The following is a 116,450-nucleotide window of genomic DNA, read 5'->3' as shown; positions in this document are numbered from 1 at the left end:
CAACTAAATACAGAAAAACCATCCTGAATGATCAACTGAAGATTAGCTGGAGAGAAGCCTGGTAACCAAGAACAAAAAGTAGAGACTGAATAAAGACTGGTAGGAAGTGTGGAGGTGTGAAGGGGCTGGCCAGGCTTCCATAGACAGCAGCTGAAGTTCCGGAGGGATATCTCAGCTATGGGGGTTGCCACTGAGACTGTGGGGTCTAAACCCAAAGCTGGGCTCCCCAGCCCAGAGCACAGACCTGAGAAAGGTGCCCACATAACATTGGGCTGTGAAAAGCAGCAGAATGGCTAGCTGCCAGGGAGAGACAGCTGGAAATGCAGGCACCCTCTTAAAGGGCCAATGCACAAAAGTCTGTGCACAGCCACTCAGAGGGAAGACTGAGTGGACTGGAGCTGTGTGAGCAGAAATCAGAGTTGGGGGCTCAGGGGTTAAGAGCTTAGGGGCAGATACCCCTGTTTCCTGTACTGAGTCATTCCTACATACTGAGGAGAACATCTTTCTACAGCAAACCTTTATCATCTAGGCAGCTTTTGCCTGGGGGGAGAAGCAATTGCCTCACCCTGTTGGAAAACCTCTCACTGCAACCTGTAATCGATAGCCTAAGGCTAATCAAGACTGAATAACAATCAGACTGCAGGCAGAGGCAGATCTCTGGAGACTTAAATCTTTCTCTGTTCTAATTTGGAGCCCTGGGCTAGGAAAACCAGACCTTGGTGCACATGTTGGTCCTTTCCAAAGGCACCCAGCCCCAGCAGAGGGAGCCACAAGGTGTGAATTGCTGATAGCTCCAAACAGGGTGCTCAGCACAAGTCAGAAACAGTGTCTGACAGTCCTGCACTAGAGATTGGGAGTCGTAGCAGATCTACCTAATACATAGACACAAACCCAAACAGGCAACCAAAATGGGAAGACAAAAAAACAAGTCCCAAATGAAAGAACAAGAGAATTCTCCAGAAGAAGAGCTAAATTAAATGTAGATAAGAAATTTATCTGATATAATGTTCAGAATAATGATGGCAAGGATGCTCAACAACATGAGAAAAGATATAGTAACTATGAAAAAAGACCAGTTGGAAATAAAGAATGATATAGCACTAATAAAGAACACATTTCAAGGAATACACAGCAGATTAGGGGAAGCTGAGAAGGATCAGTGAATTAGAAGTCAGAGTAGAAAAAATCATTCAATCAGAGAACCGAAAAGAAAAAACAACTAAAAAACAGGAGGACAGCTTAAGGGAGCTGTAGGACAACATGAAACATAACAATATTCGTACAATAGGTTTGACTGAAGGAGAAGAAAGTGAGCAAGGGATAGAGAAGGTGTTTGAAGAAATAATAGCAGAAAACTCCCCTAACCTGGTGAAGGAAAAAGTCACACAAGTCCAGGAGGCACAGAGAACTCCAAGCAAGAAGAACCCAAACAAGTCCATGCACAGACACATCATAATTAAAATGCCAAAAATTAAAGACAAAGAGAGAATTTTAAAGGCTGTAAGAGAAAAGCAAACTGTTACCTACAAAGGACCTCCCATAAGGCTGTCAGCTGATTTCTCATCAGAAGCTCTACAGACCAGAAGGGAATGGCATAAAGTATTCAAGGATTTGAAACCAAGATTACTATATCCAGCAAGGCTATCATTCAAAATACATGGTGGAATAAAGAGCTTCCCAGAGAAAAAAAAAGGCTAAAGGAGTTTACCACCACCAAATCAGCACTGCAAGAAATGCTAAAGGGACTGCTGTAATGAGTAAAAAGAGAGAGAGAGAGAGAGAGAGAGAGAGAGAGAGAGAGAGAGAGAGAGACATAGTCATGCAGAATTAAAATGGCAATAAATAAGTACCTGTCAATAACAACCTTAAATGTAAATGGACTAAATGCTCCAATCAAAAGACATAGGGTAACTGAATGGATACAAAAACATGACCTGACTATATGGTGTCTACAAGAGACCCACCTCAGAACAAAAGACACAGGATGAAAATGAAGAAATAGAAAATTTTTTTCCATGCAAATGGAAATAAAAAAAAAAAGCTGGGGTAGCAATACTCATATCTGACAAAACAGACTTCAAAATGACGGCCATCACAAGAGACAACAAAGGTCACTACAAAATACTAAAGGGATCGATCCAACAAGAGGATATAACCCTGGTAAACATATATGCACCTAATATAGGAGCACCTAAATATATATATATATGAAAAAACTTCTAGAGGACTTTGAGGGAGAGATCAAAGCAATACAATCATAGTAGGGGACTTTAACACCCTGCTGACTTCATTGGATAGATCTCCTAGACAAAAAATTAATAAGGAAACTGTGACTCTAAATGACACACTGGATCAAATGGATTTAATTGACATTTATAGAACATTTTACCCCAAAGCTGCAGAATATGCATTCTTCTCAAGTGCTCATGGATACTTCTCAAAGATAGACCACATGATAGAACACAAAACATGTCTCTACAAGTTGAAGAAGATTGAAATCATATCAAGCATCTTCTCAGATCATAGTGGAATGAAATTAGAAGTCAATTACAGTAAAAACACTCAAAAGCATTCAAACACATGGAGGCTAAATAGCATGTTATTAAACAACTAGAGGCCCGGTGTGAGAAATTGTGCATGGGTAGCGTCCCTAGCCTGGCCAGCAATCAGGGCCAATCTATGAAGCGACTGATGGGGCAATTGGGGGACCCCACTGGCACCCACCTTGGCCAGCCTGGTGCCACACACTTGCCAGCCCTGCCTTTCACCACTGCCGCTGGTCACCTCTTTCTGTGGGGCAACCAGCAGGGTTATCAGGGGACCTCTGCTGGCACCTACCATGGAGGTGACTGGCAGGTCAATCATGGGGGCAGTGCTGCCTGCTTACTGGCCGGTCTTGCCCCCAATCACCTTGCTGCCCCCTCTGGTCGCCTCCCTCTGTGGGGTGACCAGTGGGGTGATTGGTGGCCCCCACTGGCACCTGCCTTGGTTGGCCTGGGGCCTGCCTTCTGGGGGCAGCTCCTCCATTTAGCATCTGCCCCCTGGTGGTCAGTGTGTGTCATAGCAACCAGTTATTCCACTGGTTGTTCCACTGATCATTCCGCCATTTTGTCAATTTGCATATTAGGCTTTTATTATATAGGATGAATGGGTTACCAATGCACTCAAAAAAGAAATCAAACAATGCCTGGAAACAAATGAACAAACAACAATCCAAAATCTCTGGGACACAGAAAAGCAGTCCTGAGAGGAAAATTTATACCACTACAGGACTACCTCAAAAAACAAGAAAATTTAATAATAAACTATTTAACCCTACAACTTGAATAATTAGAAAGAGAACAACAAGAAAAGCCCAAAGTAAGTAGAAGAAAGGAAATAATAAAGATTAGAGTAGAAATAAATGACATAGAAATTTTAAAAAAACAATACAAAAAAAATCAATGAAATCAAGAGCTGGTTCTTTGAAAAGATAAACAAGGTTGATGAACCATTAGCCAGACTCATCAAGAAACAAAGAGAAAGGACCCAAATAAATAAAATCAGAAACAAACACAGAGATGTAACAACTGACACCACAGAAATACAAAGGATTGTAAGAAAATACTATGAACAACTATATGCCAACAAGCTGGACAATGTGGATGAAATGGACAAATTCCTAGAAAAATACAATCTCCCAAAACTGAATCAGGAAGAATCAGAAAACCTGAATAGGCCAATAACAACTGAGGCAATGGAAGCAGTAATGAAAAAACTCCCAGCAAACAAAAGCCCTGGTCCAGATGGCTTCAACAGGGAGTTTTACCAAACCTTCAAAGAACAAATTACACCTTTACTCCTCAAACTATTCCAAAAAATCCAAGAGGAAGGAACACTTCTAAGCTCTTTTTATGAGGGCAGTATGATCCTAATTCCAAAACCAGATAAAGACACTACAAAGAAAGAGAAGTGCAGGCCAATATCCCTGATGAACATAGATGCTAAAATTCTCAACAAAGTATTAGCAAACCAAATCCAGCAATATATTAGACCTATCATACACCATGACCAAGTGGTATTTATTCCAGGAATATAAGACTGGTACAATTGATTTTCAAATCAGTAAATGTGATACAAATAAACAAATTGAAAGACAAATATCACATGAGCATATCAATAGACACTGAAAAAGCATTCAACAAAATCCAACACCCATTTTTGATAAAATCTCTCAGCAAAGTGGGAATAGAAGGATCATACCTCAACATAACAAAGGCCATATATGACAAATCTACAGCCAACATCATAGTCAATGGGCAAAAACTAAAACCATTTTTGCTTTCACCAGTCTTATTCAACATAGTACTGGAAGTCCTAGCCACAGCAATCAGACAAGAAGAAAACATAAAAGGCATCCAAATTGGAAAGGAGAATTAAAATTCTCATTATTTGCAGATGTCATGATATCATACTTAGAAAACCCTAAAGACTCCACCAAAAAACTACTAGACTTAATAAATGAGTTTGGCAATGTAACAGGATACAAAATTACACCCAGAAATCGATGGCATTTTTATACACCAATAATAAATTCTCAGAAAAGAAACTAACAAACAATCCATTTACCATTGTAATAAGAATATTAAAGTACTTAGAAATAAACTTAACCAAGGAGGTAAAAGACTTGTACTCAGAAAACTACAGGACGGTGAAATCAGAGAGAGAAAGATATAAACAAGTGGAAGAATATATTGTGTTCATTGATTGGTAGAATCAACATCATTAAAATGTTCATACTACCCAAGGCAAACTATAGATTCAATGCAATCCCTATTAAAATACCAATGGCATATTTCATAGCTCTAGAACAAATACTCCAAAAATTTATATGGAACCAAAAAAGACTCCAAATAGCCACAGGAATCTTGAGAAAGAAGAACAAAGTTGGAAGGATCACAATACAAGATTTCAAGTTTTACTACAAAGCCACCGCAATCAAAACAGCCTGGTACTGGCACAATAATGGGCATACAGATCAATGGAACAGAATAGAGACCCCAGAAATCAACCCAAGCCATTATGCTCAATTAATATTTGATAAAGGAGGCAAGAGCTTACAATGGAGTCAAGACAGTCTCTTCAATAAATGTTGCTGGGAAAATTGGACAGATACATGCAAAAAAATGAAACATGACCTCCAACTTACACCATACAGAAGAATAAACTCAAAATGGATAAAAGACTTAAATGTAAGTCGTGAAACCATATGAATCCTGGAAGAAACCATAGGCAGCAAAATCTCAGACTTCTCTCATAGCAATATGTTTACAGCTACATCTCCTAGGGCAAAGGAAACTACGGAGAAATAAACAAATAGGTCTACATCAAAATAAAAAGCTTCTGCACAGCAAAAGAAACCATCAACAAAATGAAAAGGGAGCCCACTGTATGGGAGAACATATTTGGCAATGATACATCTGATAAAGGGTTAATATCCAAAATATTTAAGGAACTCATATAACTTAACAAAAGGAAGACAAACAATCTAATTAAGAAATGGGCAAAGGGCCAAAATAGACACTTCTCCAAAGAGGACATACAGATGGCCAAGAGACATATGAAAAAATGCTCAAAGTCACTGATCATCTGAGAGATGCACATTAAACGGCAATGAGGTATCACCTCACACCTGTCAGAATGACTACCATCAACAAATCAACAAATGACAAGTGCTGGAGAGGATGTGGAGGAAAGGGAACCCTGGTGCACTGCTGGTGGGAATGCAGACTGGTGCAGCCACTGTGGAAAGCAGTATGGAGTTTCCTTAAAAAATCAAATATGGAATCTCCATTTGACCCAGTTATTCAACTTCTAGGAATATATCCTAAGAAACCCAAAATAGCAATCAGAAAGAATGTATGCACCCTTATGTTCGTAGCAGCACAATTTACAATAGCTAAGATCTGGAAACAACACAAGTGCCCATCAGCAGATGAGTGGATAAAAAGCTGTGATACATTTACACCATGGAATACTATGCATCAGCAAAAAAGAAGGATCTCTTACCCTTTGAGACAGCATGGAGGGACCTGGAGAGTATCATGCTAAGCAAAATAAGCCAGTCAGAGAAAGACAAGTATCACATGATCTCACTCATATGTGGAATTTAATGAACAAAATAAACCGATAGATTCGGAGACATAGACCTGGAGCAGATTGTCGAATCTCAGAGGGAAGGTGGGGGTAGGTGGGAAGAGATCCACCAATGAACTTGAATGCAGTTATGCATAAGCCATGGGCACAGACATGGGTGAAGACCTGGGGCGAGGGGGTAGGGGCAAACTAGAAGGGGTTATTGGGTCAGGGGCAGGGAGGGAGGGGACATATGTAATATTTTTTTTAAAAGAGAAGTGACTCATGGGTTGGGTTGAGTCTGTTTCTTATCATTTTTGTTTCCTCCATCTGATACTTTTTATGGAGATTTGTTTGATAGCTGCAGGAGGAAGTTGGAAATTCCCGTACCACCTTCTCTGAGATCTGTCACTCCCCTCCCAGTGTCAGCATCTCCTTCATCTTCCAAGATCAGAGCATATTCCACAATTCTCCAGTGATGAAGAGGTCCCCGAGAAAGGCGGGGAGTACACCACTTCATGGGTGGGGGTGGGGGGGTCGTTTTAGGCTTCTCTCGCCATATCTGTGATCTAAAAACTGACAAGCACCAAAATGAATCATTGGCAGTGTGTTGTATGGAATCTCTTTTTTTATTTTTTCCATTTTGATTGTTCCTGCGAATTTCACCATCAGCTCTTCACCATCTCTTACCTGTTACATGTTAAGTTTCTTAACTTTGTCCGTTATTCCCTGTCATTCCACCGTACTCAGTGAGGACAGACATTCTCCCTATAAGCCACATTACATCTTTCTCTAACTCATAAATGTCCACATACTTCCTATGTGCCTTTGAAGACTCTCCATCATCAAACACCAAACTGTATGTTCAGCTTCTCCTATTGGACTTATCCTTGAACAATATGCTCCAATTATCGGCAACTGAATTGTCATCCCTGAACCACCATATACTTCAAACTCATATATTTTCACGTTGTTCCTCCAATTTGGCAAATCTTTTCCTCCTCTTGGAAACCTGCCTAACATGTTCACCACAGTCCAAACAGCAGTTCCTCAGACGTGTCCTTTCTTTCCGCCACTCCAACCAGAACCCCCTTCATTTCTTCCTCTTGTTTCTATAGCTCATGGTTTGTGCTTCTCCCCAGAACACATAGCCTCTGCCCCACCTGCAAAAGACGCTGCGGTGGTGGAGGGGAACCACACAGACCTGGCACCGGGAATTAGACCCGAGGGGTCTGCCACGGTGTGTGCATGTATTAAATCACCGCGCCGCACACGGACGCTTCACTGGTCACCTTTTGGTTCTCTCTCGGCTACACAAGCTCCAATTTTTAAAATGCTATTAATTCCAGTGTCTCCTAATGGGGCTTCTCAGGGTTTAAAATTAGCATCCACTGGAGTTTCTCCTCTATGTTTCATTTTTTTCTGGAGGCTCAAAGTGCTGTTTCATATAGGTTTTCCATAAATATTAACCCAAAAGAGAGGGAAACATTTTTATCAGAGCACATGTTTGAACTCAACTCCTTGAGCACAGTTGTGTCATCTGTCCTCCATCTTCCAAGAAGACATACAGGTAAGTGCCCAAAAGCCATATGAGAAGGTGCTCAACATCACTAATCCTCAGAAACGCAAGTCAAAGCCACCAGGCGGCCCCTCACGCCGGGTAGGATGGCAATCACAAAAAAGGCAAATAATAACCAGTGTGGGGAGGGCATGGGGAAATTGGGAAGTGTGTTCATAGGCATGCAAATGGCGCCGGCACTATGAGACACACATGGAGCATCCTTAAGAAATTAAAACTACGATATGATCCAGCAACCCCACTTCTTCATAGTTATCCAAAGAGATCATTATCAGGATCTCAAAGAGATGCTTGTGTCCCCACTGCAGCATTATGCACAATAGCCATGGTATGGAAACCATGCATATGTTCACTGACAATAAATATAGAAAATGTGGTATATATACAATTATTTTTCAGTCTTAAAGAGGAAGGAAATTCTATCAGGCCATCATGGCTCAGTGGCTGAGCATCATCCTATGAACTAGGAGGTTATGGTTCGATCCCCAGTCAGGGCACATGCCCGGGTTACAGGCTCCATCCCCAGTGTGGGGCGTGCAGGAGGCAGCCAATCGACGAGTCTCTCTCATCGTTGATGTTTCTATCTCTCCCTCTTCCTTCCTCTCTGAAATCAATAAAAATATATTTTGTGTTTTTTATTTTATTTTATTTTTTGCTTTTGTTGCTGGTGAAATGGAGGCCATCAAGAGTGCTAATGTTGCCAGGGGTCTGAAAGAAGCAGTGATCACAGGCCATTGAAGAGGTAGAAGAACTGTTGTTGATTTGGATAAAGGAAAAGCAGTTCGCTGGTGACAGCATTTGGGGGGCAGTGACATGTGAAAAAGGGAAGATGCTGCTTGCTGACCTGAAAGACAGCCCTGGACCGAGCGCTGGAAGTGATCCCATTAAGGCTAGGAGGGGTGGTTTGATAATTTAAGAAAAGAAGTGTTTGTTTACAGATAACACCGTACATTAGACATGCACTGTATATAAGAAAGGTTAAAACAGGGAATCATTTTGGGGTCTGGAATAAATTAATTCAATTTACATTTTTCCTAATGGGAAAACAAATGATTTGGTTTTTAAAAATCCCTTCTCGAACAGCCTTCCAGAATGAATTAAGTTTGAGAACCAAGGTTCCACTGTTATCAAAAAAGAAAGAAAGAAAAAGAAAAGAAAACAGGATCACAAAGAGATATCTGCACTCACGTGTTCATCACACTTTAGTCACAACCTAAGTATCTGTCAGCAGATGAATAGATTAAGATGTGACACGTCTCTATCTCTACCTCATCCATATCTATACAACCCAGGGGTGGGGAGCTTTTTTTCTGCCAATGGCCATTTGGATATTTATAACATCATTCGAGGGCCTTACAAAATTATCAACTTAAAAATCAGCCTGCTAGCCCTAGCCAGTTTGTCTCAGTGGAGTGCGCATCAGCCTGTGTCAAGGGCACATACCCAGGTTGGGGGCTCAATCCCCAGTGGGGGGCATGCAGGAGGCAGCTGGTCAATGATTCTCTCTCACTGATGTTTCTGTCTTTCCCTCTCCCTCTCCCTTCCTCTCTGAAATCAATTAAAAAAAGATATTTTTAAAAAATTAGCCTGCTGTATTTGGTCAAACATTTAATTAACTCACCCCTAGTGCCTTGGCAGGACCAGACCAAAAGTTTCCTCAGGCCTTATACAGCCCCCTGGCTGACATTCCGCACCCCTGATACAATGGAGTACGATTCAGCCACGGGAAAGAAGGGAATCCTGCCACTTGTAACAACATGAATGGACCTTGAGGAAATTACGCAAAGTGAGATAAGTCAGACACAGAGACAAGTACTGTGTGATCTCACCTACATTTGAAATTTAGAGAAGGTGAACTGTAGAAACAGAGAGAGGATGGTGGTTGAGAGAGGCTGGGCAAGGGGGAAATGGGGAGATGTTAAAGGTACAAAGCTGCAACTAAAAGATAAGTCTGGGAGATCGCATGTACAGTGTAGTGATTACAGACAACAGTGCTGTGTCATAAACTTCAAAGGTCCTAAGGGACTAGACCTTAATTGTTTGCACCATGAAAAAATTATAATTATGTGATGTGATAGAGGTGTTTGCTAATGCCATGGTGATAATCATATTACAATATACAAATGTATCAAATTAACATACTGTATACCTTAAACTTATATAGTGTTCTATATCAACTAGAGGCCCGGTGCATGAAATTCTTGCACGGGTAAGGTCCCTAGGCCTGGCCGGAGATCAATGCCAATCTGTTGGGCAACCGGCGGGGCGATTGTGGGGACCCCACTGGCACCTGCCTTGGCCAGCCTGGCACCATCTGCTCGCTGGCCCTGCCCCCCACTGCCGCTGCCGCTGCCGCTGGTCTCCTCCCTCTGCAGGGCAACTGGAAGGACGATCAGTGGGTCCCCCGCTGGCTTGGGGCCTGCAGACTGGGGACAGCTCCGGGGCTGAGCATATGCCCCATGGTGGTCAGTGCACGTCATGTAAATGGTTGTTCTGGCGGTCATTCCGCCATTCTGTTGATTTGCATATTAGGCTTTTTTTTTTTTTTTTTTTAAATATATTTTATTGATTTTTTACAGAGAGGAAGGGAGAGGGATAGAGAGTTAGAAACATCGATGAGAGAGAAACATCGATCAGCTGCCTCCTGCACATCCCCTACTGGGGATGTGCCCGCAACCCAGGTACATGCCCTTGACCGGAATCGAACCTGGGACCCTTCAGTCCGCAGGCCGACGCTCTATCCACTGAGCCAAACCGGTTTCGGCATATTAGGCTTTTATTATATAGAATTATATGTCAATTTAAAAAAATAGTCTTGTTAAATAACATAATATAATTAGACTCTTAAAGGATTAGGAACGTGGATGGGGAGTGGGGTGCTGTTCTTTAAGGTTAAGAAAGATGTAAAAAGAATAATGCCTGTTATCCATATCTTTTCTACAACTTCAAAAGCATTTGAAAATGATAGAGGTAAAAGTCACCAATAAAGGGCATTATTTAAGCCCGGCCAGTGTGGCTCAGTGGTTGGGCATCAACCTTTGAACCAGGAGGTCATAGTTCCATTCCCATTCAGGGCTCATACCTGGGTTGTGGCTCCATCTCCACTGGGGGCATGCAGGAGGCAGCCAATCAATGATTCTCTCTCATCATTGATGTTACTATCTCTCTCTCCCTATCCCTTTCTCTCTGAAATCAATAAAAAAAAAACCATATAGTCTTTAAAAGGCACTACTTAAATCAAAAGCATCTGCCGAAACTGGTTTGGCTCAGTGGATAGAGCATCGGCCTGCGGACTGAAAGGTCCCAGGTTCGATTCCGGTCAAGGGCATGTACCTGGGTTGCGGGCACATCCCCAGTGGGAGATGTGCAGGAGGCAGCTGATCGATGTTTCTCTCTCATCAATGTTTCTAACTTTCTATCTCTCTCCCTTCCTCTCTGTGAAAAATCAATAAAATATATTTTTAAAAAAAGCATTTGAGTCATTATTGTGCATCCATAATTCCAACAACCAGACTGCTTATTCTGATGCCGACTCCGTAACGCTGATGTATGGGAAGGTAATCTCTATACCCAAATGAGAAAACAGGTGTAGGAAGGTTCAAGTGACCATTGTCTAGGTTGCTAAATAGATTATAGGATACACAGTTAAATTTGAACTTCAGATAAACAATGAGTTCTTTTTTAGTATAAGTATGACCCATGCAATAATGCTCCAAATATTGCATGGGGCATGCTTATACAAAAATATATTTATTTATTGGATATTCGAATTTGCTTTGGTACCTTGTATTTTTATTTTCTAAATCGGGCAACCTGCCATGGCTCCAAGGTAAGGCAAGAGAAGGAGTGGCAGGCGGGGGTCTCTGTGTGTTCTCAGAGGATGCTGTGTCCCGCCCAGCCTTCTTAAGCACAACTGTCCCACCCTTCCAAGGGTGAGAGCCCAGCCTCCTCCCCACTGTTCTCTTTCTCCCAAAGGGCGCAGCGCCCAGAGTCAGGACTCACCTCAGTTCTCTCGGGAGACAATTTCCCATTCTCTCAGAGTGACTCGGTTTCTCAGCTTCTGAGTTTCACTCCACTTTGGTTAGTCTTGACCAAAGCAACAAGGGTGCAACATGGGGCAGGATGTGACATCTGACCACTTGTGCTCCCACCAACCACCGGCTGCCAGGGGATGAGCATGTTAGAGAAGGAAGGAACCGTTCTGAAGGGGAGGGGAAAAGAAAGGCATGCTTTTTTCATAGAGAGAGAGAGAGAGAGAGAGAGAGAGAGAGAGAGAGAGAGAGAGAGAGAGAACATCAGGCTGAAGCATGGGAGAATAAGTCTAGCATGCTAGAGTCACTTGGCTTTCAAGGCCATTCCAGGATTGCAGGATCATGTCGGGTAGGGACTTTCCTATTCCTAAGAAATCTGATGTCAAGACTCCCAATATGTTATTCTCTTCCAAGCACTCAAGAAGAAAGCCTTTTAGAAGAAAAAGAAAAAGAAAATCTGTGTTCCCCCAGCCATAAAAACCCAATCATATGTAATGTCTTTGCTCAGAGCTCTGACACATCAATAGACAAGACTACAAAGAAAGAGATGAGTATGGCAATGGAAGGGTCTTGATGTGGTTCAAGGTAGGCCACAGAACAATCATTCTTCCTGTTTTTCCAAAGTGAAGGTCACAAGGGGAAGGACAGGGCCTGACAGACCCATCTGCCCATCTGGTCCCCACTTCCTCCCCTGCCCCGCCCAGCAGAGCCACAGAGCACAAGCTGGCTGCAGAGATAAGGCAGGCGACTAGCTGGCTGCTGACTGAGCCGTTGCTGGTGGGGAGTGAAGTGTCTCACTCGTCATGTCTTCCACCCAGTGGCGTGCGGAACAGGTGCCTGGTTTTCTTCAGTTTCCATCCAACACAAAATTGACTTGCTGAATTCAGAAGCTATGTGTTCATCTACTCCAATAGTTTTTAATCCTCACCTGAGCACATGTTTTTATTGATTTTAGAGAGAAAGGAAGAGAGAGAAAGAGAAACGTTGATGGGAGAGAGAACCCTGGGAGTTGCCTCCTGTAGGCATCCCGGCCAAGAATCAAAGCCACAGCGTTTTGGTGTGTGGGACAATCCTCAAACCAACTGAGCCATGCAGCCAGAGCAGTGCCAATTTTTAAAATATATTTGTCAGATAAGGATTCCAAGGTTGATGAAATTTAAGTCACTGTTACCCATCGTCAGAGCTCAGAGGCCTCAAGTACTTAAATGTTATGTTTTCATCAGAAGCTTGAGAAAAATTATAGAGTTTCACACACACTGTTCCAGGTTTTGGGTTCACCTAATTCACCTTTCAGAACCTTTGTCCCAAAGCCCTGCTGCCCAGACTCTCACATCCACACGGATCATCTGAGGGTCCTGTTAAATGCAGGTTCCGATTCTGTCAAACTAGGTCAACATTCTGCCTTCCAACCAGCTCGGAGCTAGACCAGGGATTCTCTAAGCATGGCCCCAGGCACTTGACAGCACGAGGCACCTGACAGCCGGTGAGAAATGTGAATTCTCAGCCCTCAGCTCACACCTCCTGAAGCAGAAACCCTGTGGGTTTGTTCTCCCTGTTTGATAACATGTGAGAACCACGGCAATAAACCATTTATTAGCCACAAATAAACTCATCACTCCCCAAATGCTCGAGTAAATGGGTCCTTATTGGGTCCCCGTCACTCAGTACGAGAGATGTGATAACACCAAGGTGTCCGGTTCCTTCAGCCTCCTTCCCTCCCCCTCTGCCCACACCGGCGAGAACCAATGTGGAAAAGAAGACTTCACTTTCACCAGCGAAGGCTCATCAGTCAGCTTCCTGGACCACCCACCCTTCATCTGTGGAATGGATCGGATAGAAGCAAAGTGGGTTTTGGTGAACTAAAATGCTTTGCAATGACAGTGCTGTGACTGCTGATGGAACACAGCAGGGCTGCACCCTATACAACTTCAGCTGGAGTCGCGGAGCTGTGTGGGAGATGCCAGTCCTTGCAAAGGCAGCGCCCCGACGTGCCCACCGGATGCAGGTCATGTCTATCCTCCACAGGGGTCCTCTCTGTGATATTCTCTGCTCCTTGCTCATATGTACGTTCTTTCTACTTGGTCTCCTGCCTACCAACAAGTTTAGGTTTTACTCATCTGAACTTTTCCTAAAAAGGACGTACAATGCTTTCTATTTACTCTGATAGAGTATAGTCATCTCACGCTGTGCTTTCAAAGTCAAACATTTAATCATATGTGGGTTTTTTATTGTTAAATTATTATGTGTGGTACAGAAAATCAAAAAGAGTGCAAATAAGATAACAAAAAAGCATTGAACTAACCCAGAATCCTACTACCCAGGAACAATTCTTATGTGTATTTTGATGTATATTTATAATCTGCTCTGTGAACACACACATGCACCCATTGGTTTAAAGAATCCAAAAGAGGAGTGTACTCTTTGCACGTGTCTTTCTACACCATTAAATAGGTTTTCAAAGATCGTTTTATTTTTTCCCAGCTTTTTTGAGGTATAATTTGTATACAAAAAACTGAATGTAATTAATGTATACCATTTGATAAGTTTGCACATATGTATACATTCTTGATACCATCACCACAGTTAAGGTAATAATCATATCCATCACCTTCAACAGTTTTTTGTGTGTGTCTTTTTGGTGTGTGTGTGTGTGTGTGTGTGTAGAACACTTAACATGAGATTTACCCTCTAACAAAAATTTTTTTAAAATATATTTTATTGATTTTTTACAGAGAGGAAGGAATTTTTAAATGCCTTTAAAAATTTGTTGGGTTAGCATGTGGCCCCTTTCATTCACGATGATGATAATGATGATACTGATACTGAGGAACTTTATGATCAGCCTAACAGATTCGAATCTGGAGCTCTGGTATCTGAGCCTGCGCTCCGGAGGGAGCACATCCCCCGCCCAGGATGCAGATAAAGAATCACGGTCAACAGAGGAAGGGACGCTAGGGAACTGGCAGGACTGCAGCTGTTATCTGATTAACCTTTTCCCTGAATTCCAAACCCCTTACCTACACTTTCCTTCTCCTTATAAAAAGGATTGACTTTGAACCCTGGCCAATTTGGCTCAGTGGATAGAGCATTGGCCTATGGACTGAAGGGTCCCAGGTTTGATTCTTGTTAAGGACACATGCCCGCATTGCGGGCTTAATCCTCAGTGTGGGGCCTGCAGGAGGTGGCTGATCAATGATTCTCTCTCATCACTGATGTTTCTATCTCCCTCTCCCTTCCTCTCTGAAATCAATTAAAAAAAAAAAAAAAATGATTGACTTTGAGCCCTAGCCAGTTTGGCTCAATGGATATCAGCCTGCAGACCGAAGGGTCCTGGGTTCCATTCGGGTCAAAGGCACATACCTCAGTTGTAGGCTCCTCCCTGGCCTGAGCCCTGGTCAGGGCACATGCAGGAGGCAACAATCAATGGGTTTCTCTCACATCAATATTTCTCTGTCTTTCCAGCTCTCTTCTACTGTCTCTAAAAATCAATGGAAAAATATCCATTGGTGAAGGTAAAAAAAAAAAAAAAGGTTGATTGAGGTGAGATGTAGGGTGGTCTTTAGGGTACTGGCTGTCTTCTCAGATCACCAGCCATCTCAGGAAAGCTCCCATAAAGACTCAGGCTTTGTCTCTACTTATTGGTCTGGTAGTGACAGGCAACACGAATGCTGATGTTTCGAATTCACAGTGTCTACATATATCAAAGCATCACTGCACACCTTAAATATATAGTGCTTATTCGTCATTCATTCCTCAATGAAGATGGGGGTGGGGGAAGAATTAAAAACGTTGTTACTGTTTCTCGAGACATGACCATAGAGTCACAGTGTTATAGAGTGAACTTGCCCCTCTAAATCCATGTTGCTTTTCTAACACCCAGAACCTTATAATGTGACTGTATTGGAAATGGGGCTTTTAAAGAGGTGACTAAATTCAAATAAGGCTAGGAGGGTGCGCCCTAATCCGATCATACTGGTGTCCTTATAAAAAGATTTGGACACAGAGAGAGACGCCAGGGAAAGACAGAGGAGAGGGAATGTGAGGACAGAGAGAAGGCAGTCAGTGGCCTGCAAGCCAAGGAGAATCGTCTCAAGAGAAACCTTTCGGTGCACGGAACCGCCTCCAACCAACGGAACCAACTGAGCCACCTGGCAGGGCTAAACACTCTTTTAAAGGACATAAAAGGTAGTCTGAAGAAACACCCCAAGGCTCTCAAATTAACCTACGACGTTCAGGCAACTCCATTATAATTCCAATTGGATTGATTACAGAACTTGATAGACTTACTCTGAAATATTCTGAGTCTAGCAATAGCAAACCAGTTTATTCAAACAAAGCTTCCTACTGGGAAAAATTTAAACACAGTTTTAAATGTCTCTTAATCTTTGTGAAAACAATGAAGACATTCTGGTCCCAAGTCAGATGGAGTCAGCACAGTCCACTCCTCTTTCTCTGAATACAGTTGAAACCCTGGGACTGGACCCACAGTTTGGCTTTCTGGAGGCTCTGAAAAATAAGTAGTATCAAATAGATTTTAGAGAAAACCAGAACTCACGGCACACATGATCGGGCGGTGGGCTTCTGGGGGCGTGGCCCCCCTTATCTCCTGGTCTGAATTCAAAGGCAGCACAAATCCTGGAACTGCATGCGGAGTGCCAACAAAAATTGCTCCAAGACAAGCCCTCCTTTTCTTGCCTGAGAAGCAGAAAGAGAACCCCTAAAGGGCAGAGAGTGGAAAATGCCCCCTGCACTGGCTGGGTGGTTTCCCTCCCCTGGCGGGAAGCTGCAGCCTCAGCTTTTCTATTCTCTCTCTTTTCCCACCGCTTAGCCACAGAAGGTGTGCAGAGAGGGGAAACTGCAGCTCTGGCCTTCCCGGGGCTCCTGGGAGCAGGGAGCGTGGAGAAGATTGTGAAGAGGGGGCCACTTAGAAGGCATCACACGTGTGTATGAACTCCTGCTCGTGCTCACCCTGCGCATGCACCGGCCTGGCCCCAAGCAGGGCACCAAAGGCTCTGAGACTGAATGACATTTATCCAAGAACCCAGATCAGCTGTGAAAACTGAACCAAGGCCGGAACCAGAACCCACAGAGGGCAGGTTGGAACGTGTAACTTAAACTCACCCCAATTAACTGCGCTGAGAAAAAAATGTCCACAAGATTTAAACAGCACCCAGAGTCTCATGATAGATTATATTTCAAAGGTCCAGAATAAGATCCAAAATTGTTTGATATGCAAAGAACCAGGAAATTGTGATCTATTTGCAAAAGAAAAGACAGTTAACACACCAACTTCATGATGACCCAGATGTTGGAATTATTCTATTTTAAAGCAGTTGCTATAACCATGCTCCAAGAAGTAAGGTCAAGCATTCTTGAAACAAACAGAAGGTAGGATATCTGACAGATAAAAAGAAGCTTTAAAAAAAAAACACCAAATGAAAATATTATAACTGAAAAGTATGATCACGGAAATAAATGTACTGGGTGAGCTCGTGAATAGACTGTAGATGAAAGTAGAAAGAGTCGGTAACCTTCACATCAACCTAGACCAGTTGATGTTAACCAATCTGAAGAGCAGGTGCTTTTAAAGCTGATACAAAACGAACAGCCTCAGGGACCTGTCAGGTAGCATCTAAAGGTCTAACATCCACGTCTTGGGAAACGCGGAGGAGAAAGGGTGTACCACTGAGAGTATTTAAATAAATCACGGGTGAAAACTTCCCAAATTTGGTGTAAGACATAAATCTACTGATTCAAGAACCTCAGTGAACCCCCAGCAGAATAAACCCAAAGAAATCCATGCCCAGCCCTAATCGGTTTGGCTCAGAGGATAGAGCATCTGCCTGCGGACTGAAGGGTCCCGGGTTCAATTCCAGTCAAGGGCATGTACCTTGGTTGTGGGCACATCACCAGTAGGAGGTATGCAAGAGGCAGCTGGTCAATGTTTCTAACTCTCTTTCCCTCTCCCTTCCTCTCTGTAAAAAATCAATAAGATATATATTTTTTTAAATGACCTTTTGTTTTGTTTGTTTTTTTTTAAAAAAAGAAAGAAATTCATGCTCAGAAATGTGATAATCAAATTGCTGAAAATGAAAGACAATGAAAAAGTTTTAAAGCAGCACAAAAAAAGACTCATTGCATAAAGGGAAACAATGATCCAAACGACTGGACTTTCTCCCAGCAGGATTGTTTGAAAAAACTGGAAACAGCCAAGTGTCCATCAACAGGGTAAATGGATAAACAAGTTTTGGTGTAGCCAAACAACGGAAACTACTCAGCAATAATAAGGAATAATAAGCAATAATTGCGCCTGGCTGGTGGCGCAATTGTTAGAGCACCAGCCCAAGCACCAAATGGTCTCGGGTTCAATTCCCGATCACGGGCACCTAGTTTCTGCATGTGGAAGGCAACCAATCACTGTGTCTCTCTCACATCGATGTTCTCTCTCTCCCTCTCTCTCTAAAAATCAATAAAAACATATTTTTAAAAAAGAATAAATTCATATGTGCCTCCCACAAACTTACAATGCAGACATTATTCTTGTGCGGAAGAGCAAATTGAGGGCCAGAGGGATGCAGCAGTCCATTCAAGGCTACCCGGAGGCAGTGGGAGACCAAGGAGGAAGCCCAGACCCTGTGCTTCTTCAGGTAAAGAGGCCTCGGTGGGTTCATCTCGTGCCCCTCGTCCAGGTCCTTCACAGGCAACTGGAGTGAGCATTTACCATGAGCATCCCTTCATGAGCCCTAACCCTAACCCTATTATTCATGTGTCAGGAGGCGCTCGGCCAGGCTCCTCTCAGCTCTGGTGCACACATCTCACCCCTCCTGGACCACTCTACCTGGATGTCCGCCCCGCACATGTCCTCTCCTTGCTGCCCACCACACACCCACTCACCGGGTCAGAAAGCTGAGCATGGCCCACATTTCTCCTCCTCCTCACCTTCCTGTCTCACAAGTCCTCTGACTCTCCTCCAACAGCTCTGGCATCAAACTGTCCTGTCTCAGTGTAGGCCTCCCACCTGGATGACCATGAATGGTTCCCAACTGGCCCACTTCTCTTTGATCTCCTATGCCCTTGAACCATGCCACCTGCCACCATACTTTAACTTCCAGAGCACTTTCTGAACATGTCGCTTCCCTACTTACAAGCATCCCTGTCCCTGTTGCTTACAGGATAAAGTCCAGGCTCCTTCGAGTCTCGGTTGGCATCCTCCAAGGCCTGCACTCAGACCACTTTTGTAGACTCACCGCTACCCATTGAACCACTCAAAGCCCACGGCTTATTCTGCACAAGGTGCAGATCTCACAGCCATTCCAGGCCTCTGCACTTGGCTCCAGATGCTTTCCCTGCCCCAGCTCCCTGCACAGGTGAGCAACTGCTCATCCTCCCAGGCCCAAGCCATGTGAACTTCTCTCCGAACCCTTTCCAGCACCTCCCACCACCACACTGGAGGGTGAGCAAGGCTCCTTTCGCCCCAGGAGGTGCTGTGCTCTGCTGTCCCTTCCAGCCTGGCCCCTCAGGACCTCCTCGCCATCTGCCTCACCGAGGTGGAAACCATCAGCCTGGAGCACCTCCAACCTGATTCTTCTCCTAGGCACGTGGTGGGGTTGCACTTCCCACCCCTCCCCTTGAAGCTGGCATGACCATGTGTTCACTCCGGCCAGCGAAATGTGAGCACAGGAAATGGGCACCTCCATGAGGAAGCCCTGAGGAGCAGGTTGCTTTTCTCTCTGTCCCTTCCCCCGCTGAGGTGATCAAGGAAGTGCCAGAGGACAGGTCTCAGGCAGCGGGTCTCTAAGTGGGAAGAATGGGGAGCAAATCTGCCAGCCATCCACACAGTGGCTGTGTGGTGCGAATGCCATAAACCTGTGTGGGTTTTTGTTTGTTTTTCCCATTCACTGTTTTGTTTTTTATTTACGAATAATTCTAGGCAAAGGCTGATGGATCAATATTCATTTACAAAATAAGTTTACTTTTTTGTGTTGCTATTTTTTATCCTAAGTACTTCCACAGTCTTAAAAAGAAATTTACTTTTCACATTTAAATGTCTTTCAAAGTATCTGAAGGATTCCTTGTCCTTCTGCATTCTCCTTTCCAGAAAGTACTTTGAAGTCTATCAGTTCCGGATTCTTTTTCTTTTTTTCTTTTCTTTTCAGAGCCAGATGGTTTTGTATCCTGTGCTTGCTTTTGGTTTTTTAATTTAACTTTATTGTTGAAAGCTTTACAGATGTCGCCCTTCCCCCCACCCCCCATAACCCCCTCCACCTCCAGTCCCCTACCCCCGTCTCCACTAGCCTTCACCACACTGTTGTCTGTGTCCATGGGTTATGCATATCTATACTAATAAAAGGGTAATATGCTAATTAGGCCAGATGTCCTTTGCTGCAGCCACTGCAGCTGTGAGGGAGGGATCCAGGCAGCCAAGGCTGCGAAGGCCTCCTCTTGCACGAATTTCATGCACTGGGCCTCTAGTATGCATATAAATTCTTTGGTTAATCTCTCCCCATCCAGCCCCACCCACCACTCACCTTCCCTCTGAAATTTGTCAGAGCAAGACAAGTATCATCTCGCTCATATGTGAAATCTAATAAACAAAATAAACTGATGAACAAAATAGATCCAGAGATATAGACTTGTGTTGTTTTTGGTTTGTTTGTTTGTAATATATTTTTATTGATTTCAGAGAGGAAGGGGGCAGGAGAGAAAAGTAGAAACATCAATGATGAGAGAGAATCATTGATTAGCTGCCTCCTGCACGCCCCACACTGGGGATTGAGCCCGAAATCCGGGCATGTGCCCTGACCGGGAATCAAACCTGGACCATAGGTCGATGCTCCACTACTGAGCCACGCAGGCCAGGCAGACGTGTGTGAAAGTCACGAACACATGCGTGTAGTCTGCTCTGAGCACCGGGGATCCGCAGCGAGCAAGAGAGGCAGGCCTCCCTCTGCGCTGCGCTCCAGGGAGCGGAGGCAGACACACCAAATCCAGCTCCAACAGGAAGAGACAAGCTCCATGACACTTCACCCAGTGACAGAGCGGGACTGGAGACGGGACGACTGTGTTTCAGAGTGGTTACGGAATGTCTCTGTGAAAAGTTGAATAAGAAGGATGATGACACAAAGTCATTCAGGCTAAAACTGGGGGCAGGGTTGGGGTGGGGGAGAGTCACTCCAAGCCGAAGGGGAAACATATGCAAAGAATACGCTTGGTTTAAGGAACAGAAAGAAACCATGTGGGGCTTAACAAATTCAGGCATATTCTTATGAAATGGGGCCAGAAAGACTGGCAGGGGCCGGGTCCCCTAGGACCTCATGGTCCGTGATGGCATGGCTACATGGATGGGAGGGGAGACGAATGGACTGAAGGATGGATGGGAGGATAGAGGAAGGAAGGATGGAAGGATGGATGGATGTAAACTGTCAAATCCTGGATGGTTAGAACCACAAATCCAAATCCATTGTAGACCACTAGATGGAGCCAAACACTGGCAGTATTGTTGCACAGTTAGGTCTTCCTTTCGGCATAAATTTAAGTGGACAGGATATTCCTCACTGGGAAACGGACAAGCCATCCACTCTCTTGAGGAGGGAGCAGAGCTTCTCGACTAGGACTGCTGCTGGGCCAGTGGCCAGGCAGAGATACTGATGCCCTTGGTTCCGGGGGGCTTGAGTCAAGTCTGGTGAAGCCAGATGCCCCAAGCATCTCCTCTGAGGCAAGCAGCCTGCATCTGTTTGTGATGCTGTCTTATCATCCAGCACCATCATGTTCTAGGTTGGCCATGATGTAAAGAAGATGAGGAGGCACAGTTCGAGAGGCTGAGAATCTCTGGTTCTGATAAAGAAGTAAAAAGACCAAAGAGTTTGACCTAGAGGAGCCTCCTACCCTAGAAAGTAAATGTCCGTCCCAGACTCTCCATTTTAAAAATAATTGCTTATGAAATTAAATTATATCATTCAATCCTTCAAAACACGCTTCATGAGCACCCACTCTGTGTCTGTCTGACACACAGAAGTGGGTATTGTGAGGAGGCCCCTATCTTAAGGAGCTGCCACTATAGAGAGGAGACAGACAAGGACTGTTAAACAGCAGGATGCGCGTTGTGGCCAACCAGCACGCAGAATGAAGTTCAGCTTCACTGGGCACCTCATTCAGAAATACTTACAAGTAAGAGGTTTACTATGGCTTCAACAGACTGGTCATATTATGGTAGCAAAGTGGCTGCCTCAGCTCCGGGATCATGTTTCCATTCAAGGCAGGAAGGGAAAAGGACATGAATAGTCAGCTGTACCTTCTTGTTTATCAGGAAAACCAAAAGACTTCCCAGAAACCCCAACACACTCTAGTTGCAGCTCCTTAGTTAGAACTAGGCCACATGACAGCCCTGAATGCCAGGGAGGTTGTCAAGATGACATCTCACCTGGGGCTGACCCAATTAACAAATCAAGATCCAATTAGGAAAACAGGACAGGAACCGGCAGAGCATACAATTATCTGTGTCTCATCCTATCTAATAATAGACAAACATGGTAATTAACCAGACCTCTGACACGCTTCCCATTGGCTAATCAGGGCAATATGCAAATTAACTGCCAACCAAGATGGCAGCCAGCAGCTAGGCAGCTGATGTGAACAGGAGGCTTGCTTGCTCCAGTGAAGGAGGAAGCCAAGGTTCCCCGCCTGCCGCTGCTGGGCTCTGAGCCTGCACTCTAAGAAACAATGTTTCAATTATAGAAGCTAAACAAACCCCATGCTTTCAGCCAGCTGGCCGAGCTGGAGTTGCAACAGTGTTTCAATTATAGAACCCAAACAAACCCAGATACCTGCTTTCAGCAGCCAAGGTCTCAGAGCTGGAGCCGAGCTTCAGAGCAAAAGCCGGCTCTCAGTTCCAGCGACAGCCATAGAAGGTAAATAAATCCCAGAATAAAAAAAGAAGAAGAAGAAAAGGAGAGGCTGGGGACTTCAGTCACCCGCCAGCCTGAAAACGGCCTTCAGCCCCTCACCCAGACTGGCCAGGCACCCCAGTGGGGACCCCCACCCTAAAGGGGGTGTGACCAGCTGCAAACAGCCATCATCCCCTCATCAAGGCTGGCCAGGCACCCAAGTGGGACCCCCACCCTGATCCAGGACACCCTTCAGGGCAAACCAGCCGGCCCCCACCTGTGCACCAGGCCTCTATCCCATATAGTAAAAGGGTAATATGACTCCCAGCACCGGGATCAGCGAAGCCGAGAGGCCTCCCGAACCTGGGATCAGCAGAGCCTCCCAGCACCGGGATCAGTGGAGCAGCAAGGCTTCCCAGCACTAGGATCAGCAGAGCAGTGAGGCCTCACTGCCTCTGTGTCAAGCAGAGCTGCGAGGCCTCCTGGCCCCTGGAGCAGCATGACAGGGGGCAGCACCCAAACCCCTTGATCGCCCTGTGGCTCTGTGTGTGACAGGGGGTGGGGCCACAACCTCCCTATCTGCCCTGCTCTGTTTATGAAAGGCGAAGGCGCCCCAACCCCCTGATCGGCCCTGCTCTGTGCATGACAGGGGGCAGCGCCCCAACTCCCCAATCGGCCCTGCCCTGAGCCTGACCAGGGGCTGCACCTAGGGATTGGGCCTGCCCTCTGCCACCCGGGAGCAGGCCTAAGCCAGCAGGTCATTATCTCCCGAGGGGTCCCAGGCTGTGAGAGGGCACAAGTGGGGCTGAGGGACACGCCCCCCCCCCCCCGCCAGTGCACAAATTTTTGTGCACCGGGCCTCTAGTACAGTAATAATCAAAGAAATGCCAATTAAAATAAGAGGTCTTTTTTGTTTAGCAAATTGGGCAAATTTTAAAAGGTTAACATCTAATGTTGAGAAGATGGAGAAAAGTGAAATTTCACAGCCTGTTGGTAGAAATGCACAATCCTCATTTGGCAATATAATGATAATTAGGGTTTTTTCAATGTTAATATTTTGACCCAACAATTCCACTCCTAGATAGTTATGTTAAGGAGGTAAGTGCACAAAGACATAGTGTTGTTTAGATATTTAAAATTAGAAAACTATATATCTAACAATAGGAAATTGGTAACATAAATGAAGAAACCTCCATACAATCTAGTACAATCATTTTTTAAAATTACAAATTTATACAAATACAAGGTTAGATTAAAGTATCTCTTTTTTGATGGTTTTCTGTAGTGGTGTGCTTTGATTCCTTTCTCTTCCTCTTTGTGTATCTAATATAGATTTTCTTTTACAGTTACCATTGGGTTTATATAAAACATCTTATAGATATAACAGTCTATTTTAGGTGATAACAACTTAACTTTAATCACATACAAAAACTGTATACTGTTTGTCTCCCACCACATCTTGTTTTTGATATCACAATTTATGTATTTTTATATTATGTACCCATTAACCGATTGTTGTATCTATAGTTAGTTTTAATACTTTATACTTGAGTTAAGAGTTTTACACACACCATTATAAGAGCAGAGTATTCTGAATTTGACTATATAGTTGCCTTTGCCAGTGAGTTATACTTTCATATGTTGTCATGTTACTAATTAATGTCCTTTCATTTCAACTTCAAGCACCTTCTTAGCATTTCTCGTAAGGCAGGTCTAGAACAAAAGTATCTTATTAAGCCCAGCAAGCGTGGCTCGGTGGTTGAGGTTTGACCTTTGAACTGGGAGGTCCCAGGTTGATTCCTGGTCAGAGCAAATGCCCGGGTTGTGGGCTCAATCCCCATTTGGGGGGTGTGCAGGAGGCAGTCGATCAATGATTCGCTCTCATCATTGATGTTTCTAACTCTCTCTCCCTCTCCCTTCCTCTCTGAAATCAATAAAATATATTTTAAAAGCATTTTATTAAAAGTATGTTCCAGTGTTAATTATACTAAAGTTGATAACATTACCATAGTTATGTAAGAGAATATTTCAATTCTCAAGAAATATATCTTGAAAATTTAAGGCTAAAGGGTCATAGTTTACCCTCAAAAGGCACAGGGGGGAATACACAGATATAGAGAGAGCACATGCAAATGATAAAGCAAACAGAGGAAATGTTACCAACTGGGGGATCCGGGTAAAAGCTATACAGGTTGCTCTGTGCCATCTTTATTCTTGCTTTTTTTGGTAAGATTAAAATGATCGCCGAAACCGGTTTGGCTCAGTGGATAGAGCGTCGGCCTGCGGACTGAAGGGTCCTGGGTTCGATTCCGGTCAAGGGCATGTACCTGGGTTGCGGGCACATCCCCAGTAGGAGATGTGCAGGAGGCAGCTGATCGATGTTTCTCTCTCATCGATGTTTCTAACTCTCTATCTCTCTCCCTTCCTCTCTGTAAAAAATCAATAAAATATATTTTTAAAAAATAAATAAATAAAGGATCGGAAAATGGCGGAGGTATAAGCGGACGTGTCCTGTGCCTTGCCCTGGAGCAGATAAGGGTGAGCAGCTGAAACGGGTAACATTCAGCCCGAATAGGTAGAGGATTTTCAGCTGAGAGATTGTCTGCAGCTAGGAAAGACTGAGAACCCCCCAGGGAAAAAAAAGGACGGTTGGAGACTGCGGCTGAAGCCTCTCCTGGTGCGCCAGCTAAGCAGCGGAGACTGCGCCATCTTGGGTGGTTGTTGCCGGCATCCAGAGACCAGCTACTAACCTGGAAACAAGGGATCTCCAGCAGCGTGACTGCGTGAACTCAGACGAGCACTGCTTCTTCTCACGGAAAGGTTGGACATCCCCTAAAGGTGCGGTTTGCAGTTCAGGTTGGAGGGAGGACCGCGTTCGCGCACGCGGGGCGGAATCTGTGCCCCACAGAGTCCGCAGCCGTTGGGACCAGCGTGACCCGCGAGTGGGGAAGGGGCCCCACAGGGCTGCTGGCAGAAGGGAACGCGAAAAATGAGCCCATAGCTGGACTGGATGTAAAGGAGCAGCCTTGGACTTTGCCAATCTGCTGGCTGCTTGGTGCCAGGGGCGAGTGGGTGCGCGGAGACTGCGCGCGGAGACTGTGCGCAGACCTGGAAGGTGGAGGCTTGCGAATTCGCACAACTATCAGGCTCTTGTTACAGTTCCCCTTAGATCCGTGCATTTGATTATTAAACCCAGCGCATGGGATTCCCCAGTTGGGGTCATTCGCAGAGGCTGTAGGGGAAAGTTCTTTTTGGGGAGCCTGGGAAACAGCGGACAGTGGCAAGGAACCAGCTCTGGGCAGTGGTCTTTCCCGAATCAGTTCCAAATACCATAGAGGACAAAACCCTACTGATAGAGAGGACTTAGAGCCTCGGAGGTAAATCCAGACACACTGCCACCCAGAGGCAGAGCCACGAACTGTCTCTTTTGCGATCACAAATAAAGGCAGTCTGGAAAAAAATACAACCTGCCTTAAAATCAGGTCTGTGGTTTACTGCACGGAGGGACAGTGTATCACAGGGAAGTTCAACACTCCCCTAAATGCCTGGCAGGACTGAGGCGTGCCAAAAAGAAGAGTGGAAGATCTGAAGCACCTTCACTTCCGAATATTTATATATATATATATTTTTTTTAATTCTTTTTTCACCATTTCATTAAGAACCTATTTTTTTTTATTTTTTATTTTTTTCATCACCTGATTTTACCTTTTTAATTACTACATTTTTTAACCAGTATTATTGCTATCCTTTTACCATTTTGTCAAGGGTCATTTTATTTTTTATTATTTTTTTTTATTTTTCTTTATTTTATTTTGGGATTAGTGTTCTACACTCTATTTTCATCGTTCCTTTAGCATCATTTCTCTCTATCTCACATTTACCCTTAAGCCAAAACTCTCTTCCTCACTTTTCCCCTTTTGTTGTCCTGTTTCTCTTACCCTATTCCTGCTTTGGATTTTACCTATTCCTTCTTTCTACCCACTGTCTAAATTTCACCCTACTTATATATCTAATTTCCAATCCCTCGCTCTCCCCATACAAATAGCCTCTTCCCCACCTCTATTTCATTCTCTTAATTTTTTTTTGTTTTTGTTGTTTTGTTTTGTTTTTTTTTTTTTTGGTCTTTTTGTGTGTTTTTTTTCTCTCCCTTTTCCCAATCTCATTTCGGCACTCCTTTTTGTTTTTGATTTTTCTCTCTAATATTTTTCTCTTTTTTCTTCTTTATCCCCTAATTCTCTTCGCTCGGGGGGGGGGGGCCACCTTTATTTGGGGTTATTAATATCGTGAATGCATTTACTTCGGTGCCTTGTATGTTGTGCCTTGTTGTGTTGTATTTTGTGCCTTTGAATCAGCGCAACAGAGAGAGATCTACATAACCAAACACCTTGAGAAGAGAAATCATGGTGAAACAAAGAACCAACCCAAATATGAAAGAAAAACAGGCATCATCAGAAAAGGAAGTAAACGAAATAGAGGCAATGGAGGCAAGCAACCTGTCAGAGAAAGAATTCAGAGTAATGGTCATAAGGTGGATGAAAAGAATGGAAGACCAATTCAACAATATGTGTAGGAACCAAGAGGAAATGAAGAAGAACCAAGAGGAAATGAAGAGAAACCAAGAAGAAATGAAAAACGACATCACTGCCATAAAGAACTCAATAGAAAGCATCAACAGTAGACTAGAAGAAGCAGAGGACCGTATCAGCGAGCTAGAAGACAAGGTAGAAAAAAATACCCAAACAGAACAGCTTCTAGAAAAAAAAATTAAAAAGCAGGAAGAGAGCCTAAGAGAACTCTGGGACAATGCTAAACGAAACAATATCCGAATAATAGGGGTGCCAGAAGGAGAGGAAACTGAGCAAGGAATAGAAAACCTGTTTGAAAAAATGGTAACAGAAAATTTCCCTGATATAGGGAGGAAAAAACTCACACAAATCCAAGAAGCTCACAGAGTCCCAAACAAAATGAACCCGAAAAGACCGACACCAAGGCACATAATAATTAAATTGGCAAACACCAACGACAAAGCAAGAATCTTAAAAGCAGCCAGAGAGAGACAGAAAGTTACCTACAAAGGATCCCCCATCAGACTAGCGACCGATTTCTCAACAGAAACACATCAGGCAAGAAGGGAATGGAATGAAATATACAAAGTCATGCAAAGGAAGGGTCTGAATCCAAGAATACTATACCCAGCGAGGCTATCAATCAAAATTGAGGGTCAAATCAGGAGCTTCACAGACAAAAATGGTCTACGGGAGTTTATTACAACCAAACCAGCAATGCAAGAAATGCTAAAGGGTCTGCTGTAAATAGAAAAAACAGGAAACAAAGAAGGAACGCAGCGGTAAAGAACAAAAATGGCGACTAACAAGTTTCTATCAATAATAACTTTAAATGTAAATGGATTAAATTCCCCAGTCAAAAGGCATAGGGTAAATGAGTGAATAAGAAAACATGACCCATATATCTGCTGTCTACAGGAAACCCACCTCAGAAAAAAAGACGCACACAGACTGATGGTGAAGGGATGGAAAAAGGTTTTTCAGGCCAATGGAAGTGAAAAAAAAAGCCGGGGTAGCAATACTTATATCTGACAAATTAGATCTCAAAGTGAAGGACATAAAAAGAGATCAAGAAGGCCACTTCATAATACTAAAGGGAGCAGTCCAACAAGAAGAAATAACTCTGGTAAATATATATGCACCCAATATAGGAGCACCCAAATACGTAAGAAATCTTCTGGAGAAGATCAAGGGAGAGATTGACAGCAATACAATCATAGTAGGGGACCTTAACACCCCATTATCGCCACTGGACAAATCCTCTAAACAGAAACTCAGCAAAGAAACATCAATCCTAAATGACTCACTAGATCAGATGGAATTAATTGACATCTTCAGAACATTTCACCCCAAAGCCACAGAATATACATTCTCCTCAGGTGCACATTTGTCATCTTCAAAGATAGACCATATATTGGGTCACAGACAAAGTCTCTTCAAATTCAAGAAAATTGAAATCATATCAAGTATCTTCTCAGACCACAAAGGCATAAAACTGGAAATCAACTACAACAAAAACAATCCAAAAAAATTAAACACATGGAGACTAAATAGCATGCTATTAAACAATGACTGGGTCACCAGTGAGATCAAAGAAGAAATAAAAAACATCATGGCAACGAATGACAATGAAAACACAACAATCCAAAACCTATGGAACACAGCAAAAGCAGTCTTGAGAGGGAAGTTCATAGCTCTACAAGCCTACTGCAAGAAACAAGAAACAATGAGAATAAATGACCTAACTCTACAACTCGAAGAATTAGAAAGAGAGCAACAAAAAAAGCCCACTGTAAGCAGAAGGAAGGAAATAACAAAGATCAGAGCGGAGATAAACGACATAGAGACCAAAAAAACAATACAAAAGATCAACAAAACCAAGAGCTGGTTCTTTGAAAGGATAAACAAGATTGATACACCTCTAGCCAGGCTCACCAAGAAACAAAGAGAGAGGACCCAAATAAACAAAATCAGAAATGAAAGAGGAGAAATAACAACAGACCCCATAGAAATACAAAGGATTGTTAGAAAATACTATGAACAACTCTACTCCAACACACTAGACAACCTGGAGGAAATGGACATATTCCTAGATAAATACAACCTTCCAAAACTTAACCAGGAAGAATCTAAAAATCTCAATAGGCCAATAACTATGGAGGAAATCGAAGCAGTAATCAAAAAGCTTCCAGCAAACAAAAGCCCGGGTCCAGATGGCTTCACAGGGGAGTTTTACCAAACATTCAAGGAAGACCTAAAACCTATCCTTCTCAGACTATGTCGAAAGATCCAAGAGGAAGGAACACTTCCCAGCTCATTCTATTAAGCCAACATCACCCTAATCCCAAAACCAGATAAAGACAATACAATGAAAGAGAATTATAGGCCAATATCCCTCATGAACATAGATGCCAAAATCCTCAACAAAATCCTAGCAAATCGGATCCAGCAGTACATCAAAAAGATCATACACCATGACCAAGTAGGATTTATCCCAGGGATGCAAGGATGGTACAATATCCGCAAATCAATAAACGTGATACATCACATAAACAAATTGAGAGAAAAAAACCACATAGTCATATCAATTGATGCGGAAAAAGCATTTGACAAAATCCAACACCCTTTCTTGATAAAAACTCTCAGCAAGATAGGAATTGAGGGATCATACCTCAACATAATAAAAGCCATATATGACAAACCCACAGCCAACATCATAATCAATGGGCAAAAACTAAAACCATTCCCCCTAAAAACAGGAACAAGACAGGGATGCCCCCTCTCACCACTCCTGTTCAACATAGTACTGGAAGTACTAGCCATTGCGATCAGACACGAAGAAGAAATAAAAGGCATCCAGATTGGAAAAGAAGAAGTAAAACTGTCCTTATTTGCAGATGACATGATACTGTACATACAGAACCCTAAAGACTCCATCAAAAAATTATTAGACTTAATAAATGAATTCGGCAATGTAGCAGGATACAAAATTAATGCTAAGAAATCCATGGCATTTCTTTACACCAATAGTGAACTTACAGAAAGTGAAACTACAGAAGCAATCCCATTTACCATTGCACCAAAAAAATTAAAATACCTAGGAATAAACTTAACTAAGGAGGTAAAAGACTTATATGCTGAAAACTACAGGACACTGAAAAAAGAGATAGAGGAAGACATAAACAGATGGAAGAATATACCGTGTTCATGGATTGGTAGAATCAACATCATCAAAATGTCCATACTACCCAAAGCAATTTATAGATTCAATGCAATCCCCATTAAATTACCAACGGCATATTTCACAAATCTAGAACGAACGTTCCAAAAATTCATCTGGAATAAAAAAAGACCCCGAATAGCTGCAGCAATCCTGAGAAAACACAAAGTAGGTGGGATCTCAATACCAGATATCAAACTGTATTACAAAGCCACTGTTCTTAAAACAGCTTGGTACTGGCACAAGAACAGACATATAGATCAATGGAATAGAATAGAGACCCCAGAAATTGACCCAAACCACTATGCCCAATTAATATTCGACAAAGGAGGCAAGAGCATTCAATGGAGTCAAGGCAGTCTTTTCAATAAATGGTGTTGGGAAAATTGGACAGATACATGCAAAAGGATGAAACTAGATCACCAACTCACACCATACACAAAAATAAACTCAAAATGGATAAAAGACTTAAACGTCAGACGGGAAACCATAAAAATACTAGAGGAATCCATAGGCAGCGAAATCGCAAACATATGCCGAAGAAATTTCTTCTCTGATAATGCTCCTAGGGCAATGGAAACTAAAGAGAAAATAAACAAATGGGACTACATCAAAAGAAAGAGCTTTTGCACAGCAAAGGAAACCATCAAAAAAACAACAAGAAGACCCACTACATGGGAGAACATATTTACCAATGATACCACCGATAAGGGTTTAATTTCCAACATATACAGGGATCTCATGAAACTTAACAAAAGAAAGATAAACAATCCAATAAAAAAATGGGCAATGGACCTAGATAGACACTTTTCGAAAGAGGACATACAGAAGGCAGAAAGACATATGAAAACCTGCTCAAAGTCACTAATTATATGAGAGATGCAAATCAAAACGACAATGCGTTATCATCTCACACCTGTCAGAATGGCTATCATCAACAAATCAACAAACAACAAGTGTTGGAGAGGATGTGGAGAAAAAGGAACCCTTCTGCACTGCTGGTGGGAATGCAGACTGGTGCAGCCACTGTGGAGAACAGTATGGAGCTACCTCAGAAGACTAAAAATGGAACTCCCATTTGACCCTGTGATCCCACTCCTAGGAATATATCCCAAGAAACCAGAAACGCCAATTAGAAAGGATATATGCACCCCTATGTTCATAGCAGCACAATTCACCATAGCTAAGATTTGGAAACAGCCTAAGTGCCCATCAGCAGATGAGTGGATTAGAAAACTGTGGTACATATACACAATGGAATACTACGCTGCGGTAAAAAAAAAGGAACTCTTGCCTTTTGCAACAGCATGGATGGAACTGGAGAGTCTTATGCTAAGTGAAATAAGCCAGTCAGAGAAAGATAAATACCACATGATCTCACTCATTTGTGGATTATAGAGAACAACATAGACTGATGAAAAAGGACAGACCCAAAGACTGAGAAACAGCGATCAGGCTATCAATCCCCAGAAGGAAAGTAGGGGAGGGCGGGGGTAAGGGGAAGAGATCAACAGAAGGACTTGTATACATGTATATAAGCCAAACCAATGGACATGGACAACGGGGGGATGGGAGCATGAGTTTGTGTGTGGGGGGGAGGTTGGGGGTTAAAGGGGGGGGATGAGGACACATTTGTAATACCTTAACTAATAATTAAAAAAAAAAATTAAAAAATAAATAAATAAATAAATAAATAAATAAAATGATCTATATGTATAGAAGCCTAAGCAACCAGCCAACTGGCCGACCGGCCGGTAGCTATGATGTGCAATGACCACCAGGGGACAGACGCTCAACGCAGGAGCTGCCAAGCTGCGGTGACTTGGCAGCTGCGGTTCTTGGGTGACATACCCGGAACCAGAAAGGAGGGAGCCTGATTCCGGGGTGCGTCACCCAAGAACCGCCTTCTCACAATCTGGGACCCCTCAGGAGATGTCAGAGAGCTGGTTTTGGCCCGATCCCCGCAGGCCAGGCCGAGGGACCCCACCGGTGCATGAATCCGTGCACCAGACCTATAGTTTCTAAATAAAAATGTTTTTAAAGCATTAGTAAATTGTATTTGAAATACATAAAAAAATAAGATGGATTAATGGATGGACACAGGAATGAATACATGGATAGACGTGATAAATGCTACACTCTGTGTTTAAAATTTTTCATAATAAAATGTTGTGGGGTAGGGGGAATCACTAGGCAAATTTATGAAAAAATGTTACCTAATCAGAAAATCCACTGTTTTAGAAGCCACTGGGAGGGGCTTTACAGCCCAACGTCCTGGCCCTTGGTATTTTCCCCAAAAGTGTGAATTGGGCTGAATGCAAGATTCTCTCCCCCACCCACAGCCACTGTGAGGGAGGAAAAGGCCAGGTCACCCAGCTGACATGTGAGGGTTCTCTCTATTAGGGACACATCATGCAAATTCATTATGCAAATTCTCAGGTTAACATTTTTGCACGTATATTTTTGAGTTAATATTATTTTAACAAAATAACTTGTCAGATTTATTTTGTTTTGTTTTGATCCTCACCTGAGGATATTTTTCCACTGAACTTTTAGAAAGAGTGGAAGAGAGAGGGAAAGACAGAGAGAAACATTGACGTGAGAAAAACACATTAATTGGTTGCCTCCTGCATGCACCCTGACCAAGGCCCGGGTCAGGGAGGAGCCTGCAACCAAGGTACCTGCCCCCAATCAGAATCGAACCCTTTGGTCTGCAGGCCGACGCTCTATCCACTCTGCCAAACTGGCTAGGGCAGATTTATTTGTTGAAATAAAAGATTTTAAAGGAAATCTTTCCTAAAACCACAAAAGACAAAGCAGCATTAGAAATGTCTGTATTTAAGTAAGGAAGGGCTGGGGAAGGTCGGCCTGGAGCCCACTTTGAAGACCACCCTCTTGGAATGTTTTTATTCTTACAGGCACAGCTTCATCTAAACTATATTTTCATTTGTCTTCCTAAATACTCTTTGAGTTCTCAAGGAGTTAATACTTTTGTAGTATTTCACTTTCCCTAAGTTGTATCTACTTTTAAAATAAAACCCTTTTTTAAAAAAATGACTAATCTGATTTCCCAAAATGAAGTGCCCAGATGAGGACCCTGCAATTGCAGCTAGCACGGGGGTGATGTCACTCAGGGAGCTGAATCGTCGGTGCTTGCTGTTTCACACCTGCACGCTGTCATGGGCCCTCTGCTCCTTTGGTACTGGTTGACTTCCTGTAGTTTTCCACATCATCCCTTCTCTGGTTACATCACCCTCTTCTTCATGTATTGTTCCTTCTATTAAGTGGTTTATTATTAAGGGCATGGAAAACACACTGGAATCTTCTTGCAGTGGCTGCATCCTAGCTGCCGGTTGTACCTTCTTAAGTCATTAGATTTCCAATGCATGTTATAGTCCTTTGATCCAAACACAGAATATCTTTTTAGTAAAATTTTCTCTTGCTGCTCTAAATACAAATGCAATTTGTTAGCTCTATAATCGATAGAAAGGGTAACCTGATTTGTGTGGTATAATTTTTTAATAAAGGAATGATGTATAGTAATCTTGGTTGTAGGTCCTTGCTATTCATCCCTTTGAATATTTCTTGTCACTTTCTTCTGGTCTGAAAAGTTTCTGTTGAGAAATCAGCTAACAGTCATATGGGTGCTCTCTTGTAGGTAACTAACTGCTTTTCTCTTGCTGCTTTTAAGATTCTCTCTTTGTCTTTAACCCTTGGCATTTTAATTATGATGTGTCTTGGTGCAGGCCTCTTTGGGGTCCTCTTGTTTGGGACTCTGCACTTCTTGGACTTGTAAGTCTATTTCTTTTAGCAGGCAGGTGAAGTTTTCTGTCATTATTTCTTCAAATAAGTTTTCAATATCTAGATTATTCTAACCAGCAAAGCTATAATTTAGAATTGAAGGTCAGATAAAGAGCTCCACAGACAAGAAAAAGCTAAAGGAGTTCGTCACCATCAAACCAGTATTACATGAAATGTTGAAAAAGAAGAAGGAGGAGGAGGAAGAGGAGGAGGAAATATGAACAATTAAATGGCAATAAATACATGTCTATCAACATTTGAATCTAAAAATCAAAATAAACGAACAAGAAGTCTAATGAACAGAATAAACTGGTGAATAAAATAGAATCAGAGGCATGGACATGGAAACAGACTAATGATTCTCAGAGGGAAGGGGGGTGGGAGGGTGGGAAGAGATTAACCAAAGAACTTATATACATACTAGAGGCCTGGTGCACGGATCTGTGCACTGGTGGGGTCCCTCAGCCTAGCCTGCACCTTCTCGCAATCCGGGACCCCTCAGGGGATGTCGAACTGCGGGTTTCAGTTTGATCCCCACAGGCCAGGATTGGGCCGAAACCGGCAGTCCGACATCCCCCGAGGGATGTAGTAGTACATGAAGCAGTAGGTGGGAAGGGAGGAGCCCGAGCCAGGGCCGGGTGCCGTGCCGCTCCAGCTCATCCTGCCCCACTAGCCTGCTGCCGCCACTTGGTAACTAAACAACCAAGGGGTCCAGGCTGCCTGTCACTACTTCAGCCAATGAAGCAGAGACAGGGTTGCATCATATATGAGTGTTTATTCCAATAATGCCGGCAGTATGGGAGAGCAGCAGCTCATCCACAAAAATCTGCTCTGCTCTCCCCTTAAGCCAGCTGCTTATATTGGGTAGAAGGACTAAAATTATATGGGAAAGTAGGAATCACAAGTATGGAAAAGTGGGTACAGGATTGCATGTGAAAGTAGGAATCAGAGGTATGGGAAAGGGGGCACGGGATAATCATTACAAGTAATGCCTGCTGGGAGGAGGGGGTGGAGTATCACAGAGGGCAGGTGCCTCCAGGTGCCCCAGGACCAGATTACAGGTAATAGAGGCTGGGGGTTATAAGGAGCAGGAGAGGCTTGTGCCACCACAGCTGGGCTCGCCAGCCATGAATCCAGCGTCTGGCACCTGTTGGTCAGCTGAGCAGAGCTCCCACTGTGGGAGTGCACTGACCACCAGGGGGCAGCTCCTATGTTGAGCATCTGCCCCCTGGTGGCCAGTGCACATCACAGCTACCGATCGACCTGGTCGCTTAGACTTTTATATATATAGCTATGCATAACCTGTGGACACAGACAATAGGGTGGTGAAGGCCTGGGGTGAAACGGGAACCAGGTGGAAGGGGGCAGTGGAGGGAAAAGGGAGACATCTGTAATACAATCAACAATAAAGATTTAAATTAAAAAAGAAATTGTGTATAGACCCTGGTGAGGTCGAGACAGCCCCGGTGAGGTCGAAATGGCCCCTGTGAGACTGAGACGGCCCCTGGGAAGCTGAGAAAAATACCACATGAACTCACTCATTTATGGATAATAAGGACCATTATAGACTGAACAAAAATGGATACAGAGGCAGAGCAGCATTGAGCAGACTGTCAAACTACAGTGGGAACCCTGGGGAGGGTTGGGGTGGGGGGGGGTAGGAGATCAACCGAAGGATTTGTATGCATGCATATGAGAATAACCAATGGACACAGGACACTGGGGGGTGGGGGAGGCCAGGGGAATGCCAAGGGGGGGTGGGAAAGGAGACATGTGTAATACTCTTTGTAATACTTTAAGAAATAAAAATAAATAAATAAATTGTGTATAGAATAAGAAGAATAAGGAGCAGGAGCAGAAGAAGAAATAATATTTGGTTTCTGTTCCTGGTTCCTGACACAGAGCTCTTAAAACCCTTGTGCTTTCCTGAGTAATAGGGGAGATATGTGTGTCTTCTGTTGTTTCTAAAAAGTGCCTTTCAACCATATCTGAGTTTATGCTAATGAGGTGACTTTGGAGGGTGAGGGCTGGTTGCCAGAGGAAGTAAAACCAGGTAATTAGAGGGTTGGAATTTTCATCCCCACCACAGGACTTCCAGGGAGCAGGGAGGGGCTGGAGATGGAGTTCAACCACTCATGGCCAATGATTTCATCAATCAAACCCAAGTAATGGAAGCTCCATGAAAACATTGGGGTTCAGAGATCTTCCAGGTTGCTGAATACATCAAGGTGCTGGGAGGGTGTGTTAGGGGCAGAAACACAATATTGGAAACTAATTATAAGGAATATTAATCATGCTCTGTTAACCATGATGGTTCTTTTATGATTAGAAGGAACATTTTCACTTGGCTGGGAGTTGTACGCCCTGGGACATGGGAGCTAACATCAGAATGTAGTCCATCCTCCTGTCCCGAGAACTGCCTACCATTATGGACAGATTTACAACCTCGTGGATGAGACAATCTAGTCCCAGAGGCACCTGCTCTTTATAACCCCAGCCCCTATTACCTGTAATCTGGTCCTGGGGCACCTGGAGGCGCCTGCCCTCTGTGATACTCCGCTCCCCCGCCCCCCCAGCCCACGTGACTTGTGATGACTATCCCGTGCCCACTTTCCCATACCTCTGATTCCTACTTTCCCATGTAATTTTTGTCCTTCTACCCAATATAAGCAGCTGGCTTCTGGGGAGAGGCAGAGCAGATTTTTGTGGATGACCTGCTGCTCTCCCTGCTGCCAGCATTATTGGAATCAGCACTCATATATGATGAAATCCTGTCTCTGCTTAATTGGCTGAAGTAGTGACAGGCAGCCTGGACCCCTTGGTTGTTCAGTTACAGGAAGTGTGCCCAGAAAGGGCATGGAAGCTCCGCATCCCTTCCCACAAACCTTGCCCTAAGCATTACTTCATTTGGCTGTTCCTCAGTTGTATTCTGTATAATAAACGATTATAGTAAGTAAAGCGCTTTTCTGAGTTATGTGGGTCATTCTAGCAAATTATCAAACCCAAGGAGGGGGTCATGGGAATCGCCTATTCATAGCAGTTGGACAGAAGTACCTGAGGCCCAGACTAGCAATGAGCCTCTGATGTAGGGTGTGATTAGGGGCAATCTTATGGGGTCCGCACCCACTCTGGACAATTAGTGTCAGAAGTGTGGTGAGTAGAGAAAGTTTTCCTTATAGCTAATTACCCTTTAAATTGCTAGACTTCGATGCCATCTCAACAACCACACCTGCATCCCATTCAGTTACAGTCACCACCACAAGCTCTAAGTTCTAAACTCAAAATAGGTGGCATCCTCATCTGCAGATATTTTATCGAAGTTCCTCAGACACAAGGCCATTTAGAGAAGCAAAACTCTTCATGATGTTGAAATAGTCACTAAAGAATATATTAGTATCACCCCTTGAAAAAACCAAGATGGCGGCATAGGTTAACGCCAGAGATTGCAGCCTCAAACAACCACTTCAAAAAACAACTAAAAGACGGAACGGACATCATCCAGAACCACAAGAAGGCTGGCAGAGTGGAAATTCTACAACTAGGAGGAAAGAGACTATCATACCCAGACTCAGAGGAGGCGCAGTGCTGAAGTGAAATACTGAGGTGTGGAGTGCACGCAGAGCGGGCTGGCGGCAGAGGGCGTGGTTGTTGTTTTCAATCGGGAGGGAGTTTCAGACTCTGAGCTCCAGATCCGGGCGAGTCTCTAGGGACCCAGACTCAAACGGGAGAAGCGGGACTGTCTGGCTTTGGTCGGAACTCGAAGGCAGCTTTCTCTCAGAGGTTTGCAGCAGTTGCTGGGACTCTGTGAGGCAGAGCCCCTAGGGACGGAACTGAGTGCAGCCATAACTGCTCGCTCCGGCCCGCTCTGTAGATCCCCGGGGACCCGTCCCGCCCAAGCCCTGCGCAGAGCCATTTGCCGGATAGCCTCAGGCAAACGCTAGATTAGCACTGCCCTAGAGATCCAGCACAGAAGCTCTCTCACTGCAAACACAGCTGACTCTCATAGCCAGTTAGCCTGGAGGTCAAATCACCCCCGGTATTGCCGACAACAATCAAGGCTTAACTACAACAAGACTGCACACAAAGACCACTAGGGGGTGCACCAAGAAAGCATAAAAAATGCGGAGACAAAGAAACAGGACAAAACTGTCAATGGAGGATATTGAGTTCAGAACCACACTTTTAAGGTCTCTTAAGAACTGTCTAGAAGCCGCCAATAAATGTAATGAGATCCTCAAGAAATGTAATGAGACCCTCGATGTTATGATAAAGAACCAATTAGAAATTAAGCATACACGGACTGAAATAACGAATACTATACAGACTCCCAACAGCAGACCAGAGGAGCGCAAGAATCAAGGCAAAGATTTGAAATGTGAAGAAGCAAAAAACACCCAACTGGAAAAGCAAAATGAAAAGAGAATCCGAAAATACGAAGATAGTGTAAGGAGCCTCTGGGACAGCTTCAAGCGTACCAACATCAGAATTATAGGGGTGCCAGAAGATGAGAGAGAGCAAGATATTGAAAACCTATTTGAAGAAATAATGACAGAAAACTTCCCCTACCTGGTGAAAGAAATAGACTTACAAGTCCAGGAAGCACAGAGAACCCCAAACAAAAGGAATCCAAAGAGGACCACACCAAGACACATCATAATTAAAATGCCAAGAGCAAAAGACAAAGAGAGAATCTTAAAAGCAACAAGACAAAGAAACTCAGTTACCTACAAGGGAATACCCATATGACTGTCAGCTGATTTCTCAACAGAAACTTTGCAGGCCAGAAGGGAGTGGCAAGAAATATTCAAAGTGATGAATACCAAGAACCTACAACCAAGATTACTTTATCCAGCAAAGCTATCATTCAGAACTGAAGGTCAGATAAAGAGCTTCACAGATAAGGAAAAGCTAAAGGAATTCATCACCACCAAACCAGTATTATATGAAATGCTGAAAGGTATCCTTTAAGAAGAGGAAGAAGAAGAAAAAGGTAAAGATACAAATTATGAACAACAAACATGCATCTATCAACAAGTGAATCTAAGAATCAAGTGAACAAATAATCTGGTGATCATAATAGAATCAGGGACATAGAAAGGGAACGGACTGACTATTCTTGGGGGGGAAAGGGGTGTGGGAGATTCGGGAAGAGACTGGACAAAAATCGTGCACCTATGGATGAGGACAGTGGGTGGGGAGTGAGGGCGGATGGTGGGGCGGGAACTGGGAGGAGGGGAGTTATGGGGGTAAAAAAGAGGAACAAATGTAATAATCTGAACAATAAAGATTTAATTTTAAAAAAAAGAATATATTAGTATCACCCCTTATAAAATCTATCACCACTCATAAAATTGGTACCTACTCAAAGTTCACTTCCTGCTGAACCCCAAAGTGCCATTCCCCATGTACTGCACCAACAGCCACTCAGGTGTCTACAGTGCAAATAAATTATACAGTGAAACTGTAACCTTTGCATGGGATGCAAGATTTTATCAGTAAATGAAAGTGATGCTCAGGTCCCACTCCATTCCCACACAAAGCCAGACATGTGAGGTCGGCAGAAAAGAAAAAGTAAATGCTGATGATCCAATAGAAGCTTCAAAACAATGGTTGAAAAAAATAACCTAGATCACAAAAGGCATCACAGCGTCACAACTAGCTACCGGACTCACCAGGAGGTGCATTGATGGGTCCCGCAGCAGCCTTGGTGAGCGGGACTTCTGGAGCATCGGGGTGCCGGCAGCGTCTGAGGAGTGTCACGGGCTGCCGGTAGCATCCATGGTGTGTGTGAGGCTTCGCGGGACGGCGGACATGGCCCTGATGGCAGGTTAGGCCTAGTGGACCCTACACATGCACGATTTAATTGTGTGCTGGGCCTCTAGTGAATTTATAACGTGCATTAAAAGTAGAGTAAGCTCAACCAATGATTCTCTCTCTTCATTGATGTTTCTATCTCTCTCTCCATCTCCCTTCCTCTCTGAAATCCATAAAAATATATTAAAAATAAAATAAAACCCTCGCTGGTTTGGCTTAGTGGATAGAGCATTGGCCTGTGGACTGAAGGGTCCTGGGTTTGATTCCAGTCAAGGGCATATGCCCAGTTGTGGGGGTGTGCAGGAGGCAGCCAAGCAATGATTCTCTCTCATCATTGATGTTTCTATCTCTTTCCCTCTCCCTTCCTCTCTGAAATCAATAAAAAAATATTTAAAAATAAATAAAATAAAAGTAAAGAGTAAGTTTAGATAGGCTCAAAGTACAGAGTGAGTAATAATACCATAAAATGGCTTGTATTTCCCTACAAGACATCCCATGAAAGTATCCTAAGGATGAATAGCATGGTGAATGGGATAATTAATTACTTCACCACTTTGGCCAATTAGCTTGAGTACTAGCTAAATCCAAAGAGATGCAATAGAAACAGAAATATAACTATTAAAAAAATGGTATTATTTGTCTATTAAAGGATTGAAGAGGCCTTGAGAAATAATATGAAGCCATTCTGGCTGGTGTGGCTCAGTTGGATCATCATCCTGTACACTAAAAGGTTGCAGGTTCAGTTCCCCTTCAGGGCACCTACCCAGATTGTGGGTTCCATTATCAGACTTAACAAAATTAACAATAATTCCATGTCTAACATCCACTCCATATTTAAATTTCTCCAACTGGCATAAACCAGTCTTTTCCCGCAGGCAATTCTGGTCTTACCGGGTCGCCTCTTCAGTGAGGTCCAGGGGATGCTGCCCCTTCTGGAAGCATCTTGCTTTTACTACAGGTGTTGCTTCACTCCTTCCTTTATTCCCTGTGTTCCCTGTAACCTCAAAGTTAGAGCTACACCTGTGTTGTCCGGTACAATAGCCATTGGCCACATAGAGCTATTTTAATTTAATTACAGTAAGCATTCCCTTTATCAATCTCATGACCCACACTGCAAGTGCTCATACAGTCCAGCACAAACCTACAATATTCCATCACCTCAGAGGGTCTAAGGGACAATGCTCATAGCCAACAGTTTGCACCAGGATACCAACTATGTCCAGACAGTAAAGATCTCCTAGACTATGCCAACCAAAATGTATACTTTGTACATGTGAGATAAAATGAGTGAAGCCCCAGGCACTCTCAGTTGATGAGCTAACTCATGGAACCAACAGACCCAATGAGGCCAGGAGGATCCATCTCTTTGGGAATTGCTTTGGTGTGGAAGACCACCTATTGTTTTCACTAGCTGATAAACGTAGACAGAGAACCCCCCAAAGGCTGGGTGCCTTTGAAGCCCTAGCAAAGGTTGGAGCTGGGCACCACCTCTGTTTGTCCAGACAGTGGTAGCTGAAGCAACTTCCCCATTTATTATTATGTAAATCCTTGCTGATGGGCTAGTCTGCCTATTGCTGGGGGGCCGCCTGCCTAAGGGCTATGCTATGGGTGTATCCCAGACCAATAAAAGGTTGGCACAGCCTGAGCACCAGTGGAGGTCCTTCCCCTTGAGTTGGACTTGCCCGCCTGGCCCCCCAATATTTCCAATTATCTCGTGTCTTTTCTCTTTCATTTATGTGCAGCCCCGCTTCCAGGTCCTGAACCCTGATCCATGCGGGACGTGGGAAGGAAACACTCAACACTTTGGGTTCAGGCAAATCAGCAAACCAGCTTAGGGTGCTGCACAACTCCATTTCCAGTCCTCACTGAGGACACAGTGAGCAATCTGCATCTGCAGCACAGAGACAAGACAAAGCCTCCTCTGCAGGGGCAGCAAAGGAGGTTTGTAAGCTGGAAGATAAAAGGACCAGCCCGGAGCCTTAGGAAGTCCAAGGGCTGAGGCGTGAATAACAGAACAGAGGAAGTAAAGCCCCAAGACACAAGGAGACGTACTGAAGGGTGACTACAAAACCCAGGTGAGAATCCATGTGGCACTGGGACTAGAAGGACAGGGCCAGATTTGACAGACAGGTTCTAAATGTGGTGAGAACTGGAAAAAATGATGGCAGAGTAAGTGGATGCTGCACAGACATGCTCCCAAGAACAAACTGGAATTACAACTAAATTACAGAAAAACTTCCTGAATAATCAATGGAGGACTCACTGGAGAGAACCATGATACCGGAGAACCAAAAGTGGAGACCACATGGAGATTAGTAGGAAGGATGGAGGTGTGAAAGGGATGGCGGGGTGCCCACAGACAGCAACTGAAGTTCTGAAGAGATATCTCAGCTGTGGGGGGAGCCACTGAGAACTCTGGGATCTAATCCCCAAGCTGGGCTCTCCAGCAAAGAGCACCAGAACTGAGAAGGGTACCCACAAAACACCTGGTTGTGAAAAGCAGCAGGGTTGCTGCTTGCCAGGGAACGGCGTCTAGAAATTCAGGCACAAAATTCCCCATGGAGCCACCCACCTTGCGCTCCAGCAGAGCGGGGGAAGAGTGGACTGGAGCTGTGTGAGCAGAAGCCAGGATTGGGGGCTCTGGGAGTAGAGCTCAGAAGGCAGACACCCGTTTCCTGTGCTGAGTCATTTCCTCACACAGCTGAGGATATCTTTCCCACACAGACATCTGTTATACAGGTGGCTTTGTCTGGGGGGAAAACAGTTGACCCATCCTGTTGGAAAACACCTTACCCTGAGGCCACTTAAGAGACTAAAAATAATAATTAGCCTCCAGGCAGAAGCAACTGCCCCACCCTGCTGAAAAAAGCTCTCACACCTGGCACAATTACCTAAGGCAGTGGTTCTCAACCTTCTGGCCCTTTAAATACAGTTCCTCATGTTGTGACCCAACCATAAAATTATTTTCGTTGCTACTTCATAACTGTAATGTTGCTACTGTTATGAATTGTAATGTAAAATATCTGATATGCAGGATGGTTTGACCGCCAAAGGGGTCGCGACCCACAGATTGAGAACCGCTGGCCTAAGGGCTATTCAAGATGGAATCCTATCAGTCTGTAAGCAGAGGTGATCTCTTGAGGCTTTGAGTCTTTGCTCAATCTAATTAGTCAGAAACAGTGTTTGACACTGTCCTGCACTAGAGATTGAGAGGCATAGCAGATCTACCTAGTACATAGTCACAAACCCAAAAAGGCAGCCAAAATGAGGAGACAAAAAAAAAAAAAAAAACCCAAATGAAAGAACAAGAGAATTCTCCAGAAGAAGAGATAAATGAAGCAGAGATAAAAAATTTATCTGAAACAGAGTTCAGAGTAATGATGGTAAAGATGCTTAACAGCATGAGAAAATATATGATAACTATGAAAACAGAAATAAAGAATGACACAGCACAAATAAAGAACACATTGGAAGGAATACACAGCAGATTAGAAGAAGCTGAGGATTGAGTCAGCGAATTCGAAGACAGGATTGAAAAAAATCACTCAATCAGAGAACCAAAAACAATTAAAAACAGGACGACAGCTTAAGGGAGCTGTGGGACAATGTGAAACGTAACAATATTAGAATAGCAGGTGTGCCAGAAGAGGCAGAAAGGGAGACGGGGTAGAGAACATGTTTGAAGAAATAATGACAGAAAACTTCCCTAACCTGGTAAAGGAAAAAGTCATACAAGTTCAGGAGGCACAAACCCCAAGCAAGAAGAACCAAACAGGCCCATGCCTAGACACATCATAATTAAAATGCCAAAAATTAAAGACAAATAGAATCTTAAAGGCAGCAAAAGAAAAGAAAACTGTTACCTACAAAGGAGCTCCTATAAATCTGACACCTGATTTCTCATCAGAATCTCTAACCCAGTCCTAGCCACTTTGGTTAAGTGCATAGAGCGTTGGCCTGCGGACCAAAGGGTCCTGGGTTTGATTGCGGTCAAGGGCATGTACCTCGGTTGCAGGCTCCTCTCTGGCCTGGGCCCTGATTGGGGCTCGTGCAGGAGGCAATTAATCGATGTGTTTTTCTCTCATATTAATGTTTCTCTCTGCCTTTCCCTCTCTTCCACTCTCTCTAAAAACTCAATGAAAAAACATCCTTGGGTGAGGATTAAAAGAAACACACACACACACACACACACACACACACACAAACCCTACAAAAATAAAAGTAAAATTACATTAAAAAGGAAGAAAAGAAACTCTACAGGCCAGAAGGGAATGGCATGAAGTACTCAAGGTAATGGAAAGCAAGGATCTGAAAACAAGATTACTATATCCAAGCAAGGCTATCAGTCAAAATAGATGGTCAAACAAAGAGCTTCCCAGACCAAAAAAAAAAAAGGCTAAAGGAGTACATCACCACCAAGCCAACATTACAAGAAATGCTAAAGGGACTACTGTAATGAGAAGACGAAAGAGAGAGAGAAACCTAGCCATACAGAATTAAAATGGCAATCAACAAGTACCTATCAATAGTAAACTAAATGTAAATGGATTAAATGTTTCAATGAAAAGACATAGGGTAGCTGAATGGATACAAAAAAAAAAAAATGACCCAACTATATGCTGTCTATAAGAGACCTACCTCAGAACAAGAAGATACACACAGGATGAGAGTGAAGGGAAAAGAAAAAAAAAAGCTGGAGTAGCAATACTCATATCTGGCAAAATAGACATTCAACTTAGGAGCACCTAAGGATATTTTTAAAACTTCTAGAAGACTTTAACGGAGAGATCAACAACAATACATAGCAGGAACTTAAACACCTCGCTGGCTTCACTGGATAGATCTTCCAGACAAAAAAATTAACAAGGAAACAGTGACTCCTAAGGACACACTGGATCAGATGGATTTCATTGACATTTACAGAACATTTCAGCCCAAAGCAGCAGAATATACATTCTTCTCAAGTGCACATGGGTCATTCTCAAAGATAGACCACATGTTAGGACACAAAACAAGTCTCTACAAGTTCAAGAAGATTGAAATCATATCAAGCATCTTCTCAGATCACAGTGGAATGAAATTAGAAATCAACTACAGTAAAAACACCCCAAAATATTCAAACACATGGAGGTTAAATAGCATGTTATTAAACAATGAATGGGTTACCAATGATATCAAGAAAGAAATAAAAAACTTCATGGAGCCCTGGCTGGTTTGGCTTAGTGGAGGGAGCATTGGCCTGCGGACTCAGGGGTCCTTGGTTGCGGGCACATGCCCAGTGGGGAGTGTGCAGGAGGCAGCTGATCGATGTTTCTCTCTCATTGATGTTTCTAACTCTCTATCCCTCTCCCTTCCTCTGTAAAAAAAAATCAATAAAATATATTTTTTAAAAAACTTCCTGGAAACAAATGAAAATGAACACACAACAACCCCACATCTCTGGGACACAGCCAAAGCAGTCCTGAGAGGAAAGTTCATAGCACTACGGGCATACCTCAAAAAAAAGAGAAAAAACAGTAATAAGATATTTAACCCTACAATTTAAAGAACTAAGAAGAGAACAACAAGAAAATCCCAGTGGAAGTAGAAGGAAGAAAATCCCAGTGGAAGTAGAAGGAAGGAAATAGTAAAGATTAGAGCAGAAATAAATGACATAGAGACTAAAAAGACAATACAAAAAAAAAAATCAATGAAACCTAGAGCTGGTTCTTTGAAAAGATAAACAAGATTGATGAACCGTTAGCCAGACTCATCAAGAAGCAAAGAGAGAGGACCCAAATAAAATCAGAAACGAAAGCAGAGATGTAACAACTGACACCACAGAAATACAAAGGATTGTAAGAAAATACTATGAATAACTATTGACAACAAGCTGGATAATGTGGATGAAATGGACAAATTCCTAGAAAAATACAATCTCCCAAAATTGAACCAGGAAGAATCAGAAAACCTGAATAGGCCAATAACAACTGAGGCAATGGAAGCAGTAATGAAAAAACTCCCAGCAAACAAAAGCCCAGGTTTAGATGGCTTCACAGGGAAGTTTTACCAAACATTCAAAGAAGAAGTAACACCTGTACTCCTCAAACTATTTCAAAAATCAAAGAAGGAACACTTCCAAACTCTTTATGAGGCCAGCATTATCCTAATTCCAAAACCAGATAAAGACACTACAAAGAAAGAGAAGTACAGGCCAGTATCCCTGATGAACATAGATGAAAATATTAGCAAATAGGATCCAGCAATATATTAAGAGATCATACACCATGACCACGTGGGATTTATTCCAGGGATGCTAGGATGATACAATATTCACAAATCAATAAACATGATTCATCACATACACAAATTGAAAGACAAGAATCACATGATTATATCAATAGACACAGAAAAAGCATTTGACAAAATCTAAATGTGGTGAGAATCCACCAAAAGATTGGGAAGAAAATCAAGAGTGGCAACGGGCTAAGGGTGGAATCATACTCGGGAGAATGCAGCGAACAAATGAAACCCATAAGAAACAGGGCCCAAGCAGAGAGGAGAAAAGAGCTGGGAACAACCACACAGGGAGATGGTATAAAAAAAAATGGTGGGGGTGGGCTCAGGAAAGGAGGCTTGGCCACATGTTTTCAAGGGAGGAATTTTTATTATAGAACATTTCAAGCATATGGGAAATTACAGAAAATAACATAAATATGTCAGAGTTTCTTCTAAATTTTACTGTTTTGTCCTAAAGTAAAACACACACATCCTCTTCATTAGAATTGCCATGTTTGTTGCCAGGAGAATTAAGATTATTATCAGCACACTCAATTACCTACCTTACCAGGAATACATATTTTATAATGCCCCATTTACAATTATGAAATAAAATTCATAGATAATAAACCTAACAAGTCTTAAAAATTTTTTTTTAAAAATAATCTGTCCTAACTGTAACATAAAAGAGAAATAAGTCTATAATATATATTGCAGTATGTAAATGAGGTACAACTACCACTAAAAGAAATACTGTAACCAGACATTTGCACCTTTATATAAAATCCCCATGATTGTGACACCACAGGCACTGTCTTAACATCTCAAATACCAAAAGCAAGTGTTGTGGGTGATGAGATGTTCCGAAATGGTTAATATCTCTCAGTTTCTGAACAAATCAATTTAGTTGCATTCTGGGAAAATTTGGGCTATATTCATGGTACTGCTCACAATACTCACAATTCTCCTTTTCCCAGGCACTCGTGGGACTTACCCTTCCAACTCCCGTGAAGTTGGAGGTGGCATGTGACTTGCTCTGGACAGTGGAATGCGTGTAAGTGAAGCCTGTCGCTTAAGTACCGGGGCGGGTAATGCTGATGTGAAGCTCTGCTCCAAGCGAGGGACCCTCCAAAGCCCAGGGCCTCCAGTGAAGGGCGATGAGAAGCCAACTTTGGTTATGTTACGCCCGGAGATTTGGGGCTGTTACTCAAGCACAGCCTGATACAACGTTAAAACGGTTCTCGCCCCTGCCCCCCAAAAAGAGTTTCTATTTTTATGCAAAATGGAATTAGATCCAGCTCTGGTCATTATAAACAACCGTTTCACTTATGTGACTGTCCAGGGGCACTGGAGTCCTATGGGTCCTGGACAAGACTCGGTACCATCCTGTCCATCCCAATCCTCAGCCACGTGACAGCTCCAACACTCCCACCATTTCCCACTCACTCCCCACCCCACTCCGAACACTGGCCTTCTGGAACCAGCCCAACCAGAACCAGCCAGACCCTGAAAACCAGTGAAGGGGCTAGTGTGCTAGGGGCAGGGGCCTGGCAGAGAAGAATTACTGAGTGGGCTGAGGGCAGGGACCATGGCAGAGAAAAATTGCTAATTGTCTCGCCAGAAAAGCAATGTGTTATGATTAAACCCAGCCAGGTGTGACCCTGCTCGTAAATTTTATGTGAACTTTTTACCCTGCCAGTACCAGGAACAGCTAATGAACTGCTTTGCAGTTTGTTTTTTCTTTTTCTTTTCGTTTTTTTTTGTTTGTTTGTTGTTTTTTTTTTTTTTGAAATACTTTGTAGTGTTGCAGATAAAAAGCTTTGCTGTACCCTCGGTCGGGACTGCAGTGCAAGGCTCTCCCTATGAGAGGGACGTGCTGTAGTCAGCTGGCCAGCTTAATAAAGGCTCTTAAATTTAAATTCTGAGTCGGTGGTCTATCTCGCTGGGCTAACTCACAACACTAGTACCAGCTTGGCATGTCAGCATTTTGAAAAACCCTAACTTAACTCTGGTGCCGTGTCACATATAGAAATTTTTTGATATTTGCAACCATAGTAAAACAAAGACTTATATTTTTGATATTTATTTTATATATTTAAATGCCATTTAACAAAGACAAATCAACCAAAAAAAATGAGTTCACGTGTCACCTCTGACACGCGTGTCATAGGTTCACCATCACTGGTATAAGGGAATAAATGCTGAGAAAAAAATAAGTTACAATTTTAAAAGAAAAAATCAGTTTAAAAAGTCCAAATTTTTATGCAAAATCTCTTAATCTCTAAATATCTGCAACAATTTAAAATATTTGAGTTTAAGGCCCTGACCGGTCACTCGGTTGGTTAGAGCCTGGCCAAGCACACCAGGGTTGTGGGATCAACCCCCAGACAGGGTACATGCAAGAATTGACCAATGAGTGCATACGGAGCTAGAACAACAAATCCCTTTTTCTCTCTCTAAAAAATCAACCAATCGATCAATCAATATTTTAAAGTTTAAGCACTCTGGCAGTCAGACCAAACAGTTCTGGTTTGATGAGGCCACACACAGCACTTGGCAAGAAAAGAAATGTCAAAAGCGAATGAAATTTGGGTTTCTATTTTGTCAACTTTTCTTCGTTTCCAAGTGACAAAATAGTCTAACTTCTTGCACGTGCAGAGCGCCCTGCCCAGGCCTCCTGTGGGTGACGCTCATCACAACGGCGCCGGCGCTCCTCCTGCAAAACCGTGTTTACTGAGGAGGTAGGTTCTGTTACTGCCCCGCTTAGATCATTAACAGCAGAACCGGAACCTTGAGATCCCGCCCACCAGTGTGCTCTTCCGCGCCAACCTGCTGTATTTAATTTTTTCTTAAATTCTGTTCCTTGCCTCTCCTCTCCGTGTCCTTTTGAAGTATGGTAGCAATCATCTCAGGTAGAAACTACAGTTTAACTCTAACCCTGCTGTTTGGCTGAACACTAGAGAAGTTATTTCGATTTTCTGAATTGTATAAATCATCCCATTCGATTGAATGCCTTATTGATTGTGATGTGACTACCCCATTGGCTGTGACCTTACTGGTTTTAGAAAGCACATTCCTCTGCACCTGGGAACCAGGACAGCACAATTATCCCAGGACCTGAGGGTTCCAGGTAATGTTTCCCTGTCAACTCAGTGGTCCCAAGACCAGGACGCACAATTACTCTAAATTGCCTCGATGGCTCCAGATAATGAGTTCCTGCCAACCCAGTGATCCGGAGACCCCAAACTGTAATTAACATGCTCAATTCTGCTTCTGTAAAGGGCTTTTTGGGAACCAGGTTCCTCATTCCAAACCCTGGGATGTAATCAATGCCTGTGTGATCTTTGCCTATAGAAGTCTGGTGTTGCGGCCATCTTATCACTATGAGATTTGGGAAATGGCCTCTCAACTATCCCGGATTTGCAATAAATGTGACTCTTTAACTCGACTTCTTGAGGCGTTCTTGTGTGACTCGCGGGGTACATTACAACACTTTCCGCTCTTTCTAGGGCTTGTCCTGCGGCTGCTGCAGAAGGATGACCAAGTAGAAAAAGGAAAATAGGAGCTGAAAATAAGGGGGAACCAGCGTCACAAAGAAAACCAAGTCCGGGGGCTGCGTTCCCGGCTGGGCGGGCCCCCGAGGGGAGGAAGCCGGCGCGCCGGCCCCACGCAGCCCCGCGGCGGGAAGGTGGGCGCCGCCTCGGTGATGACGGCCCCCCAACCCGCCGGGAGGGGACTCGGCCCAGGGAGAGCGGGCGGCCGGGCACCAACCCTCACGCCCGCCCGCCCGAGGCGCCACCGCGCGCCACGTGACGCGCCCACATGACGCGCCCACGTGACGCGGCCAAGATGGCCGCCAGCAGGGGCGACGGCGGCCTGGCGGAGGGGGGGCCGGGGCCAGAGCCCGGAGAAGAGTTCGAGGTGGTGGACAGGAGCCAGCTGCCAGGCCCGGGGGCCCTGCCGAGCGCGGCGAGGCGGCGGGCGACGGCGGAGGGCTGGTCGGCGCCCATCCTGACCCTGGCGCGCCGGGCCACGGGCAACCTGTCGGCCAGCTTCGGGGGCGCGCTGCGCGCGGCCGAGGGCCCGAACGGCGCGGAGGGCGCGGCGCGCGCAGGTACGTCAGTGGTTGCGCTGCGGGTTCCGACGGGTGGGCCGTGGGTGGGGCGGGGCCGGCCGGGCCTGGCTGGGCGCGGTCCCACGTCTGCCGTGTCCTGTTTTCTCTGCGCCGTGGCCGCGCCCGGATGAGCACGTGGGCTTGGGGGGCGGGTGTGGACGCCCCCGTGCGCCCCGCCCCCGTGCGCCCCCCGTCCCCCCCCGTGCGCCCCGCCCCCGTGCGCCCCCCGCCCCCCGTCCCCGTGCGCCCCCGCCGCCCCCGAGCGTCCCCGCGCACCCCCCTTGTGCGCTCCGCCCCTCGCCCCCGTGCGCGCACTCCCTCCCGCTCCCTGAAGTGTTAGTGCGCCTTGGACTTCCCGAGATTGTGTCCTGCCTCCGGGAAATGTGCTGCAGAAGCAGCACGGACACCGGAATAGTGTGAACATCTCAGTGGTTAAGAGAAACCGAGTAAAGTTTAAAATTGGACTTGAGATTCTGGCAACGAAGAGTAGTTCTGGAAGGTAATGAGAAAGCTGTTCGACCCGGATTTCTGGTTCCCGCGAGCTCGCCAGCTTCGTGCAGCCGCTGGTGTTGGTGCACCCCACGCCCCGGGCGTCCTGAGAGCCAGGCCCGGTCTTCCGGGGCCTCTGAGACGGTTCCTGGCGTGTAGTAAGCAAATAAAATTCGTCAGGGCCCAGCACACAGATGCATACAGGGCTGGGGAAAAGTAACTTACAGTTGTTCATACAGAAAATAATACAACGATTAATAAATAATACAAGAATAAACTAGTGTACTCACAACTGTAAACCTACTTTTGCCCCACAGTGTAGTTGAAAAGTACTTGTTTTCCATTTATAGTAGGTGAATAATAGCCAACACTTATATTGTGCTTCCTAAGTGGCAGGCTTTATCTTAAATCTCTGCGTACATTAATTTTATCTTCACAATACTACCTAATAGCAGGCCTGGCTTCCTGGTGGATAGCCAGTGCAGGCTGTGGTTAGCGTGGTCACCCAGGACTGCGCTCTGGGCAGCGCCCCATGCTTGAAATTCTCAGTAATTATATCTCTGAGTTTGTGTTTCTTAAGTGAAGTCCAGTGGAACAAGGGCGCACGTGGAGAAGCGGGGCCTGGAGGTGGGCTCCTGTGTGGTTCCACCTTCCACTGCCCCCTCGGACAGGTCCTCAACCTCCCGGGCCACTAAGGACTGACCTGGGGCTTGTCTCTACCCTCCCTGACGCCACTCCATGACCACTGCGGGGCTGGGGTGGGGGTGAGGGGGCTCTGGGCTGGGGTGGGGGTGAGGGGGCTGGAGGTCACACCTTCTGCGGCTCAGGGCAGGACAGTCTCAGGCTGGCAGCACCACAGCACACTAGGCAGGCATCTGGGCAGGGGCCTCACACCACCCCAGCCAGATACAGACTGTACCCCTGCAGGAAGTTGTGATGCCTTAGACCAGCCGTGGGCAAACTACGGCCCGCAGGATCCGGCCCGTTTGAAATGAATAAAACTGAAAAAAAAAAAAAAAAAAAAAAAGACCGTTTCCTTTTATGTAATGATGTTTACTTTGAATTTATATTAGTTCACACAAACACTCCATCCATGCTTTTGTTCCGGCCCTCCGGTCCAGTTTAAGAACCCATTGTGGCCCTCCAGTCAAAAAGTTTGCCCACCCCTGCCTTAGACCCTACGAAGGGGAGATTGACTTCCTCCTCTCTGCCCTGTAGCCAGCCCCACGTAATAGGTACCATTATTCTCCCCATTTTTTAAAGAGACAAACTGAAAGAGAAGTAACTTGACCCGGTTGCTTAGACATGGCAGAGGCAGTACTGGAACCAAGACATCTGCCTCTCGAGACCATGCTCTCAGTCAGATACCTCAATGCCTCGAAGCTTCTAATTTTATAAGTAAATGAGTGGCCCAGTGCACGAATTCATGCACATTGAGAGGAAATTAATTAGAAGAAATATTTTAATATCGCTGTTTGCCCTTTCTCTATGATACAAGTGTCAACCAAATTCACGATCAACAATGAGAGATGTGATTGGCGCCAACAAGAGCTTCATATGTATCACACATGCACGAGTCAACTTAGCCTTTTATAGATATAGAATAAACTTGCTTAATTAGACCTACTTTTTAAAATATATATATTTTATTGATTTTTTTAAAATATATTTTTATTGATTCCAGAGAGGAAGGGAGAGGGAGAGAGAGATGGAAACACCAGTGATGAGAGAGAAACATCAATCAGCTACCTCCTGCACACCCCCTACTGGGGATGTGCCTGCAACCAAGGTACATGCCCTTGACTGGAATCGAACCCTGGACTTTTCAGTCCACAGGCTGACACTCTATCCACTGAGTGGAACCGGCTAGGGCTATTTTATTGATTTTTTTACAGAGAAGAAGGGAGAGGGATAGAGAGTTAGAAACATCGATATGAGAGAAACATCAATCAACTGCCTCCTGCACACCCCCTACTGGGGATGTGCCCGCAACCAAGGTACATGCCCTTGACTGGAATCGAACCTGGGACCCTTCAGTCCACAGGCCGACGTTCTATCCACTGAACCAAACCGGTTAGGGCTAGATCTGCTTTCTGATGTAGCTAAACTTTTTCCAGCCCAGTGAAGCACTCCAACTTCTCTTTCGGGTAATTGACAGCAACACAGCAGTAAATATCAACACAAAGCTGATCATTATTGTAGATCATGCAGTGAGAACAATGGGAAAATTTTTAACTGCAGCAGTGTTTGACTGTATTCTGCGCAGTGAGAAAACCTGAAGTCATTTTCAAGGTCCACCATTTCTTCTTTTCAGTCGGGTCAAGTTTCTAAGCTTTCTAAATCTCTGTTTTCTGGCCAATGAAAAGAAAATAGGATTCCATTGAGTCTCCTATCTACCTACTCCAGGACTCCTGTGAGGATCAAATGAGATGGGGCATGGGAAAATGCTTCACAGACATTTGGTTAAAGTGTAAAGTGTTCCTGTGTTCCTGGGCTGCAGAAACTCCAAGGAGGCTAGTCGCTAGGGAGAGGAAGCAGGCATTGCTACGTGATGTCATTACCCAGAGCCCACAGCGACCATTTCTGGGCCGGGCTGGCCTGTGGGCTGCATTTTGCACCATGGGGTCTTGGCAGCGTTGACTGTGATTTGGTGGGGTGTCACTCCGGGGTGGTGGCGGGCCTGTGTCCCACTTAGGGGAAGCCAAGTATTGGTTTGTGGTGCCGGCCAGTGTGTGTCATGGAAGCTCCTGCATTGAGCGTCTCCCCCCTGATGGTCAGTGCGTGTCATAGTGAACGGTTGGACACTCAGTATATTAGCCTTAGTATATTAGCCTTTTATATATAGAGTCTAGTGACCCGGTGCATGGATTCATGCACATTGAAAGGAAATTAATTACAAGGTGGCCGGGAGGGCGGGACTGGGTGAGATGGGCTGGACATGCTCTGGAGCCAACCTCCCGCTGTCCCTCCTTGGCCGGCTGCACCTGGGGTGGAACTGTGGCTTGAAAGGCATCTGTGGAGTGAGCAGGAACCCTCTGGCACTTGAGGTCCCTCAGCCTGACCTGTGGGGATTGGGCTGAAACTGGCTCTCCGACATTACCTGAGGGGTCCCAGAGTGCGAAAGGGCACTCTGCAAAGTTGCTGTGGTACAGGGTGTGGAATGCAAATATAAGTGTGCAGTAAACCAGATTCGGGGCCGATAGTGTCCCAGCAACAATATAACCCACGGCCGGAGGTGGAATCACGCGGTCCTGCGAGGAATCAGGTTCCCTCCTCTCTGGTTTCAAGGTGTGTCACCTGAGAACTGCCGCTGCCAAGTCACTGCAGTTCAGCAGCTCCTGTGTTAAGTGTTTGCCCCCTGGTGGTCAATGCGTGTCATAACGACTGGTTGGACAGTTGGACACTTAGCATATTAGCCTTTTATATATATATACTAGAGGCCCGGTGCACAAAAATTTGTGCACTCAGGGGGGTCCCTCAGCCAGGCCTGTGCCCTCTCGCAGTCTGGGACCCCTCGGGGGATGTCCACCTGCTGGCTTAGGCCCGCTCCCTGTGGGGATCGGGCCTAAGCTGGCAGTCAGACATCCCTCTGGCAGCCCGGCAGCCCTCAGGGGATGTCCACTGGCCAGAGGGAACCAGGCCTAAGCTGCAGTCGGACATCCTTAGCGGGAGAGGCTCCCGCCATCACTGCTGTGCTGGCAGCCATTCGCCTGGCTTGTGGCTGAGCAGAGCTCCCCCTGTGGGAGCGCACTGACCACCAGGGGGCAGCTCCTGCATTGAGCGTCTGCCCCCTGGTGGTCAGTGTGTGTCATAGTGACCAGTCATTCCCAGTCATTCTGCTGTTAGGGTCAATTTGCATATTACCCTTTTATTATATGCCTGGTGCATGGGTGGGGGCTGGCTGGTTTGCCCTGAAGGGTGTCCCAGATCAGGGTGGGGGTCCCGCTGGGGTGCCTGGCCAGCCTGGGTGAGGGGCTAAGGACCGTTTTCAGGTTGGCCACACCCCCTTCAGGGAGGGGGGTCCTGCTGGGGTGCCTGGCCAGCCTGGATGAGTGGCTGAGAGCTGTTTGCACGCTGGTCAAGCCCCCCAGCAGGGACCCTCACCCCTTGAGGGTGTGGCCAGCCTGGGTGAGGGGCTGATGGCTGTTTTCAGGCTGCCAAACCCCCTAGAGGTAGGGGTTCCTGCTGGGGTGCCTGGCCAGCCTGGGTTAGGGGCTGATGGCTGTTTGCAGGCTGGCCACGGCCCCCAGCCACCCAAGTTCCCAGTGGAGGCTGGCTGGAAGCAGGTTTCTGGGATTTATTTAGCTTCTGTAATTGAAACTTTGTTGCCTTTAGTGGAGGCCACATCTCAGGCAACCAAGCCTCCTGCTTGCTTCAGCTCTGTGGCTGCTGGCCGCCATCTTGCTTGGGTTAATTTGCATATAGTCACTCTAATTGGCTGGTGGGCATGGCTTGGGGCATGGCGAAGGTACAATTTGCATGTTTCTCTTACTCTCTACCAGATGTTACAACACACTGGCAGCCCTTTGCGCTGTTTGTGGCTGCTGGTTTGTATTTTTTTCTGTCTTGAAGGTATAAAAGCAATTTTAAAATGTTTTTTAGGCAATTAGCAGGTTTTACATAAAAATTCAGGACCCCAGTTTCTGAAACCTCTATTGACAGCATTCTTCCAGCAAGAGTGTCTGAAGCTCAGCCCCTCTCTGCCGTGCTCATTTAGGTCAAGGCCCGCCCCTCTGAAAGGGTCAAGGTTGAAATCCCTGATCAGACCACTTATTTGGCAATCCCATAAGTGTAGAATTTTGTGACATTCTGTATGTTGTGTTGAATTATTAATAATGAAGCTTAGAGATGTGAAAAGCATGGCCAAGGTCACAAACCTAGTAAAATTGAGAGATAGACCAGGTTGAAGATCCTCCCGCTTGAATTTTCTATAATTCTAAGTCGAGCATGAATGGGAATAGGTGACTCACCAACCAGGGGTGGATGAGTTGGCAGCAGTGCACTGCCCCATTCCCAGCAGCAGTGATGGGAGCCGCTGCCACCCCCAGCTCTGACCACCTAAAACACTAGTCTCCACATTTTTGGCTCACATGACCTCCTAAAGCAGTGGCTCTCAACCTTCTGGCCCTTTAAATACAGTTCCTCATGTTGTGACCCAACCATAAAATTATTTTCATTTCTACTTCATAGCTGTAATTTTGTTACTGTTATGAATCGTAATGTAAATATCTGATATGCAGGATGTTCTTAGGCGACCCCTGTGAAAGGGTTGTTTGACCGCCAAAGGGGTCGCGACCCACCGGTTGAGAACCGCTGCCCTAAAGAAACTTCAGCTTTTTTAAAATTACTTTAGAGAGAGAGAAACATTGATTTGTTGTTCCACTTATTTATTTATTGGTTGTTTCTTGTACATGCCCTGACCCAGGATTGAACCCACAACTTTGGTGTATCAGGATGATGCTGTAACCAACTGAGCTACCCAGTCAGGGCAAGAAACTCCAACTTTTAAAGTTGACATATAAAGTTCTTCATCATAATTTTAAAGTTTAGAATATATTTTCTGGCTCATTATAAATATTGACTTTTTGAAATAAAACTGTTACATCACTTTTAAGTGTGCCGAGTGATATGTAAATACCTTAATGATTTGATAAGCACTAGCATTCATCTTAAAAATAAACATGTTTTTTAATATTTAAAATTTTTACATTTTTCCCTTTTACCCCTTGAACTTGAATTCCCATTCCACTGCCATATGTTTTATAATTTTTTATTGGTCATCATATCATATATCTCAGCCAAAAATACATAAATAAAAATTTAATAAACTTTTCTTGTGACTAAAGCTGAGTGTTTTAAAAAAAAACCCTTTCTTTTGGAATGTACCATTAAAAGTATTCGCGATGAATAAGTCGATAAAAGGAATTTAAATATAATTTTATAAATAATCATACATATATTTTTCATGGAATTTCCTCTCTTTTAAAAAACATACATTTTTATTGATTTCAGAGAGGAAGGGAGAGATAGAAGCATCAGTGATAAGAGAGAATCATTGATTGGCTGCCTCCTGCACACCCCCTTACTGGGAATGGAGCCCACAACCCAAACATGTGCCCAGACTGGAAACTGAACCATGACCTCCTGGTTCATAAGTGAATGCTTAACAGCTGAGCCACACCAGGTAGGCAGGCGCAGTTGCCTCTCTGTTAAAATGAGCTAAATGATATTGATTTTTTCATGAGCATGTATCTGTAGATGAATATATATGATTTACTGATAAAATGTGATAGGACTCAGCATCAATTTTATTCCAAATTTTTTGTTTTTATGGATGTAATCCCCGAGAAACCTGGTTCATATAAATAAGAATTATAGACAGTTTTGTTAGAGCAGTGTTGCTCAAGTCTTTGAACTTGTAAGTTATATGCTCCAAATCACATTGATCTACTGTCAATAATTTTTTTTCAAAGCAAATGAAAATCATCTGACTTGCAAGAGAGGATACAACTTGTAAGTGTTCCCCCCACCCACTAGACCGGGTTTCCTTAACTAAGTGCAATAAAGCAGAGAGGTTTTATAATTTTTATTTCCTTTGCCCATTATCCATTTCATTGAAGTTTCAAATGTATAAATATAACACATAGGATTCTCTCAAAATTTAACAATAATTAAAGAAATATCTCAACCTCTGGGAAGTTTTCCAGCAAAGGCTTTACCAAGATTTATCTAATGATAATTATGCTTGTAATGCTTTTATGTACTTAGTTATCTTGTTTAACCGAGAACACTCAAAATGGTTGGGGCCATCTAAATATTATTTCATTACACCTTTGCCAATACAATATTTTTTGACCAAAAGACTTATTTTACCTTTTCTTTCAAAGCCATTTTCATCAAAAACTTGGAGCTACCGTTTGGCTCATTTAATTTATGAAACCTGTCCATTGAGTTAATGGCACATCTAGAGTATTGAGGTTAGCAGAAAATAATTACATATAATTGGGGGGGGTAGGGGTAGTTTTCTAAATTCAGGACACCCAGCAGAGGGCTAGAAGTGTTCCCCTCTCCCCCTAGACAGGTTTCGTTAACTAAGTGCAATAAAGCAGTGAGGGATTGAAAGCTCGTCCTGATGTTGGTGACCTGATCATCACAGGCGGCTCCACCACCAGGCGGCGTGTGGGACTGTGTGGGGCTGTCTGCACCCAGGCCAGTGCGTGGAGAGGCCGGGGAGTGAACTGACACTCTTCTGTGGGATGGCAGAAGAAAGAGTGCCTGTGAAACAGGAGGTCTGTTCTTGGGCTTCCTTATTTTTAAACCTCAAAACAAAGCGACAAGGTTAATGGCATTGAAGTGGAAAGACAGCTGAGTTTCAGGGTTTTGTTAACAAAACTCATAACGGTCCACTCATTGTGGAAGAAAGGTGGGCAACACTTTGAATGTGAGTCTAGAACCGAGTGGCAGGCGCTTCCCAGGAGCAACTCGGATGGCCCCTCACACCGAGGAGCAGGCGGGAGCCCCCTTGGCCCGACCGGGCGCCCGTGCGGGCTGTGGGCGTGGCCTCGCGGCTTCGCCCAATAGGCACGTCCGCGGGCGGAGCACGTTCCCAGCTTGGGGCGGGGCTTCCTGCGGTTTGCGCCTGTCGGGTGCGCGGAAAATAGGGCGCTGCGTGCGGAGAGGCCAAACTCCAGCCACCGGGAGAGGCCGTGCCTCTGCAGGCTGACCCCGGGCCGGGCGGTCCCGGTGCGGCTGTGACCTCCGGGGTCAGGTGACCGCGCACCGGTTATCCGCGCGTTTGCACCCCGCGCTGACCGCCTGCCGCCCACCCGGCTGGCCTGGCCATTGTTGCCCCGGAGCACACGCAGTCCACGGACAGAGCTGTCCCTGCTTCTGCCCCCCAGCTTCCAAGTGCCAGATGATGGAGGAGCGCGCCAACCTGATGCACATGATGAAGCTCAGCGTCAAGGTCTTGCTGCAGTCCGCGCTGAGCCTGGGCCGCAGCCTGGATGCAGACCACGCCCCCTTGCAGCAGTTCTTCGTGGTGATGGAGCACTGCCTCAAACACGGGCTGAAAGGTGAGTCTGGGCGCCCGGGTCACAGCATGTGCTCATCAGTGCGGAACACTGTTCTGGTGCCGGGATGGCGGCAGAGTACAAGCACACCGCGTCCTGCCTGCAAGATGGGACTTCCCTGAGCACTGCTGTCCGATAAAAAGTCATGCAAGCCAGATGGGCAATTTTTAAAAATATATATTTTTATTGATTTCAGAGAGGAAGGGAGAGGGAGAGAGAGATAGAAACATCAATGATGAAAGGGAATCATTGATCGGCTGCTTCCTGCACGCCGCCCACTGGGGATGGGGCCTGTAACCCAGGTATATGCCTTTGACTGGAATTGAACCCCAGGACCCTTCAGTCTGCAGGCCGAACCAGCCAAACTGAGCCAAACCAGCTAGGGCCAATATTTAATGTTCTAGTACACATTTTTTTAAATTAAAAGAAACAAGTAAAATTAGTTTTAATGATATATTTTATTGAAATGAATATATCCAAAATATCATTGTGATACATAATCAGGATTTAAAAGCCTTATTAGTGAGATATTTTGCCTTCTTTTTTATACTTAGGCTTAAAAACCCGCTGTTTTACATTTATAGCATGCCTCAATTGCACTAGCATTTGAACAAGTGTTCAGTAGCACATGTGACTAGTGATCACCTTGGACAGCACAGTTCCACACCAGGAGGTGGATGATAAACGCAGCAACAAACCAACATAATTATAAAATGCTACAAATTCAAGGAAGCAAAATGGGTTAAATGATAGAGAATCAAAGAGAAAACCTTTCAGCTGGGGTAAAAGGGGACAGTTTTTCTGGGGAGGTGAAACGTCAACTGAGACATACAGGATGGAGCAGTCAATCATGTAAAGAGTAGGGGAAAGCAAAAATCAGAAACAAAAAACAGGTTAAGGGTCCTGCGTGGGACCACCCTTGGCTGGAGGAAGCGGTCAGGTAGCTATGGGTGCTGAGAGGAAAGGAGGACGGCTCGAACATGTAGGCCTTTACGGGTGAAGACCGGGGTTTATTCTAAGGACGTGGAAGACTGTAAGCCCAGGGAAAACTTGACCTGACTTCCACTCATAAAAGACCTCAGCAATGCGGAGTGCGGATTTGAAGGGTGACAATATTAGGAGCAGGGAGGCTCATTAGGAGGTTTTTGCAGCAGTTCAGGTGAGGCGGGTGGTGATATCCATTCAAAATTAAGTATTGATTTTGGCATCAGGTAGGAAGGAGAAAGGGGAAGGATTTCACAAGGGATCAGTTTTATCTCATGGGCAGTAAACACCTTGGAGGAAGAGCACAGTAGGTGCATCAGGGAATCCCTGTTTCCAGAGAAGGGAGAGCTCCTTTGCTGCTTGGCCTTGCCCAGTCCCCAAGGCTAAATCTGAAGAATTAAGCAGAAGGATTAAATCTGGAGCATTTATTTGGCTTTTGGAAGAGAGACCACAGACCCCTAAAGACATTTTGCCACCTATTCTTATGACTAACACTTTTGTTTTCCCTTTTAGTTAAGAAGAGTTTTATTGGCCAAAATAAATCTTTCTTTGGTCCTTTGGAGCTGGTGGAGAAACTTTGTCCAGAAGCATCAGATATAGCCACTAGTGTCAGAAATCTGCCAGAATTAAAGTGAGTAAGAAGTCATTACACTGGTTTGATATTTAGAAAAACTTACCCATTTCTCAATTCCTTGATGATAAAACATTTTCTAATTTAAAACAAAGTGCATGAGCCACATTCAGGGACAGTGTCTGGCTGGCATGGCTCAGTGGTTGAGTGTCGACCCATAAACCAGGAGGTCATGGTTGGATTTCCAATCAGGGCCACACCCAGATTGCAGGCTTGACTCCCGGGTGTGTGTGGCGGGGAGGGGGGGGGGGGGGGGGGGCGGGGCTTGCAGGAGGCAGCCAATCAGTCGATCGATGATTCTCTTTCATCATTGATGTTTCTCTCTCTCCCTCTTCCTTCCTCTCTCTGAAATCAATTTTAAAAAAAGAAAAGGAAGAAAAATTTAAGTATTAAACTGTACATACTGTTCTAGGCTTTTTTCCATTTCATATTGGATTGTAGACCCCTTTCCACGTCAGATCTCATCCACATCACTTTTGAAATGGGCATAGCTTTATGTTCTCTAGCTCATATGCTTAACGCCCCTTTGGGCTTCGTAGCTGTCTTCCAGTGCTCATTCTCCAAATAGTGCAGTGGTGACCATCCCCAGTCATCCCCTTGTACATTCTGGTCACTTCCTGAGGCTGTGTTCCTAGATGTAGGATTTGGGTAGCCAGCCATCACCAGGCTGCCTGCTGGAAGCGTTGTGACAGTTACACCCCCACTGAGCAGCCTCTGTTAGTGTCCATTTTCCCAACATTAAATCCCAACATTAAATACCTCTCCCCCCACATTATTTTCTTTCCTTTTTACTCTGGTTCTTTTTTTCCCCTCATCATTTACTTGTGGGGTGGTGGTGGTGGAGCTACTGGGGTGTTCAGAGCCTTTTGTATTGATGAAGGGAGATGAGCCCTGAGATCCCTGGGGTGCACAGCCAGGCTGTGGCCCTAAGAGCGCCCTTGGGTGCAAACACTGATGACAGCAGTGCCTCTGTACTCCTGAGTCTGTCACAAATGCACTTACTCTGCTTAAAGAGAATCTTGTTTTCCTTAAACAGTGTGAGGTCTATAGCAGGGAGGCTTTTTTTCCTTCTTTAATGTTTAAAACAGGCCTTTCCAAGTTTGCATCTTTGAGATTGGTTGCACAACAATGTGAATGCACTTAGCATTACCAACCAATACACTTAAAAAGATATATTTTATTTTATATGTTTTCTACCACAATTTTTTAAAATATATTTTTATTGATTTCAGAGAGGAAGGGAGAGGGAGAGGGAGATAGAAACATCAATGATGAGAGAGAATCATCAATTGGCTGCCTCACCCTAGCTAGTTTGAGACAACCAGCCTAACCGAGGGGTCCTCTATGCCCTTCCTCTCTGAAATCAATAAAAATATATTTTTTTAAAAATTGGCTGCCTCCTGCATGCCCCACATGGCGATTGAGCCTACAGCCCAGGCATGTGCACTGACCAGGAATCGAACCGTGACCTCCTAGCTCATAGGTCAACACTCAACCATTGAGCCATGCTGGCCAGGCCAGAAATTATTTTTCAATTGCATCTTTAAGCTAATGCCTCAGAAACCTTGTGAGACTTCAGCACTTTAACAAGCACTGACAATCTTGTGTATTAATCTTTGAAAGAATATTTATCCATTCTACAAAGCCAACCTAATATTTCCTGGTTCCTGTGAAATTTTATCAATATACACAAAGTTTTATCTGATTATATTTGTTCCAGGAATCAAATTTTGTGGCTTAAGATATTTTTCCTCTTTTGTCAAAATAAAGAAACACACATGCCCATGATACAAAATTCAAACAGCACCCAGAGGTATATAGTGCCTTCCCTGACATTGTGCTCCCTCGACCCCCAAAGCAGCTATTCTTACAGAGTTTTCTGTATTCACAAGCAGGAATGTGTGTATCTCTTGAGCTAACTTGTCTTTTTGTTTTGTTTTATTGTTATTATCCTATATAATAAAGGCTAATATGCAAATCAACCAAACGGCAGAATAACCGGTTGCTATGATGCGCGCTGACCACAAGGGGGCAGACGCTGAACACAGGAGCTGCCCCTGGTGGTCAGTGTGCTCCCACAGGGGGAGCACTGCTCAGCCAGAAGCCGGGTTCACAGCTGGTGGTGGCAGGAGCCTCTCCCGCCTCCATGACAGCATGAGGAGCTGGCCTAAGCCGTCAGTTGGACATCCCCCAAGGGCTCCCGGCTGCGAGAGGGCATAGGCCAGGATGAGGATCCCATTACCCACGCCTTCCTACCCCCTCCTCCCCCGCACAAGTGCACGAATTTCGTGCACCGGGCCTCTAGTTATGCCATAACAGTTTGATTCTCTGTTTGAATTCTAGGACAGCTGTGGGAAGAGGCAGAGCTTGGCTTTATCTTGCACTCATGCAAAAGAAACTGGCAGATTATCTGAAAGTGCTGATAGACAATAAACATCTCTTAAGGTAGTTCATCACCTTTTTTTGCTTGTGTTGCTTAAATTAAAATAAGAGTCTATAATGTATAGAGCTTTTATTCAAATTATTATTAATCATAAATATTCTCTGACTTAGTTTTAAAATAGTTCTGTTTTATTTTTTTGAGCACTGATATCTGAAAGTTGATATGAATGACTGAAGATTTATATTACTTTTCATTTTTAAAAGTCATTTTAAAGATAATTCTTCAAAAATACCTAAGATTAGGTAGTTGACAGTATATTCCATTAAATTTCAGCAAAATTGTATTTATTAGATTGGATAATAACAGGGAAAAATTACTTTAGAACTAAATGCTTTTTGTAATATCTTACCTATTTTAGGATTCCATATCCAATTTATAAAATTTTATCTCTTAGCATCAGTAAAGACTGACTGGCTATCTCTGAAATTTGACTGTTTCATATATTTTTATATATTTTTTATTGATTTCAGAGAGGAAGGGAGAGGGAGAGAGAGATAGAAACATCAATGATGAGTCAGAATCATTGATTGACTGCCTTCTACCCACTCCCTACTGGGGATCGAGCCTGCAACCCGGATATGTGCCCTTGACTGGAATCGAACCTGGGACCCTTCAGTCTGCAGGCCGATGCTCTATCCACTGAGGCAAACCAAGTAGGGCTGACTGTTTCATATTTGATATTTATAACTATAAGCAAAAATAATCATTATGAAAAGAATTTTCTCTAGAATATGAGAATTCATAAGGGAACAATCTCTCTAGAGTTAATTCTCTTATCTAATTGAGATAAAAATTATTTTACAGTATGGCCTGCTACTCCAAATTTTTCATTGTTTTCAAGTCATGGTTTATTGTTGAATATTCTTTACATGATAAATACTGATTTCAAGTATGTCATGTCCTTTGTACTCTGAGCACAGTTACGCTGAGTAACTTTGAGTTACAGATTTTGTCTAAAAAAACTGATTCTTAAGATAGTAAGTTCTCGTGCGCGCGCACACACACACACACATACACAATGGTAAATTAGCAGATCAATGATGACCAGAAGCAGTCAGAGACAGGGGCTGAAGTCCCACTGCAAACAGCCACGGTGGCTGCTGTCAGGAAGTAGGAGCAGCCAGTGTTGCGCCATGGGACATGTGGGAGAAGGAAGAATTTTATTCTTGTGTGCGGGAGTTATTCTCAGCAATATGGAAAGGAGCCTGTAGGGACAGAGGGGGCAGAGTGATGGGCAGGAATGTAGGAGATGAGAAGGGCTGGGGTCCAGGGTCCAAATGGCGGAGTTCACCATAGACCAGAGGCAGGAGGAGCCCTCTCTAAGCCGTAAGGGAAGAGAGGCCAGAGGAGAAGCAGCGACTGGCAGCAAGAGAGGGAATGAAAGGCGGAAGGAACTTCACACAAGGGAGCTGCTGGCAGTCAGGCCATGAGCTGAGAGGTGGAAAGGCAGGTTGGGGTGGGGAGAAGGGGTGGTGAGGACGTTCCTGAATGGCTCCCCTGGCCACCAATCTCTTGCAGTGAGTTTTATGAGCCAGAGGCATTAATGATGGAGGAAGAGGGGATGGTGATCGTCGGTCTGCTGGTGGGACTCAATGTTCTTGATGCCAATCTCTGCTTGAAAGGAGAAGACTTGGATTCTCAGGTAAAGCGGGGATTTGGATCCTGACGGAATAACTTCTCTAGGCCAGGGATTGTATGTAGGATCTGCAGACGGTGCTGACCCTCAGACCGGCACAGGGGGTGCCTGACCGAAGGCTGTGCTGGGGTAGGCAGGGAAGCGCGGGGGAAGGCAGGGAAGCGCCGGGGAAGGCAGGGAAGCGCTGGGGTAGGCAGGGAAGCGCTGGGGAAGGTGAAGAGCGCTGGGGTAGGCAGGGAAGCGCTGGGGAAGGTGAAGAGCGCTGGGCTGGGGCTCACAGAAAGCACCCATGTTTGTGAGCAGGACGAGCTCTCCAAAGTTGGAGCCCAGATGCCCACAGGGAGGTGAAGGTGAAGGCTGGGTTCAGATGCTGGGCCACCAGTGCCAGGCTAAAGGCTTTCACATGGTCCTTTGAGCTTTGAGAAGCTCTTGGAGGTTTTTAGCCAGTGAAATGGTCAGGTCAGAGCTTGAGAACAACCAGTCTCACATCCAGGCCATGAGTTAGAAGTGGCCAAGAAGAGACACAGCGGAACATTGAGCGGACAAGCCTACAAGTCCCAGAAGGTTGGATGAGGAGTCGGGAGAGAGAGTCAGGAGAGGTTTGGGAAGTCAAGTTAATAAAATGGGGCACAAATGAAAATAGTAAGTAAGGTACAGAGAGGTGGGGCACCCGCTTAGGCTGGGAGCAGGTGACCAGGGCTGAGGACTAGACTCCTGGTGTCTGAGCGGGAAAGGCACCCTGGCCCGTCCCGCCCTTGACCCTCTTCAGGGCAAGAAGGGCCTTCGCCCAGCACATGTTTGGACCTGAAGGCTTTACAGCTTCCCTAATCCCTCCACGCCAAGGTCAGCTTTTTTTTCTCTCCATATTTTTGTTGTTTTTGCATTTTGAACAAATTATTTTAAATGCAGAGGTATATTTTTACCCTAGCTGGTTTGGCTCAGTAGATAGAGCATTGGCCCACAGGCTGAAGGGTCCTGGGTTCGATTCCAGTGAAGATCCTGGCCGTGGTCGGGTGGGTGCGGGAGACAACCTATCAGTGTGTACCTCTGACATCAGTGTTTCTCTCTCTGGGTCTCTCCCCCTCCCTTCCACTCCTCTAAAAATTAATGGAAAAATACCCTCAGGTGAGGATTAACAAAAAAATACAATAAATAAATAAATACAGAGGTGTATTTTTTAAAAGAAATTAAATATCGCACATAATCCCATTACTCAGCGATACCTAATTCAGTGTTACATTTTGGTATATATTCTTCCAGTCCCCGAATAAGCAGGATGTGTGTATGTATGTGTGTGTGTATTTTATCAAAATATGGTTATTTAAAGCACACTACGGTAATTTTTTTAAAGAACATATCCCACATAGCCCCCAGTGTCACTGATGATGTAAGGCATTTTAAGTGACTGCATAGTATTCCATTTTATGATGTACCATATTTATGTAAGCAATGCTTATTAACTTAGGTTGGTTCCATTTTTTAACAACAATATTATAAACAGCCTCATACCTCTTTGTACTCTTGTCCAATTATTTCCCTAGGAAAAATTTGGGGATTGTTTGTCGAAGTATGCACATTTTGGTGTCACGATGAACACCAGCAAAACATTTTTTTAATAAGATTTTCATGTTTCTGGAAGAATTGAATCATGGGCATATATTGAACCAGTGCTACACATTTGGGAATCTATCCATCTATTTTCTTTTTCTTTTTTTAAATATATTTTTATTGATTTTTGAGAGGAAGGAGAGGGAGAGGGATGAGAATGAATCATGTATCAGCTGGCTCCTGCATGCCCCCTACTGGGGATGGGGCCCAAAACCCAAGCATGTGCCCTTGACCGGAATTGAACCCAGCCCGAGTCTGCAGGCCGATGCTCTGTGCTCTGAGCCAAACCAGCTTGGTCTTTTTCAGTCTGATAGACAAAGCGACTATTCTCAAGTTTACAGTTTTGAGAACTAGGGAGGTCAAGTATTTTTTCTTTTTCTTTTTTTATTGATTGATTTGAGGAGAGAGAGAGAGACATTGATTTGTTGTTCCACTTATTGATGCGTTCATTGGTTGATTCTTGTGTGCGCCCTGACTGGGGAGCGAATCCACGACCTCGGCATCTTGGGGACGACGCTCTCACTAACAGTTACCAGGCCAGGTCAAGTATTTTTTTCATGTTTTATCTGCCATTGATGGTTCGGCTTTTGACTACCTGTTTATTTTCTTTTCCCATTTCTCTGAGTTTTTCATCCTTTTTTTCCCCCCGATTTCTCAGAGCGGATTTTCTCTGTAGAAATTTTTGGGGGCAATCAATTTTAATGGACTTTTCCTTTATACTTTTTAAGGTATTGTGCTTAGAAAGTCCTTCCCCACCTAAAAATTATTTTTTAAATCAACTATATTTTTTACATTTAAATAATCTCCCTGTCATTTGTTTTAACATAGTGTGCAGTATGAGTCTAGATTTCTTTACTAGTGGTAAACCAATTTTCTGAATATCATGTATGATGTATTATTTTTCTACTAATTTGAAATTCCATGAGGACCAGGATTCTTCACACTTTCAGGGTTTCTTTTTTCCTACAAATTTTGGACCAAAGTTTTCTATTTTTCGTCCGCCTCTTACGGTGGGACAGCAGCCCTCGAGTCTCCGCTGTCTCCTTTACCTCGTGCAGCCCTGCACTCACGGTGCTAGGGCTTCTCTCTGCATAGGCCAGACTTCCTGCTGGCTGGCCCCGCCCTCTCCTCTGTGGCTGGAACCCTGAGCTTCCATGTCTGGGTGGAGACAAGGGCATAAACATTTATTTTATTTTATTTATTTTTTTAGGGTACAAATATTTATAATTTTTTAAATTTCTTTATTGATTAAGTTATTACATATATGTCCTTATCCCCACATTATCCTCAATTCCCCCCACTTATGCCCTCACCCCCCCGTTGTCTGTGTTAGGCCTATATGCATGCATATAAGTTTACACATTTTTATACGTTACAAGACGTGAGGGGCAGCAAATGGTGACGTGGATGTATATTTTGATACCAGCTTTTACAGGCTCAGTATTGTTAATGTGGAGGGAAGATGGCACATTCCACTGCCCGCCTGGTGACTTGTAATGTGGAAAGAACTGAATTCCAGTGATTTTATAACAACTTTGCCTTTTCCCCAGGCTTTCTGTTCATGTTGTTGAAGGCAGTTTGGCCAGTCTGTCCTGGATTTTGAATAAACTCTGTATCCTGAAAAAAATAAAATAAAATCTATCTTTATCATGTGTGAAATATCTAATACACTGAAGTTTATTTCTGGACTCTCTGTTAGTCTCTGGATCTCTTCATTCCTACGCCAGAAGCACAGTCTTTTAACTTCTAGAGCCATATGTGTTGTTGTTGTTGTTGTTTTGCTTTTGGTTTTTATTTTAATCGTCACCTGAGGACGTTTTTCCCATTGCTTTTCGGAGAGAGCAGAAGGAAGGGATGGAGGAGGGGAGAGAAACATCAACGTGAGAGAGATACACTGACTGGTTGCCTCCTGCTCGTGCCCCAATCTGGGGCAGGGAGTGAACCCGCATCTGGGTTCATGCCCTTGACTGGGAATTGAACCCGCAACCCTCCAGCACACAGGCCAATGCTCTAACCATTGAGCACACCAGCCAGGGCCTACATGGTTTGTTTTATACTCTGGTAGATCACCTCTTGCCCACTTTTTTATACTTTTTTCAATAGAGTTCAGGCTGTCCATTCTGCCAGCTCAACTTGAACATCATTTTGTCAAATTCCAAAATAAAGATTGGGAATTGTCTTAAATAATAGATGTGATTGAGCCCCTGCTCTGTTCTTTAACACAATGCCTCTCATCTGTCACCATAAAGTGTGAGTGTTTGCTGTTGATGTCTGAGGAGTCCTCCATCTCATGTTTAGAAAGTATTGTTTTATTCTAATTTACTTTGTGTTTTTATGAAAAGTGAACATTAAATGCTAATCAAATACTGTTTTTGCCATCCATTAAAATGTCATATTTGCTTTTAATTCATAAATATAATTGAATTAATTCACTGGTTTCCTGTGTGATATTATGCCTGCTTTCCTAAAATAAGTCTCCATGCATTATTCTCTGAGTGTGTTTCTGGATTTCATATGCCTCTGGTTTATTTGGAATTTTTGTGTTTCCAGGTATTAGTGACACTGTTCTGAATTTCCCTTCCTATACTGTCTTTGTCACTGTCCAGGGGAAGGATTGTATTAACCTCATAAATAAGCTGGACAGTCTCCTTTCTCTTGTTTTCTACAGCAGTTTATTAGAGCAGGAATTATTTTTCTCTGAAGGCTTGCTGGTATGACCACTCCTAATACCTTTGTTGGTCCTAGTTCTTTTATCACATTAAGTTTTTTCTTGGCCTTTGGTTAATGTATCAGTTTCTTAACTCTTAGAACTATTTTTTCAGTCATTTACATTTTTCCATAAGTCATTTGTTTCATTCAGATCAATTATTATATGAGCATATTCTCTTACAGCATCATAAAATCTCACCTTCCTCACATGTAATATCGTGCACTTGCCAAATACTGATCATACTTGGTAGAGGTTAGTCTACTTTGTTGAACTCGAAGAAGCAGCTATTGTTTGTATTAATTCTGCTTTGGGAGGAGGATTTTATTTGCTTTCTTATCCATTCACTTCTACTTTGGATATTCTCTCTCATTCTTTCTGTTGGTTTTTTTCATTTGAATATATATTTTTCAGTTATTTTTTTATTTCAAAAGTACATGCTTCTTGAAAAAAAAACATTAATTAATACAAAAGCATGAAACGTGAAATTCAAACTGTCCTTCTCCCCTCCCCTCTCCTACTCTCATCCCACAGTTAACGGTAAAAGTTGGCCGGGGAGGGAGGGGTGTCTTTCTTGAACTTTCTACTTTTTTAATGCACTTCTGTATACATAGGTTTTGGTTCAAATTCAGTCTCTTCTGGTTTTCTCTTTCTGTGTAACAAGTCAACAGGCACATGAACAATAACACCACTGTATCTCACAGCTGGGGGTTTGGGCTCAGCAGGGCCCTTCCTCCTTGGGTGCTGGGCAGGCAGCACGAAGGCTTGCCCCCGCTGGCTGGGAGAGGCCGAGGAGGCGCCACGCGCTGCCTGGGACAGCAGGGCTTCTTGGCCTCTCTGTCCCCAGGTGGTCTTCCCGTTTGGTGTGCAGCATGATGGCTTCAGCTTGGCCAGACTTTCATGGCAGCCCAGAATTCAAAGGTCTGTGCCCCGAGAGAAAGTGCTGGGAAGAAGCTGGTATTGCCCTCGGTAATCTGCTGCAGAAGTCAGAGCCATCGTTTCTGCTGCTTGCTGAAGCACATCATTTTCTTTTTAACCCATGTTCCTCTTCTGCCGTGTGTACGTGCCCTGACCAGGGGTCGAACCTGCAATCTGGGTATGTGCCCTGACCGGGAATCGAACCTGCTGCATTTTGGTCTACAGGACAGTGCTCTAACCAACAGCCACCTGGCCAGGGCCTATTTCTGCTGTTTTTTAACTCATCAAGACCGGCACGAAGGCTGCCCAGGATCAAGGGTCAGGAATATGGATTAGTGGGAGGTGCTACAGAGAAGTTGCAAAAACCATCCTGCATAGCTTTGGCTTTAACACAAGTGGAATTATGAGAAGGAGTTTAATGCTGTACATGTTATTTTTTGACTTAAAATTTTATCCTGGAACTTCCTTTGTGTAAATGCATTTCCATCGGCTGCATTCTTTGGTATGGTTGCCTAGGGTTCTGTGATATGGCTATAAAATGACTTTAAACATTTCTCTATCAGTGGACCCAATATTCTTATATTTCAAGTAGGAATAGTTTCACATATACTGCAGTGGACAATGGCAGACAAGGACCCTCACTCACTCTCTCTCAGGTGCTTTATTTCTGGACAAAACCCTTGACCTTGAGACGTGTGAGGGGTCTTCATCCTCTCTAGGTGCCCGCAGCGGCAGATAATTTTCCTGGAATACCGATGGGCCATTTCCCCACAGTCCCGGAGCAAGGGATCAGAGTCTTAGTGAAGGTCACCGTTTTTGTCTAAAGCCTAGGTCTCTCCCTTTTTTATTACTTGGTACCCAAAGAACTTGGTTGATCTTTTGTCAAAACTTGATTATTGAATAAATACATAAAACTAATCTTAACTGGGTGGTAAAATTTCAGAATATTTCTTTAAATTCTGATTTTTAGTAAGTTTTTCTTCTACAAGGGTGTGGTGGGGTAATTTTTTTTTGACTTGTTTGATTGATTGATTGATATTTTATAGAGCTTCTTAACCTAAGTATTTGTAGGAAAGAGACAGGGCAGTAAATACCAGAATTCTAAAGAGTGTAAGGTTTGTGTGGAAAGTGAGAAGGTGATTTTTTACTTAAACGTGTGTGTTTTATTTTGAACAGGTTGGAGTGATCGATTTTTCCCTCTACCTTAAGGATATGCAGGATCTTGATGGTGGCAAAGAGTAAGTACTGGATTGTATGCTGTTGTTCACATTATTAATGAAATCCCAGCAAGAATGCTACACTTGTTTTAGCTTTGTTTGAAATTCTAGTTCTTCTTTGTCTGTTTTGAATTACAGAGGTGATACATTAATTTTCCCTTTGTTTGAGGCATTGTGCACTACAGAATGCAGACTACCAGTGGACTTTCTCCGCTCCTGCTGCCCCGTCTCCCTGCCCTGCCCCTCCCGCTCCCCCTCGGAGGAGTCTGCTCATGTCTCCTGTCAAGCCTTTGATTAATGCCCCACACATACAGCTTTGTTAGTCATGACTTTTTTTTAATACTCACCGAGGAGTGAGGATATCTTTTCCATTGATTTTTAGAGAGAGTGGAAGGGAGGGGAGAAGGGAAGAAAGAGAAACATGGATGTGAGAGAGACACATTGATTGGTTGCCTCACACTGTGTCCCAGCTGGGGCCGGCAATTGAACCTATAACCAAGGTATGTGCCATTGACCAGGATTCGAACCTGAAGACTGAACCCGACACTCTATCCACTGAGCAAAACCAGCCAGGGCTGCGTTTATAAAGATTTTTTGTTGGTTTTTAGGGAGAGAGGAAAGGAGAGGGAGAGAGAGAGAGAAAGCAAGCATCAATTGGCTGTCTCCTACACACTCTCTACCAGGGATTGAGCCCGCAACCTGGGCCTGTGCCTTGACTGGGACTCGAGCCAGCAACCTTTCAGTGCTGGGATGAGGCCCACTGAACCACACTGGCTGGTGCTTTGTTTGTTTTTTTAACTGATTTGAGCGAGAGGAAGGGAGATAGAGAGAAACATGGATTTGTTGTTCCGTTTATTTATGCTTTCATTGGATGATTCTTGTATGTGCCCTGATCAGGGCTTGAACCTGCAACCTTGACGTATCAGGATATCACTTTAACCAACTGAGATACCTGGCCAGGGCCATTGGTCATGTATTTTGCTATGCAGTTTGTTTGAAGGTAAATGGGATGGTACTATTATATAAGGAAGTTGCCCATGGAACTGTTCTTTGATCCTAATGTTATCTTTGATGTCTTTCATGCCATGTGGAACTCTCCCTCATCTTTGTTAACAAAAGCATTCTTCTAAAAAAAGTTATCCTGGCCCAGCTGGTGTGGCTCAGTGGTTGAGCGTTGACCCATGAACCAAGAGGTCACTGGTTTGATTTCCGGTCAGGGCAGGCGCCTGGGTTTTCTGGCTTGAACCCCAGTAAGTTTTGTGCAGGAAGCAGCCGATTGATGATATTTTTCTCTCATTGATGTTTCTCTCTATATATCCCTCTTCCTTCCTCTTTCTTTATCTCTCTAAAAATCAATAAAAATACTTTAAAAAATTATTTTTAAAAGTTATCCTGGACACTCAGCTGGTTTGGCTCAGTGTTTGAACATTGACCTATGAACCAGGAAGTCAGGGTTCAATTCCAGTCAGAGCACATGCCTGGGTTTCGGGCTCCATCTCCAGTGGGGGCCGCACAGGAGGCAGCCAATCAATAAGTCTCTCTCATCATTGATGTTTCTATCTCTCTCTCCTTCTCCCTTACTCTCTGGAATCAATAAAAATATCTGTATATATAAAAGCCTAAGCGATCATTATGACAGTCAACCTAATGACTGGTTGACTGGTCGCTATGATGACGCACTGACCACCAGGGGGCAGACGCTCAATGAAGGAGCTGCCCCCCCCCGCCCCCCCCCCGGTGGTCAGTGCACACCCACAGCCAACCCCCTGCAGCTGGCCAACCTCCTGCGGTTTCTCTTTCAGGCCAGCCAACCTCCCGATCGCTGGCCAGGCCGAGGGACCCCACCCGTGCACGAATTTGTGCACTGGGACTCTAATATATTTTTAAAATATATATATATTTTTATTGATTTTTGACAGAGAGGAAGGGAGAGAGATACAGAGTTAGAAACATCGATGAGAGAGAAACATCGCTCAGCTGCCTCCTGCACATCTCCCACTGGGGATGTGCCTGCAACCAAGGTGCATGCCCTTGACCAGAATCGAACCTGGGACCTTTCAGTCCGCAGGCCGACGCTCCATCCACTGAGCCAAACCGGTTTCGGCTCTAATATATTTTTTTAAAAAAGAAGAAGAAAACAAACAACATGTAAAACCTGATACCATTTATGTTATGATAAAAAAGAAAACACTATATATGTTGCACCTCCGTACCCATGGACTGTTCTAGAGTGGCACATAGACTTGGTAGCCATGCTGCTGGAGGAAAGAAAACAGAAGGGAGGTACACTGTAAACCCTTGGGTCGTGTTTGACTGTTTTACTATGTGCGTCTGTTACCTGTCATTCAATCTTCTTTCCAACAAAGACACTCCCTCCCCCTAGTCTCAGCACCTTGGCCGCACACCTTACCAAGAAAGGGGCCAGAGGGAACCCCATTAATGCTTAATGTACCCTAAATACAAGGATTCACCTACTTTACACTTAAAATATATTCTTTATATTTTAAAAAACTGGAAATAAACAGGTTATCCATCAGTAAAGGAATAATTGAATGAATGAATTATAGAACATCCATAATATTCCATGAAGACTAAAAAAATGAGCTACTAGTCTTGTTGACTTAGACTGCAGTGGTTCTCAACCTTCCGAATGCCACGACCCTTTAATACAGTTCCTCATGTTGTGGTGACCCCCCAATTTCATTGTTACAAATTGAAGATAATTAAAGTATAGTGATTAATCACAAAACAATATGTAATTATATGTGTTTTCTGATGGTCTTAGGCGACCCCTGTGAAAGGGTCGTTTGACCCCCAAAGGGGTCGCGACCCACAGGTTGAGAACCACTGACTTAGAGGGATTTCCACAAGGCATTATTAAGTGAGAAAAGTATGATACTGAGAAGTATATGAATACCATTTTTTAAAATCCCTAGTCCATATTTTATATTTTAATTGCACAGTATACACACGCGCGCGTGCACACACACGATCGATAGATGATTATGTGCACACAGTATATATCCCACAGGGTCAGGGTTACCTGGGAGAGTTATGTAAAGTGAAGAACGGTAAAAGGAAAAAAGTGACAGCATTGGAAAACAAACCCAGTCCAGTGGAGTGAGCCTGTGTGGAAGGATCCTACTTATGTGCATGTGTGTGTATGAATGTAAAGGAATGTGAGGGGCTAACTTTAAAATACTGAAGTCTTCTTTAAAATATACTTTTATTGATTTCAGAGAGGCAGGGAGAGGGAGAGGGAGATAGAAATATCAATGATGAGAGAGAATCATTGATTGGCTGCCTCCTGCACGCCCTCTACTGGGGTTGGAGCCCGCAACCCAGACATGTGCCCTTGACCGGGAATCGAACTGTGACCTCCTGGTTCATAGGTCAGTGCTCAACCTGAGCCATGCCGGCCAGGGAAAGTCTTTTTTTTTTAATGCAGACCCATCAGCTTTGTGTTTCGAAGTCGTGTGGTCTTCTTTTCTAAGCCAGCCTCCTTCCTTCAGTATAGCAAGGTGTCTTCATCTGCCACCGTGGGAGCCATTTGCATGTGGCTATTGGTGTTTCCACCTTGCATGCTCATGGCTTTCATCCTCCCAAATACCCAGCCGGTTGTAGGGGCAGAAGGGGAAGAGTTGGGGGGGGGGGGTCTGCAGGAGCCTGCTCTCCAGGCGTGTTTCCATGTCTTCCAAGGCCCAGCTGCTGTCTCCCCCTTGGCCTTGCTCCCTGTGCCCTCGGGGCCATGAAGACAGCACTAAGCTATCTCTCTGGGTTTCCTGGGAACATTGTTACCCCTACCAGGCGACTCCAAGGTTGAGGGACAGTTACACAGTGTCAGTCCTTAGTAAAAAGAATTTCTTCTCCTGCTCTTTTAAAAGGCATGAAAGAATTACCGATGTCCTTGATCAGAAAAATTATGTGGAAGAACTGAACCGGCACTTAAGGTAAGGCTCCCCCCTTCTCCGGGTTACAGTCCGTTCTCAGTGCCCGATAATTGTTTCGTGGAACTTGTTTGAGTTGCCGTGTATTTCTAACTCACTTTCTTTCCACACCAGGAAGAAGGGTTATCGTGCCATGCTCACAGGTACAGGCTGGAGCAGTATGATGTCTTGATAAAGAGCTTTTGGGGCTTCTTCAGTTCTTCCTGTTGTGCAGTTACACAGTTTAGAGCCAATAAGTAAAACCTTGAGTCTCCACCCCTCCCCACAGCCACTTAGGTGAAAATCGCTGCCCTGGGGAGCATCGTGCTGCTGGGAGTCAGCACACCTCCCTCCAGGTTTGGGAGCAGGAGGAAAAGGATTGCAAACCACTGGGCGAGATCTTCGAGAGCATTCAGTAGCCACTGCCGGCATCTTTATCTTGATTTTTCATTTTAATTGGAAAGCCGCTGCTGCCGTATCTCATGAAACAGCAGTCGCTGGAGGTATTGATGGGAGTGGAGAGGTGGAGCTTCCCCGTGGCCTGGGCTGGGAGACGCACTCGCTCTCTGAACCCCCTTCAGAGCGTGCGTGTGCAGTCTCACTTCACAGGGGCGGCCTCCGGCCCAGGGGCAGGTGAGGCAGGCCAAGGAGCTGCCGCATCCCTCAGGATGGACCCGGGGAAGTGCTGCTCTAAGCTCACCTGATGCTGGCTGTTACTTTGAAAGAAATTCTTGATCATTTCCTAGTTTATTGAGAGTTTTTATAAGGAATGGGTGTTGAGTTTTTAGCATCCAATAAGATAATTGTGACTTTTCTCCCTTAACCTGTTGATGTGATCTATTTGATTCATAGATTTCTTCATCCTGAGCTATTCCTGGATCATAGAAATAAACTCTTCTTGATCCTAGCTTTAAAATTTAATTGTTCTCTTACCAGGGAACTTGACCTAACTGTCCTATAGTTCTCGCCCTCTTGCCTACCGGTGGTCCGCAGACCTCTGGCGGTCCCTGAGTCCGAAAGGTTGGCGACCGCTGCTCTAGCGAGTTAGTGAGGTTGTGCAGCTTCACGAAGCAAACCGGGAAGCTCTGCGTTGGCTCTGTGCCTGGGAACTGGACCCTCCTAGTCCATGAGCGTTAGTTGCTCTCGGATGCTGGAAGCTCAGAGCCTGGACACAGACAGCACTGTGCCACTGTATCAATTTCCCTTAGTTGGTAGTTCATCTAGGTTTTCTTCTCTGGAGGATGTGTCTGTTTGGGTAATTTATATTTCCTAAGAAAAATGTAAATGTTATTAATATTTTCTAAGCTATATAATCGGTATAGAATTGACAGTTGTCGACTCTTAAACTTTTAGTTCCCTTTATATCATTTGCTTTGTTCCCTTTTCATTTTGTGTCCTTGTATTTTTACTTTTCTTCCACCCAGTTCTTTTTGGGGTGGGGATGAATCAAACCCTTTTATTGGGGGATTTCAGGGGGGGGGGTCAAAGGGCCAGAAGGACAGTCAGGTCCGCCATCCTCAGCCTGGCGGGATCTCCCCTGCTTCCCTGTTGCTGAAAAGCTCCCTCTCAGTTCTTGAGCCCTGGTTCTCTAGCCTTGTTGAGAGTGTGGCTCGTCCCCCCACAGGCACAAGCAGCAGGTTGGAGTAGGGCCCGTTGTCTACAAGTGCAGGCTCTGAGGCCAGACGGCCTGGCTTCAGGCGCGGTGCCCCTTCATAGGGATATGAACTTGAGTAAGTCTTTATAAAGTTATGGTTTTCTTGTCTGTAAAATAGGTTAATAAAATTTACCTCACACAATTGTGGGAGGATTATATGCATTTAAAGTGCGTATAGCAAACAGGCCTGGCACATTGTCCAAACAGAAAGACGCTACTGTGATTTCTGTGGTGGTTATTAGTATTGTCTATCAGGTCTTCTTTAGCTCTTTACATGTTTTTCAGTAGAAAAGTAGTACATAGTACTTAAAGAATATTTGAAAAATGGGGCAAAGTATTACAAGATTTGCCCGGCCAGCGTGGCTCAGTGGTTGAACGTCAGTCTATGAACCAGGAGATCACAGTTCAATTCCAGTCAGGGCACTTGCCTGCGTTGTGGGTTTGATCCCCAGTAGGGGGCGTTCTGGAGGCAGCCGATCAATTATTCTTTTTCATCATGGATGTTTCTCTCTCTTTCTCTCCCCCTTCCTGCCTGAAATCAATAAAAATATGTATTTTTTAAGTATTACAATATTTATTATAAATGACCTTTGATCCTACTACCCAAAGTACCAGTGTCTTGTTATGAATATTACATTAGATATATGACTGCCAATGCTTTTAGTTCCCATTTATTGTGTTGGGAAGAAAACATGGGACACTTTTTAGCAAGTGTACAGCACACACACACACACACGTGTACCTAGAATTGTCACCCGAATTCATTGGAGGCCCTTTGACTCCACTTCCTGCAGGAAATCTAGGAACCTCTGTTCTCGTTCACGGGTTGGGAAGGCAGTCAGCCTTTGTAAGTTCACATTTCTTGATATTGTGTTTCCCGTAGCTGCACAGTTGGGGATCTTCAGACCAAGATAGATGGCTTGGAAAAGACTAATTCGAAGCTTCAAGAAGAGGTTGGTAACTTACTGAAATTCTTAAAGCAGAACGGCCTGAGGTTAAGGAAATGGTGTAGTCCGTGCCCCCGACCAGAGCTGCTGGCTAGTGGCACCGAATTGCTGACCTGGGTTGAGCTGCACGTGGGACAGGCATTCTCAGATTTCACATCCTCAGAATGTGCTCTGCCCTGACGGCTCCCGTGAGCCAGTCCTCACAGCACTCGTCCTGGAAAAGCTCAGCTCCTGTGAGCGGCTCTCCTCCTCTCGCACGTTTCCCGGGATGCGCTTCATCTCCCTGCTGCCCAGCCGGCACGGACCCTTCCGAGATAGACCGCAGCCCGCCCACTCCTGTGTGTCGGCCTCAGAAGCACGGAACCGCCTTCCCACAGTGTGGTCTTTCCCTGCTTTCTCACCAGGAAGAGAGAGGATGAGAGGACAGGAGGAAGGAGGGCTGACCGAGGAAGCCAGCTGGCTGCCAACTGCCTGGCAGGCTCCGGGTGGACACATGTCTCCTGTTAGCTCCCACAGGGAGCGTCCCGGCTGCTCCCATGTCCCCACCAGGTCTCCCTGGGGAGGAGGAGGGCTGTGAGGGAGCCGCAGCGCGGACCCCCACACGGTGGAGGCAAGTCACAGCCAAAATGAGAGTCGCAGGCACGCCTTTGCGTGGAGGTCCCAGTGCCGGCTCCGTGGAGACGGGCCTGCTCTCCTGAGGGGCAGCTGAGACCCTTTCAGGGGAGCAGCCGGTCTGTGAGGGGGAGATCCAAGCGGCCCTCACAGCAGGCCTCGCAGGAGAGACCGGCCGTGCCTGGAACAGGCTCGCCTTCCCCCGGTGGCTGGGCCTTCGGGCCTCCGCTGCCGGGCAGGTGTGAGTTCTCATCGCCACCCTGGAGGGTAATCACACCTCACACTGTGGTACAGGGCACGTCGGATTAATAGCGTACGACTGTGGCTCCTTCGGCCGCGGCCTGTGGAGGGCACCGGAGACGGTCGCCATAGCACAGCCCCAGAGCCGGTCCTTCTCCCAGACGAGGGCCTGCCTGGCAGGAGGGTCTGACTTACCTTTTGAAACTAAATGACTGGGTGTGTGTTTTTTTCAAAGGCAAACAATTGTATTAGAAAATGTCCTTTAGGAAAAGCGTACCTCTCGTCACGGTGTGCTCTCTGCATCTTCAGAGAGTGGAACGGGCATCAGCTCATGGCTTTTGCCTGTGTCCTCCCTTCTAGCAACTGGCACCTCCTTCAGAGCCTTAAAGTTTCCCATGTGGGCACAGCCGTTGTGTTTACAAACCCCAGTTCTGGATTTTGAGTCCGAGTGAACTTAGACGCTCTTGACGAAGAGACGAAGAGCTCAGTGCTTCCAGGCCCCCAGGAGTTAATGATGCTAAGAGCACAGCCAAGGACCAAGCGCAGACGCCTCGCTCCTTCTCCTCCAGCCTCACCGCCTCCCTCCAGGCTGTGTTCACATGTTGGATAAGGAGGGCTCCGTGGGTGTACCTCTAAACGCCAAGTCGTTCCAGGCGAGGAAGGTGCCTTCCGCAGGTGTGGCGGTGATGCCTGCCCCCGAGTGCTTTAATCCCCCTCTCATTGGCTAGAGAAACTGAAAAGAACAAAGAATTAGGGAAAAAACTTAATCCCTTGGCTAAGTGACAGCTATTTTTAATCATGTGGAATATATATATATATATATATATATATATATATATATATATATATTTAAGTATTTTTAACACAGTAGATTTTTTTAATTAAGTGGTGAGAAAATACTGTATGACTTATTTTATTTCCATGTTGGTTTTATAAGTATGTTCTCAAATTATTAACAGCTTTTGTAAACATTTCAGTCATGACATATTTCTACTATATGCTTCCATTTTAATTTATTAAACTATATCTTTAATGTTCAAACTATTTCTAATGTCTTGTATCCATAAATCTTTGGCCCCATAATGCAGTATGCTATTACTTTTATAAAACAAGAAAATTGGGAGAGGGCAGAGATGGCTAGAGGCAGGAGTGGGAGAGATTTTTATCATACATATTTTTATATCTTTGAAATTTTGTACCATGTGAATGTATTACCTATTCCAGTGGTTCTCCACCTTCTGGCCCTTTAAATACAGTTCCTCATGTGACCCAACCATAAAATTATTTTCGTTGCTACTTCATAGCTGTAATGTTGCTACTGTTATGAATCGTAATGTAAATATCTGATATGCAGGATGGTCTTAGGCGACCCCTGTGAAAGGGTCGTTCGACCGCCAAAGGGGTTGCAACCCACAGGTTGAGAACCACTGACCTATTCAAAACAAGGAAATAAAATAAAAAATAAACGATCAACCCTGGCCGGTGCTGTGCAGTGATTAGAGCATCAGCCTGCCGACCGAAGAGTGGCAAGTTCGATTCCCGGTCATGGACACATACCTGGGTTGCAGGTTCAATCCCAACCCCAATCAGGGCGCTTGTGTCTCTCACATCACCATTTCTCTCTCTCTCTCTCTCTCTCTCTCTCTCTCCCTCTCCCTCTCCCTCTCCCTCTCCCTCTCCCTCTCCCTCTCCCTCTCCCTCCCCCTCCCCCTCCCCCTCCCCCTCTCCCTCCCTCTCCCTCTGCCTCTCCCTCTCCCTCCCTCTCCCTCTCCCCCTCCCCCTCTCCCCCTCCGCCTCTCCCTCCCTCTCCCTCTCCCTTTCCCCCTCCCCCTCCCCCTCCCCCTCCCCCTCTCCCTCTCCCTCTCCCTCTCCCTCTCCCTCTCCCTCTCCCTCTCCCTCCCTCTTCTCCCCCCACCCTCCCTTCCACTCTCTCTGAAAGTCAGTGGAAGAAATATCCTCGGTTGAAGATTAACCAAAAATAGATGATAGATAGATAGATATAGCGATAAAATATCTGATACGTGAAAATAAATTGTCAGTTGTGAAGATGGCAAATGTTAGACTTTAATTTGAACAGTAAGATTCATTTTGATGTTAAGAAATATAAAAATCTTTCTTAATCAGCTTTCAGCTGCAACAGACCGGATTTTTTCACTTCAAGAAGAACAGCAACAATTAAGAGAACAAAATGAATTAATTCGTGAAAGAAGTGAGAAGAGCGTAGAGGTGAGAACCTGACCGGGCAGCTGGCATGTTTCTCACTCGGACGTGTCCATCACAGTCTCCAGCTCAGACAGCGCCTCCTGCCACCGCCTCCTTTGTCACGCGCAGGCCTGTTGAACCACCTGGGTTTCCCACCCGCCCTGCTCCCTCCCTCTGGGCCTTTTGCACACGGAAGTTCCTATTCACTCCTCTTCAGCTCCCACTCCTGAGCTGGGTCCCTGTGATGCCATCCCTAGTGCCATCCCCAGCGCCCATCAGGGGGCTTGGGCCCTCCTCCGTGTCCCCACAGCTCTTTGCGCCTCCCTCCTCTGTAGAATCTGTTGTTTGGTAGAGTTGCTGGCTTGCTCACTTGATCATTTGAAGGTAGAGATCATATCTGATTCTTCTCAAAATTCATCCAGTGCTAAAAACATGCTCAGAGCAATAAACACAGAATGGTGAGTTGAATGGGGCCCTCCCCACTAGGAATGATTGTTCTGTTTTAAAGAAAAGTAAATTTCACCCTAGCTGGTGTGGCTCAGTGGATAGAGCGTTGCCTGCAGACCAAAGGGTCTCAGGTTCGATTTTAGTCCAGGGAACATACCTTGGTTACAAGCTCTTCCCTGGCCCTGGCCCTAGTTGGGGCACATGCAGGAGGCAACCAATCGATGTGTTTCTCTCACACAGATGTTTCTCTCTGTCTTTCCCTCTCCCACTCTCTCTAAAAAAATAATCAATGGAAACATATCCTCTGATGAGGATTTACAAAAAAAAAAAAAAAAAAAAAGAAAGAAAAGTAAATTTGTTTTCTGAACCTAAATTTTCTTTTTTAAAAAATGTATTGACTTGCCCTAGCTGGTTTGTCTCAGTAGAGAGAGCATCAGTCTGCAGACTGAAGGGTCCCAGGTTTGATTCCAGTCAGGGGCACATGCCTGGTTGCAGGCTCGATCCCCAGAGTGGGGCATGCAGGAGGCAGCCGATCAATGATTCTCTCGCATCATTGATGTTTCTATCTCTCTCCCTCTCCTTTCCTCTCTGAAATCAATCCTATATAATAAAGAGCAAATATGCAAATGGTCATCACACCCTTGGGTCGTCACACTCAGACACTCAACACTGGGGAGAGAGGATTGGGTACCAGCCAAGCACAAATGAGCTCACGAGAAAGGAATGGGGACCAGCCAGGCTGTAGCCCAGGAGAGGGACAAGCCGCACGCCCCACGGTCCTGGGTGCCCGCGGCTGCGCCTGTTGCCTGGGAGAAGGACAAGCTGCCTGCCCCACGGTCCTGGGCGCCAGTGACTGGGGCTGCGGCCAGGGAGAGGGACAAGCCGCCTGCCCCGTGGTCCCGGGCGCCTGCAGCTGCAGCCTAGGTGAAACCGCCTGCCCACGGTCCCCTGTGGCTGTGGCCGGCCCGAGTGAAGCCGGCTCCGGTCCTGGGTGTGGGGTGAGGCAGAGGCAGTTAGGGGCAATCAGGCCAGCAGGGGAGCAGTTAGGGGCGATCAGGCAGGCAGGCAGAGGGATTAGGGGTGATCAGGCAGGCGAGCGGTTAGGAGCCAGTGGTCCCAGATTGCGAGAGACAGTCGGACATCCCCCGAGTGGTCCCAGATTGGAGAGGGTGCAAGCTGGGCTGAGGGACCGCCCCCCTTCACAAATTTCATGCACCAGGCCTCTAGTAAAAGTATATTTTTTAAAAAAAATTTTTTAATGTATTGACTTGTTCTCATACTCAAGTTTAAAGATACTTCAAAATAGCTTTAAATTTTTAACCTTTCTTTATTATACTTAAGAAATAGAAATTGTTCTACATTTTTTAAAATTATGGTGTATTTTTAAATACTTTGTAGTGGGCTTGCTTCCCATAAAACCTGTTCTTTCGGTGCTCTTGGTGGATACAGGTAACAAAACAGGACACAAAGGCTGAGCTGGAGACTTACAAGCAGACTCGGCAGGGCCTGGACAGAATGTATGGTGACGTGTGGAAGCAGCTGCAGGAGGAGAAGAAAGTCCATTTGGTGAGTGTGCAAGCCTGGCGTCTTCAGAAAGGTTCCCCAAAAGCTGTGCCAGTGATTTCCTCGCACTTCCCACAGGCATGCTGACCCCGCGGGCACCCACAGACAGCCCACCGTCATCCCTTAAAAAAGAATAAAAGGTCATGTTTACCACTCAGGTCTGCACTGTCACATTTTTCCAATTTTACAAGCCTTTTTCAGGGATCGCTGTGAAATTGGATGTGTGGTCTCTGACCATACACTTCCCTCCGTCAGAGCCTTGGTCTGTTTATTTCCACCCCACCTGTGAGTCGGTAGCCTGTGTTTTTTATTTGTTACTAGAGGCCCGATGCACGAAGAGATTCGTGCAATAGGCCTTCCCTTCCCCTGGCTGCCAACACCGGTTTTCCTCTGGCACCCGGGACCCAGGCCTTCGCTCCAGCCGGAGCCTCCAGTCTTCGCTCCGCCGCTTCACGCCTACGTATGCAAATTAACCACCATCTTTGTTGGGTTAATTTGCATACTCTCCTGATTGGCTGGTGAGCATAGCAGAGAGACGGTCAATTTGCACGTTTGTCTACTGTTAGGTAAGGTTATTTTTTTATTGATTGATTTTTTTAGAGAGAGAGAGAGACATTGATTGGCTGTTCCACTTATTTATGCTGTCATTGGTTGATTCTTATATGTCCCCTGACCAGGGATCGAACCTGCAATCTTGGCATATCAAGACGATGCTCTAACCTACTGAGCCACCCGGTCAGGGCCTCGTGTTTTTTATTAAGTACAGTTGTTGCACCTGCTTCTTTGCATGGATGTGGAGAACATGTGTCCTGAGTTACCCAGGACAGAACCATTTCAAAATGGTTTCCTTTTGCCATAAACTAGTAAATCATTCCAGAAGTTCTAACACTGCAACATCAAATTGCTTTAGCACTGAAATACAAGACACGTTCTTTCAGACCATATATTCTGATCTTGCAGTTTGAAGAACATGGTTGCAGGAACTCCAGGCTCATATTGCCACATACCAGCTTTCCATTGACTTGATACAAAGCCATTTTTCATTGTAAAATAAGAAAAGGGGGAAAACATAATCTAGTTATACTGTAGACCAGCGGTTCTCCACCTTCCTAACGCCGCAGCCCTTTAGTACAATTCCTCATGTTGTGGTGACCCCCACCCATAAAATTATTTTCGTTGCTACTTCATAACTCTAATGTTGCTACTGTTATGAATCGTAATGTAAATATCTGATATGCAGGATGTATTTTCATTGTTACAAATTGAACATAATGAAAGCATAGTGATTCATCACAAAAACAATATGTAATTATATGTGTTTCCTGATGGTCTTAGGCGACCCCTGTGAAAGGGTCGTTCAACCCCCAAAGGTGTTGCGACCCACAGATCGAGAACCATTGCTCTAGACAGACTTTTCAAAAATCTCCCTAACCTATTCTGGCTTTCAGCTTATCTATAATAATAAAAGTGTAATATGCTCATTAGACCGGACGTCCTTCTGGACGAAGCCAGGGTTGCAAGGGAAGCCTGGGTCCCAGGTGCCGGAAGGAAGCCCAGGTCCCGGGTGCCGGAGGGAAGCCGGTGCCAGCAGCCAGGGGAAGGAAGGCCTACTCTTGCACAAATTTCGTGCATCGGGCCTCTAGTATTTTACATATTGCCCAAGACAGCCTCAGTTAAATTTATTTTTTTGTTCTACTTTAGTAACATTTTCCTTGTTCCTATCCTTTTAAGGAACTAGAAAAAGAACTGGAATTACAAATTGGGATGAAAACGGAAATGGAAATTGCGATGAAGTTACTAGAAAAGGACACCCATGAGAAGCAGGACACGCTCGTCGCCCTCCGCCAGCAGCTGGAAGAAGTCAAAGCGATCAATTTGCAGATGTTCCACAAAGTTCAGGTGGGAGCTGGCTCTGTGTCCCCATCCCCGCCTGGGTTCCTGCTGCTGCCTGCAGCAGGGAGCTGTGGCGCGCTGCCTCTCCGCCCTCTCGCGTCCGTCCTGCAGAGGGAGAGAATCGGCACCTCCGGGAGGTCCCAGTGTCCTAGGCCCTGTTACATGCCACGGTATTTATTTTATTTGAGTCTCCCAGCAAACCCCTAGAAAAGTTTACGAAATGGGGAAAGCGTCAGCGACAAAACAGAACCGAGTGGGTAAACCACGTGCCCTGGTGGCACAGCTGTGCCTGTGGCCCCTCACTGTCTCCCTGCTGCCCGTTCCCTCACTTCAGAGGGCGATTGCTTGAGAAGTGGTTTGAGGATAGAAGTTTGTATTGTCTTTTCAAGGTTTGCCAAGTCTGCGGGCCACACCGCGAGCAGTCTGCTGCTCGCCTCGCCTGTCATTGCAGAGTGGTGAAGGGAGCCCGCCCACAAAGAATCCATCGGGCCAGGGTCTGGAAGCCACCATTCTGTGTCCTTCTCAAAACTTTGCTTTTTGAAATTCTGTTTCCTGTTTTATTACCACAACAGTCCCCCTCCACCTTCTTGTCCGTGGATGTGGTTTCAGCTTCACTGTCAAAGACAGTGTGAGAGCAGACAGTACAAATAAACTGTTATTTTGTCCTTTTTAAAGCGATCGCCTCATCATCGTAACAGCAATAGTGAAAATCAAAGCAAAAAGAGAAAAGAGAAAAAAACAATTTCACCTTCCTAACAAACTATCTGTTTTAATGTTTGGTGTTTTTATCTGGTTTGAATGAGTATGTAGACATAACGTGACATGTGTTTTAGAGGAAACTAAACCACTGTAAAAACTTGGCAGGCCCTAAAGTGGAGTGGCTTGAAAATACGGACGTTTGTATCTTAGTTACTCAGAGTCATTTCCAAGGAGAGCATTTCAGACCCGCTTTGTTCCGCAGTCACTCAGGGACCAGGCTAAGGGCGGCCCCAGCTCTCGGGCCGCTCTGGATGTCACCCTTCTTGCCGGTGGACGGTGGGGAAGAAACGCAGGTCAGCACTCGGGTCCTTCTCTCCAGCTGGAGGCATGAGCGGCAGCCGCCCTTCCATCGAGTCCATGGAGAAGGGCCGCTCAGCGTGGCTGCTCTGTCCTTAGCCACACGTCATAGGAAGTAGAGGATGCGTGTTTGGCAGACACAGTTGTTCCTGCCACACAGGCCATCCGGTCCTTGCATCCTCAAGTCCGCAGCCCCTGGGCGGTGGCAGCACTCCATCGAGTGGCATGCCTGCAGCAGAAGACCCAGTCTTTCTCACGGTAACCGTCCCTCCCAGCATCCGTGGCAGAGCAGGAAGATAACCATGAGGAAGGCCTGTCTGGAAGGGGAAACAGGGAAGTGGCCGGTGGCAGTCATACATTTTCTGGGTAGCCATTGCGAAGGATGCCCGGGGGCAGGGGCACCATCTCTTAGCATGTCTGCTACCCCGCTTCTGCCTTCTGAAGAATTTGTCAGCCTCCCTCCGTGGCTCCTGAGAAGTCCACCGTCTGTGGCTCTTGGGGAACGTGGCCTCCCTGGCGACTACACAGCTTTCCTGGCCAGCTGCGTGTGTGTCAGTGTGCCGGCCTGGAGCTTGTACTGGGGATCAGTTACAGAGACTGTTCAGGTCTGACTCATGTCGCTGACAATGCAGTGCCCTCAGTCATGGCCTCGGATCTGTTTATTTCCACTCAGCCCGTGTCAGTGGCCAGTGTGTTGTTTTATTTATTAAACACGTTCTTGTGGCTGCTTCGTTTCTTTGTTCGCTCTCTCTCTCTCTCTTTCTCATTAGTGGCCAGTCGCCTGAAACAGCTGATTGAGCCTTGAAGAAATCCCCCTATCCTGACCTTTCCTGCAGAACGCCCCAGGGCCTCTGCTGCCTAGTCTTCCGTCTTCTCTGACTTAGGTCAGGGTCGGAGCAGCTGCTTTTCTAACCCGCGAGGCCCCAACATTTGGCCCCTCTGTTTCTGCCCTCTCTCTGCAAACTCAGACCTGCCACACACACCAGCATTCCTGCTCTTTATACCACATCCCCTGCAGCCACCGCATGGCTGGCAGGGATTCGCGTCCCAAGCTTGGGCAAGTGGCAGCTATAACTGTTTTCCATAACTAACAAGGGTCACCAGCTTTCCAGCTGTGACACCTGTGGACAGTGCCAAGCCCCTGCCTGCTGGGTCAGTGCTGCAGCACCAGGCCCCATGTCTCTGGTGGCCTGTTTCCACTTCTGCCCTTACCCTCTGGCCGCAAGTACCAGAGTCCACCATATCCCTCTGTTTGGGACACACTGTAATCAGACACCTCTCTGATGGTCTTCGTTCCTTTTATAACCCTCTCCCCTACTCCCATCCTCTTTCCTCTGTGCTAACATTCTAAATGTTTACTTTTTGGCCCTAACCGGTTTGGCTCAGTGGATAGAGCATCAGCCTGCGGACTCAAGGGTCCCAGGTTCTATTCCGGTCAAGGGCATGTACCTTGGTTGCAGGCACATCCCCAGTAGGGGGTGTGCAAGGAGGCAGCTGATTGATGTTTCTCTCTCATCGATGTTTCTAACTCTCTAGCTCTCTCCCTTCCTCTCTGTAAAAAATCAATAAAACATATTTTTTAAAAAATGTTTACTTTTTGGGGTTTTTTTGTCATTCTAAGATATGTTTAATTATTTTGAGTACATGAATTTTTTTACTTTTTTCTGTTCTGCTTGCTTGTTTATTTTGTTTTTTAGATTCAATTTTTCAAAATTATATATTTTTTATTATTAATTTTAGAGGCAGAGGAAAGGGGGAGAGAGAGAGGGAGAAAGAAACATCAATTATTGTACCACTTATTTATGTATTCACTGATTGATTCTTGTATGTGACCTGACCAGGGATCAAACCTGCAACCTTGGCATATCAGGACAACGTTCTAACCAACTGAGCTACCCAGCCAGGGCTAGTTTCAATTGTTGATAGATAGTATTTATTGCCATTTTATTGTTCATATTTTTTATCTTTTTTCTTCTTCTTAAAGATGACCCTTTAAAATTTTATATAATACTAGTTTGCTGGTGATAAACCCCTTTGGCTTTTCCTGGGCTGGAAAGCTCTTTATCTGTCCTTCAATTCTAAATGATAGCTTTGTTGGGTTGAGTAATCTTGGTTGTAGGTCCTTGCTTTTCACCACTTTGAATATTTCTTGCCACTCCCTTCTGACCTGCATAGTTTCTGTTGAGAAATCAGCTGACAGTTGTATGGGTACTCCTTTGTAGGTAACTAACTGTTTTTTTCTTGCTGCTTTTAAAATTCTTTCTTTGTCTCTAACCTTTGGCATTTTAATCATGATGTGTCTTTGTGTGGGCCTAATTGGGTCCATCATGTTTGGGACTCTCTGCACTTCCTAGACTTATATATCTATTTCCTTCACCAGGTTAGGAAAGTGTTTTTGTTTTGTTTTTTAACTGTTTAAAATGTTTTTATTGATTTTAGAAAGAGAGGAAGAGGAGGGAGAGAGAAACATCAATCGCTGCCTCCTGCACACACCCTAGTAGGGATTGAGCCCACACCCTTTGCATGGGCCCTCACCAGAAACTGGCGACCTCTTGGTGCAAGGGACAGTGCTGAACCAGCTGAGCCACACTGGCTAGGCAACCAGGTTTGGGAAGTTCACCACCATTATTTTTTTTACGCAGCTTTCAATTCCTTGCTTTCTCTCTTCTGGGACCCCCATGATGCAATTATTGATATACTTGAAGTTGTGCCCAAGGCTCCTTACACTATCCTCACTTTTTAAATTCTTTTTTTCTTTTTATTGTTCTGATTGGGTGTTTTCTGCTTCCTTATATTCCAAGTATCTGATTTAATCCTCGGCTTCATCTGTTCTACTGTTGATTCCCTATAATGGAGTCTTCATTTTAAATAATGTATTCTCCATTTCTGACTGGTTCTTTTTTGTTTTCTAGTTCTGTTTTTATGCCTCCTATCTTTGTTCAATTTCTCATAAAATCATCTACTCTTCCCCTAAGTTCATTAAGCATTCTTATAACCAGTGTTTTGAAATCTGCATCTAGTAGATTGCCCATCTCCTTTACTGGATTTTTATTTTGTTCTTTAATTTGGGACATGTTTCTTTTATCTCCTCATTTTGGCAGCCTCACTGTACTTCTGTCTATGTGTTAGGTATGGCTGCTGCATCTCCCGGCCTTATGTAGTGGGTGTTTTGTAGGGTCCAGTGGCACAGTTGGACAATCCAGATGCACTGCTGCCACCCAGCCCCCCACCCCATGTGTGTGTACACTCTCCTGTTGTAGTTGAGCCTTGATTGTGTTGATATATTTTTCTCTTGTTCCCCAAAATGTATCTCATTTTTGTTTAGGTTTTCAAATGTTTTAGCTTATAGCTGTTCATAATACTCTTCTACAAAATTTTTTAATCTCTTTTATTCACCATTTTTATTTGCATTTTCTTTTTTTTCTTATTCAATCTTGTCATAGATGTGTTTGTTCTAATAATCTTTTCAGAGAACCTTTTTTTTTCCAATATTCTTTTTTTTTTTTGTATTTTTATTGATTTTTTACAGAGAGGAAGAGAGAGGGATAGAGAGTTAGAAACATCGATGAGAGAGAAACATCGATCAGCTGCCCCCTGCACATCTACTGGGGATGTGCCCACAACCCAGGTACATGCCCTTCACCGGAATCGAACCTGGGACCTTTCAGTCCGCAGGCCGACGCTCTATCCACTGAGCCAAACCGGTTTCGGCCCAATATTCTTTATTGTTGTTTTTCCTTATTTCATTGATTGCTATCCACATTTATACTATATTCTTTTTATTTCTTTGGGTTTGCTCTCTAGCTCATTTTTAACTTCTGAAATACATACTTGACTCATCAGTTTTATTAACTTTTTTATTTCCTAAAAGTTTTTACTTGAAGTTAACAATTTCACAGTGGCTGCACTAATTACATTCCCATCAACAGTGTACAAGGGTTCTCTTTTCTCCACAACCTCTCCAATATTTAGTTCTTATCTTATTAATAACTAGAGGCCCGGTGCATGAAATTTGTGCACGGGTGCGGTCCCTAGGCCTGGCTGACGATCAAAGTGCGAGCTTCCGGCATGGAAGGGCAGGTCCCAGCTGACCTCTGGGCCCTGGGCAGTACCTGGGCCCTCGCTCGCACCTACCTTGGCTTGGCACTGCCCGCTCACCTGCTCCACCATCCCACCACGGTCCCACTCTCATTGGGGCCTATTGGGGCTGGCAACACCTCCACTGCCTCCCCGCTGCCAGCTCCGCGTTGCTGACGCCCACCATGATCTGTGCTGCCCCCCCCCCGGTGGTCAGCAAATGTCATAGTGAGCAGTTGAACTCCCAGTCTCCCAGTCGAACGACCGCCCAAGGGGACAATTTGCATATTAGGCTTTTATCATATAGGACTAGAGGCCTGTTGCACGAAGATTCGTACAATAGGCCTTCCCTTCCCCTGGCTGCCGGCACCGGTTTTTCTCCAGCACCCAGGACCCAGGCCTTCGCTCCGGCCGGAGCTGCCATCAGTCTTCGCTCTGCTGCTTCGTGCCTACGTATGCAAATTAACCACCATCTTTGTTAGCGGTTAATTTGCATATCTCACTGATTAGCCAATGGGAGGGGTAGCGAAGGTACGGTCAATTACCATGCTATCCTATTATTAGATAGGATAGCCATTCTAACAGGTGTGAGGTGGTATCTCATTGTGGTTTTGATTTTCATTTCCCTTATGACTAGTGATGTTGAGCATCTCTTCATATGTCTGTTGCCCATTTATGTGTATTCTTTGGGAAAATGTCTATTCATGTCCTCTGCCCCCCCCCCTTTTTTGGCCCATTTCTTAATCAGATTGTTGTTGTTGTTGAGTTGTGTGAGTTCTTTATATATTTTGGATATTAGCCTCTTATCAGAGGTACCCTTTGCAAATATCTTCTCCCACTCGATTGGTTGCCTCAAACAAACTAACAGAACAAACATAGATACACACAACAGAATGGTGGTTACCAGAGGGAAGGGGAGGGGGAGGAAAAGGGTAAAGGCGGTTGAGTATATGGTGACAGAAGGAAACTGGACTTTGGGTGGGGAGCATGCAATAGAGTATACAGATGTTAAATTATAATCTTGTACCCCTGAAAGTTACATAATATTATTAATCACTGTTACCCCAATAAATTTAATTTTTAAAATGTGAAAAATTACCCAGAAGTACTGCTTTAGCTGTGGCCCTCAAGTTTTGACAAAGATATTTCATCTCAAGCATGTTTTTCACATTTTAACATCTCTGGAATTGAGATTGCATCCTATAGTCAGCGGCACGGCGTGTTTCCAGCAGCAGCGCTTTCTCTCCTAGTGTAGGGAAGATCCGGGTGCAGTTATGCTCAGTGGCATCTTCAGTGTAGTAATACACTGCACTGTGTTTTCACTGTCTTCTAGCTCTGAGTATTTCATAATTTCTCTTCTGTGTATTTTCTTAAGCTCATGTTTAGTAATATGAAACTACTAAATAGTTTCCTGACATGAGGTGTTTTTAGTTATTATTTTGTTGTTAGTGTCTGATTTTATTACATTAAGGCCAGAGAATACAGTTTTTGTATTATTTCCTAAGAATTTATTAGGACTTCCTTCTGCCCTTAGCCTTTCTGTGTCCTTTCATTTTAAAAATGTCTCTTGTAGACACACAAAAACACAGTGCTGTTTGTTTGTTTGTTTGTTTGTTTGTTTTTGCTCCTCCTTGTCCCACAGCATCTGCCATGGTTAAATGCCTGGGCTCAGAAAGTCACACTTGAGTAATACTTCCAGGGCTCTGGGGAAGAGCAGCAGTGAGTGAAATGCTCTTGCAAGTGCTATGATGGTACCAAGTGAACAGCCAAACCCTGCTAAACTCAGGGTGAGAGAGAGGCGTCTGACCCTGGCCTTGCTTTTGTAGGATACAGAGAGCAGTTTGCAGCAAAAGGATGAAGCCATCGCATCTTTTGAAGAAAAAATCAATCAAGTCATGTCCAGCATGAAACAGATGGAAGAAAGGTAATCCCTCCCCTGGAGATACTCCCTGGAATGGGCGAGGCATTCTCCGCGCCTGAGTCTCTCCCGGAAGAGCAGACAGGTGGGCTGGCTGCCCTTAGCCCGGGGCCTGCATTCACTCCAGTCCTCGCAGGGCAGCAGGGCTTCTGGGGCTCGATGTCACTGTCACAGTAAGACATCAGGTCAGTATCGGGTCAGAATAGAATCTGAAAATAGACCCACAAACATGAGCAACTAATTTTCTACAAAAGTGCAAAGGCAGTTCCATGGAGACAGGATTGTGTTTTCAGTAAATGATGTTGGAACAACTAGACATCGCTAAGCAAGAAAATAACCTCAATCTATATCTCACACCTTTATATAAAAACTAGAGGCCCAGTGCACAAAAATTTGTGCACTCGATGGGAGGGGGGGGTGGTCCCTCAGCCTGGCCTGTGCCCTCTCGCAGTCTGGGACCCCTCGGGAGATAACGACCTGCTGGCTTAGGCCTGCTCCCGGGTGGCAGAGGGCAGGCCCAATCCCTAGGTGCAGCCCCTGGTCGGGCTCAGAGCAGGGCCGATTGGGGAGTTGGGGCGCCGCCCCCTGTCACACTCAAGGCAGGGTCGATGGGGAGGTTGCGGCACCACCCCCTGTCATGCACAAAGCAGGGCCAATCAGGGGGTTGGGGCGCTGCCCCCTGTCACTCATAGAGCAGAGCCCATAATGGGGGTTGGGGCTCTGTACCCTGTCACACACAGAGCAGGGTCGATCAGGGGGTTGGGGAGCTCCCCCCTGTCATGCACAGAGCAGGGCCCATCAGGGGGTTGGGGAGCTCCCCCCTGTCACGCACAGAGCAGGGCCGATCAGGGGGTTGAGGAGCTCCCCCCTGTCATGCACAGAGCAGGGCCCATCAGGGGAGTTGGGGCACCGCCCCCTGTCACACACAGAGCAGGGTGGATCAGGGGGTTGTGGCGCCGCACCCTGTCACACTCAGGGGAGGGCTGATGGGGAGGTTATGGCTCTACCCCGTCACACACAGAGCCGGGTCCATACACAGAGCAGGGCCGATCAGGGGGTTGAGGCGCCGCCACTGTCACACTCAGGGTAGGGCCGATGGGGAGGTTATGGCTCTAACCCGTCACACACAGAGCAGGGCCTGTGGCGGGGGGGGGGGGGGGTGAGGAGGGGGGCGCCGCACCCTGTCACACACAGAGCAGGGCTGATCAGGGGATTGGGGCACCGCACCTTGTCACACACAGAGCCGCAGGGCGATCAGGGGGTTTGGGCGCTGCCCCCTGTCACGCTGATCCCGGTGCCGGGAGGCCTCACGGCTCCGCTGATCCCGGTGCTGGGAGGCATATTACCCTTTTACTATATAGGATAGAGGCCTGGTGCACAGGTGGGGGCTGGCTGGTTTGCCCTGAAGGGTGTCCTGGATCAGGGTGGGGGTCCCTACTGGGGTGCCTGGCCAGCCTGGGTGAGGGGCTGATAGCTGTTTGCAGCTGGTCACACACCCTTCAGGGTGGGGGTCCCCACTGGGGTGCCTGGCCAGCCTGGGTGAGGGGCTGGTGGCTGTTTGCAGCTGGTCACACACCCTTCAGGGTGGGGGTCCCCACTGGGGTGCCTGGCCAGCCTGGGTGAGGGGATGATGGCTGTTTGCAGCTGGTCACACACCCTTTAGGGTGGGAGTCCCCACTGGGGTGCCTGGCCAGCCTGGGTGAGGGGATGATGGCTGTTTGCAGCTGGTCACACACCCTTCAGGGTGGGGGTCCCCACTGGGGTGCCTGGCCAGTCTGGGTGAGGGGCTGAGGGCCGTTTTCAGGCTAGCGGGTGACTGAAGCTCCCAACCACTCCTTTTTTTCTTTTTTTTTAATTCTGGGCCAGCTTTAGCTCTGGCTCCAGCTCTGAGGCCTCTGCTGCTGAAAGCAGGTATCTGGTTTGTTTGGGTTCTATAATTGAAACACTGTATCAACTCTAGCTCTGAGATCCCAGCTGGCTGAAAGCAGGTTTCTGGGGGTTTGTTTAGCTTCTATATTTGTAACAATGTTTCAACCTGCAAGCTCAGAGGCCGGCAAGGCAGGCGGGGAACGTTTGTTTCCTCCATCACTGAAGCAAGCAAGCCTCATGTTAGCTTCAAGCTGCCTGGCTGCCAGCCGCCATCTTGGCTGGCAGTTAATTTGCATATTGCCCTGATTAGCCAATGGGAAGGGTAGCGGATGTACGGCTAATTACCATGTTTCTCTTTTATTAGATAGGATGAACTCAAAATGGATCATAAGTCTAAATATAAAAATTTAAACTATAAAACTTTTAGAATACCTAGAAAGTCTTTGTGACCTTGGGTTGTACAAAGACAGTTTAGACATGATATAAAAGCATGATCCATGAAAGAAAAACTTGACAAGTATCATAATTTAGAACCTTTATTCTGTGAAAGACACGGTTAAAAGAATAAAGCCCGAGCCGGTGTGGCTCACTGGATAAAGCGTCGGCCTATAGATCGAAGGGTCCCGGGTTCGATTCTGGTCTAGGGCACGTACCTCAGCTGCAGGCTCCTCCCCGGCCCTGGGCAGGGTGCATGCAGGAGGCACCAAACGACGTGTTTCTCTCACATCAATGTTTCTCTCTGTCTTTTCCGTCTCTCTTTCACTCTCTCTAAAAATCGATGGAAAAATATCCTCCCGTTGAGGATTAAAAAAAATAAATAATAAACAAGTTGCAGATTGGGAGAAAATGTGTAAATCACATACAGGTGGGGCAAAAGTAGATTTACAGTTACTCATATGGAAAATAATACAATAATTAATAAAGTATAATAAACTATGTTTCATGTCCTCACAGCTGTAAGCCTACTATTGCCTTCCCCTGTATCTGACAAAAGATTTGCATCCAGTATTTAACACTTTCAACTCAGCAAACAGTTCCAGTTAAAAAGGACAAAAGCCGAAGCCGGTTTGGCTCAGTGGATAGAGCGTCAGCCTGCGGACTGGGGGGTCCCGGGTTCGATTCCGGTCAAGGGCATGTACCTTGGTTGCGGGCATATCCCCAGTGGGGGATGTGCAGGAGGCAGCTGACCGATGTTTCTCTCTTATCGATGTTTCTAACTCTCTATCTCTCTCCCTTCCTCTCTGTAAAAAATCAATAAAATATATTAAAAAAAAAAAAAAAGGACAAAAGACTTGGACAGAACTTCCCGAAGAGGGTGTTTAGATGGCAAGGGATTAGTTAGGGAAGTGCATGCTAAACCCATGCTGAGAGGCCTCTACACACAGCTGGGTGTTTTTAATGACAACGCCCAGTATTCGATGAGGCTGTGGAACTACTAGAACCCTCGTGTATTGCTGGTGGGAATGGAAAATGGTACAACCACTTTGGGAAAAGTTTCTTAAAATAAACTGAACAGCCCCAGCCAGTGTGGCTCCATGGATGGAGTGTCGGCCTGCACACTAAAGGGTCCCGGGTTCAAAGCACATGCCAGGCTGTGGGCTCGATCCCCTGTAGGGGGCGTGCAGGAGGCAGCCAATCGTCATTGATGTTTCTATTTCCCTCTCCCTCTTTGAAATCAATAAAATTATTTTAAAAAATAATAGTAATAAAGCTGAGCATACTCTTAATATGACCCAAAAGTACCACTTTTGGCTATTTGCCCAAGAGAATAAAAACTTATGTTCATACAAAAGCCTTTACACAAATGTATAGCAGCTCTATTCATAATTGCCAAAAACTGGAAGCAACCCAGATATCTCTCATGAGGGAATGGATGACCATACTGGCCCTGAAATACTACTCAGCCACAGAAACATGGACCGGTCTCGAAGATACTGTGCTGAGAGAAAGAAGCTAGTCTCGGAGGGGTATATGAGTAATAATTCCATTTCTCTGATGTTATCAAAAAGACAAAGCCATGGCGTCAGAGTTGCCAGGGGTCAGGGATGGGAAGGGGGGTTGCAGGGGACCCCACTAGAGCGTTTTCTCAGGCGGGGGGGGGGTGGGGGGCGGGGGGCGGGACTGCTCTGTTTCCTGGTGGCCGTGGTGATTACACAGTCTGGAGACATGCGTGCTGAAACTCGTGGAACTGGACACACACGAATCAGTTTTACTGTCTATTAATTAAAAATGAAAGAAAAAACTATGCAGCAAGAATATGAAAAATTGCTCCGTTGAATCGGAGCTCTGATCCTTTCCTTAAAACGCTGTGGTTCTTCTGGCCCAGGTTGCAGCACTCCGAAAAGGCGCGGCAGGGCGCGGAGGAGCGGAGCCGCCGGCTGCAGCGGGAGCTGGGCTGCCGGAGCGGCGCGCTGCAGGAGCAGCTCTCCCAGCTGCAGGGCCAGTGGTGGGTGCCCCCTGCAGGGCTGGAATGGGGTGAGGGCAGGGGTGCTGGGGAGAAGTGCAAAGCCAATGAGGAGAGAAGAGACGTGTGTGTACCCCATTTCACAAGTGAGGAAACAGGGCACAAACTCCTAACCCTCACAGCTCCCCCCACAGGATCCTCTGTCGTTAGGATCCATCTCGGTGGAGGGTTCTGCTGTGCGCCCCTGAGTGTCAGAGCCCGTCCCTTGTCCCTTCCTCTGCGTGCGTGCGAGGACTGTCGGGTGCATGCCACGCCCGCCCTCCTGCATGCTCCTGGCCTGGGCTGTGGTGTGCAGGCAGCTGGGGGGGGGGGGGGGGGCAGCCATGTTTCCATGCTTTGCTGAAGGGTCTAAGGCTCAAATGGAATTCAGTTTCCTGTGAATTCCATTTCCTCTGTGGTGTCTTGGGTTGGATTGTAGATTTACCATGAAAATCTCCCTCAGAGACTAACTCACATTTGTTTTGGGAAAACAGCTCAAGTCTTGAGAAAGAATTGAAATCAGAAAAAGAGCAGAGGCAGGCTCTCCAACGGGAGTTGCAGTGTGAGAAGGACACCGCGTCGCTCCTCCGGGCAGAGCTGCAGCAAGTGGAAGGGCTGAAGAGGGTGAGTGGCACTGTCCTGGGGCAGAGAGCGGCCAGCATGGGGGGGGTGGGGGTGCTGCTCTCTGCCTCCCCGGCTGGAAGGCACCGTCCCCCACTTCCTAGCTTCTGCTCTCGGAGGAAAGGGCAAGGCTGAGCGAAAGCCGGTGAGCTAACCAGAGACTCGGTGGTGAGTGCTGTGAAGAGACTGGAGTAGGAGACGTCCCCAGTGTGGGGGTGGTCTGGGAACAGAGCGACAGTCACCGGAGACGGGAAGGGCCAGCCAGGACCCCCAGGCGCTGTGAGGTGTGTCGCGGTGAAGAAGCAGAAAGAAGGCTGCGGCTGAGGAGTGACAAGCGGAGGGAGGAGGCGCTTGAGCCGAGGTCTCTAGCGAACAGCCGAGCGGGGCCCTCACAGCTGTGAATTTGGGTTTTATTCTGAGCACGATCAGAAGCTGTTGGAGGGGCCTAATCCACTTCATTTGAAGGCCATCGCCAGCTACTGTGTGGAGAATGGGTAGTGAGTTTGCAAGAGAGAAAACAGTAACCACTAAACATCACACTGCGGAGGGCCTGCGCTCGGCCAGGGAGGTGACCTGCCTCCCGAGGCCCGCCTGGCCCGTGGTCATCCCCAGGACGCCGCTGGCCCAGGGCCTCCGTCTGCCCTATCCAGACCCGAGTCTGTCCCGGGGTCGCCTCCTTCCTCTGGAGGGTCGGCCTGGACCCTACAGTGCAGTCCCCGTGCGAGGACGTGGGGGGCCAGCACAGACTTCTCATCTGGCTGGACAGGGCCTCCCTGGCCCTGGGCAGCCCACAGTGAATTACCATGTCTCCCCAGCAGGCAGGGGGCCCGGCCATTCTGGTCAGAGCTGCCATCCAGGGACCTGGGTGCATCCCTGGCTTCTCCAGGTGGGGCTGGTGCCGGGCTCAGGGTCTGCAAGCCACAGGTGGCCTTCCCACACCTCCCCTCTGGACGAGGGTCCTGGGCGGGGCAGCCTCCAGGCCTGGATTTTGTTGTTTAACGTGGTGATGGGTGCCGCCGCGCAACTCAAACAAGCCGCGAAAGGCCCTGTTGATTTCTGTCGGAAAGTGCCTACCGCCTCTTGTGAGAGCGCCCACCAGGCCAGGGTGAGGGTCACTGAGGAGGAGAGAGCTTCCTCAGCCGCCACTCAGCTCGCAGAGGGGAGGGAAACAACAGAGGGGGCAGAGGACTTCTAGAAAGCTCTGCTGTCATAGAACGTACGCCCATACTCCACTTCAGAACTCTGGTGTAAGTTTTGGATTCCACACCCACCGCTCCCCACACACACAGAAACAAAACAACGTGTTTGGCGTTGCCCACAAGCCTGTTTTAACAGGCTCTGGGGGAGTGCCCACCACTCAGGCTGAGGCCCCACGGCGCCCAGGGTCAGCCCTGGGCCCCAAGTTATTTTTCTGGGTCTTCGTTTGGCCCTCATCAGCCCACGTCCTCCAGGTGGAGAGGCCTAAGCCAGCACTCGGACATCCTTAGCACTGCCAAGGAGGCAGGAGAGGCTCACAGCTGTGAGCCTGGCTTCTGGCTGAGCGGAGCTCCCCCTGTGGGAGCGCACTGACCACCAGGGGGCAGTTCCTGCATTGAGCGTCTGCCCCCTGGTGGTCAGTGCACATCATAGTGACCAGTTTTTCGCAGTCATTCCGCTGTTAGGGTCAATTTGCATATTGCCATTTTAGTATAGGATATCCTATATAATAAAATAGAAACATGTAAATTGACTGTCCCTCCGCTAGGCTCACCAGCCAATCAGGAGAGTATGCAAATTAACCCAACAAAGATGGGAAGCCTGCAGCCACGGGATGTCTCCCTCTCCCCAGAGTTAGGAGCACCAGCCCAGGTCCAACCAGTAGCCTGGTCCTGACTGCCGGGGTGAGTTCCTGCAGGCTGGGGTTTGATCCCTGGGCATTAGCAGTAGGAGACCAGTGCCTTTGTTATTGCTGTGTGTCCAGGTTTTAATTGGCTAAATGCTCAGCGGTCCTGGGCACCAGCTTAGCAAAATCTTTTAGGACGAGAATTCTGTCTGGGTTTCCTCAAATCCCCTCAGCCACTACTCACCCCTCTGTGAAGGCGCAGAACAAGTGCGGCCCCTTAAATAAAAATCAGATGTCTCCAGCAACGGTGGGCCTCTCTCATCACAGTCACTTGGACTGGATGGCATTTGAGTATTCATCTAGGCACCATGACAGGGAACACACAAGCTCAAGTCATGATCTCTGCCCTTAAATAATTCGCAATCTTATTAGAGCGAGTGGCTGATAAAAGCGCAGTAATGACATCAGAATGTAAGGCAACAATACAGAGAGGAAGAGGCAATTGCTAGGATGATTTTCCAACAATTAGTACAAAGAGTATGTGCTGTGAATTAAATTAAAAAATACGTGTGGAAGTAGCTGCTTTATGAATATGGGATCCCTTCCTATTTTAAAGGAAACTGAGTTCCATGTGAACTGGGTAATATGCTATGATATCTGAGGCACAGGACGAGGGAGGCCCTAAGGGCACTGTGCTCTGATATGTGAGTCATTCTTTATTGATCAGTGTGATTTATTTCTGCATGCCTCAGTTTTGTGATAGTTAAATTACTAGAATAATACAATACATCTTGCTATAAAATATTACTAGAAGATCAAATGATCAGGTGACATTTATTGTTATTTTCTATAAATGAACACAATCTCTGATATGCTAAAGTGATAGGTATTATAGAAATATTCAGATAGGGAGACCTACAGGCTTGATTATAAGTGAGGCTTACTATCACAACCCAAATTTATTGCTTAAAAAGAAAAGCAGAGAGCCAACTAGAAACTGAACCAAATATATGCCCTTGAAGGGCAAATGTAATTGGATAAGCTTTGCTATTACAAGAGCAAGAAGAAAAAATCAGATGCAAGAATGAGAAGCAGATGGCATCCACTCTAAGCTGCTGTTAAAGAAAAAGGATGATATACTATAAAATACTTGAAGCAGATTGTAAAGAGATTTGTTCAGAGAGGATTTCCGAGAGTAGGTGGTATTTCAGTTAATTTTTTTAATTGTGAAGAGGTTAGCTAGATAAGAAAAAGGTGTAGGGGTCCTGGATTGCAGAGGGTGCAGGCGTGGCTGAAGGACCCCCCCACCCCCACCCCTGTGCACAAATTTCATGCACTGGGCCTCTAATTAGATAGATAGATAGATAGATAGATAGATAGATATTTTAAAAGAAACTCAGACAGGTAAAGCCTTATTTGCCCTGCAAGGGTGACTGCTTTGAATGTCCCTGATGAATGCAGCTGCTTCCTGTCCCATGTCACCGTCCGCTGCAGAGCTACTCCCCTGCACTCACCTGTTCTGGAGAAGCAAGCTAGTGATTACTCTTTTTTAAATATGTTGTTATTGATTTCAGAGAGGGGAGGGAGAAAGAAACATCAATGACGAGAGAATCATTGATCAGCTGCCTCCTGCATGCCCTCCTACGAGGGATCAAGTCTGCAACCCGGGCATGTGCCCTGACCGGCATCCAACCGGGACCTCCTGGTTCATGGGCCAGAACTCAGCCACTGAGCCACGCCAGCCCGGCTGCCTTTTACTCTTAAAACACATTCTGACCTGCTTGTTGCTCTGATTACTAAACCTTATAAAAAGGACTTTCAACTCTGTGTCAAGTGTCTGGTTTGTTCATTTTAGGAGCTGCGAGCGCTCCAGGACGAGAAGGCAGAGTTACAGAAGGTTTGTGACGAGCAGGAACAAGCCCTCCAGGAAATGGGACTGCACCTCAGCCAGTAAGAACCTGCTCCGCTCCCTCCCCATGAAGAGTCTGGACACTGCATGACTCAAGTACCAAACCTATGTCCTGTTGTCAGAGGAGGGGGAGCCAGTCAGGGAGGCTTGCCAGCTACTCAGGGGTGCCCCCAAGAAGTGAGACCTCACGGGCATAGAGCCCTCCTGTTCACTAACACAGCATCTGGTCCCAAGGGAGCCAGAGGGCTGCTGAGAGGGTTGCCCGAGGTTGGAGCACCGGGAGCCCTGGAGCTGAGAATTGGCCTGCGGCGAGTGCCTGCCTTTCCCCGGGGAACACTCGCCCGCCAGCCCCGTCTCCGCTGGGCGGTGCTGCAGCCGAGCAGACCCTGGGAGTTTGTCTCCCTCTTGACTGGACAGCCCCCTGGTGTCCTGCCCTGCCAGGCACTCAGATGGGTCACACTGCAAATCGTGCAGCTTGTCCATGTGGAACTGCAAACCAGCTTTGTCCCTTATGAGTCAGGACCCTTGGTGGCAAGTGACAGAAATCCAGCTCCAACTGGCTTAAGCAAAAGAAGCCATAGGATCCGTCCCTGCCCCACCCTGCTGTCCTGTCTGTCGCTTTCCTCCTAGGCAGTCTGGTGCCCTCAGGGGCAGAATGGCGCCCGGCAGGGTCTGTGAGACGAGTTCTCTTTCTGCGGCTCTCCCAGACCCCCGGCTGACTCACTGCCCGCACCTGGGTCCTCACACAAGCGCAGTGACCAGAGAGATGGGGCTCTTGTGACCAGCACAGCCTGGGCTCAGGCCCAGTGCTGAATACAATGGGACCAGGAAGGTCCAGAGGTGGGGCCAACCTGAGAATCAGCTATAAACACACACCCAGGACACAGATCTGCACCCCTAGGGTTTCTCAGGCTGGAAAATCGGAACATTTAGGTAAAGCAGTGCAGGAGGCTGGTCCACAAAAGCAGTAAGAAAGGAGATGGTATGGCTCTGGTGGGATGTGAGGTGAGGGTGCCGGCCCCCTCGCTGTATCCTTCTAGACCAGCTCAGGGCTACCGACCACCCTTTCACCCTGAGGCCCGCCCGCCGGCTGCCTCGCCTGCTGAGTGCCCGGCACTGCTCTCTTCTGGCCGGTACTTGCCCCGTCCCCACCCTGGGGGGCTGCTGGGCGATGGGCAAGGCTGGGTACCTGCCCCTCGTTTGGAGCACAGGGAGCTCTGAGGGTGTCCATGAGACCAAGGAGCACCAGGTGTGGGGCTGGCATACAGCTGGCTCCTGGGGGTGCAGTGGTGTTGAGGGAGGGAGAGAAGGACGCCTTGGCACGGTCCGCTGTGCCCCGGTGCACCCCCTTCTCAGGGACCAGCACCATTTTCTCCTGCCTGGACAGCCCGCAGGCGGTCGAGAGCACCTTCCTGTTCTAGGGGCTTCAGCCTGAAATGTGGCTGGGCCTGGTCTGGAAACAGCCCTGCACTCGGCAGCCTTGCCCTGCTGCCGCCTGACGCGCAGCCGGGCTGTGCAGTCTGAGCAGGGCTGCGTGCTGTCTCCCCTTCCTTCTCCTTGCAAGCCCACACCACACGGGGGATAGAGAGGGGAAGCCTGTCCCCCCCTCCGCCCCCTGCAGACATCAGCTGTGCTGTGGCTCCGAAGCCGGCACATCCTCGGGCCCATCAATCTGCTGGCCTATTTCTGCGGGGGGCCGGGGGAGGGGGGGGGAGGGGGGCGGGCGTGATCTTTCCTGAAAGCCATGGGGTTTTCTAAAGGCCCTGATGCTCAGAGCACTGACACTTTGACCCTTAGATTAGATAGCTTTGGTGGTGGAGGTGGTTGGGGGGCGTTGAGGGATTGAGGGGAAAAAGAGAACGCATGGACATGGACAGCGGTGTGCTGATTGCAGGGTGGAGGGGGTGGGGTGGAAGAGAGCATAGAGGATGCATGGTGATGGAAAAAATGATCATAATTTACCATAATTAAAATAGGGGCTCAGAATCGTTTGCCCTTGCAGTTGTGTGAATTTACATTTCAGTGACAGGTATGAGAGGAAAGGCCGGCCGTCCTCCCCTGGACAGACCAGCACCATCTCACGCAGCTTGTGCAAATAACGCTTGTGTGGTGGTTAGAGAAAGAAAAGAAAAGAAGAGAAAGGGCTCAGACCATTCTCCCCACAAATGAGTGTGTTGTGTTTTCTAGCTTAACTCTGCCCGTTTGACCGCTGTCCTTTTATGTGGCTAAATGCTCTTACCTAGCAGCACGGAGCAAGGACCAGCGGCCGTGCGCTCCCCTGCCCCGCGGTCAGCAGGAGGCCGGACCCTGCGGGTGTGGGTGCCTGGAACAGGAGCCTCCCCGCACCGAGCAGTCACGTGCAGGAATGTTTGCCCAGAGACCCAGAACCCTGGGCTTTTGTGAGAGAATTCTCAAACGATTGCAGTATTTCAGTCATTTTCGATCCTGGCAGGCTAAATGGTCTGTTTGGGGGCCAGATTCAGTCCACAGGCTCAGCTCAGCCCTCGACATGGGAGCCGGTGGATGAGGCGATTCTGGGATTATAAAAAAGTGGGAAACATTTTAGAACGACTCATATTATACTCCTAAGTTATTACCCCACAAACCTGCTCTCTCTCCTTTTTTAAAGGTCAAAGCTGAAGATGGAAGACATCAAGGAAGTCAATAAAGCACTGAAGGTACTGAGTTATTCCTGTTATTAGCATAAAAGCCGCTCTGTGACTATTGGTCAGCTCATGCTAATACCCTGCGTGCGCCTGGGTCTTCTCCCCAGAAGTCAGGTGAGACCTGAGCAGCAGTGCCGCTGCGCTGGCCGTGCTGGTGAGCGGCAGGCCCACGGGAACCGTCTCCTGGCTTGTTCCCCTGCCACCAGCTGGAGTGACACAGGCCTCGATGCAGGTGCCCTGGTGAAGGAGGCGAAAGGCGGCAGAAAGAGGCCGGGGTGTTTTTCATAGTGAGACTGAGGCCTTTCCTCCGAGTGAGACCAGAGCCCTCCCTGCCCCTGTGGGGCCTGCGCTGTTTCAGGGGCCACTGACACCGAGGGGGCAGGAGGCTGGGTCATTTGGGGAAGAGCAGCGTGACACCACCGAGCAGGGACGTGTGGCCAGGTGGCCCAGGCCAGTTCAGCAGAAGGGACAGCCCGCCCGTGGTGGTGACAGCAGGGCCAGCTGCTCCCCCAAGTATACACCAGAGCAGAGACCTGATGACGGGGCATCTCCCCTCCAGCGCACACAGGTCAGAGGCAGCAAAGGGTCGCAGCACCTACCAGCACTGGGCTTGGAACAACTGTCTGTCTGTCTACCCTCCCTGTAGAGTGAAAGCGCCTTCCATGTCACGGCCGGGCTGCTGGGCTGCGTGCGCCCTGCAGGGCACACAGATAGACATCATGCTTCTAGGGCCCTTTCAGAGCCTCAGGTGCCTCCCCCACGGTGCTTCCCGTGACAGGGACCACTGTGGCGGATGGTTTCTGTCTGGCTAAAGGGCTGGCCTTTCTCCCTCCTGCCAGTTCAAGAGACACTTCAGAGTGCCTCATCCAGGGTTGGAGCTGCCACCCTGACTCTCAGGACTCAGCCAGAGGCCTCTATTGGAAGGTAGTGAACGGGCTGGAGAATCCGGCTTGAGGCCCAGGGGACAGCGTGCTTAGGCTGGAAACCAGAGCCACAGGCCAGGCCAGGCCTGTCCCTGGAGAGGAACGAGGCCGTGGGGAACTGGGTGCTGCGCAGCCAGAACACAGAGCCGGCCATCAATGTGCTTCCCTCCCAGGGCCACACTTGGCTGAAAGATGACGAAGCTACCCACTGTAAGCAGTGTGAGAAGGAGTTCTCCATCTCCCGGAGAAAGGTATGTGTGCCCAGGGGCTGGGTTGGTACCCAGCTGGGCTCCCCTTCCTCTGGTTCTGGGACGAGCCCTTGGGACAAGCCAAGTACTGTGGTCACGCCTGGTGTGCTGGCCCATGCGGGGTGCTCCAGTCAGTCACAGGCCTTGTCCCCAGCACAGTCCTTTCAGCGATTGGCAGTTTCTTTGGGAGTTGGGCTGCTTGTGTACACAACTGGTCTAAGTGAATGTATCATTGAAAAGCCTTCATAAGCAACAGAAACAAAATCTGCCCAAGTTGGTCAAGAAAAAAGGATCAGTGGGCAACCGATGGGCAGCGGGTTTTGGGACAGGCATCCAAGTAGCACCCAAAGCTCGCAGGTCACCTGGGCAGGGCACTTGGTCCTGCTGCCCTGCTGCCAGCCTGCTTTTCTGCCTGGGTAGCCTGCCTCCAGGTCTCGAGAACAGGTCCTGGGCCCAGCCTTTGGTTCAGGATTGAGGACCATGGTTGGCCAGTTAAGAGGACAGCCAGAGGCTAGATTCCCAAGCAAAATAGGGAGTCCTCACCAAAAGGGGGATGCCTGCCACCCTGGCACCACCACCCCATTGCCATATAGATGCACATTCCCGCCTGTCCCGTTAAAACCCTCTGTGGAAAAGAGGAAGCAAAACTTCCAAATTCTAAAGAGAACAGCAGCAGCCCAGGCGAGGCTGCCTTTGAGACCAGTCACTCACAAGGCCTGCTAGCGGCGGGGCTCCACACGCCTGGCTCTCCCTACACCAGTTCGAGGTCCAGCTTCCAGCCTGATGGGCGTGGCAGTGGCAGCAGTGATGTAGAGCCCGGAGGAGCAGAAGCCACACAGGTCCGGGTCTTGGCGTCTGCTCTGTGCCCGCCCAACACGTGTGGCAGCTCAGCTTACAAAGCAAGACACCGTCACCCCCCAAGACGGACCAGTAAAGGAGCCATAAATGCAGCCGTCACTGATGATCCGGGCCCAAGTCCAGTAAAACGCATTTTAAAGAAAAAGAACCTTAGTCCTAGCACACACCACTCCACCCACACTCCATGGGTTGTTCAGGAACATAAATGTAGAAATAAAGGTCTAGAGCAGGGGTGGGGACCGCGGCCCACGGGCCATATAAGGCCCATGAAATCATTTGGCCTGGCCAGGCCAAGGCATTAGGGGTGAGTTAATTACATGTTTAACCAAAGATAGCAGGCTGCTTTTTTTTTTTTTTAATATATCTTTATTGATTTCAGAGAGGAAGGGAGAGGAAGAGATAGAAACATCAATGATGAGAGAGAATCATGGATTGGCTGCCTCCTGCACGCCCCCTACTGGGGATCAAGCCTGCATCCCAGGCATGTGCCCCTGACCGGAATCGAACCTGGGACCCTTCAGTCCTCAGGCTGACGCTCTATCCACTGAGCCAAACCAGCCAGGGCCGCAGGCTACTTTTTTAAGTTGATAATTTTGCATGACCCATAAATTTTGTTATAAATAGCCAAAAGGTTCCCCACCCCTGGTCTAGAGGAACTCCTTCCAAATTGGCAAGTCTCTGGGGGAGGGACCTGGAATTAGTAAATGAACTCTGAAAGGCTGCAAGTCTAGCCTGGGTGTGGACCAGGGAGCACAGCCTGTCCTGTGACTGCCTCTCTTCTGTCCTCCAGCACCACTGCCGAAACTGCGGCCACATCTTCTGCAACACGTGCTCCAGTAACGAGCTGGCCCTGCCCTCCTACCCCAAGCCCGTGCGCGTGTGCGACAGCTGCCACACCCTGCTCCTGCAGCGCTGCTCCTCCTCCACAGGCTCCTGAGGCCTCGGAACAGCGCCAGCTGCAGGGGTTCGAGGCTCGGAGCTGCTTCCCAAGGGAATCTAAGGAGAGAGCCGTTCCTGGGCCGGCCGCCAGCGCTTTCAGAGTTGTACGGAACGAACTCTGGATGGAAGCTTCCTCCTCAGTTGGCTGCGTCACTGGTTTAGGGTCAGAAGTAACTTCATGGTTTTGCTACTGTCATTTTCACTTTTTCAAGGACTTACCTATTTTGCAGCAGTTGCACTAGTGTAGTGAGTAATCAGTTCCTCTCCCCCGCACTGCCCTATGTGCCTCCCCTGCTTGAGTCAAGAAATGGGCCCTTTCACACCCTTGTAAGTCACTTCTCACTCTCGTGCAGGGAATAAAGGAGCTTGTGTCAACCTGAGTTAGCCTCTGAGGACCCCTCAGACAACTCCGTTTCGGGACAATAGGCCCTTTGGGGGCCGTGTTTGGGGTGAAGCCTGCTGGGTTCTGGGGTATAGGCTGTGCTCTGCCCAGTGAGCCAAGGACAACTTGGGCCGTTAAATCCATTGGTGGGATTGGGAAGTGACCTGTCGTCCAAGCTCATGGAGACACCTGAGGGGAAGCACCTTGGGGTTTGCATTTCAGAAGCAGAGTCAGGACAGGTGTTAGCTGTGGGCTGTGAAAACTGTCCTCCTCTGAGCACATGCATCTCCCTCCCCCAGTCAGTCAATGGCCTCAAAAGTCAGTCCATTTGTGGACTGGGCTTCAGCCTTCTCCACCCTCAGTGCACTCACCTTACTGACCGTCTGTACCTCCCACCAGTCCTTCTGCACTGCTTCCAGCTGGCCAGCCCCTGCTGGAGGCCCTGACTCTTCCTTCTCAGGAGGGCTCTTCCACAGCCTGGCTCAAGGTTCCCAGCTACTCCCTTAAATACACCTTTATGTTATGGATGGGAAACAGGCTCCATGAAGTTAGGTCCCAGCATGCAGTGCAGCCAGCCTCTAAAACCATGCCTAACTCCAAAGCCATGTTTTATCCAAGCTGCAGGTTTTCAAACCTTACCCTGAGCTTTTTAAATATTCACTCTTCCCCAGACATTTGCATCCTGCTACCTCGAACTGGTCTGGCATTAGATGCATGTACCTTGTCTTCAAGGCACCCAATTTGAACTGCGGCGTGCTGAGGACCTTAGGCAAGTCACGTCACTTCGGAGCCTTAGCTCTCATTGCACGTACAAAAGGTAGCAGGGTAACACCTCCCACTGAGGGGCTATTCTGAAGGCTCAGTAAGTACATGGCACGCCCACCACTGCCACGCTTACTGCTCTTCCCTTAATCACACTTATTTTCTCCTCCAACCTCATCCCCCCTCCGAACCCTCAAGCAACAAATGGTCAAGCACTATTCACAAAGAATGCTTGGGCCAGTTACCAATGTCTAGCTGCATGGAAAACTTTTCACTCAGACATCAGATACACACCTGACCTTTGGGACCCTCTGGTCTGGCAACCCTCTAACCTGGGCAGTGACAGACAGGTGGCCGAAGGCAGCGCTCCTCAAGCTGCCGTGCACAGGCTGATGGGGCGGCATGGAGGTTTGTGTTCAATGCAGACAATGTCTGGAGGTTCTGGTCGTTCCCAACAAGCTCCAGGATGCTGGCCCACGGAACGTAAGATTCCTAAGAACCAGAACGTTCTTACTCACTAGCTTTACTCCATGTTTCTAGTTCTTTCCCTTCCTTAATGTTTTCAACAAAACTGTTCTTTATGTAAAACAAATTAACTGAAGAACTCAAGGATGGAACCCTCCTTGAGCCTTCTCAACACCAGGTATCTCCCATCCACACACTTTTAATAACTCAGCCAATGCTAGGTTTATCTAGACTGTAGCTGAACACCAGTGCTCACACTGAAAATTAATCATCTCTAAACCTGCTGGACAAGCGACAGGATACATTCCAAGTGCAACACCTGTGTATCCATAGCCCTTTCCCGACGTGTAGAGCAACACCAACAGCCAGCAGAGAGCATGCAGCAGGGCAGGGGGTCTGCAGGGCCCCACGCACATCTTCGTGCATTGCTGCCACCTACAGACTTAGACTTGAGTAGACCCACCAAACTAATCTCACCCAGGAAGAAAGGAGAATATCTTCAGCACTTGTCAGAGCAAAATGTACACATCAGGCTCCAAAGAGTACAAGCCTTTATCTGCAGCTAATCAATACAACTAATGAGTCTGGAGCAAGCAGCAACTTCCAACCGGTGTGCTGCAAGCATTTTTAAAACATGCAATACCTGACAATTTCAGTCAAGGGCACTGACCTCTCTTCCTGACTGTCAAATTTAAAAAATGACAACAGCCGTCTGGTATGAATATGATAGAATTGCATCTGATTGGTCAGTCCTTGGTACCAGAAATCTATAATAATATAAGTATAATATGCTAATTAGACCGGACGTCCTTCTGGACAAAGCCGGGGCTGCAGCCGTGGGATGGAGGCAGCCACTACAGCTGTGAGGGATGGATCCAGGCAGCCAGACCGACCGCAGCTGTGAAGGCCTACTCTTGCATGAATTCCGTGCATCAGGCCTCTAGTACTTATGCACAGATTTTCATGCATCCGGCCTCTAGTACTTATGCCCAATGCACGAAATTTATGCAAGAGTAGGCCTTCCTTCGCCCGGCTGCCTGCACCAGCTTCCCACAGGCGCCTGGGACCTGGCTGCTTCCCTTCTCCAGCCACCTGCAGGCACCCGGGGCCCAGGCTGGCTTCCCTCCGGCCCCATCAGGAAGGACATCATGAAGATGTCGTCTAATTAGCATATTACCCTTTTATTATTATAGACTAGAGGCCCGTTGCACAAAAATTTGTGCACTCGGGGGGGAGGGGGTGTCCCTCAGCCTGGCCTGTGCCCTCTCGCAGTCTGGGACCCCTTGGGAAATAACTACCTGCTGGCTTAGGCCTGCTCCCGGGTGGCAGAGGGCAGGCCCAATCCCTAGGTGCAGCCCCTGGTCGGGCTCAGAGCAGGGCCGATTGGGGAGTTGGGCGCCGCCCCGTCATGCACAGAGCAGGGCAAATTGGGAGGTTGTGATGCCACCCTCAGTCACGCTCAGGGTAGGGCCAATTGGGGGGTTGGGGCACTGTCCCCTGTCACACTCAAGGCAGGGTCGATGGGGAGGTTGCGGCGCCACCCCATCATGCACAGAGCAGGGCCCATCAGGGGGTTGGGGCACCACCCTCTATCACCCACAGAGCAGGGCTGATCAGGGGGTTGGGGCGCCGCCACTCTCACACTCAGGGCAGGGCCGATGGGGAGGTTATGGCTCTACCCCATCACACACAGAGCAGGGCCCAGGGGTGGGGGTTGGGGAGCTCCCCCGTATCAGGCACAGAGCAGGGCTGCTCAGGGGGTTGGGGCCCCGCCCCCTGTCTCACACACAGAGCCGCAGGGCGATCAGGGGGTTTGGGCACTGCCCCCTGTCACGCTGATCCCGGTGCCGGGAGGCATATTACCCTTTTACTATATAGGGTAGAGACCTGGTGCATGGGTGGGGCCGGCTGGTTTGCCCTGAAGGGTGTCCTGGATCAGGGTGGGGGTCCCCACTGGGGTGCCTCGCCAGCCTGGGTGAGGGGATGATGGCTGTTTGCAGCTGGTCACACACCCTTCAGGGTGGGGGTCCCCCCTGGGGTGCCTGGCCAGTCTGGGTGAGGGGCTGAGGGCTGTTTTCAGGCTGGGAGTGACTGAAGTTCCCAACCGCTCCTTTTTTTCTTTTTTCTTTTTTTATTCTGGGCCAGCTTTACCTTGAGGCTTGGCTCCAGCTCTTAGGCCTCCACGGCTGAAAGTAGGTTTCTGGCCTTTGCTTACAATGTTGCGAATCTGCTGGCTGAAGTCCTGCGGTATTTGTTACAATGTTTCTTAAACTGCCCGCTCAGAGGCCTGCAGCAGCAGGCGGAGAATATTGGTTTCCTCCAACGATCCTCCGTCACTGAGGCAAGCAAGCCTCATGTTAGTTTCTAGCTGCCTGGCTGCCGGCCGCCATCTTGGCTGACAGTTAATTTGCATATCTCACTGATTAGCCAATGGAAAGGGTAGCGGTTGTATGCCAATTACCATGTTTCTCTTTTATTAGTGTAGATAGGCACCTGATTTTTTAGTCACTTTAGAACAAAAGTAGTAGGCAATAACTACTATTTTGTTTTGTAAATCTATCAAAATCATACCTATTTTATCAGATTGGCAAAAACACACACAAATCTATTCTTTGGTGTACTGCAGATTTTAGTAGTTTGTATGCCATTAGATGAAAATGGTTAAAAATTACTAGTCTAGAGGGACGGTGAATGAGTGGTAGTTTCCAAATTGCAGTCTAAGTATCCACTGAAGGAACTTCTGGAACTATACTTTAAATTCCTAATGCTAGAGCATTTTCTAGCAAATGTCAAATTTTAGCCCTAATCTACAGTCTACCAGACTTTAAATAATGATTTAATTTCAGAAATATGTGGTCTTGCCCTAGCTGGTTTGGCTCAGTGGGTAGAGCCTCGGCCTGCAGACTAGAGGGTCCTGGGTTTGATTCAAGGGCACATGCTTAGGTTGCGGGCTCAATCCCCAGTAGGGGGTGTGCAGGAGGCAGCCGATCAATGATTCTTTCTCATTGATGTTTCTGTCTCCCTCTCCCTTCCTCTCTGAAATCAATTTTAAAAAAAGATGTGGTCTTCTCCGTCAGCTTTAAAGGAAATGAATTTTGCTGGTTAAGTCAAGCATGTCAAATTCGTGGCCCCCCTGTGGCCAACAATGAATATTTTTGCGGCCCAGCCAATATAACGGTTATGTAAGAAACGTTTTAATAAAAATTTCGTAACTTTTACAATATCGTTATAACGAACTACGACATTCACTGATTACTATAATCGTGTTGCATTCATTTCCCTTATGCACAGGTGCACCATTTCTCTCCACTAATACTAGCAGTGAATACTTTAGCAGCTGATTTCCACGTTAGTCTTGGACTAGTTTGGTATGTGCAAACAGGAAATATTTCGCTTTCAGAGAACAAGAAAAATAGGTTTTTTGCATTATGCTTATTAATTTGTGCAGTTATTCAGTGTCTGATAAATTAATGTTCAAGAAAAAAATATCAATGTTTTATGTCAATGATTACTCATTTATTTCAGCCCTTTATGTTCAACACCTCTATCAAAATAAACCTACATTTCTATGAAAATTGAAGCTTTTGGGTTTTTTTTGCAGCCCACATAAACCTTATTTGGCCCGTGTTAAGCCTTTGAGTTTGACATGCTTGTTGTAAGTGGTCTTGGATCTTTGGGAATGAGGCAAAAATGAAGATTAAAACCTCAATTTCAAAAAGAAAACTTGAGTTCTCCCTACTAGCACACCTGCACCTCCCCCCCACCACCACCCTCCCTCCCAGGCATTTACCCCCTTTTTTTTTAACCTCTGTAACTTGTTTCCTAAACCCATTTCTACAGTTTACTTCACCTCTGGAATTTTTCTAAACAAATGTTGTTCTAGTTTGGGGGGAGGGGGCACTTCATATAAAAACTCAGCCCTGCCCTGGCTGGTTTGGCTCAGTGGATAGACCGTTGGCCTATGGACTGGGAGGTCCCAGGTTCGATTCAGGTCAAGGGCATGTACCTTGGTTGCTGGCGTGTCCCCAGTGGGGGGGGCGTGCAGGAGGCAGCTGATCAATGTTTCTATCCCTCTCCCTTCCTCTCTGTAAAAAAATCAATAAAATATATTAAAAAAAAAACAAAAAAACTCAGCCCTAGCCAATTTGGCTCAATGGATAGAGCGTCAGCCTGCAGACCAAAGGATCCTGGGTTCAATTCTGGCCAAGGCTGCAGGCTCCTCCCTGGCCCAGGCCCTGGTCAGGGGTCATGCAGGAGGCAACCAATCAATGTGTTTCTCACATCAATGTTTCTTCCCTCTCTCCTAAAAGCCGATGGAAAAATATCCTCGGGTAATGATTAACAAAAAGCAAAGCCCTGGCTGGGTAGCTTGGTTCAACTGTTGTCCTTATACACCAAGGTTTGCAGGTTCAGTCCCTGGTCAGGGCACATACAAGAATCAACCGATGAACACAAAAATTAGTGGAACAACAAATCAATGTTTTTCTCTCTCTTCCTCTAAAATCCATATAAAATAAACTTGAAGAGATGCCATCCAATTATGAAGGACAGCTCCAGCCACCCTTTGCTGTATGCTTCCTCCTCAGCCATGCCTGAAGGCCCCTGTGGACATGCAGCATGCAGTGAGGACACTTCTGCTTTGTGCAAGTGCTTAGCAAGTCAAAGGCAGCACACAAACACAGAGCCCGTCCACAAGGGGCCCAAAGCCATGATTACCTTGTACTGGAGGGAAGTCTGAAGACCTCTACACAACAGCCTCAACTGGGGAGCCTCTATCACAGCCAGAGACATGGGCCACTGTCACCTACGCCCAGGCAGGCATAGAGCCCAACAAACAGGCCACGTGACACTGAAGCACAGACAAGACAAAGTGCAGTTTTTAAAAGGAAAATTTATTTTGACAAGTTTCACTTAGCGCAATACACCTAAAAGGAAATCACAATACAATGAAAGATTTAAATCAAGGCCTCGGAATTTCATACAAACACCAAGACCAAAACCCTAAAGTATTGGTATTGCGTCTCAAAATTTTCCCATTAACTTAAAAAAAGCTTCAACTTACATGCCTTGGAAGTTATTAAATGAAACTAGAATTAACAAACATGCCAAATGTTTCACTTTTAATTGTAGACACAGCTCCTATATTTTTACAAAAAAGCATGTTTTTTTAACATGCTTCCATGAAGTGTTCGATGTGATGTGATGTAAGAGCAACATTTAACATAATTCAACTTCTTTAACCTAAATATACTTACTGCTTAAGTACATCCTACAATAGAACTAACTTGAGAAAAGCTAAAAATTGTTTAACAGTTATAGTTTACTCAACTTAGTTGTTACATCCTAGATGAATATTTGTGTTCAAAAATAATGAACCTTTAAGTCTTTAATTCAATCCTGATTTCCACTTAGAGTAAGCATAAATCACAAGCTGGTATTGCAAAACTGTTAAGTTTTGTTTGTTTTTTCTTCTTTAAAATAATGTTGACCAAGAGTCAGTGATAAGGATCAATTACATTCCCCATCCACCACTCATACTAGACATGCTAGACACCCCTCCCATTCCGTTCACTCCCACAGATGCACGGCTTCCACTACTGTAGTAGCTGCTGTTCACTGCTCCTTGGCTGCCTGCAGAGAGATCAATTTGACAAGTCAGGAGAAGTATCACATTGTCAGTCAAGTAAAATATCGCATTCCAGGAAAAAGTTTGAAAAGAATACGAGTACAAATGGCTGCTGTCCAAGTGGCGAGAAGCATGTTTGGGAAAAGGGACTCCCGACTCCAAACAAGTCTCAATGAACCCTTTTCTCTGCAGTACCAAATCTTGCCAGACTCTCGTGCTACCATTTAAAAAGCAGGTGCTTCAGGATCAACATGGAAAATTAAGTTTAAAGGAAAACTAGTGTTTTTCAAAAATTGCAAAATTACTTCATGTTTCTAAAACTAAACAAGGCATTTTTAAAAATTTTTACCATAAACAACAATGTGTCCATCGAATGGCATATATGAATAGGGAGCACAGGGGCAGTCTTGCTTTTCCTATTCATGGTGGGCAGGAGTGAGGCTGGGACTAAAGGCAACTCACTGTGCCCAAAATGGCAGCCTCCATGGAGTTAAGTCAGAGCCATTGACTGCTATAGAAAAAGTATCAGCACAACATATCAGTATTTGCTATTGGGAATTTAAATTATATTTTTTGAGAAAATATTTACCTATGCAATGTTTGATTGAAAATCACTGGAGTTTTCCTGTAAAACTTGGTCTGCAAAAGGATTTTGTAGGGTAAGACTATAATACCAAAATCACCATTCTTTAGACCAATTGAAAAAAATAAAACCAATCCTAGGTTAACTGACTAGTAAATACGGTACTGAACCCAACCCCCATTTTACTATTTTCAATTCTCCCTCCATCTAAAATGAATTTAGTACGCTAACCAAAAAGACAGAGAAAGTGAACTGTTTCATGTTTTAATACATGGAGGCAGATGTTTTCTGACTGCATTATTCCAAGTTGCATATTTAATTTATAGAACACTCCCCCCTCCACCACATTAAATTGGGCCTGCAAATTAAGCTATTAAAAACTATTTTAACAGGAACAAAAGCATATATTTAATAACCCAATTTCGCCAAAAAAGGAGCCTGCATATTCCCCCAACTAAAAAAACCTACCTAAAACATACTGCAAGCATATTAAAAACACACTTACCATATCCACTCATGCTGCTCTGGCCGCCATAGCCACCTCCATAACCACCACTCAGCTGCTGGCTGGTTGGGCCACCGTAACTGGACTGGTTTGCTGTTAAGTTAAGAGACCATTAGAACCTTGTTTCCTATGTAATGTGGTACCTGGTGGTACCGGGCTTGTAACTAAATCTATGATTTCGAGTCTTGATCTTACATTACTGTAACCCTTTGCTTATTCTCTATGAACAGACTACCTTTCTATCATGTGAGCTAGTCAAACACTTATAAACCAACTGGCCAAAAGCATACGCGTCAGCAGGACTAAATCCACATGATTCCATAGAAACATTTTGAGAAAAACTTATGGAACTGTTTAACTGAAATCAGTGGGGTTGTTCCCCATAACTTGATATAGTAAGGCTATTGTCATTACATAGGTATCACTGAACACCTAATTATACCCAATAAATTTTGTCCAAAAATTTAAGTTATTTTGATCCTATGCTTTTTGCTGTCATTCACTTTAGATTTATACTATATAAACAATTCCACTTGTTTTTTTAATGCCCCCCCACAAAGTACTTAAAATTAGTTATCTATTCTAAGTAGTTTTACATAACTCAAGGATTTAAGTCAGACCCAAAATTAAAAGCTTTTTCCTTTGCCTAACTTAATACGCTAAACTCATGAAATGTAAATTAACTTATATAATTGACTTATACAGATATAAACGTTTTGGTTTTTAAAAAAACTAACGATATTTACACAAGCCCATGCCTCCCATCATTTGGCTACCATAAGCACCACCGCTTGCTCCTGCTGTAGAATTCAAGAAGAGTTCTACATATCTGTGTTCTGAAATGAGAGAAAAGGCATACAAGGTTAGCTTTAAAAAAAAGACACTAAAGCGATATTTACACAAACCCATGCCTCCTAGCATTTGGCTACCGTAAGCACCACCGCTTGCTCCTGCTGTAGAATTCAAGAAGAGTTCTACATATCTGTGTTCTGAAATGAGAAAAAAAAAAAATTGAAATGTTTGTTGGTGAAAGAATACTAAGTTCTTAAACAAAGATCTGAACTTCAAATATTTTTTGGTATAAAAAAATTCTAGCTGCTTCTCAGTTGATTTAATTATGCAGCTTTCCAAAACTAGTCTTTTATCTTAAAATATTCACCTATATTGCCTTAAGTTCATTGGACATATTTCAAAGTCAATGTTTGTACCACAAATCCTTTTGTCACAATTTTTAAAACCCACAAAATTTTAACATCCCCAAGAGTTAACCTACCATCAGCAAACCCACTTCTCATACATCCTTTCTATTCTATTCCTCTAGCATGTCAGTCACACCACCACCTGTAAAGACTCCCCGAGACAGTGAAGTGAAATCACACTTACGCATATTTGCTTTGTCTTTCGACATAGCTGCCACAGCATCTTCATGAGTTGCAAACTCAACATCTGCTTCACCAGTTACTCTGCCATCAGGACCAATTTCAATATGTACTCTCACAGGGTTGAGCGGTGAAAAAAACTAAATACAAGGTATTCAGAGAATCAAGTCAACTTTCTAATGTTACGAAGAATTTATAACATCCCGTTTCACTTAGGCAGAATTAAGACCCCAGGTTTTTACTGCTCTACTGAAAGGGCTGACTTATGAATTCATCTCACACTTACATTATAAATGTCATTCTCCGTAGCTCTGTAAGGTAATCCCCGCATGTGTACACAGTGTCCAGTTGTGCTCTGGAAAGTAGAGCCACCATCCCCATATCTGTGGTCAGACATTCCTGAAAAACAGTAATTGAGGTCTAGATGGACAAAGTGTAAGTAGCCTTTGGTTGAGAAATTCAATTCTTACCTTACCTCTTCCAAATCTATCTGACCCAAAACCATAGCCATCATTATAGCCATTATAATCATCATAGCCTCCATAACCTAAAAGACAAAAAGTACAATCAATCAAATGACAACACACAAGAACCACCCTCCTCACACCTGCATATTCTCACATACCTCCACCGTAAGCTCCACGCCTCATCCTCTCAAAGCCAGCTCCTCTGCCAATGCTGTTATACCCTCTGCCGGCCCCAGGTCTGTCATAGGGACCTGGCCGCTGCATGGCCATAAGCTTTCGTGGTGGGTCATAGTGAGTTCTGACTTCTGCTCGACTGCTCTTAAAAATTTCGATATACCTAAAGCGTTGTTCATGAAGAAGGGAA

At 46.0% G+C, this 116,450-nt stretch overlaps 2 protein-coding genes across 13 annotated transcripts in view; one reads left to right on the top strand and one right to left on the bottom strand.

Moving 5' to 3' along the window:
• The first annotated feature begins 50,108 nt into the window (after positions 1 to 50,108).
• Positions 50,109 to 106,297, top strand: RUFY1 (RUN and FYVE domain containing 1). Its single transcript, XM_081091945.1, has 18 exons — positions 50,109 to 50,379; positions 58,770 to 58,943; positions 60,438 to 60,555; positions 62,899 to 63,000; positions 64,517 to 64,640; positions 71,044 to 71,105; positions 74,969 to 75,034; positions 77,548 to 77,617; positions 80,588 to 80,689; positions 82,562 to 82,678; positions 84,407 to 84,574; positions 91,528 to 91,625; positions 95,815 to 95,934; positions 96,426 to 96,555; positions 100,230 to 100,324; positions 102,913 to 102,961; positions 104,046 to 104,123; positions 105,769 to 106,297. Exons 1-18 carry the CDS (start codon positions 50,115 to 50,117, stop codon positions 105,913 to 105,915), a joined length of 2,085 nt encoding a protein of 694 aa, XP_080948071.1. The 5' UTR covers positions 50,109 to 50,114; the 3' UTR covers positions 105,916 to 106,297.
• Positions 106,298 to 112,397: 6,100 nt separating this feature from the next.
• HNRNPH1 (heterogeneous nuclear ribonucleoprotein H1) overlaps positions 112,398 to 116,450 on the bottom strand; it is a 9,816-nt gene continuing 5,763 nt past the window's right edge. For 7 of the 12 annotated variants that reach the window (XM_081091941.1, XM_081091942.1, XM_081091940.1 and 4 more), the window contains 9 exons: positions 116,245 to 116,423; positions 116,095 to 116,166; positions 115,906 to 116,039; positions 115,624 to 115,759; positions 115,170 to 115,229; positions 114,987 to 115,076; positions 114,241 to 114,333; positions 113,742 to 113,791; positions 112,398 to 113,157 (listed from right to left, as the gene is read on the bottom strand). In XM_081091941.1, coding sequence (XP_080948067.1) covers positions 113,742 to 113,791; positions 114,241 to 114,333; positions 114,987 to 115,076; positions 115,170 to 115,229; positions 115,624 to 115,759; positions 115,906 to 116,039; positions 116,095 to 116,166; positions 116,245 to 116,423 — 814 coding nt within the window. In that variant the 3' untranslated portion in view covers positions 112,398 to 113,157. Of the gene's footprint in view, positions 113,158 to 113,741; positions 113,792 to 114,240; positions 114,334 to 114,986; positions 115,077 to 115,139; positions 115,230 to 115,623; positions 115,760 to 115,905; positions 116,040 to 116,094; positions 116,167 to 116,244 lie in introns of all 12 variants that reach the window. The other 5 variants (XM_081091933.1, XM_081091934.1, XM_081091943.1 and 2 more) reach the window with 4 other exon arrangements.

Source organism: Myotis nattereri (genome assembly GCF_964212035.1).
Source record: "Myotis nattereri genome assembly, chromosome: 5".
Classification (NCBI taxonomy): domain Eukaryota; kingdom Metazoa; phylum Chordata; class Mammalia; order Chiroptera; family Vespertilionidae; genus Myotis; species Myotis nattereri.
The sequence above is the reverse complement of the archived record's forward strand: the minus strand, read 5'-3'. Positions and strand labels throughout refer to the sequence as shown.

What these genes read in the sequence shown, in the direction of transcription:
- RUFY1 (XM_081091945.1), top strand. Translation starts at nt 50,115, where the DNA reads ATGGCCGCCAGCAGGGGCGACGGCGGCCTGGCGGAGGGGGGGCCGGGG. An exon ending in GACAATAAACATCTCTTAAG is followed by an intron (nt 63,001 to 64,516) that starts GTAGTTCATCAC and finishes AATCTCTTGCAG; the next exon opens with TGAGTTTTATGAGCCAGAGG. An exon ending in GATCTTGATGGTGGCAAAGA is followed by an intron (nt 71,106 to 74,968) that starts GTAAGTACTGGA and finishes CTCTTTTAAAAG; the next exon opens with GCATGAAAGAATTACCGATG.